The 126,816-nt window shown below is 37.9% G+C and overlaps 1 protein-coding gene across 4 annotated transcripts; it reads left to right on the forward strand.

Moving 5' to 3' along the window:
* The first annotated feature begins 62,838 nt into the window (after window positions 1–62,838).
* On the forward strand, window positions 62,839–110,765 carry LOC109056883 (LIM domain only protein 3). Of its 4 annotated transcripts, XM_042739244.1 has the most exons (5): window positions 67,253–67,669; window positions 70,433–70,655; window positions 71,090–71,303; window positions 100,112–100,237; window positions 109,222–110,765. In XM_042739244.1, exons 2-5 carry the CDS (start codon window positions 70,628–70,630, stop codon window positions 109,325–109,327), a joined length of 474 nt encoding a protein of 157 aa, XP_042595178.1. In that variant the 5' UTR covers window positions 67,253–67,669; window positions 70,433–70,627; the 3' UTR covers window positions 109,328–110,765. The 4 variants fall into 4 exon arrangements, with proteins under 4 accessions (XP_042595189.1, XP_042595184.1, XP_042595178.1 ...); XM_042739255.1 differs by lacking the exons at window positions 67,253–67,669; window positions 70,433–70,655 and adding an exon at window positions 62,839–63,311; XM_042739250.1 differs by lacking the exons at window positions 67,253–67,669; window positions 70,433–70,655 and adding an exon at window positions 66,157–66,608.
* Window positions 110,766–126,816: the final 16,051 nt, after the last annotated feature.

Genomic DNA, 126,816 nt, shown 5'->3' on the forward strand with positions numbered 1-126,816 from the left:
AAGCTGTCATTCAACCATCAAGCACTGCGATGAGAGGCTCACCTATTGAATTTTCGCAAGTGTTTCGCACACGTGCGCTCCAGGTAGCGCAGGGGAACGGTTTGGTGTTGTGTTTGTCATTTGTGAACATCCATCACTGATACATTTGTTCTCTGGTGTCCACTTTTGGGAATGGAAATTAGAGCTTAAAAGTTTACTCTGTGCACGGAGGGCCGGCTATCACGCTTTCACTGGAAATGCATCTTAAGTTAAACTCGTATGACACTAAATGTCCACGCCGCTTTTTACCTGTGGGACAGAGTGAATGTTTAGAGTTATGCTTGGGTTGTCACTGCATGTGTTTAACCAGTACCCAGACCTCTGGGATACCATTTAAGTCAAAGCTGCTCCAGCAGTGCAAGTCACAGTGAACAAACAAGAGGCAGCACATTCTTTTTCATTGCAACCTTATTTTTAGCTGCCTTTTATCTCGTTATAATTGGTTTATTCTCTTGAGATGTTTTGTCTTTTATTTCAAAGTGATTAACTGCAAAGAGGGTCTGGTGAGCTCATGTTGCCTGTTTCATTTGAACATATTATTAGCACTCTGCTGTTCCTAATATGTCTGTTTTCATTATTAGGATTCATCAATGTTCAAATGCGACTTGACAATGCAAATACACTCTTGGAAATGTCAAAAAAATGACATATTAGCTACTTCCCAAGACAAACTTTTGAAATGCAGTCACAAATCTCAGAAACCAATTTAACATCACAACAAAATAAACACAACATTAAAACATTAAAAACACACACACAAACACACAATAAAAAAACACATTAATAAAAATAAACAAAAACACACACACACACACACACATACACATTAATAAAAATAAAGTATAGTACTAATAATAATTAAGGATTTATTTTATTAATAATTATGCCACACTTCTGACTTCAAATCTATATCATGTTTAATGGCGCTCAACTCTGCCGCCTTAATTCATGGTGAGTTTTGCCTGTAGCAGCTCAGCTGTTTACCAGAATCCAGCAGCTCTTGTGTTGATTGGCAGTACGGCTCAGCAGGCGAACCACGATGAGCGCGTGATGTGTGAGGTCAGCTCAGTTACCGTCAGTGCCCTTGTTTGCCATATTATCCACCTGCTTAACTTCCTCACTGCACTGCATCCAGAAACAAGGTGCCTTGTTCATCTAATGATTCACCTTCCAGAATCCCCCCACAGCTAATTCCACCATGCTTTTAAACTCAGCAGAAAGCCTATTTACCCACAAATTAAAGCACAACATCAGTGTGGCACCAGATCCGGTGCATTCAGAAAAACAGGGCAATTACTTGGAAAGAGCGCACCTTGGGAATAGTGCTCATCGCAGAAGAGTGGGTGCAAGGCTCGGATTGAGCAGTCTCAAACTCAGGGCTCGCACTGAATATGCAGGAAAAAACTTTCAGCATGAAGTTAAAACGGAGACATATCCAAAAAAGTCGGAAAGCAGCAAAGAGTTTTGGGAAGGGGGAAAACCTTGCTCGTTCATTACATCATGGGCGTGGAGAGTATCTTGGCGCTACGCTTCTGAGGATGGCCTGGTTCCAGTGGGGATTCCTGTGTTTGTTTTGGGTGTGGATTGACAGGCTCTTGGGAAAGGACGGGAAAGGGAATTCTGCTGGAGAGGATAGGAAATATCAGCTTCATGAGTTTCATGATTCTTCACACCCACCCTCAACCACCCATCCATGTTAGATGCAAAACATCCTTGCAAGAAAATCACAAAACTTGCTACATTCTTGTAGTCCCTCTGGGACAACCGGCCTTGGGGAGCTTCAAACTCCAAATGAAGGCACTGGCAGGGATACCAGTCACTACGGGAATGGTAAGATGTGTGTGCCGGATTATAGAAAGTTTATGATCACTCACAGTGGAAGTCATCAGCAGGGTTCTCTGTATGCTGTTTACCACCATAATCAGGCTTACATCTATCATGGTTTGCGGTTCTCGGTCACGGGGGATATTTTACCTCTGGTTACTAATGCTGAAGTGGAAGTGAAACTCGCTGGCAATAACTTTCGGTAACCATCTCGTGCTTTCACATCATTAAAAAGCTATACTTAGGCAATCCAACTAATTCAAAGGGTTTAAAAAAAGTTTATTTCTTAGAGCAAACAAATATTTACCAGAAAGATCTCAAATAACTTTTTTTAATGGTAGTGCGAAGGTTTAAAGGATGGATTACTTGGGAAATTAATTTTCCATCTGCTTCATGCATAGAAATGATCATAGTACTAAAATAATTTAAACTAAATAGACTAGCCTACTAAATAAACTAAAGACCAAAACTAAAATGAAAAAACTAAACAGACATATTTAAATATCAAATTGTTGTGATAAAAACACACAACAAAATAGCTAAAACATAAACAAAATTAAAATATAAAAAAACCTATAATAGTAAATACTGTAATAAGGTCTTTTTAGCCATGTTGATTTATATTGACAATACCTAAAAGATAAAATATAGTAATATTTCATGTTTGCATTCTGTTCAAATTCAAAAAGTGCATTATTTGTTATGTCTTTCCTTTAATGTGCCTCCAACAGCATAAACCAGTAGATTATCAACAGCTTTTAGTTTATTTTAAAGAAAAAAAAAATAGCTGAACATTTGCAGTACTTTTTCCATTAATCTTTCATTAACTTTGTGCAAATGAAAAGGTAAAACTGAAGAGCAGATGCCTTTGAGCTTGCATCACTGGCCTTCCTGTCTTATTATTACAACATGTGCCATTGCCTCAAATTATATATAACCCGCTGCCCCCTGTTCAGATAGCTTTTGACTGTAATAAATTGCCTTCCGAGTTTTCGCCTCATAAATGGCCCCTAAATCGAGATGTGGAGTGGTCTGATGATGTTTTAATTGTAACTTGCAAAATGTATTTGCCGTGACCTACAGACTTTTTGTGGCAGCTTCTATTCAATATGTATGTGTGTTCCAACACCTTGGGGTTTAAAAAGGTTAATTAACCTCTGGTGGTAGACCTTTCCTTTGCACTTAACTTGGTCTATGTCCTGATAGTACCATTAACCCATGCCCTAGCCTCTTAACCTCCTCTATCATTACCCACATAAAATCCATTAAAACTTCCTATTGATCTTTCCTGTTCAACCAAGACGTGTTTTTAGCAGCTGGTTTGCGATTTTTAATTTCTACACAGCAACCAGCTCACATATCAGCCGGAAGTGAAGGCACAAACAAAGCTTTTAGAGTTTCTATGCTCGAAACTTTACCACACTTAATTCGAGACCATAATTGGTTGTGATTTACCAGATATATGCACTATAGTGTGCTATCCTAATGCATGCACTTTAAACCACCAATTCTCAAAATTTAACATCCAAACAAGGACAAGCACTTGTACGTGATGATTTGTGGTGAGAGTTTAAAGAGGAAGGCATAAATGCGCTTGTCTCTCTATGAGCTATGAGTGAGTCAGACTATAATTAATTAAAACATTCTCCGGTGGTGAGGTGTGACTAGTGGTTAATGGAAACAACGCCCCGACTAAGTTTGATGGAGAGACATCGGGCTAAAATGACAACATTGTCCCTATGAGCAGACGTCAAACTGAAGCCCCCTTTGCTCTGCCTGCTCTGTCTGAAATAATAAAGCCCAATTAGCGGGGGATTCAGGACTCGCTGTTTGTTCTGTTACTATGGCAGCAGCATTGATTAACACTTCAGCAGTCTCCAAATTAATGATGTAAAAGCTCCTATAAAGGGGTCAGTATGGTTTCTTTTTTGAAAGAAATTAATACTTTAATTCAGCAAGGATAAGTTAAATTTATAAAAAGTGATAGTAAAGACTTGTTACAAAGGATTGTATGTCGATAGATTGTTGTGCAAACAATGTAACAATAAAACAGCTTTGTACATTGCTACTTGTTGAAAGCATTAGCTTGTTACTGGTACAGCTATACTATAGGGAAAACATCAAAACTGCTATCATGCTACTTTAAAATGTAGTTAAGGCAATAGATTATCTGCACAGCAACGTAAACAACACAGGACTTTTTGTGCAATTCAAAGCAGTTCAAAATCTGAGCAAATAAAAAGACAGCACCACACTGCTAGTTATGGACAGTTCAATGCAAAGAGCACTACAGCACACCTCCACAAACACACTTGTAATCACCATTGATGTGGGCTTAACGCAGCACTCTGTGGGTAGCGCAACCGAGAGGAACATTAACTCCCATTAGCTACAGCCTCTCGCCAGGAGTAAGGCAGCTGATCAAAGGTGGAACGCTTGGAAATCAGAAAATGTGGGCTTTGTTCAGATATCTTAAAAGTAGCAGGGATTTAATTATGCCATGGATTAGCAATAGCACAGGAAAGAATAGACTTGCTGCTAGCCAAAGGTCTGAGATGCGCTTGAAGACAGAGATCTCATAGACTATGAGATTAGAGGTAAGGATTTATACAAAACACTTATTTGTCTATAATGACACAATTGGAAAGGTGTATTAAAAGGCTATGGGTGACTTCAATTACACGATTTAGCAATTAGCGCTTCTTTAACATTTTGGCCTTTACTTACTGCTACCATAATCAACAGAAAACAAAAGTAAACAAATCTTTTTTAAGCAAAAATTGCCAATTTGCAACCTTTACAAACTACTTTCTGTGGGCACTAATTCCTAATGCTAACAGTTTGTCCAATAAGACACAAAAAGTGACAATTAGGGTTTGGAATATAGAAAGACGCCCACACACAAAATGCATATTTGTCTATAATGGTGTGACTGGAAAGGTGTTTTAAAAGGATATGGAAAGAAATAACTATGTTTATTTGCATATGCTGTCTGCTTTGATTTAGCAATTGATTTAGCATCATTTCGTCTGTACTTACCGCTGTTTAAAAAAATGTATCCAAATCTTTAATCAAAACTTGCCAACTTGTGACCTTTACATCCTACTTTCTGTGGGTGCTAATTGTTAACAGTTTTTCTTATGAGGTGCAAAAAAAGTGACAATGACTTGATAATTTCAGTTACTGGTTAGGTGCTGTTTCCACTAAATGCATCTGAGCATTCAACTGCGGTGCTTTTCCATTATTTTTCTACGTAACTTTGTGGTAGACGGTCATGTCTGATCATTGCGTTCATGTCTAAAATGTCTTTGAACCTCACATTTTTAAATGCAAATACTTTGCTGTAAATGGGCTCTTGGTTTGTGAAAAATACTCTTTTTTTGTTGAAATATCAATAGTATGCAAAAGAGGCGCAAATGGTTAGTAAATCAGTGCCCTGTGTTTAAACAAACTTTATTGTTTATTTGTATTATTCCAGCTTAGGATCAGCCCCGGGCATGCATCTTCAGATTTAAGCCTCAGTGTGAGGCAATGACAGCCTCCTTTTCCTGCTCATTTAGCCCGCTAAATTCAAGGCACACGTCGGCTGTAACAAAGTGACAGGTGGGATGCACAGCAAGACAGCAAGTTCACAAAGGTTGACTCTCATTAGGTTGCCAAAGCTCCACCGACAGGCCCTCGCAGCTGCCTCCTGATGCACGTTCATCTGCACCTGCATCTGTTAACTGCAACGAGACAGCGAGCCGGAGCAGACGAGGAGGACTCGGGAGGTCGGGGGTTAAAGGAAGTGGGGGAAACCGTTTTTGAATCCTGTAGTCCACAGCGGGTGAACTTCCTGCTCTCAGCCATCTTCCTGGCCTAACTCCTGTAATGCATACCCTGACAAGCTACACACACTACGTGCTTTACGATCCGTAATCCCAATTAATGTCCAGGAGAGGTAATGGAGAGAGAATCAGAAGAAAAGCCGTCCCAGAGATGGGGCATGATGGGAAAGGGGGAGTGTTGTGGGGGAGGGGTGGAGGGTGGTTGGCTGAACCAATTATTTTGAAGGGTATTAAGTCATCAGATTTACTTTTATCTTGATTGCATTGTGGAAGTCGTGCATAATTAATGGAGGGAGCTTATTAGGAAAAGATGATTAGGCAAATTACACAGGTGTCGGATGCATTTTTCATGATGAATTTTGCTGGGACAATCCTGTATTTCCATCTGTTCTGCTCCTATCAGAATGTCACTGCAGGGGAAATTAACGCGACGGCATCAATACCAAATAAATGAGGAGCTGAACGAACACTGAACAAAAGGAAATAAGTCTTTAGAGTTTGACGCTGATGTACACAAAACAACGTCCTTTTTCACTAAATAACTCAATTGTTAGCAGTATAAAGACTTCATCAATAAAATGGCTTTCTAATGGCTATTTCAGCCTCCTGTTTTATGACTGCATGGTGCATGACCCATCATGTGATACAAGTTCTTCTATCGATAGGCTGAGGTCATTTATGCTTTAAGGTTAACACATTTTTGACGCTTATAATGAAGACTTTCTTCCAATTAGCTCACTAAAAGGAAAGAACATAAGGGAAGAGCTCAATATTATGACCCTTTAACTTGCTCTGAACATTAATTTGGGTTTATGGGTCATTCAGCAATCCTTCTTTTATAATAGTACCAACGTAATTCAACACAGAATCTGTGGACATGCATTATAGTAAAAGTGAAATGGTACTAAACCTATTTCACTTTAACTAAACTGGATTTTCAACCAGGGAAATAAAAAAATGTAGGATGGAATTTGATTTTATCCACCAAAAACAATGAAGCCAACTGAAAAGAAAGTATTTTCTAAGGCATCAAGTTAATACATTTCGATAAAGTACCACTAAGCCATTTTAATTTGCAGTGACTGTTAATTTTAATTGCTTTCCCACAACATCTACATAGGTTTCTTCTGTTGTTACAGTCATGTATATTTATTTATACCATTTGATGCATATTGCATACATTTGAACAACAAAACTAACATTTATTTGATCGAAATTACGGAATTGTCAAGAAGCGGTGAATGTAAGGTATATAAAAGTGTAGGTAATGTTTACATGGTTCCTAGCGAATGGGATGCTACATTTTATTCGAAATTCATTGGATATGGACTAAATATCTTCTATATATTTTGGCTTTTATAAGATTTCCCCAAGAAAGAGGCAAGAATGAACATGCCATCCTTCGTGGAATTTGCCCCAGGAATGCTTTTATATAAAGTAACAAAACCGAATTTTGAGTGTATATCAACTTAAAGCTTTCTAGCTTCCATCATGTGATCAACTGAAAGTGTAAAATTAAATTTGAACAAACTCTGGCCATTTTCCCATTACAATTTTCCACCATAAGGTTCAAAGGTAAAGTAGCTTGAAATATATTTGCATACCAACTATTTATTGGCGTCTTTCAAAACCTTGTCTTTCAGGCAACCCCTCACAAAGATCTAACCATACTGCCGTTACTATATCTTCACCACAATCTTACCACGGCTTCTTTTATTACATGAATCTTCTATGTGTAGTAGGGTTCCCCAAGGAGCACTTCAAGGACCCCTCCTGATCATTAGACACAGTGCGGTTCCTATTCTCACCTTGTGCACCTGTGCCACTAGTGACTCCTCATCAGGAATTCTTCCTCCTCCTGTTCTCCTTCTTCTGCAGGCCAGTCATTAAAGCCCTGTGTTCTCTTTCCTGAGGTGCAGAGGCACTTCCTTTAGCCTGAGGCTTATTAATTTCACTTTTAGTGGGAAAGGGCCTTTACAGTTGCCAAAAATGTAACTTTTTTTGTTATTAAAAATAAATAAGCAAGCCCACCTCAGGTGACAAAAGTAACGCAAATGTAACAAAGCATTACTTTAAATAAAAATTAACTAAGTCACAGTTATGTTTTAATGAAGAACCACAATATTGTAATGCATTTGTTTTAAAAGTAAATTTCCCAACACTGGATCTAACGCCACATAGACCATCAGGTAGTAGGGGCAAATTCTAAGGGTAATAATTTAATATATAACATATAATACTATATATCATGTATAAAGATGTAATCTATCTGATATAAAATAATATATAAAATATCATACCAGAAAGAGATGGGACTTTCTTTGCTAATGTAATTCCCTTTATCCACTGGATTGGATGCCAGCATTACTTGAACCACAAACTGTTATTGTACACAGAAAGTTGGGAAAAAGGTCAAAATAAATAACAAACCAGACAGTGCAGAATTAAGCTTTAGTTATTCAAATGAATGTTCTAATAAATTAGGAGAAGTATTGTGAAAATATACTGCAATCACATATATTCCTTCTCGAATAGGATTAGATTTCTCCCCTGAATTAGCTGAAAAAAAGCCATTTTCTGCATATTTTTGTTGTGTGAGAAACCATGTTCAATTTGGATGGGATTAAAATCACAAATAAAATCACAAATACACAAATTTACTCCCTCAGGGAAACCTAGTCTAGTCCGGAAAGGCCTTAAACACCCTAGAGGTGCTGTTCCATTGGAAATGGTCATGAGAAAATGAGTGTGAAGGGTTTGATGGATGAATGGACAGACATGAGACTGTAGAGGAGAAATTGGATCTGGCTCCTGTCTCTTGGCGCTAACTGAAAGTGGCGCAGAGCTCTGTAAACACCCGGATGCCGTTTCAACTGCTTTTTTTTTTTTTTTTTTTTTTTTTGCAAAGCATAAATTAAAGCTATTTATAACCTGAGTGATAATTACATTATATTCATTCCATCAATGATTAGATTCCTGCTTTTTATGGTCACAGTTTTAATTAAAACGATTCAAACGGCCTACTGGGCTGTTTGTTCATTTGCTCTAGTTTTCAAGGGGGTCCTTCTCGACTTTGCATGCTGTCAGTGTCAGCCACACTTAAAACTGCAGATCGACTCGACCTAGAACTTAAATCATAATGCTAATTTGGATGATGTGTCATCAATGTGTACATACTTATTTGAAATTAATGGCATGAGACTGCATTGAGTAGACCTTGACCATCTGTCTAGCTTTCATTTGCCAATTATTAGCTAATTGTACTGAAAATCACATTTAATTTGAAACTGGCATGGGTCCTCTTAGATTTTTTTTTCCAGCAAATCTGATTTAGGGTGCAATTTTCCAAAAAAATTAATAAATAAATAAAAAATAAAATAACAAAAAAGAATTGCAAAAGGATTTGGCTATTTTAAATATTGTATACATGTTTTTAATAGGGAATTTAAACCTGAATCCCATTGCACTCTTAACGAAGAAAACAGTGCTACAAGTCTTAAAAAATAAGAAATTTATCTTTGGTCATGTTTTATTTGCATAGGACACCAAGTGACCCAGAACTGCCACTGGTGTTTGACGGCCTGTTTTTAATCTTGAAGGATTATGTTAGAATTATGGAACATAAACTCCTGAGGAAGTTTAGAAAAGTTTTGAGTTAATGTTAGCAGTAATACTTGTGAAAAAAAAAAAAAAAAGAATGTGAGAATACCCTGTAGGTATTGTGCACTGAGACCTAACTTAGGGCGAAGAAAGAAGTAGGCAATACTCTGTAAATTTTTAATGGATGATATATACTCAATAATAAATAGCTGATAAATAAAATATGGTTACTTGTCTTGATTAAGGTGAGTGTATTCCCTTCCCCTGATGCCAACATGTCTTTGATTTTCACATCTGTGGTTGTGCAGTCCTTCTTCCTTTCTGTATTCAACATTTCCACTTTGTGTTGCACACTTGAAAAGAGAACGGTTCTTGGCTGGAGGGTTGTTGTACAGAAATGAACTATAGAAACGTTTCGCCGAAGGCATTGGCTCGGGGTATTGTTCGAAGCTGAGGCCACCCTGGATATTCATTCATGTTTTATGGCGAAGGGACTATCACTTTAAACGTGTCCCACATGAGTGAGTTTTGGCGATACGGCACCAGGTGATGGAGTGGAGCAGTAATTAATACCTTGTGTATATTCCACACATCTGAAGATCAATTAAATCATGCAAAACACTTCTAATTATAAGGCACAATCAATGGATGTTTTGTTACTTACTGATTACCGCAAATGTCATGGTAAGCAACAGGATTTAGATGATTATTATTACACTGACTGCTCTGAAATATTATATATCGGGTCATGTCATCTCTGGTTCCATTTCTGACTCTGTGACATTTCATAGATCTGTCAGTTAGGCTGCACCAATTCACAGTATTCATTATTATTGGACATTTCCAAAATTTATATATATATATATATATATTTAAGCATACGTCCAATATATATATATATATAATGCACTTTTTTGGGCTTCAAAATTTCGACAACCAAACACATCCATACAAATGCATTGCTTCACTTCAAAAGGCCTTTATTAGGAGTACTTATGATGGATGGATGCACTTTTTTGGGCTTCAAAATTTCGACCCCCATTCACTGCCATTATAAAGCTTGAAAAAGCCAAGATATTTTTAGAGTAAATCATGGGGTTATTTTCATTTTTGGGTAAACTATCCCTTTAAGTTTTTGATTTAATGTCCCCTCAAACTATACTTTGGCATCTAGCTTTGTAGCCTGACACAGTTCCCAGTTCATTGAGGTGATAGATATTCAAGTCAGATAACTGTTCTTTAAACCCTGGGAGACAGAACTAAAGGGTACAGGGGAGTAAACAGAATATATGGCCTTTAAGGTGATGCTTGGGTGTGGTGGGCTGCGTTCTTCAGTCGAGGGACACTAAATGTTGCACACCTTTCTCTCGGCAAAGACCCGGACAGTTTTGACAGTCCCTCACCACACACCCTTCCTGGTGGCAAAGCAAAATGACCACTAAAGGTTTCGGCAAGAAGTAAACCTGACCTTTTCTCGGCACTGAACGTAGAAGTTCGCTGGGAGCACAGGCCTGAATCACAGCTGGTTTCCTCCACCTAGAGTGAACTTAACATAAAGCTCAGATGACAGTTCCTGTTGAAAGACTGGTTAATTACTCTGAACAACAGCCTGACCTTCTCAGTAGTTCCTGCACAGAATGTTTATGACACAATGGCTATCATTTATAGATCTAAGCATAGGCGGAGTGCTTTTTTTGTTTGTTTGTTAGTTTTTTAACTTTCAGCTGTACTGTATAGGCACTAGAAACAACAGTCAAGTCAGATACATTGTTTCCTGCAATCAGAATTACTGGGTAAGTATGTGTATGCTACCGGATTTGAAAACTATTAATTGCAATTAATTAGTATAAATAGTAATTAATTACTATTAATTTAAAAAAATATATAAAATTATTATATTATATTAATAAAAAGACATTTATTCCTTCAATAAATAAATAAATAAATAAATTCATTAAAAATAAATTATTTCAAATATCTGTTTGCTCATAAAGAGGTGGGATAAAAATAAATACAGAGAAAAAGCAAAATGAATTAAATGAAATAAGTTTAATGAAAAATTAATTGTATTTGTTTTATCTAGTCATTAATTTATTTAATTGTTTGTTCGTATTTTTTTCTTTCAGGTTTGTGCATATATATATATATATATATATATATATATATATATATATATATATATATATATATATATATATATATATATAAATGACAGGTGTGGGAAATAGCCCAGCAGTTTTTCTATGATCTCAGTGGCCATATGGCAACTCAACCTTATGGTTATTACAAATAGCTTTAAAAGAATTTAAAATATCCCTATTTTAAAGGTCTTCTCTTCACAAGTATGCTTTCATTAAGATGGTGAAAATAACACATCATCAATAAACAAAGACCTTTTCACATGGGCTTACTCAAGGGACTGCATTAAAACACTCTAGTTAATGAACACCTTTTCAGAAGTTGCATGTTGGAATGTCTCATTATGCCGCTCTTAAACTGACTGACCTTTCATTTTTGGAGGACACATAACTCTTAGTGAGCCAGTCCCAGCTGATTCACTGAAGTTTGAAATAATCACATATGTAGCACTGTTTTCAGTTGATGTGTCTGGTTATTAACACCACCTTGTTATTAGTAGTAGCTGCAATTTCTGTATAAATTTGAGTGCAATGATTTATATCAAGGGTCTTCAACAGGGTGTCTGACAAATTTAGTTTTTTACATTTTTTTTCATAACTCATAACAGACTACTTGAAATACCCTAGTCAACATACAAGAAACAAATATAGGTGCACTAATTAATAATGCAATTGATATATTTTCGCTAATAAGGACAAGACTAATATAACATTTAATGCAAGAAGTCAGAGTGTTACAATTGCCCAATTATAACACTGAAAAATAAATCATATTGACCCACTGTATCTAAAAAAGTGACTACCTCAAAGTAATCACTTTTTTTTTCAGAAGTCAGAAAGAGCTTTATTGCCAAGTATGTTTACACACACAAGGTATTTGTCTTGGCAACAGGAGCTTGCAGTGCAGAAGAAAGTACAGACATAGTGCAAACATATATGATAGTGCAGGCATATATCTGAATTACATAGAGATGAAATATAACACCAATATAAGAAAAACAGAAAATTAAATAATGCAATATAATACAGAAGTAGAAATATAGAGAATAAAACATGATGTACAAATATGTTATTTGCAAGTGTACAGTTTATGTAGTTTGCAAATGTTAAATTTTAAGATGGTATGTATAAATGTGTCAGTTATAATGGACAATGTATAGTTATGAAAGTTTTAATTGTAAAGGCTGTATATAGCCTTTGGGGAAAAAAAAAACTGTTCTTATGCCTGGCTGTTTTGGTGGTTGGTGCTTTGTAGCACCGACCTGAGGGCAACAGTTGAAAGAGAGAGTGGGCTGGGTGTTTGGGGTCCAAAGTGATTTTGCCAGCCCTTTTCCTCACTCTGGAGGTGTAAAGATCTTGGAGGTTGGGCAGGGGGAACCAATAATCTTCTCAGCAGTCCTGACTGTCTTTTGTAGTCTCTTGATGTCTGATTTGTTAGCTGAACCAAACCAGACAGTTATGGATGAACACAGGATGGACTCAATGATGGCAGAGTAGAATGCCTCAACCAGCAAATGAAGCACATCCAACTCCATCACATTTCAAAAAAAGAACATATACGAGTCCTAGCCTGACTTCATCATACTCATATTCTAGGCGGGGTTCGGGCTGGCACCCAGGCTATACGAGTTGTGGGCGGGGTTCGGGCTGGCACCCAGGCTATACGAGTCCCACTTCAGGTCCTGAGAGATGGTGGTGCCCAGGAACCTGAATGACTCTACTATTGAAGGCAGAACTGAAGTCTACAAACAAGATGCTTGCGTAAGTCCCATATTTTTCAAGATGTTGCGTAATATAATGCAGTCCCATGTTGACTCTATCATCCCCAGACCTGTTTGCTCTGTACGCAAACTAAGGAGGATCCAGTCCAGTGTCCAGTGATTCAGATAGGCCAACACCAGTTTCTCAAATGACTTCATGACCACAGACGTGAGAGCGAAAAGTCTGTAGTCGTTAAGTCCAGTGGATGTTTGAAGCAGGAGGGGACCACACAAAGCTCCAGTGATCTGTTGAAGATCTGTGTAAAGATGGGGGCCAGTTGGTCAGTGCAAACTTTTAAACAGGCAGGTGAAACACCATCTAGGCCTGAAGCTTTCTTAGCCTTCTGTTTTCTGTAGACCTGGTTCACGTCCTGTACACAGACCTTAAGCGCAGGTTGAATTGTTGGAAGGTGGTGGGGGGGGGGGGTTGCAGGGGGTGTAGGTGTATGTGTAAAGTGCAGATCAGACTGGGTGTTGGGTGTGAGACTGGGCTTTTCGAACCGGCAGAAGAACACATTCTGATCGTTAGCCAGTTGTTGATTCTCCACTGACTGCGGGGGTGGTCTCTTGTACTTGGTGATGTTTCTTAGGCTATGTTTACATGACAACGGTGTAGTCAAAAATGGAAAAGTTTTTCCCTTGTGTTTTTAAAAAGTTTCACATATACATGACAACATTTTCAAAATTATTTGCGTTTACACATATCCACGAAAACATCCAAAAACACTGTATTACGTATGCCAGGCCAGTAGTTGGTGCTGTCACCTTGTTAGTAAACAGTACCTGTAGAGAAGTGATGATTATATGACGTATATGATGCGTCTCAACTGTCGGTTGTAATATTGGTGAAGTAAATCCACACTTTGCTGAAGAAGCGTTAGCAAACTCTTGAGCAGCAACAACAGTACCATGTAGTCCGCCATTGTTGTCTATGTCTATTTTCGTACTATGCATGTCTACATACCTAACACGTACTACGCACACACATGACGTCACCGTTCTCAAAGATTCCCATATTGAGTGTTTACACAGAAATGATAACTGTGCCGTTTTCAAAAACTTGCACTTTGAAACCCGTTTTCAAAAATATGCGTTTTCAGTCCCCAGAATGCTGTTGTCGTGAATACAGTCAAAATGCATAAAAAGTTTCCCATTTTTGGCTGAAAATTTTGAAAATGAAATGAAAATGTAACCTTAGACCAGTTCATACTGATGCAGAGTTGTTGGCTGAAAACTGGTTATCTGGCCTGGTTATACAAGATTTTATCCCCACTTCTGTAAGCATCCTCCTTGGCATGACAAAGCTGTTTGAGTTTCCCAGTAAACCATGGTTTATCATTATTGAATGATAGGAATGTCCTGGTAGGAATGCACATATCCTCACAGAAACTGATGTATGATGTTACAGTCTCTGTGAGCTCATTTAAATTGGTGGCTGCAGCTTCAAAAACACTCCAATCAGTGCAGTGGAAGCAGGCTGCTCTGCTTCATTAGTCCTTAATACAGGTTTAGCTGATTTCAGTTTCTGCATGTAGGTTGGTATGATATGAACTAGACAGTGATCAGAAAGTCCCAAAGCTGCCAGTGGAGACAGAGTGATATGCATCCTTTATTGTGGCGTAACAGTGATCCAATATATTACTGTCTCTGGTGAGATATGTAGCGTGCATGCCTGGGTGCAGTTTATTAATGATATAGTTGTAATTTATGCATCAGAAAAAAAAAAAAAAAAACAAACTGTCTGACATATGCAAAATAAATAAGATATTTTTCAAGATAATATACAATCTGTCTGAGATTTGTCTTTTAAATAAGCTTTTTTTCAGGATCCTATAAAAAATAATATTGACATTTTATATAAATATAAAAGGCATTCAATAATGACTAATAAGTGAACTGAACCTAAAAGCATGAGCCTGATAAAAATGCTCATTTAAAAAAAAAAAAAAATCAGACATATTTAGAGGTTTTTGCATCTGAAGTGTTGCACTTAACAAAAACACAATATTAAGATAACTTGAAAAATCTCTTTTGTACAAGTAGCAATTGTGTTATTATTTGTTAAATGTTAAAGCATTCTAATTTCACAGTATAATAGAAGCCATTAGGTACTGTAAAAAAAGACACAAATAAAAAGTCTGGCTCCCTCATCTGGGTCTCCTTGTAGGTGGCCTGTGGTGCTGTTTTCTCTGTTTCCAGCTGGCAAGTGTTTGAAGGTACATTTGAGGATGGGGGGGCTTTACATACAATCACAAGTCCCTAATAGCTCAATCTGAGGGCAAGCAGCAATTCTATTTTTAAAGGCAGTCGCGGCACTTTCATTAATGAGCACGCGGCCACCTCTCACCACGGCAGCCGTCTCCATTGTGAAGTCTGCCACTCTGCTTTCATTAAGCTCCCGCACTCTGATGGAGACAATAGAGCAATTCCAAACTGTCCTCAAGGTAATCTTTATGGAAGGGTGGAAAACAATGGGGCGCCGAGGGGGAGTTCACATGGTAATAAGTGGACAAACCCAGAAGCGATTAACTCTGTTGTAATCCCATTGAGTTCAATCAAAGGGAGCAAGCGGGGACTTTTTCAGAAATCACACAAAGAGTGTCGAGCCAAAGGAAATGGCTGACTTTGAGTGCGGCACCTGTAGAAATCCTGGAAATATGCCACTTCGCTTTCGTCGTTTTGATGGTTGGTGGAAGTTATAGATTTGTAAAACTCTAGCTGATCTGAACTTTCCCAAGTTGGATTGTACTGAAATTATTCACCATATACTTGAATGCAATACTAAGTATTCAATGAGTTTTGATTGCTTCTGTAACAGTAGTGGACCTCTTTAGTAAACTGATACACTTATACAATAGTATAACATTTCGTTTTCTCCACAGGACATGGGGAATTCAAATCCAGTAATAGATTCTGTGTTTACTGAAATCATGCAATGCTCGTGATATTTGAATATGTGACCAGTCTCTCTGTCACATAAAACATTCCCATAAGAGGAAAGATCAATTCTTCATCATCACAATAGCAATTCATAGGGACCCCGAGCTATTGATTTGTGGGAGTGTCTGCAGACCATTGGAGACCATTGGAGACATGGACTTAATGAGAAATCATAGAGCACTGCAACATTTGTTTTGTTTTTGACACAAGGGAAAGTATGACCCTCGGATCGATGAGGGACAAAGAAGATTGATTGAGGAATCCGATTTTTGTCATAACTTACACAGCACTTTTCCAGTTTACCGTAACTGATACAAGCTAAATATCGCAATCTTTATGTACTTAATATCCGACGGCCTTAACTTGTCCTCCTCTATTTATTTTCCTGAACAAGATAAATTTAGGAAAATAAACGAGCCCCTCTACTTCAATACTTTTAACTTTAATATGTTGGCTGACACTTGCCTAAGGTGGTAAATGCCACTGACAACAAATCTGTCACATCGTTGGAAGAGAGTCAGAACTAGTTCTCTTGTAAACAAAACTAATATTCGAAGCAATTTCTGAAGTCCTACAACTTCAGGTTTGAGGCAAATACATTTCAAAGGGACACATTTAATAGAGGAAAGTGCAATGGATGTTTCTCTCAAAAGTGAAAATTTTTGTATCATTTAATCACACTCATATCTTTGCAAACCTGCATGATTTTCATTAAATGGGACTCAAAATTACAAACTCAAAAAAGGTCATAAAGCTACATCCACATGGCAGCACAAACCTCAAATGTTATAATGTTTGGTCACATGAAGTGCAAGAACCAATGAGTTTTAGTGTCAGTTGACATTTGATGTGTATTTTAGCATATTTACGAAACTTCATTTTCTTTTTGAAAGTCCGGGGTCCTTTGACTTTAATAAAGACAGATTTTCTTCAAATATCTTCTTTTGTGTTTTGCAAAAAGAAAAAAAAAAAGAAAAAAAAAACTTTTTTGACTGACCTTCGCTGAATGTTCACAAAACAGAAATGTAGACTTTTAAATCAGAAATACAGATTCTGTTTCAAATAACAGCTATAAAGACTTTTAAAAAATCAATTCAATAGTTTAGAAGTGCATCACAAGATACAAGCAGAGAACCAAGAATAAAATATTTGGAAATCATTTGTAATGACTTAGAGGCGAAAAAAATTATCGCAGAATTTATAGTTTTGGGTAAAAAATCCCTTTAAATCAATGTCATTAAAAATGGCCACTTTCAGTAATCCAAAGACAACAACACAAATAATAATAACAATAATATACATACCTCTAGAAAACAGGCTAATAAATAAAGTTATAAAATAAAAAACTATAATTAGGTATAATACATAATAAATACAATTATAATATTTAAAAATATAAATTATAATGCTTTATATTCATGTGTAAAGATATAATGTATAAAAATATATAATTATAAAAAATGATTTGCTTTTACATTATTATAATGACACCAAAAGGAATACATAATCACAGCATTTTTATTTTTGGGCGAACAATCCCTTTAAATGAATGCCATTAAAAAACACCCAATTTCATTTGTCCAGAGATAATGGTGCTAATTAAGGGGACGCTGTGTACCACAAGGTTATGAAACCAGAAGGAGGCAGGGACCGAGGTAAGATAGTATTGATAGAATGGGAAATACGATCACCCACCAGCCTGTCCTAGCATTTAGAGAGACAGACAGCAAAAGAGAGACAGAGACAGGTACTGATCAAGAGTCTCCTTGCTGCTTTCTATCCCTCTGCTCTGTTGTGATCAGCATAGAAGCGACAGGCATCCTGTGTTACAGCGGCCTGGCTGCCATAGTGGCTATTGATGAGACTTCGGGGTAGGGGGGATGCCCAGCCCAACACTTTCTCATCTAGCGCTGGAGTCATGTCGTCTCTCCACCGCCCATCCAAAATGAGACACCCTGAATTTAATCTGATAGGGGGTGGGGTGGGGGGGCGCAGTCAGGAGTTGGTGTATCATATCAACTCCTCTGATAGTGCCTCTCATGCTTTCAGTGAGGGATTGGAAAGTGGCACCACTTTTTAAGCCAGACTGATCAATGGTGCTTATGTATTGGGTCGAGCGGCATAGAGCAGATGTATGTCTCCACTTGTCTGCTCGCAATTAAAGTAGGAAATAGATTGCCAAAGCATCGCATGGTAAGATGAACCCGTACGGTTGCATGGTCCCACCGGAGCCATTTGTTTTGGAAGTCTGAGTGTGAAAAAGCAGTCTTTCCCTCTGAGGTGAATGTGAAGACATGCTCGCACTATTAACATCATTAAATCATCTTTGGATTCAAAACTGCGATTAAGTACTAGTTTTTAGAGGCAATCAAAGAAATATCACAGTGCAATTTGACATGACAAAAAAAATTAAAAAGCAAAAATAATCCCATGTGTTATTTGTAATGTCTGATTGATATAGAAATCGTTGTCCGTCTCTAATAACTCTAAATGTTTCTATTTGGCCAGTGTCCTACAGAGTTGAACTCCAACTGAAATCAATCACACCTGAATGAGCTAGTCATGTTCTTCAGAACTACTTGGAAATTATAGGTACATGTGTTTGATTAGGGTTAGAGCTAAACTCTGCATGACACTGGCCTCTCAGGGACAGCGCTGAATAGCCCTGAAAAGACCTTGCAGAATGTGAGATGGGAATGGGTAAAGTATTATACACAATACAAAATGTTACCAAAAACTGAGGTGAATGAATGAGGGTGAAACATTATTCTGTTTGCTCTTAAGGCATTTTAGCATTTAGATGATCATTAGACAGAGATAAGTACAATTTGTATAATAACTCTCACATAATAATAATGATAACACAAAAATTATATGGAATATCACAGTACTTACAGTCAAAGTATATGCTTAAGAAAATGCCAATTTTCTGGACAAATAAATAAATAAATAATAATAATAATTTAAAATTTTGATATTAAAACATATATAAAAAAAAAAAAAAAAAAAAAAAAAATATATATATATAACAAATATAAAATTATAATGCTATGTTTTCATGTAATGTATACAAATATATTTTAATAAAAAATAATTAGCTTTTTACACTGTTACTGCAGAACAGTCAGCAAATTTTAAAATACAAAATATAAAAAATAATTATGCATTATTAAGTACATTTTTTTTTTGTTACCCCTATTAAAATAATATAGATATATGAACCTGGAGAGATTTCAGATAACTACAAATTTACTTTTCACAAAAGAATTTTGGTAAATTAGTTCAAACACTGGGCTGGAGCATGGATGGATGGATTGGACTGACAAGCAGGCGGCTATTAAGTGGCCAGAATGCCTTTCATGACTAGTTTAACCCCTGGGGAACACTGTTTTGACTTGCTGGTACTGTTATCATCCCATTTACTCAAAGGTGTTACTTTGGCCTGAAAAGTTCCAGAACCACTAGATGGTTAATATTTCGCAGAAGGACAAACTCCTTTCTGTTACTAGATCTGTATAGCTGGATTAATGCTCTAGTAATGAGCCGCAATTACCAGTGTTTCTTTTGACACGATGGTATGCAGGTCACTCAGAGTTGACGGCCAACCCATTTACACTCCCTCAGGCCACGTATCGGGTAATTAGAGGTCACGCGAGAGAGGGGTTAACAGACCTCACTTGGTGTGAAGGAGCGCACCGCTGCACCTCTCTTTTGATGTCTTGGCACTTGGCCCTCCCCTCTATCCACCCGAATGTCAACCAATTGGGACAGCACAAGGGCTTGACATTATGTCTGCGGGTTATCATTATATGTTTTTTTTTTTTTTTTTTTGCTCCAACTGATCGATCGGCTCCCATCCGCAGTGGTGCTTCTGGGGAGAACTGTCATCGCTAGTTAGGAATTGACCAGTGGGGATCATTAAGAGAGAGCCCAGGCTTGGGGGAGGCTTTGTTGGGAGGTGGAAGGGATGAGGGAGGGGAGCTTTCTGAAGAAGCCAAGCCTTTCTCTTTTAGCCTCCTGGACTTGTTTGACCTTTCACTTAGGGAGCAGCTGGAGCCGAGAGATATTTAATTGAATGGAGTCTTCAGATGTATTTTGGAGAGAGCGATGCAAGTGAGAGAGCACTGGAGATAGTGCCAGCTCAAGATGAGCAAGTCCAGCCAGGGGAGAGCGAGAAAGAAAAAGACAGAACTGCAGAAGGAGGCACAGAGAGAGTTTGCTTGACCTTCAAAGCCTAATTGATAGGCTTTTCATAGACCTTGTTTGAGATGTGCATGGTTCCTGTTGTTCGGAGAAGTACAAAGTCAACTACAGGTAGGGAGCCCCTAGTGGCCCGGTACAATCAATAGGGAGCAGGCAGCACTAACGAGGGCTACAGTCATTCTCGGGCTCTCGCAGATGGCATTAACGAACAGAGGTAAACTTAATTCCACAGCCGGCGCTCATTAACGTGGCCAATTGCGGGGAGATTAAGGAGACCGTTTATGAACAAGCAGATGTGGGGATGTGGCTCCAGAAGATTTGGAATGGTATTGAACTGGACCTCAAAGACGTAGCAAACAAATTAACTTAGTCTCGTAATCTACTCAGGAGCCTCTAACTTTCTCTAACATATTCTACTCACATGGTTTCCGGCATCGGCCAGTATTATGCTGAGGCTAACGGATGTGAATGACAATTTAATTTTTGCGAAATCCTTTAAAGCAGCTTGGTAAAAGACTGGGGCTTAAGGTCTGCCTGAAGCCCCTGGAAGTGACAGGGGAGGCATAAGAGGTGGAAGCCTGGTCCTCATTGTCTTTGAGAGCAATTTAATTAGGCTTAGTTTTCCCTCTGTGGGCCAGAGAAGTGAAAGAGAGTGAGAGAGAGGACGAGCACAAGTGAAACAGAGACCAAGCAGGTTCCTGTAGGCTCTTGTGAAGGCTGTAGCCTTGGACACACAGAAAGGATTTCATAGGGATCATGTATGGAGATCAACAGATAAGCAGCTAATTTTGTGTACTTAGGGGAGCAGACGATTGAGCGCAGCCCCCTCCGGAATTCCACCAGCGGAGAGGATGAAAGCCAGAAGCCGAGCCGAGATCTTAGGATGTTTCGGCCATTAATGCTGATCTTGAAAATTAAAGATTTATACCACTTGATAGAGCTCACAAACGGCACATACTGGATTGAGAGGAGGAAGAGAGGAGCTCTCATTAAAAGCTATCTTGAAAAGCATTTCAGTGAAATGAAAGACATACAGAAATAAAGATCTAGTTTGGGCTAATTGGTTAGGTTTGAGTTGGTATTCTTCATCTTTTGATGAAGGCTTACACCTGTTTTACCATTAAACTTCTGAGGTACAACATAAATCACCACATTTCACAATAAGTCAACATATTTGATTTGAGAGCTTCAGGAGATGGTTTGATTAGTGAAAACAAATTATTTTAGCCTAATCATTACACAAAGCTATATAATGGCCTCAGAAGACTTTTTAGTTTTTTTTAGTTTGCTTTTGAAATTGCAAGCATGTAATCACCATCACAATTAAAACTTTTACCTCTTTAATGAGCCTTTCCAGCTGATTTCAATCCTCCACAACTGACTGAAAATGTTGACATTTGGTATTCCAAATGTTTCCTGATGGATAAAATTAAGCTTTATGTTAACTGACCAGTTTTACTTGCAAATGCATCATTATGGAAGTGAAACTACAACATGCAAAAAGTCCCCTATACACAACCAATCACAATAAAAACTGTCCACTTTTAGTTTATTGTTTAGCTGTCACCTGAAAACTCAGTTTTCATATAAGGAATACTACCTCTGCTGTAGAGGAATAATAGACTAAACTATTCCTGATTTCATTAAAAGTAGTGCCAACTCTCTCTTAGAGAAACCAGTCAGAAATATCCAAAATATCCTAGTTTGAGCTTCTACTTTGAGCATTTTATGTTTCGTGTAAAACTTTTAACACATACATGCGGCAAAGCTCCTAAAAGTGACATTATATCACCTTGTTATGCATATCAAGCAAAAACAGAAAAAAAAGAAAAAGAAAAGAAAATGCAGCTAAATTACCCATGAAGATGTGCGTCTGGCAACCAAACCACTCATTTATATATTCATTCTGCTCTTGTACTTATCAAAATGGGACACGGTTTATGCAGGGCCCCCATCCCTCTAGACTTAACAGATCTATGACAAACATGAATCAGCACGTTCTTATTAATTCCAACCTTGATGTTTAGCATATGCTGCCAATCAAAATCTCTTCTAAACCCCAATTCAAAGTTTTCTTTTGTGGTGTATTTTCTTTCTCGGTACAAATCTGAAGTTTTGAGTATGATTAGTTGTCAGTAATGTAATTTTTAAACAGCCAATGTAAAATCTCTCTTTCTCTCACTATCTCTAAATATTAAAACTACAAATGACTACTTTAATTGTTCTGATTTTCTGTTAGATGGGTACCTGTAGCCACACCCCCAGCTGAGGTGGAGAGTGGACTCATGGGAGTCCAGGGAAAGTCTGCTGAGCCGTCCATGACTCTGTTCTCTGCAAGAGGCCAGTCCTCAATGTTTAATCAAAGGCAGGATCTGGCATGTTGTTGGTGTTTTTTCCACAGAGCTCCACCTTCATTCTGTATATGGTTGTGCTTCAGAAAGATCAAAACGTCCAGATAATATGATCTGTTGCCAAGATTGATAATGAGCATCTAAATGAGTTTGGCCCATTAAATGTACCTCTGGATAATGAATAAATAATTCACCTAACAACCCTGACGTGATCCCTAATTGGGATTTAAAAAAGAAGCCCGGTACTTTTTTCAGATAATCTCCAAGCACCCCTCAATTGGCACGATCTATAACATACATTTTACAGAAGATCAAGCCCAGATGTTGTTACAATATTGTGAAGCATAGCACAGATATCGTTGCAAGTGCATTATGAAATGAACTTACAGTTTTTCTCAATAAAAACATAACGTGTAACTCTGTTTATTAGACACGGACTTGTGTCCTTGGTTAATTAAGGCATGCAGTCATCGCAATGAAACCTCTAAACTTTGCAGAAGCCAGAGCCTTTGAGCGATGAGACCAACCAGAGAGAGAGTGAGTGAGAGAGGGAAAGAACCAAAGAGCACGAAGTGGAAGGTTTTGCTAAGCAAAGCAAACAGAGCAAGGCTTTTTTTGCGAGATAATCGTGGGAGTTGTTTTAGAGTTGTGTAATTAATTTCAATTGCTTTGTGACATTTGGAGAACCACAGCCTTAATAACCCTACCTTGACTCTTTGTACAATAATTATTCAATTATAAAACCTAATTGACAACTGACTTTGTCTTTTATTGGTTGATTTATTGGGTAATTGCACTGTTGCAAAGAAATGCCCTTCACCCGGGACTTTTGGAAGCGAAACTCTTGTCATGCCAATGAAACACGCTGGGGAACAAAAAAACGAAAAATGAAGAGGATCCTTCAGCTGTCAAACAAGCTCTCCTGATGTGTTTATGTCCTTGTTCATAATTATGTCACATCAAAAAGTATCTTTTGTCTGTGACATTAATTACAACATCTGCAGTGCATTAAAAAGCCGAAAATGCATCCAAGTGTAGAGTCCTTGTGTTTAAACCCTCGCCAGTTGAAACAACGACGCATGTCAAAGGTCTGTTTGGTGTAGCCCCAGAGTGGACCACTTAAGCGTTCCCTTGTCCTTTGCCTACAAATGAAGCTTTTCGCTCACTGCAGCGCATAAGAGAGACTCACGTGCGCTCTTCCCACACATATAACTCATCTTTCATTTCCTTTGATGACTAGTGCGAGAAGTTTCCCTCTGCAAAAGTACTCTTGAAAATAATAAATCATGAGAGTTTCTTCCTGCACTAACTGACATTTGACAACATCATTTGCATAATGATTCAAAACACCCTCGAGGGAGATGCTTAAAAGGAGGGAAACATTATGGATTTGCTAATTAGCTATCCTCAATTCTTTTTTTCCCTGCAGTTGTCGTCGTTAGTAGGAACGCAGTAACTTGATCAGACAACCGTAGCCTTTATGACAGTCATCATCACTATTCAATCTGGATTATTGGTGATGTTGTCAAGAGGATGCTGCATTTTCCTTGCAGTCGCATTCATCTAGATTCCTAGTTTTAAAGTTGGGAATCTTGTTTCAAATGCATACTCATCTTAATTTCACAGTAATATTAAGTGGTCCAAAACTTTGAGACCGTCAAAATAAAAATGTTTGTATTTTATATTATTTTAACTAATTTTACAATTATATTACATGCATAAAATTGAGTGAAATGTTGAATTCCATTTCTAATTAAATTAAAATGTCAGACTTTGTTAACTTTGCCCATATGTTGCTATTATGACAGCAGCACTATAGTGAGATATGTCCACTTTCAACTTTTTATTACAATCCAGATCCATTTGCGCCTAATTTAGCATCATTTGTTGCTTTCATGGCTCATTTTAAACAGAACATGCTACAGCGAGGACCGTGAGAGGGTCAGCTGTACACAAGGCCCTTTTGGTTGGAGTGCCATTGTGTGTTGTTTACCTGTGTTTGTGGTTGAGAGGTGCTCGATATCCGCTGTAAAATAAATGTACGATCTGTAAAAGCATTAACTTGTTTGATGAAGCACGTTGTTTGTTTAAAGTGCCTCCTGCTAAAGTGTGAGGTGCTAATAGATGTTGCCTCTTTAAGAGAAATTTGATGATATCTCGATTCCCAGGTGTGACTCATTCATTAATTTTGAACTATAAACATTTGACAGAAAGACATTACGCCTGTGCCTTTCATAACAAGCCAAATTCTGCTTATGTTCACCATCAAGTCTGTAGTCCAAAACTCTTCAAATGTTATTCAGATGAAAATGTGTTCCAATAAAATGAATCATTAGAGCTGCAGACTAACTCTGAATAGCAGCAATGTTCTGTTCTGATGTACCCTCAGATTTCACTTTATATGCTCAAAAGTCCTACGCTGTCCCCTATGTTCTGCCACATCTTCAATTAAATTGAAGTGATAAGTTCTAAATTGGTCGGGAAGGCAACAATGGGGCAATGGTGCCTACACTACACTAACATTAACAGCCATAAACAAATTTTACTCTCAATTGTACAATTCATATGATTTGCTTTGCTAACAACAACTGCAATATTATGTGAGCACGGTGCACACTTTTAATACAAATTTAAAGAGCAAAAAAAAAAAAAATCCCTTTTTTGACTGTCAGTGCAATTCTACATTCGATTTACTTTCTGCCACTTGCTACACAAATGACTAAACTAAATGAATCAACACAAAGGGCAAATACGGGGAGTAGTCAGAATAGCAGCACACCTCTTTTCCATCCTTTCTGTCTTGGCAGTTCCTCCACAGAAGAAAGAAATTAGTTAAGGTACCCATTGAGAGAGGCCTCAAAACACAGAATAAGTGTTTAAACTCCAGGTGAATGTAGAGGCCATGTTATTTTGTAAGGTTAAGAAAACATGACCATTGGAAAGAGCAACCGCAAGAGAAGCTATGAAATAGTTTCCTGTCAAGGGAATAAAACGTCTCTCAATTGAGGTAAACATTTCTACTTTCAAAAGCAATTTATTTCCTAACAACCGCTGAAGGAGACACCATATCTCATGTTTTTTCCCCTGAATTTTCATTGTGTTGTTTCTCTTCCCGCCAAACCCTCATTTTCATAAGTTGCTGTTTACCACCAGCTTTGTCTTGGAGCCAAGATCTCAGAACTGCCAGTGCGAAATCACATGTGAAGAAAAGCGGTTTAAGGTCAATGTAATATAGTTTTCATTAAATGGGAACAGATCTCCTAGGAATTTCTAGTGTTTTGATAGTTTGTTCATTGTTTTATTCATCGATTAAAGTATCTGATTGTTATTGCTAACTTCTTAAGTGTCAATTTTCCAAAAAGCTTTTTCGAAAGCTGAATAAATAAGCTTTCCATTGATGTATGGTTTATTAGGATTGGACAATATTTGACCGAGATACAACTATTTGAAAATCTGGAATCTGAGGGTGCAAAAAAACCCTAAGAAAACTGAGATAATCGCCTTTAAAGTTGTCCAAATTAATTCTTAGCAATGCATATTACTAATCAAAAATCAAGTTTTTATATATTTACGGTAGGAAATTTACAAAATATCTTCATGGAACATGATCTTACTTAATATCCCAATTATTTTTCTGGCATAAAAAAAAAAATCGATAATTTTGAAATATACAAAGATTTTTTGGCTATTGCTACAAATATACCCCAGCGACTTCAGACTGGTTTTGTGGTCCAGAGTCACATATTACTCAGATTTAGCTATTTAGAGGTCACAATCATTAATTTCATAGTGTTCACCATTTAATGAGCATAATAAAGAGAAAGAGAGTAAGATTCTACAGTTTTAAGCACAACTGATACATGGATATTATGTGATGAATCAGTCATGTGTATCATCATTGCTGGCTATTTGATTAAAATCCTAACATCCTATATATATATATATATATATATATATATATATATATATATATATATATATATACACTATATATATATACCAGGACATCAGATCCCTGTTTATTTTGGACACTATTTCTCCTCAGAACACTTTATTCCCTTTTTGGACATTTTCTGTTTGCTTTTCTGTTAATAAAAGCCTCTCCGAGGCCTGATGCCCCACCCACTGTGTCTGTTGTTTGCTCCTCCCACCACTATATATATATATATATCCTATATATAGGACTGATAGGATAGGGGGTCTCCATTTCTGTGTCTCCAAGCCTTCTCCAATGTGGAATTGGTGGTCCTGGCTGTACTTCAGTCGAGTCAGACTTATCTCATCACTTATCAATTTGGTTGAACCTCTCAGGATGGTCCTGCTTTACTCCTCCTACTCCACGGCTTAAAAAAAATCCCACTTTAACACATTAGACTTCCCATTTCTGCCAGATAATTACACAATTATCTGGCTTCACTCCACTCCTCCACTGCTCTTCCTAAGAGAGGGTCTAGGGGAACGAATGCAGACAAGTCCAGCAGAAAAAGGAGGGGGGAGAAGAAACGGGGAAAGAAGAAAACCTTAACACCTATTTGATTTTAATCTCGCCACTTTGCGTGCATTCAAAGAGCCTTCGTCGGTTTACCGGCGCAGACTCCTGCCAATAAGCTGTTATCAATGTTGAAAATGAAAATTTGAAATGTCAGTGTGGGTGCTGCGTTGAAGAGCTGTAACAGGTGCTTAGCTCCTAGTGAACCGGAATAATGTCCCCATTATTGGTTGCTCATAGAGCTGTTACAAGTCGCTTTGTCGTGGTTCTGGGAAGACCATTCTCCTGGAAGAGCAAGCATAGCTCAATTATTTGGCCAGAAACACAAAACGGGGCTTTCATTGCGCCCTCGCATCAGCGCTGTCTATCAAGTATGAAATAACCTTGATAAAAGTAATTGAATTTCTTTCTAAAAGGATTAACGAGTGGTAATTGCATGAAACAGAGGTGCTGAGCAGAGATATTCTCACTTACAGCTGGGAACAATCAGCCAGGCTTTCTCATCTCTAGACATGCCACATCTTTTCAGAAATCACTGGGAAAACAAGTGTTGTGTGTGGGGGTGGGGGGTATGTGAATCTGTCTGAAAATAAGATTTCCACTCAAATGCCAGTGGATGACCTGATTACCATGCGTGTGTGTGCACCCGTGCGGTCCTCTAAATGTGCTGAGATATGCTCTTTACACAAAATTCAACACTTTTAAACCCCCGCAGACTTAATTAAGGGTGGGACCTTGCACTGGAAGGGGGAGGGGAAGAAGACAACGATGCAGGAGGAAGCTAAGAAGGAGTTTCATGCGGGGTGTGTTTTTGTAGTGCTTTCCCACCGTTTCCCACAATAAACGGCCTAAAGCTTCCCCTTTTAGCTCAGCGCGCGCACACCCACGTTCGCACGTGCACATCTTCGCACAAAACCTTGACTTAAAGTCCCCATTACTTCTCCAAAACTGTCTGAAATATCAAACAATGCGCTGCCGGTAGGGGGTGCGCGGTGTGGAGTTAAATCGGCCCAGACTCATTTCCATACAGCTTTACATGTTTCAAAAAGATGTGCATAATTACAGGGTTTGTACATAATTGCTTCAACACATTGGAAAAAGCCAGGTTTGTTCTTTTTTTAAATGTTAGCGCTGCAGCTCAGAGACTTTGCTTCTCTTCCGTTATGTGGCTCGAACAATTAAAACAATACAGACGTCTTGGAAAGGAGCTCAGCTCTCATTATCGCCTTCTCTTCTCCTGTGTCAGAACATTTACAGCTTTAAAAGAAGGCCCTGGCACCTTGGCGTTGAAAGAAACTCTTTTTTTTGGGCTCTTTTCCCTTCCCTTTTGCGTTTCTGGAACAGTGCGGCGTGTGGGGTGGGAAAAAAAATGTAAATAAGATGGAGTTTGCGACAGCTCTGTTCTGTTCCAAGAGATGAACGTCTGCATCTGAAGCAATCAAAAAAGGCTTTTCTTAAAGAGTTTCACCCATCTTATTCTGACTCTTTGAACAGATGCACACATTGTTTGACTTGATACCAACACGCTCGACTCTAGAGGACAAAAAATTGGAATGTGATTCAGGCAAAGGATGAATATTTGACTTGAAATTTTAACATAAAGGCAAATTGAGACTTGCTTTTATCGTTCCTTAGCACGCTAAGAAACTGGGAATACTACCACTACGACTCATAATGATATGTTTGAAGAACTTCATATTACATTTACGCATGGGATTTCCTAGGACTAGCGAAAATTATATTTTTTAGAGAAAATCTATTTTTGAAGGAATAATTTACCCAAAGATGACATTTCTGTCATTGTTTACCTCGTTTCAAATCTGTGGAATTTTTCAGTTGAATTTTTGAATCATCTTTGTGCAATTCTTTTCTTAAGAATGAAAGAACAAACTGACCCTTAAGTTAAAAAAAGTATGTATGAAAGACATCACAATGGCTACATTAAAATAATTTATTTAAAAAAAACTTACATTTTGAGAATAAAGTTGTAAATTGAAATTTGACTTTTACTATAGTAGACTTCAATATTAAAGTAGTCATATTTTGAGAATAAAAGTCACAAGAATATTCATATTAAAGTAGTGATATTTTAAATAATGAATAAATAAAAAAATTGAGAATGTCATACCTTGAAGTCATAACTTTTACAATACTTTTGTGACAAAGTCCAACCCTAAAGTGATAGTTCACCCAAAAATGAAAAAAAAAATTACTTTGTTTGGTCTTCCAAAAGAGGACACGACTAGAAATCAGTGGTTAAGTTGTATTTCAACACTGTTCTAGAACAGTTCAACCCAAATATACAGATGTGTTCAGCGCATTTTATGGAGGATGAGGACTGTTTCCTGGACCAGTAGCCTGCAATGCATCTGTGGCACAGCTGGTAGTTCCAACTTTGCAAGGACACTCTGGCGCTTCTGACTCACAGCCTGTAAGTATGTTTTTTATATTTAAATAATTTGCTACTGATGATTCAAATGCGAGTTTTGAGCAGTGTAGAGTAGCGCTTGTTGTTTGTTGTTTCTCAGATCACAAATGCAGACATGGTTTTATGTTTACACAGCGCAATACACAACACATAAAAAGACAGTATAAGTCATTATAATCAGTAATTAATGTCCCCACTGTATACAGCAAATGCCTCGTTTGTAATGGGTTTTATTGGTTTCGTCTCATTATGCCGGGAGGCGCCATCACAATATGTTAAGTGGCGTAACATGTATTCGACCAATCACAATGCACTGGATAGCTAGCCAGTCAGAGCACACCTCACTTTTTAGAACGATGAGCTTTGTAAAGATCTACGCATTTCAGAAAGGCTGGGCATAGAGGAGCAACAATAATGTACATTATATGGAAAATAATGTGTTTTTTGAACCTTAAATTGCATAAACCCATTGCATTACACAAAATAACGTTCTTCTTATGTAGTAATTGATTAAGAAATTATGATAATAATGTCTAAGCATAATGACATTAAAATAGCAATAGTTTGAAAATAGTCAACATTTTGAAAAAAAAAAAAGTTGTAGTAAATAATAAAATAAGAAATAAAAAAAGTTAATTATTAAAATAGAAAGAAATATATAGTAAATGAAAAAAGATAGTAATTTTAGAAATATAATTATGAGAATAAAGTCATAGCATATTTTGGAAAAAATATAAATAAAATAACAAGAATAAAGTCATCGCTTTATAAGATTAAAGTCATAATATGTAAGGGATAATGTACATCCAGCCGGTTGTTATCGGAAAATAACCCCCAACAGGGTGATTGCAGAGGGGTCTTGTATCATCCTGAAGGGGGTTATTCTGCGATAACAACCAGCTGGATGAACATTATCCCACTTATTACACGGCTGCTTGCCACATAAGTAAATAATTAGACACGAATATTGGTTTGAGTTGAAATATTTGAACGCAAAGCTTTTTTGCGAAGCAGTTGCGAGCAAGCAGCAAGTTCAAACTAGAGGGACATTTAAGGTATACGGTGCAGTTACACAACATTTCACCACATAAATAATTATGGCGATAAAAAATTTACGACGAAACTATTTAAAAATTTTACGAGTTTGTTAGTTATCTTATAGTCCATTACAGTGTACAAAACAATCGTAGCAAAATTGCAGCAGCAGCGTTTGTTTGAAATGAGAGAGCAAGTCCGTGATACCGGGAAGACATAATTAAATAATTATACACATTTTTGAATCGAGTTTTAATATTTTATTAGCCAAGAAAAAACTGTTCTTGGCAAATGTACAGCGCCGACTTCAGTTACCCGGATGAGCCTGTGTTATTAGTTTTTACCGGTTTTTATCGAGGGAAAACAGACCTCGGAATGTCGCGACTGACCAATCAGAATCAAGTATTCCACAGAGCCGTGTAATAAAATGAGAATAAATTCCAAGCCATGTAAATACAACTGACTCAGTGTTGCCTAATGATTCAGTCAGTGTAAATCTTGAGTTAACAGCTCACTGGAGGAGAAGAGTAGCAGTGAATAATGAAAATATCAGCCTATTCTTCAAACAAAGCTATCATATGGCTTATAATAAAAGAGCTGCATGAAGATTCTTCTATATATGCACTTCGTGTACCACAGAGGAAAGAGAGTGATACAGGTTGGTTCAGAATAACATGAAGGTGAATAAGTCACTACAGATTTTCCATTCAGTGAATCATTCCTTTAAATCCTTACAGTTGTCAAAAAATATATAAGGCAGAATACTGGAGAGCAGATACTCTAACTTAATTAATGTCTTGTTTGAAAAAGACACCCTCACTGTAAATGAGTCCCATCAAAGTTCTCCCATGGCCTTAAAACAAGATCTAGGTCCAATTATTTTAAAGTGAGGAAATTATGGAAAAAAATTGACTAACACTGTTATCAGTTAAATGGCTATTTTAATGAATTCTGTCATGTTGAGGGTACAATAATTGTATTCAGAACTATCATAGCCAACACTAAATTAGTCAGTTTAGCTGATTTAAATGTTATGGTCAAAGTCTTTGGGGTCTAAATTGGTCTCAGAGGATCTTTCACAGACAATGATTGCGCTTGGCTATTGTGATGTATCAATACAGTGATGAGATTTCTTCAGCCCGGCACAATGCACACCACTCTTGGGATGGGCCAGCTGAAAGAAAAAATATATCCTTTACCCGATAAAATTACTTTTTCCACCTGAAAGTTAAAAAAATGATCGAAATAATGCACTATTCATGGCAATGGACAGCAGGAGGTGTGAAAAACAAGGAAGAATAAGGTTCCCTTTTATATCCTTTTTCTCATCCCCATACACCCCGCTGCTGACCAGTGCAAAAATAAAAAATTCCAGGTATCCTAATGTTTAAAAAAATAACACTATTATTGGCCGCTATCGAATCTATTTGCAAGCAATGCAGGTTGTAACAGATAAGGACCTGATGGAATCTGTCTTTGCACTATCTGAGCCAAAGTGGTCTCTGTATGAGTCAAATGGAACAGCGACGCATTGACAATTCAAATTGGACAGCAGCTTTGCAGTCAATTCACCCTGCAATCTACATGGATCCCCCTGCCGGCAGGCCCGGACGAGATTGCATTTTATACACAAAGGCCTTCACTTTGGAAGACCCTTCATATTCACTCACAATCTAATAAAGTCCCCTGGTTTGCAAGTGTGCTAGAGAATTCACTTCAAAGTTTCTTACACAACAACAAAATGGAAATTAGCTTAATTATTAAAGGAACTCCGAAATTTACTCACCAGCATAGCATTTCAAACACGTATGGCGTTATTTAATCTGTGGAACACAAAAGAAAACATTTTGATGAATTTTCAGCCAGATATTTTTCAATGACAGATCATAATAAACGAATAAAATTGACAAAATTACTAAAAATTTTAAATGAAAATGAAAAAATAAAAACAAAAGCTAATTCAAAATAATAAATAAACACTACATAAATAATACTGAAATAGCACTGGACCAGATGTCTTTGAGGTCAAACCTGGTGTCTGTTCAAAGTGGTACATAATTCAAAATGTTTGTATAACTACCGGTTGACTATAAGTAGTTGAAGGACAACCAAACAGCCCAATTCAGGCATTTTGGGGCTGTCTATTACCCTTATTTACTGAGCGGTTTTGTTAGCTCTGTATAGCCTAAAAAGTAGCTTAAGGTATAAGATGGACACTGGAAAAAGAAAGAGTGAATTGAACAATACGCTATGTACCAGGCATGCCCTTAACATATGCAATTTGTTTTTCTGCACTTGCCGAAGGGAAAACGCCAATCTCTGACCCCACTGCAAACTTAAGCAGGTCCCCCGATGCCCGGCCTTCATGAATCTTTTAGGCAGAGGGAGTCTGGAGTTCAAAGTTTATGTGAACTTGAGAAATAATAAGCTGCCTGATTAGCGTTGCTAAAAATAGCAGGATGGCCTCAAGGAGGCAGGTGGTAGGACTGGCCTCTGGCCTATTTGCATGTTCAGAGGCCGATCTGATACACAGAGACATGCCATACAATGACAGGGGCCCTCCGCTGGCGCTATAAAACCTAACACCAGACCCTCAACACACATTTTTATATACAGTAAACCTGTTATAGTAGTTTCGCATTGTGCCAATTTTGAACATTTAGATTTTTCATCTGCAATATGCTGGATTGGAAATTGTGATGTCAATCATGTATTAGTTTCCACATTGTCCTTCACACGTCCACACAAATGCAAACAGAAAAGAAATATACACTTTTGCTTTCATTGTCCTTTCTATTAACAGTAGTGTTGCTCTCGTCAAGCATTTCATGGAGTTTATTTTCCTGTGTTGATATATTTCCATTTGAATCTGTTTTATTTTTATTTTTTATTTTTTTGATAGCCACATAACTGCCATGATTTACTACTAACTAGTCAATTTTATGCTGCGTAAGGGGGCGAGACATTCTCCTTCAAGAGAGCATCTGATTGGACAAAAATCTGTCATGCAAGAAAAACATTTTAAATAATTATATCCAATAAAAGTGAATTTAGTCAACATTTAGGAGTAGACCAGCACATAGATGACCTCAAAGCTACCAAAAAACACCTCTCACTTTGATATCATGTTGGCTTTAACTGAGTCTTTTACGACATGGTAATGCTGTTTGTGGTCAGGGTAACAAGAAGAGGACAAATTCTTCATTTGTTCATATCAAAAAGTCTTTAGTGGTGGAAAATCTAGAATTGCTCGGATGAAAGTCATTTGTTTTCCTGCTCCAGAGATCTGCCACTTGTGCAGATGGCATCATACTGGGTTACACTCTCTATACCCCACCATACGCGTTTTCTCTTCTCCTTTTCCCTCTATTTCTCCTCCTGTTTTATATTTAACTTCAACCTGTCAATTAAAGAGTGAGAGGGCAAAGAGAAAATAAGAGCGAGACGGGGAGAGAGAGACAGCAAGAAGCACAGAACTAATTAGGCAACTGTGTAATTTTAATTAGCTGTTTTGATAATTAAACTAATTAGTTCCCCTGTGTTTCCACTACGTGCTACCGACTGGAGTTTTTTTTCTTTTTACAACACGGCTTCAGAGCTCCACTCCGTTAGCTAATTAGTCACTTTTGCATCAGAAAGCTTTATTGATAGCCTTAATTTGCAGTTGAAATGAGAAATCTGCTGTCAATAATTCAGATAATTGCCCGCCGTTTGATTGCGGAGAACAAAAGTGGCAGGCCTTTGAGTTTGAAGCTGCTGGAAATCCCTCGGGTCATTTCCTGGATGCTTAGCTCTCCGTCCAATCTACATATCAGCAAATAACACCGCCATCCGCAACATCTCAACCCCGCTAACAAGACAGGAATCCTGCCAAATAAGGAACGCTTTGACCCGCCCCACCTATGTTTCCTATCATGCTCTCCTCTTCTTGTCTGCCTCACACCCAGTGTCCTATGTTCGCAGTAATTGAGGAAGGAGGGTGGGGGGGGAGAGAGACAGAAAGTTGCAGCTTTGCTTTGTAGCTAATTAGTGTCCTTGGAATTAAATGAGCAGCTCTTTGCAGCTCCTGCGGCCCATGTTTGTGAATTGAATAATTGATTCCCCTCCACTAATCAGAGAGCGACATAATGAGCCAGTTTAATTAAATGGGGATCTAACCTGGCAAACACTGGGAAAATATTTGCTCGTTTACAGCTAATCATAAATAACAGAGTGAGATGGTTTGGGGGGGTGGGGGCTGGAAACCAAAAAGAATGTGTGTGATTATGTGCTTCGAGGAGGGGAATCTTAAAATGATGCATGGTGCTGACGTTGGGGCCCTAAGTGAGGAAAACTGGAGATACATTGTGGCTCTTTGACTTCTCGTACTTTCAGTGGGCCTTGGGCCATGGGGTGATGGTAGCAGATTGACCTTTCCTTATCAGAGGCGAAACACACTGACACGGCCCTCATGGGCAGCACCCCAGGATGAGGTCGAGATAGACGAGGAACCCCTGAGCATTGACCTCTCTGCCTCTTCTCACCTCCTTGATGTGCCACTAGAGGCACCACTTACCCTCAAAGGCTTGTGGATCCTACAGACCTTTAAGTACGCTAAGATAAAATAATGGTGGCTCAAAGGTGTCTATGGCCAGCCACCAACTGGGTGATGGAGATGGATAAAATTTGTGTAGTTAAAAAAAAAAAAAAAAAAGGAGTAGAGTTTAAGAGTTTTAGCCTGGCACAGTCTGAAGGATTAAAATGTGTGTTGCATTTCAGTTACATTTCACAATAGGGTTAAATTTTGAGACTTTGGTGTCCGTTAATGCAAAGGAACTGCAACATGATACTGAACAACATCTGTTTTGACTTGTGCATTTTCTAACAATTTATAAGCTCAATGGAAAAGTTATGTAGGACACCTAAATGATGGGGGAAAATCATTATGATGAGTATAAATAAGTAAATAAAGCTAAATAAAATAAATGAATCAAAATATTTAATTTAAAAAAAATGTAATATTTAGTAAATTGTTATTTTATTGCTACATTTTATTGCTTGTCATCTGCTGAATTTGTAGTTTCTAAATACTACGTGCCCTAAACTTTCTGACAACCTCACCTGTTGTTCATTTGGAGTTTGGCTGGATTTGTGTTGATATAAGTTTACCAAAACACATCAGCACTATAAGAGGGCCGCTGTGGGACAGAAGTGGATCATTGAAAGAATACACACTCATCTTGCCCCAGCCTCCTCACCCTCCTCAACCCCCCAATGAAAAATGAAATACTGCATTGAAATTCCACACCAGAGGAAGGATAGAGAGAAGCTAAAGCTTTGAAGCTCCAGCCTGTCAGTCTTTTTTGTGTTTTTGTGTGTGTGTATGAAAGAGAGAGAGAGCGAGAGGATGAGTGAGAGAGTTCCATGTTCTAGTGCTCTCTCTCGCCTTCTTTCTTTTTCTCCATTCCATCTCCGTGTCCCTCTCTACCTCTCCCACCACTCGATTCCACAGGCCCCTTTTCTTTTCCACCACTGTCATTCCCAAGAGCCTGCACAAATCAGAAACACAGATTTGAAAAAAGTTGGGTTTGTGGATTTTGGAAAGGAGAAGGAAAACAGCCCTTTGCTTTTGAACTTGCCAAGCAGCAAAACCACACCTTGGCTGTATCTCGGTTGTGTCTGATGAAGAGAAGAACAAAGGGTGGAAGAAGAATTAAGAAAGAAAAGGTAAACAAACAACATGCAACACTGGCCAACGTGGACAACCTGCTTTCCTTTTAACACTACATGGAACCCCTGAAGTTTACAACATCACTCCCTAAGGGAAGAATTGAACTTTTTCTTGTTTTCAATTTACTTTATCCTTTTTAAACTTGTTCCCTAAATCCAGGATTGTCATTTATTCAATCCAGAATAAGCGAATGTTATTTTTTTGAATTATTAGCTATCAATTACCATAATTTGCTCGCCCTCATGCCGTTCCAAACCCCTATTTTATTTTATTTTATTTTATTACCCTTTATTTTACCAGGTGATGTCCCATTGAGATATTCAAATCTCTTTTACAAGGGAGCCCTGGGGCAACAATTACAAGTTACACAGAATCACAAAAACGGACTCAACAAACAAAACAGATTTACAATACATGGTAAACAATTTGAAATGAAATAAGAGGGTTATTAAAAACATGTGCATTGTTCAAATTTAGAACATTTAAGTAATTGTTTAAAATGTTCAAGTGGAATAAAAACAGAAAGCTTCAAAACTTTTTGGAGCAAATTCCAACACCAAGGAGCAGCATAACTAAAAGCAGTCTTACCAAATTCAGTTGTTATACGTGGGGTATTTAGAACCAGAATGTTAACGGAAACTATGTCTTTCTGCACAGTATTTCTATTATAAAACACAGAGTAATTTTGATTCATTGTACTTGTTGCTCTCTTCCACTTCAGGGGGAACTCCTCTTAAAATACGTAAGCAAGCAGAATTTTGATATTTAAAAACATTAATACTGCGTGAGAAATATATTAAGGTTGATATTATCAAGAAAATGTCTCTCTAGAATTAAATAGTAGGCTTTTGAGTGTTTTATAATTTTTGTATTTTACATTCAAAATTAAAAAAGCCAAAGCGAATCGGTGAAGTTTTATCCAAAATTCATTCACACATTTACATTTACTTGCTTCTATTAAATTTTACTTACATAATAAACAAACTTTTAAATGTTTTATATTTTTATTTTATATAATAAAAATATTATATATATATTAAATATTCAAAAACCCAAAAGCTGTTGGTAAACTTTTATCTGGAAAATATTTACTTTATATTATATATTTTAATAATACTTCAAGCCAACTCAATGTTGACAGACCTAGATAAAAATTTTTTTTTTTTTTAAAAAAGTTGACTTTTCTGTGGATATCACATGACTGGTTCATGGTCCATACAACTTCTGCACTATATTCCCAGTCGACAGACAATAATTTTGTGTGAAAAGCATGAATTTGGTCATAGAGTAAACTAAAAATAGCCCAGCAGTATGTGTACAGAAGGTAATTAAGCACTTTGAATTGACAACCATATTCACATGCAACCTGAACCTGGCTGATGATGACCTGCTTAGAGAAATATCATCTCTCATTCTAACCATACCACAGGGGATATATCTCGACATTCTGGTCCATGTGAGAGCCAAATCCACGGTCTATCCTCCATCTTTACTAGAGAGAGGCGCGTGTACGAGATGAGACACTGTGGCTGAATATCAGACAGACAGAGGAGGATAACGAGCCTCATCCTTGCCGTTCATTAGCGCCGAGAACTCCCTAGCCTCGAGGGATGGGATAATTCCCACGGTAACCATTGCACATTCTTAACAAGCAACTAAGCTGAACTTGCTCTGAGTGAGAGCTGCAGCTAGTCCACCTGATTTGGCGGGTCCAGCCCACAAGTGTGTGCTTGGTAACATGACAATGATTAGCAGGGTCTTATGGGATACTTTGATCCCCCACTGACACCGCTTGCTCATGTTTGCAAACAAACACAGAGCCTCTCTACAAAACAAGGTATTTAGCAGCCATTGAGAGTTAGTTGTGTAACACTTTTAATATGGTGTCTGACTAGCATTAGCTGTTCCAATTCATCCCAAAGGATTTTGTGTAGTCCAGGGCAAGTTCTTTCACTCCAGAATCCATTTCAAATTCTTTAGGACCTGAAGTGTTTGTCTGTGGAGTTGCATGCTTGATTTCATGCACCTTTTAGCAATTAGCAAGAGGTGTCCATGTAGTTTTGGTCACATAGTGCAGCTAATTTCTTCGCTGTCACCTTATTGTGCCATTTTGTGCTTGTGTTTAGCCTCAGGAGTGTGTGTTTTCTGGGCGAAGGCCTTGAAGAGAAGCATTAACATTCGTTTGCCACTTTGAGGGGGCAGCCTTTACTAATCGCTAAGAAATTTCCTTACTACCCGAGGGCCTGTCAGGTTGTAAATGAAAAGGAATTAAGAAGAAATCCATACGTTTCTACACCCAACCTTGAGTTTGCTCTCCCAGCTTGCGCACACTAGAAGGGAGTCTATCATTAGCAGACCAAATTAAACATTAGCTCTTCGCCTGCCGGTAGTTTGGGCTAATTGCTAATCAGCAGTAAAAGTTGCCTGGCACGGAATATTGCTTACCATAAGCTAAAGGTAATTTGCTGCTTGAGACAAGCTAGGCCAACTTGTCTGTTGTTGTCCAGAGTCCATTCCTAATTACTGCCTGAGGGTGATGACAGTCATTCAATGGAGATTAAGACTGAGGCGAAAAATGGAAATGCTCCATAATGCAGGAATGAGCTAGAAATGCTTCAGTCTGCCTTTCTTTAATTTCTCCACTCATGCTCTGTTTCCCCTCTGCACTTCGTTTATTACCAATAAGGATGGATTCTCGCACGGCAAATCGACAGCAAGGAAGCTTGTTGACAGCCACAGAGTCAGTTGAAAATCTCCATCTTGAACTGAGCTTAGATCAACAAAAGATTCCTTGAGCTTTGGGTAATTGGCACGACACTTACAGATATATGCAGTTACATAGGACACATTTTGTATACCGCACATAATTAGATTTTTCCTGAATCTTTTCATTTGACAAAAATGTTTTACATATCACTGAGAAAGTATTTCTCAATAAATAACAAAAAAATTAAATAAATAATAATCAAAATAAAATAAATTTCTTTAATCATTTATAAACAATATTTAATTTTGACAAATTAGCTAACATATATATGAAATAAATTTCAGATCCTTAAAGGTTATAAAATCTATATAAATTTAGGTCATTTATATATAATATTGGGTAATGACACATTCGGTTATATGCATATATGCCAGACACAGTTAAAAGGGGGCGCACATACAGTAGTGCACATAATTTCCCTTTTCCTTAATCTTTCCATTCAATAAAACACTTCACATATCAATATTTCATATTTCATTTATTATTTATATTTAACACTTTTAATTCCTTTTTTATAGGGGTCAATTTTAAGGATTAAAACAAAAGTAGCAACACTACTAAATTAACTATAGTTTTGATTAGCTGTATATTTGTCATGTTTATTCCTTTAAAATTTAAATAAATCTAACACACTTTCCTAAATTCCTAGATTCCTCCAGTATCTCCTATTTTGTGATCTGATTCATTTTAATGAATCAGTTTGTTCAAATGGGTTAGGTAAACTGATTCACTGATCAAATAAAAGATTCACCAATCCTATAAGCAGTTCTTCTAATCATTTAAGCCTTTGCGTCATCTTAAGTACATTTTTAGTGAAATGCTGCAGTTTATAATTTTCAGAATTATATTGTTTTTATTTTTTGTTTTATTAGCTGTATTTATTGTAAAAAAAAAAAAAAGAAGAATTAAAAATCAGACCCTAAGAGTTAAAAAGATTCAATTTAACTTTTATTTTTAGCATCTTGTAGCATAGCTCATTTTTGTTTTAAAGTGTAGCCCAGCTGATTCAATTGTAGCTTAGCAAGCAGCAGTTTCAAATTTTTTTTTTTTAGCCAATAACCTAAATATCTTTTCTAAAAGATGATACTTTTATAAGAAATTGCATATTTATGCTAGTTATGTACTGTATTAGTGCTACAGATCATCCCCGATGTTCGGAGATGAAAGTGGTGCTTTTTCCCCAACGCGTTCCCATCAAGTGCCACATCATCCTGTTCCTGATTGTCTCAGTGTCAGCCAACCCGGCTCAGCTGATGTCCCACAGGTCTCCGACTGCAGGATAAAATCTGAGTCTACAGCTATCATAATTAATAATCACCCACCCACAGGCTTCTCAGCCTAACCTTCAAAATCCAATCCAGCTCCTCTTCTGATCCCCGGATTGATAGATGTGCATGTTTCCGCACGCGCACACTGTAAATATGTATGTACTCATAAACTCAAACAACATTCGTCCCTTTCATCTGCAGGTACGCTGTACAGGGAGGAAAACACACGAGTACAGACACGCACTTGTGCACTTTTATCTAATGTCAGATATCAAAATGTCAAACCATCGGTTGGGGGGGAAGGGGGGCGGAACGGGTAGTCGTGGATGTCTCACACCCCCTGGTCGAATCCCAGTGCAGTCTGATCAATACATCGTTATAGATCTTAATCACGTGAAGCGTATAATCGCCTAAAACCTATCAATTATAAAGAGTGAGATAGCTGGTCTGCCAAATCCTGGCCTGCAGCCTCCTTCCTCCTTGGATTAGGATCTGAGATTGGGTCAGGATCATAGGAGCCGCGCCCTGTCCGACCAGATAGCACATTAATGACCACTCAAGGGGCAACTGTCTCTCAGGCTGCAGTGTGGCAAAATAAATAATAAATCATTTAGGCTGGAGCTAACATAATTACCAACTAAGAAGCTCAGTACTGGCCAGCGAGGCCAGTAACAATGGCAGAGGAGAGGGTGATAGGATGAGTGCCCTGCGCTGATTAGCTCCTCTTTCGGCACACATAAAGCTCTGCTTCTATCTTTACAACAACCATCTACCTTTGCTGCCTTTGTGAAGTTTACACACAAGATCATGGAGTTCTGGTGCTGCACTTTTGGATGTCTGCATCATTAGTGGCACCAAACAGAATTCGAAAATAATGACTGTTATTCAACAGGTTTCAAATTCGGTAATGGTGGGAAACTGTGACACGACTGACATGGAAGGTCACATGGCAACAGCAACATGGTGGATGTAGTATGTACAACTGTATTCATACTACATGTATACTCATAAAATATGCTTCATTAGCAGTGGAAAGGCAAACACATGCAGAACTCTCTGATAGTGTGTGATTTCGGATTCAACTACAATGTAAAAGATGGATCGCTAGCGAAAAATGTATGCAAGAAATTGGTATGTAAAGTTTTCAGTATAAAAAAAAACTTTTTGACAGAGACGTTGTGTGTTGTTTTCGTATTACAGTACATACCAGAAGCTAAACCTAAAGAAGCCAAGTTATGATACCTCAAACTGTCCTTGAGATGTCTTTCTTTATGCACTCAAGTAAATCTAAGCTTATTTGAATGTCTGTTGGCTTGAAAGTTCTTGAAAGAACCTCAGATACTTTGATCTCCTGTGAAACAGACCATGCAAACATACACAGGCATCTTCGAGACACCCCACAGAGTGGAGGTGCAGGAAACTTCCTTCCCTTCTGTCCATTTGTTTCTTTTTAAATCCCTTCACCCATCCTTCCTTCTACTCAGTCTGTTTGAAATTTTACATGAAAAAGTCAATGCAAGTGAACTAACAGTCATGTCTGGTATCATTTGAAATGTCTCAGTGTGACTGGTACAATGGTCTTATTTCTACAGAAGTAAACTAAAAGGTAATAAAGATTTGTAGATTTAGAGATATTTTGCTTACTGTAATGGGTGTGCCCTCTCCCAGGGTCTTTCATGCAAATTACCTTCTGTTCCCATTGAGGTGAAAACTACCAAGGTCTGGGACCAGGGTTAATGCAAATTCCAATTGTTTGTACATGCCTCCATTTAGGGGGTTGTTTTATCTTGGTTTTGTATTTAAAGGATTGCAGCAAAAGGGTCAGGGCGATTCTGTAGCCAGAAAGCCTGTAGTGAGGTGTGTGTCTCTGCACTCCATACTATGTATTTTCCAAGGTCAGGTATGCAACTAAAACTACCAACAAATTAAACTAGAAATGAACATGGAAATGAACCATTCAGAAACCTTCAGCCACCACTGGATACCTTTTTTGGGCCAAGTGCGTAAAACTTACAATCTACATAGAAATTGGGAAAATTTTCGAGATGGATGCCAAATGAACTGATTTGCATTAAAGGGACCTCCAGTGTTTACTAGAAATTAACATGGAAACCATTTTATTTAAATAAACAATTTTTCTACACATTATTTAGGATAAAACTACACATTTAAGCCAGGATTAAATGAAAGGAAGAAGCTTGAGATTTAAAACTTTTAAAAACTTTTTGTTGTTGTTGTTGTTAAATGAAATAAAAATTAAACAAAATAAAATTGAAATATTAGATGAAAAAATTACCTTGACAAATAATGAAATACATTTAAGTTGAACTAGTAAAATGGCAAAACTAAAATGTAAAACTATTTGTATAAAACAACTAATAAAACTAATTAAAATATAATGAACTAAAAAAAGAAAAAAAAAATGTAAACTGAAAAATAAAAAAATAAAACTTATAATTATAATAGTATATAAATTAAAACTACACTTGTTCAGCTACGTTTCATTTTAGCAGTGACTATAAGCACAAATGCCCCCCTTTAAGTAGAAATAATAATAATAAAAAAAATAATAATAATAAAAAACAAAAAAAAAATATAATATATATAATATATATATATATATATATATATATATATATATATATATATATATATATATTATTTTTTTTTTTTTTTTTTTTTTTTTTTTTTTTTTTTTTTTACATGCCGTAATTATTTCAAAGTAAATGCCAAATTAGCTTGAGGTAAATACACCATCCAGGAAATGTTGTGAAAGTGGTATTGACCCAGCCCCCTCTTCGTGCTGGCAAGCAATTGTCATTCCCTCCCACTGAAACACCTTGTTGCCAGTGGCGATGCAATTAAAAGGACGGACAACTCACTTGAGATGCATGTCTCTTATGCTCGAATTGCCAATCAGGAAGGGCGATTTTTGAGGTAACTACGGAAATGCTGCCACCTCACCTCATTCATTTGTTCTGCATTCAAAGGAAGACTTAGATAGAAATATATAGAGAAGAGCGAGGGCCGAAAAAAAAAAAAAAAAAATGTTGTCTACATGTTCTAATTTATCACACCTTTCACACCTTTTTTTGTTCCGAGAAGCTTCTTCACTTCCCAGTCCAAATTTAAATTCAGAAAAATTCCTAAGCGGATTTTCTCAATTTAGCCATACCTTTAATCTTTGGCAAAAATGAGTGATGACTTCTTTCAATAAAAAAAAAAAAGCCTGACAGGCTTACAGCGCACACCGGCGGATTAGTTTCCCGTGGAGATGAGGTTTTCCTTTGTGCTGCCGTGTGTCTGTTTGATGGGGGTTTAACAGGAAGCGTTCATGCTGAAATTGGATGCAGACAGGGATAGTGGTGCGATGGCCGGGTTTTGATATGGACCCCATGCAGTAACTCTGGTCTAACATACCCTCATCTTCCTCTCCCTGAGGCCTAGATATACAGAGCCACAAACTGGAATGTTATTTAAACGCATATATACATAGGTCTAAAGGAAAATGCACTTTTCTCTATGTTTATGCCAATTGAAAGTGGTTCCCGGAGGAAATATATCGTTCTCGCTTTTAGATATATTGGATTCCTTACATGTTGCTGTTCTGCCAAGGATGCTGATGAGAGATGAAAATACCGTGCATAATGCCGGACTCTTGCAAAGCAAGATGATTATGACATCTCGTTGCGTGGAAACAGCCATTATTGCAGCGAAGCAAGGTTAACAGGTTGTTTACCAGCTAAATCAGTTCAGGGGCTTAAAAAAGACTGCTTCATGACAGTGCAATACAGAAAACGAAGAGCTTTCTTCCAATCTGGGTGAAGTAGGACGGTCCTAGACAGGAAGCATCATTTGAAAAGTATTAGGATCAACACAAGGCCCCTCTTTGGCACGTGATTGGGCAACTGCTGTCCTGGTGTGGCCCGCCCTCCTGTGCTGGCCAGGGTTCACGACAGATGGGCAAAGGCTAAGCTCAGACTGTCTGAGACACTCACCAGGGCAGGATGTGTCTCCTGTCCTATCAGACTCATCCTCTCAATCCTGCAAACAGGCATTTGTTTGTTGATTTGGCTGCTTTGATGCCCCATTATACACCCTGTGCTGACAGAGAGAGAACACTGGCTTTCCCCTGATTTGCACGATGCTGTGTAAATGGACCTGAAATCATGATGATATTTCTTATTTAAAGTGATGTATACTGTTTTATTAAAATGCTCCTGACAGTTATTTAGGGTTAAGTAAGGAATAATGTACATTCAGACGGTTGTCACAGAAAAATAAATCCCTTTGATTTATCAGCCAATTTGGAGATTTTATAAAAAAAAAAAAAAACAGTACTGGACGATATTGGATATTTAATTGTGCATGCTCAATTCTGACTAATTTTACATTTAGATCAGACTGGCCACTATCTAACACTTGAAAATATTTCTTGAAAATGCTAATAATAACACTGTTAAATGTAATCATTAGGAAATTTAAAAATGATTATATTGAGATGCCTTTAGTTTATTTATATTTAATATACTTAGAGTGCAAGGTGTGTGTGTGTGTGTGTGTGTGTGTGTGTGTGTGTGTGTGTGTGTGTGTGTGTGTGTGTGTGTGTGTGTGTGTGTGTGTACAGTGAGTATAAAGAAACAAAAACAGACACAGTTTTTGTTTTATCCAGCTGTATTTACTCAATGCAACTTATAACATCCAAGTGAAAGATATAACACCAACATGTCAGAAATATAAAATAATAATAAAAACCAGAACCACTGATTTGGGAAAAGGATCACCCCTTGTGTCAGTATTTTGTTGAACCACCTTTTGCTTAAATTACAGCCTTTAGTCTGTTGGGATTTGTCTCTACTAACTTTGCACATCTAGACTTTGCAATATTTGCCCACTCTTCTTTGCAGAACTGCCCAATTTCAGTTCAATTTGATGGTGATTTATGGTCATTGTCATGCTGGAAGGAAAACCTTCTTCCCATTGACAACTTTCTGGAAAGGGTCAGCTTATTTTCCTCAAGAATTTGACACTATTTTGCCCCATCTATATGTTTTTGTGTTGAGGCCAAATAATTAAATTTTAGTCTCATCTGCCTCAGAATGTTCAAGGTGTGTTTTGGCAAAGCTCAGTCGTGACTGCGTGTGACCTTTCTTGAGGAGTGGATTATTTCTTGCAACCCTCCCATATGAGCCACATTTGTGGAGAATTTGTGATATTGTTGTCACACGCAAACAATGATCACTCTTTGTCATAAATTCCTGTAACTGCTTCAGAGTTGCTGTAGGCCTCTTGGTCACCTCTCTGACCAGTTTCCTTCTGGCTCCTTCATCCAGTTTGGAGTGACGTCCTGATCCAGGGAGAGTCTGTGTTGTACCAAATACTATACCTTCCTCTTAATAACAGTGCTCTGTGCTTCTAGGAACTGATAAAGCCTTTGATTTTTTTTTTGTATCCATCTCCTGACTTGTGTGTCCACAACTTTATCCTGGAATTACATTACATCGCACCCAAAACAAAATTTATATATTAAATTCACCACAAAACAAAGAAACTCAAAAGCAAAACTCTTTTCATGCTGAGCTAATCAAAATGACCACAGCTGATCACAGCTGAAAGTCAAATGGCTTTGGGCGCCAATGAGAAAGTGATTAGCTACACCTGATTGAGGTATTTTTAAGAGGGGGGTGATAATTTTTTCCAACTCAGTTATTGTTTATTTATTTATTTATTTATTAGATTTATTTTCTGACATGTTGGTGTTATATCTTTCACTTGTATGTTATAAGTTGCACTGAGTAAATCCAGCTGGATAAAACAAAAACTGTCTCCGTCTTCACTTCAGGCTGCAAAGCAACAAAATGTGTTTATTTTAAAGGGGGGTGATTGTTTTTATTACCCACTGTAAATATGAAGTTTATTTTTTTTTCTGTACTGAATTTTAGTTTATATATTTTATGTTTAATATATTTAGATAAATAATAAAAAAATTATAATAAATAATATGAATAATTATTGGATATTCTTTTATTTTTTAATTAATTATTTATTATTATTTTTAATCAGTGCATCTGTGTATCCATACATACATATACACCTTTTTAATTATAAAAATAATAAAAAATACTTAACAGATAATTGGTATCAAAGAGATTTGTTTGTTTGTTTGTTTGTTTTTATATTGGTGCATCCCTAAAACCCATTCATTTTTATAAATAATTCTATTTTATTAATTAATAAAATAATTGATTTTATTAAAAAAATATTAATTGATTTTATTATATGAGAGGACAGAGAGCTTGAAGTGATACAAGCACCTGACAGCAACTAAATAAATAAATAAATCTGATTAAAATATTTCAGAAAATCGTGTAATAAGCAATTTTATCTGACCATAGGCATTATTATAGAACCAAAACAACACTTTAAATTCATATTTCCTAATCTCTCATATTGCATTTGCTGCATTGCAACCAACAAAACCACAACTTTGTCCAAAAATAATTTGGATGCCTCCTTTGATGTGCACTTGTATTTAACTGGTGCAAGTGCTGAGTTAGGACTGAGATACAGTACACCACTGGGGTGGCTTGCTAATCTGCAGGTTTTTTAAGTAGAGAAGTAAGGAGAAGAGAAGTGTATTGGCTTGTCGTTTAAAGCCTCTGCTCTTGACCTACTTTTCTTAAATGGAGATTCTGAGTGCGAAAAAGAGCTGTTTATCAGACGATGAAAAACATAATGACACAATTTATTTATTCAAAGCTGAGCAGCCGATTCAAAATGCTGACCCTTAAGATTGGCTGATGGTCAGCCTCAAGGTAAGGACTGTTGTTATTTAGCAGATGTCAAATAAATAAAGAGCTTTTTACACATTAGCATTTCATAAGGCAGGAGTTTTAATAATCCTATGTGATTTATAAGGAAAGGTAGTGTGAAGATGGTTTACTGTGGAGATCCGATGAAGTGCTGGGACTGTTTGAGATTGTTCTTTGGAGATTGGTCGCTAGCGAATTAGTTGAAGTCAGTCAAAATTAACTGGTTTAATATCAGTTCCTTCATATCGTTGGTCCCAAGTGGGTTGAGTAGGTGTATGGGGGTCTTCACAAATACAGCGGGTGGGTATGTGCCGAGCGTCGCACTCATGAGGTCCATAGCACTTCAAAAAGAATTATTCAGGCCTTCCCTTTATTTGATTACAGCCGGTCCCCTGACTTTCCCTTGCCAGCAACCACAATGCATTTCACCAATTAGCTGGTGCACCTGGCCACAAATGATAAACTGTCAGAGAACCGCGTTAGGTGCAGAATGCTTAATAGTTGCATCTCAATCCCCAAATTATTCACTAAAGCATATAAATATTTGATTCCTGTACCCTGTAGCTGTGTATTGGATCTTTTTTTATTCCAAACTCTATAAAAACACAGATGTTTAATATAAATATTTTAGGTCATCAACTCTTCTCTTCCCCACTTTCTCCCCCTCTATATATCCTTTCCTCATTTACTATTTGAAGCAACTATTAGTGTTTTAACACCACAGGAAAGCGGCTTCATTGAAATGCAATGAAAACTGCACAGAAAAGGCAAAGTTAACTAATAGGCTCAAATTTTCAAACGAATGCAAGATTAAAGTCAATTGAATCTCCCATTGGGTTTTGACTGAAACCCTTTGAAAAGGGGCCCCGTAGTGGTTTTCAGAAATGAAAAATAGGACCTTGTTCTAAAATATTAATAACATTTTATACCCTCATTATGGCAAAGCAATTACATTTATTCAGAAACTTACTTTCGATTCTACCTTGAGGTGATTCGCATGCAGGTAATACCACAATAAGCCTTGTGAACAGTCTTCTATGCTGTTCTTCAAATGTACTGAACAGACACATCAGAGAAAGGGATATAATTTAATATAGGCCAAATTCAAATTTGATCTGTGCATTGTAAGTGAGAGCTCTAATACTCCATGTACCGGCCTGTCATGAATCTCCAAGTGCGAATGCCAAATCTAGGTACGAAATGATTCCTTTTCTTCACGGTCGTCTAGAGGGGAATCAGAATTAGAGATCTGATGTGCAATAAAACAGTAGAATAGTGCATAAACCTTTTGGGAGAGCATAACTAAGTTCTGCATGTGTGTTTTATATCAGTCTTTGTGCACTAGACATCTCCCATCAACTAGTCTGGCCTAGTTTTCCATAACAGATGCCATTAATTAAATATATTACACAATGTGCACCCTCATAGATATAAATGAAGCATGCAATAAAAAAACAATTCGGAGAGGAGATTAGGCGGAAAAGTTGCATTTGTTCTCCATTGACTCCTCTCGCTCCAAAACCCCCAAGTTCCTCCCTGGCTCTTCAGAGGGTTTTTAGCCTATTTCAAGTCATACACCGCAATCCGACAAAAAGCAGCACACTTCCTGGAGCTCACACGCATTCAGACGAGAGTGACAGGGAGGAAGATTTGAAACTCCTCTCTCGTTCTCACTAGCGCACGCTCTGCCCGTAATGGGGTAGAAGTCATTAAAAACATCACTGCAGGCCTAATTAAGACGGGACATCTGGTCTCTCCTCACAGAACGGATCGCAGTCGAGTACAAATAACTCCTCCATGACAAGTTGAGAGGTGTCATACATCTCAGTGATCGTCAATCAACAGGGGACTTGGGCAACTCTTTCATCGTTAACGAGCGAATGCTTTGTTTTCCCGTTATAAGAGAAAACATTTTGACAAATTTCAAAAGGGGGGTTGGAAGCAGGGTGTCTTCTGTCATTTTTCAATTCCCCTTTTATGTTGCTGCCAATTAGTTGGTGTAAACTTTAAGTTGCCTTTGACAATGATGATTTTCGCATAGCAAATGCCTGTACAATGGCAGATCTGCCACTGTTTGGTCTGCAAGTGTCAATGTGAAGGAAAATGAAGATGGAATATCTGCGCTTTACTTAAAGTTGACACTTTCAGTGAGATCTGACTAACCGCAACGACCTTACTGATCAATACCAAACAGCAAAATAATAATGGTTTCTAAACAGGTTTCCTAAACAATCCCCTTGTATTCTATTGTTTGTATTTAAATAAATAAACATTGAATTGCATACATTTATTTGCGAAAAATTACATTTTTATTTGAATAGTATTTAAAACAGCATAAAAAAGGAATATTGTAAAATATTACCCATTTAAATATTTTTTTTTATTTTTATATATTTTAAAATGTGATTTTTTTTTCCACGATAAAGCTGAACTATCAGCAGCCGTTCTCCAGTATTTACTGTCACATGATCTTTCAGAAATCATTCTAATATGCTGGCTTGATTACCAAGAAACACTTTTTATTATCAGCATTTATAATATCAGCAACTGTTTGTGGAAACCGTGATGTTTTTTATTATTTTAATTATATTGGATCAAAAGTTACTTGAAATATGAATCTTTTGTAACATTATAAATGTCTTTACTTTCACTTTCCTTGCTGAATAAAAGTATTAATTTCTTAAAAAATAACAAAAATATATCTTTTGAACAGCACTATATTTACAATATGTGCATACAGTGTGTATGTTTATATATACACAATATTATTATTAAATAATATTTTTGGTATATTTATATATTAGATGCAGCATAAATAAAAAAAATCGACCAAAAGAAGCTGACTAAAGCATTCACTGAATCATTTCTAGAGTGAAACTGTAAACTACTCAACTAGTTTAATTCACTGATAGCCGCTCAGATGTTGTTCAGCATCATGTACATTTGGTATCCACTTGGCGATTCGATATGTTAGGGTATTTGTCACTCTTTTATGAGATTAGACAGTTTATCAAACATTAATAAGTGAATAGCAATTCACAGCTTGCCACAAAAATGATAACACTTGCAAAAAGGCAACAGCACAAAGGGTTAACGTTGTACAGCGCAAAACCTCTAAGAAAAAGACAAACAAAAATAAAAAGATGGATAAAAAAATAAAGTAAGAACAAAGGCAAAACAACCAGACCTAGTCAGAAGCTAAGGGAGACAATGCATGAAAATAATTGGAGCCCAAGGGGTGATATTTGTTCTCCTGAAATAATAATTACTCTTATGGACTGTGTGCAAACACTTTAACACTAAAATCACATTCCAATCAATAATCATTTCTACAGGGATGTGGTCGAGCTTTCTTTATATATATTATTATTTCTGCACTTGATACACTTTGCTGCTGTGAATTTTTCACCAATATCACCTTGCATTTTAATTAGATAAATAATAGAAGCAGAACTCTATAAGACTGAACCCTAGGACAACTTCAGTATGATTGTGTATAATTCTAATCAGAACCTCGCCATCTTATAGATAAGACAGAGTAGCAGATAATGCGTTTAAAAAAAGACCATTGAGTCTAAAATAAGGCAATTTCTATGTAAATCGGCAATAAAGCAGAACTTTCCTAACTGCTGAGGGCAGTCGCATTACTGACATGCGGGCTGTTTGGAAATTGTTTAACTGCCTGATAGCAGGTATCTCGCCAAATATTTGCTTACCTTTCCTCTTCCATTAATGTTCCTTGTAATAATAAGCCATCTTCCATGCATGCGAACAGATCCTGCTCAGTCTTTAGCATCTGATTAGTGGCTGGTAATTCTATCTCCACCAACGACTGCACTGTAAGATTGCCCGCAATATTATGTGCAGGATAAAGCATATCCATCCATCTCGAACTGAACTCTGGGATGCATTATTGATTGACCAGCGAGATTGTGTCAGGAAAATAAGTGCCACTGGGTTATAGTTTAATATGAATGATAATGCACAAGGGCCTTAGTGAACCATCAAAGCTAGGTCTGTTTTCATAGGTAGCAGTGCGCTTCTATTATAAAGCGTGAATCTGACTCATGCTCAGTCTTTGTTTGACGTAAAGTTAAGTTTCCACAACTTTGAAATGAGATGATAAAAGAATTCGGGTGTCAGCGGTTCTCTTATTGTAACTAGGCCTTATATTTCCCTGCAGGCCTCCTAGAGGGATTATGATTATACAGTAGATTAACACTTTTATCTTTATCTGTGAGCAGCGAATTATTGGTAGATGAGGCACAAACCAATGAAACAAATCGTATTCGTAGGAACTGCTCACAATATTCTTCTACCCTGTCGAATTTTAACCCCAAAGCTGATCAAACTTGGCTGCAGTGCAAGACGAGGTAGAAGGAAACCTGATTGGATGAGATAGCCAATGTATTTCTATGTGTGCATGTGCCTGTGAATGACACTGTAAGCTTAAAATGTAAAGGTTAAACCTTTTGAGTGAGAACTAGATGTTAAAGTATTAGGCATATATGTTCTGTGTACCCAGTGAATGCCAGTTAATTCAGAGTCAAGGTGCATGGCCATATCTCGTGCCCTGCTGAAATTTGTTTTAGGTTTCTAGTTGAAACAAACGTGGTATCATTCATTTAAAAATCAAACACAGCAGGTGTAAATGTTACAGGGATAGTTTATCCAAAAATGACAATTCTGACATCAATTATTCACCCTCATATTATTTTGTTTCTTCTGAATGACTTCTGTCATCCATACAATGAAAGTAAATGGAGACCGGAAAATGACAAAATACTTGATAAAAGCACTCAAAATATATGATGTAGAAGCAGTTTTAACTTCGAAATTGCTAGGGACCCATACATATATTTTCAAAAAATATTTACATAAATATACTTTCTACCAAAAAAAAAAAAAAAAAAAAAATTAGAATTTGAAGATCAAGGTAAATTGTACTTAAAGGGGTAGTTGATCATGATTTCACATTTTTAACGTTAGTGAGCATAAACAATATCTGCAAAGTTACGGTGCTGAAAGTTCTATGCAAACGGAGATATCCTCTTTTAAAATTCTGGCAGTTTAATGCCTACAAAAATGGATCGTAGGGACTACAACGAGTTCCTTCTCAGGTTTGTTACGTCACAAATCCAGACATTTACATAAACCCTGCCCCCAGGAACATGCAACAAAGGGGTGGGGCCATGTTGCACAGCTTTAGAGAAGAGGAAGAGTTGTAGCCATTCCGTCGAAACGGTGTTATTTTCGCCCCGCTAACCTCTGTGTTCTGCATTCCTACAGATGCTGTACTTCGTAAACAATGGTTAAAATCACTTGCATGACTGGTCTCAGTATATGCTTGTATAACTTTTTTTTTTCATTTAAAAAAAATAAAAAAAAAAAAATAAATATGATAAAAATGGCCAAATTCAGATATATATATAAATGAAATTACAATGTTTTATAGAATCCAAGGGCAGATTACACAACCTGAATATGATGCCGGTGGTCTCATTCTAATTTCAGTATTTCGTGTCTAGGACAGTGTTAGAGAGCACTGTTACATCACAGTACATTTCTGTTGTCCAAGTTCGCAAGGCATGTACAGTAGCTGTGGGCCGTTAATTTATTCATGGTGGTTTCTTTAAATATTCACACAGTGGCAATCTGCTGAAACTCATTGGCCGTCTCCTGAGCACTGGCCAGAGCGATGCAGAGAAGATAGAGATTGAGGGCCCGACGGCAGTTAATTATTAAAAATGTCAAAAATCATCACTAACTCCCTGCAAACCTCCACTGTCATCAAATGTGTAGCGTATATCTGAATTCTATTCAGCAGGTCAAAGGCACGGTATGAGAGCCACTAATAGCAATGCAACAAAAACTCGCAGATGCATTGAGGAATGGTTTTGTAAGCTGCTACACAGAGACTCAACAAATGACTGTTAAAACATGACCTCCATCCTACTGACATATGTCGTAACTGAAAACTACTTTCACCTCTATTTTTGCTGCTTTGTGCGTGAGATGTTTCAAGGTGACCTCATTTGAATCAAGGCTGTCATAGTGCTTGAATAGAAAGGATGTATTGAATCTTTATAAAACCCTCCACCATGGGCTGCTTTTACATTAAAAGACCTTAATCTGTCCTTTAAATGCCATAGGAGCTTATTTAGCGAAATGATTGTGTGTCTCATATTAGGCTTTTGTTAGGGCTCTTTGTTAAGGTTTTTGTACTGTGTAACCTTTTGTACACATCTATTTGCTCTCTGTATATAATTTCCAGTTTCAAGAACATTGAATCAGATTTTTTTCTAACAATGTTTCAGTTTTCCTAGATAGATAGACAGATAGATCGACAGATAGATTCTAACAATTTTTCCTAGATAGATAAATAGACAGACAGACATACAGACAGAAAGGAGAAGGAAAGACTAAGAAGGAACAGTTAAAATATCTGGTTTATATGATGTTAGCTATTCAATCAGTGTGTGAACAGAATCAGTCCATGTGTCGTGATATCCAGTTATCTTGTTCAAGTGCATCCACTGAAAGCAAAACTAATGGAATTCTGTGCGGTGGGCTGTCTGCCGTTTTCTGATCACTAGAAGATTGCACTATTGACCAAATGTCAGGCGCAGAGAGATGCAATGATTGAATAAAAGAGTATACATAATCGAAGGCGAGAACTCTGCCAGGGCCGCCTTCTGTTGCCTCTCTAACTACACCCTGGGAAATTCTCAAAAATCATTACCCCTCCCATCACCACACACACACACACTCTTGCAGCCACACACACTGCTGTCATCCCACCTCTGCTCTCTTGAAATGCTTTTTTGCTTTTTCTCATTAAAGGCAAATTTTATATATGTCTCTCTTGCACACACCACGTCTCTCATTCCAATGCATTTCTGCCCTGTTGCCAACAAACTGCTGCTTGGTATCTGTCTGAGGACATGTTATGAAATATTTTGGGCCCAAATTAATGTGCTATTACTACAGGAGGACTGAGCTGAAGATGACAGAGAGCCTCAGGATATTTAGATCACTACCAGATTGGTAACCGGAAGGAAAAGTGGGTGTTGACTCCTGGATACCAATACACCGCCCCCAAAAAACATAACTCACCTAAGGGGGAGGAGGAGGCAGCTAACAGATTAAATTCTGATTAGGGAGAAGATGCCCAGAGGAATTTATTGGTCACTTGAGAGGCTGAGTAATGTTTTACCAGTCTGACTGTTGCAAATAAAAAATTAAAAACCTCATTTATAAATGCAACACAAATGTGGCAAATGAAAAATGTATTCCCTCAAAAAGAGGATTTCCACCCCCCTACTTCTGTTCTAAAGTGATCCAAATCTGTCTGAGGTTAAATAAATTACATCTTCTCAGGAAAGGAATGGCTTTTTTAGGGTTCTGCCTTTTAGTCTGTATTTTATTTCTATTCTGTGAAAATACATTTATAAAATTGTTAAAGGTATAGCTCACTCAAAAATGAAAGTTTTTTTTTCATTATTTACCTAACTCATATTTGTCTTTCTAAACATTCCAAGACTTTCTTTCTAAAGCACAAATTCAGAAATTTTGTAGATAGTACAGGTTGCTTATTAACATGCAATTGAAATGAAAGGGAACTTCAAAAAATACAATGCAAAATAAAAGTCTAAAATCTAAGAAATCTAAAAGTCATCTTCTTAAATCATATTTTTGTGTGAGGAGGACAAAATTTAAGTAATTATTCACTGATAAACTTAAACTCATTGAATCAGTGAGTTGAACTCAAGAACCGAATCAGTCTGATTCATGAACAAATCATTCAGATCAATTGTATTCATTGAAGAGACAATGAAAGAACAATTTCTTCACAAATTAGACATTGTTATATTACATGACTTATGTAAATATATAAATACAAAATTAATTTATGTAAATTAAATTATATATAAATAATTAAAATACACAATGTTTTAAATAAATAAATAAATGTTTATATTTAAATTTATTTACTTTTATACATTTATGGTATAAAATTACACATATAATATGAATCTATAATTAAATAAAAATATTGAATGTATATTAATATATAAATAATGTCAATGAAACAATAAAAAATAATTAATGCACAACCTACTTTATACATTTATGGTGCTTTGGCATCCTTTTTGAAGCTTGAAAAAAGTAACTGTACATTCTTCAGAATTCAACACAGAAAGACTGAGAAATTGTGGAGCCACAAGTAAATGTACCTTTTTAAGTATGATGGCAGAAATTTTTTGTTGCACCTGTGCTCTCATAGAAACAGCTCAAGTCCATCCCTCTCTCACCACTTGTGCATGCAATTACACCTAAATGCACTAAAATGACTGACTGAACCATGTGAAGGGCATTTACTTTTTTGTGAAGCGTGACATAATCGGAGAGGTTTAGATTCCTTTTTATCAGGAGGCCCAGGTAATGATGAAGGCCTGGGATCCATTCAGAATACTCATTTACAGCTAGGAGAGGATGGCCCCATCTGTTCCGTGGCAAGGCCCCTTCCAGCAATCTTTGATATCACTGAATGCTATTAGCTGAGAAAGAGGCTGGGCTAATGGACCTTTAAGAGCTCATTTATTTGAAGCAATTATTTTGAGGCGACCCCTTTTTGGAGTTGAGCATTGCCCTCACAAACGGGAAGATTATGCCATGTTTGGAGGAGAATGCATTTGACTGAAGGACACAAGGAACTGGAGGAGGAGGAAGGAAATCATTTCAGGAAGGCAGACTGGAGACCCGCAAACAAGTGCTCAAAGTACTGTGATGTCAACTCAAGGTAGTGGTTTTCAGTATCCACGAGCACAGGTTTGAACCAATCAGTTTTTAACAGAATGTTGCAATAGTGAGAAAGAAAAATCACGAAAAGGAAGCAACTGAGTCAGCAGCGTTGGCTTTACAGTGGGCCAGGCCTTCACATCAAAATGGAGATTGAAGAACTCAAAAACGCAGATCATATGTCTTCTACTTCACAAAGACAATAATATACGTTGGATGTCCCACTATGGAATAAGTCTTTTCCATATCCATCAGGGTTGTGATGGATAGCTCTCACATACCTTGTAGATTTTTTATTTTTTTTGTATATTATTTATGCTACTGTTTTGAAGAGGTAAAATATTAAATTAAAAAGCCACGAAAAGTATTCTAGAGGGCAAATACTCAATTTATGAGGATTTTTTTTTTCTCAAAAACTACACAGAATTTCTATCCATTTGTCAAATATATTAAAACAATTATTGGTGCTACCTATAAATCCAACAAAAACAGCTGTGAATAATTCACAAGATAATGCAAATAATAATAATAAGCCATTATTTACATAACATTAAATAACATTATGTAAAAAAAAATGTAATTTAGATGTCTTTATATTAGTTTAATTCAATTTAAATATCAAGTTAAAAATATTTCTACAAATAAAATATAAAATACTTTAAAATATTCAGTGAAATTCAGTAAGTCAGTGAAATAACATGTCCTGATAGCATCTCCTAAAATCAAAAATTATAAGGGCATAACAGACAACAACAAAAGAATTGCATGGCACTATGATTTCAGAAGTGAATCAAAAACTCATGTTGTATGTTTTTCATTCCAGGAGATTTTCTCTCTCTCTTTTTTTTTTTTTTGCTACACATTCAGAATCTCAGATCGACTTTCGACTTTTAAAGAAATTGCCAGAAAGAACACTTAGTCCCTAGCTGCACATATAAACATCTCCTTCTTCCTCCCTTATGACCGGGGTGCATTTGAGAATATCACTCACTTTGCTAGGATATGAAAGAACCAAGAGCTGAAAGAACATTGCAGTGGCTTCAATACACGACATTCCCAAAGTAAAAAGAACAATCAAATCTTTTATGATTACGCCTCTTTTATTGAATGTTTCAATCAACCAAATATAGACAACCACTGCAATTTACGCAAACCTCACTGGCAAGTACTGCGAGTTTGTGACATACTTTGTATTCTTTTGAAACGGGTACATCCGCTTCTTGCCAGCCTTATTTTTTTTAACCTTAGCTGTATTCTGAGATCAGACAATGAGCAAGTGATGCAATATCGTGGCCTGGCGGACTCAGTAATGTAGTCAATGGTATAAGTCCTACTGCAATTTAAAACTGCTTATCCGAGCTGAATCCAGATGGGAAATCACTCCCAAACAGTTTTCTCTTATAAGCACTCGTCAGGGCTTAGCCAGGGTGGTGTTCATCTCCACACAGAGGATGCGCAAATCACTTTAGTAAAAAAAAAAAAAAAAAAATTTAAGGCCTCATGAGCCATTTGATGAGACGCCGGCTCATAGGCCTCTGTCTCCTGCCTTCAATTTGGTGGGCCCAATGCTTCAGCTCAGTTGCGCATCCACTTCCATTTTCAATATTGCTTCTCCTATCATGGCGAAGAGTCCCTGCAAAGAAAGACAGCCTCATATTGGAAAATAATGGGCCTTGAACTACCTGAGCTGTACAGTCTCTCTACATTCAACAACATTTTTGGTGTTTCTTTCTGTTCATCTGCCATTTAAAATTTCCTGACAAAGCCATATATATATATATTCATCCTAGTTTTACATGTGATAATTCAGCACGTTTGAAGAAGGTGCACCTTAGATTGGGCTACTGAGAAGATGGTGTCAGAGCAATCTGAACTACAGTGGGGTGCGATGTGAGAGGAGGGTGTCTGAAACACCTTTTCACACCCTCCCAAAAATGGCATCCGGTCTGACAGTCGCTGGAGGATTAGTAACTATTCCACCGGGTCCCCGACATGCAAAGAGAGCAGCCAATTAAAACATGAAGGAGGGGACTCGCAAGCTCCTACACAAAAACATGGATAGAAATAAAAAAGGAGAAAGGGGTAGTGTGTTCAAGAGAGAGAGGGAGACGACGAGACAGGAGTGAGATGTAAAGATTCTCAGTTTGCTTGTATATCAACCCCGTTTTTGTCGCTGTGTACCATATGAATCAGGGAAAAAAGCCTCAATCCTGGTTGGCTTTGAACCACCAAAAGAAGCTTGAACTACACACCTAATTTGCAGATTTATGCCAGAACACATTCCCATCAAGCACACACATGCTGTGACATGAGAAACCAAAAAAAAAAAAAAGGAACGAATGCCTCATCCAAGTCTGCCAGATGTTTATAATATTCTCTGCCTTCTGTATTAGGGACTGTGTGTGATAAAGACAAACTGGCTGATAGCTTTCTCTATCTTAGGGGGGTTTCAAACTTCGGGGCCCTCAAAGAGCCATGAGAGGTTTCCAGAGAGTCAATGGGTCCATATTCAACAGTATTTGCCCATTTTATCAAATCAAATTTGATATCAAATAAATTGGCCATCATACGTAAAAATATGTAGCTGCCTTTATATGATAGAAAGGGCCCCATACGGATCGTAAAGAGTGACAGTTGCTGTAGCCACTGTGAAATATGGCGATTAGCTATCTTAATTAGTTATCGTCTCCAGCTCAGCACCCCACCCCCCACCTCTTCTGCATTATGGAAAGTTGTTCTCCAAGGATCGATCATAGCAAAGCTGAGGCAATCATCTTTAATCTCTTTTTTATACCTCCAACTTACACACTAGAAAAAAGGTTGCAAAGTTAGTCAAGGCTGTATCAGAGAGATTCACCATCAGGGTCCAAAATATTAGTCAAATAATGACATCTAAAAGCCACTTCAGCTGATTATCCTTTCAATCTTTCTTACATAGACTTGCCTTGAGAGCCCTCAATAGCATGGAAATAAGCATATTGCTTTGACTATTTCTCTTATGTTTTATGCCTATGAGTTTTGGAGTCTTCCAAATTCACAGCCCTTGCTGAAGGTGAAGGTTAATGCTTCTCATTCAAACAACAGAGGTGTAGGTGCTTAGAATGCCACCTCTATTAACATACAAAAAATTAATTTCATGCTAAGTATGTTTTGAAAAGCTCACCAAAGTCCAAATGCTTCCCTTCCACATTTACAAAAACACTTTAAACACAATTTTTGTAATATTACATCTCATTTTTGTAATGAGGCCATTGTGAGGCCTGTCTGCGCACGCTTTTAGTTCATCCCAGGGACCTCACCTTGTGTGTTTTTGAGTCAATTAGCATTGGGGAAGAGAATGAGCTAGAGGCTAATGGCACTGAATAGAGAGGTGATGTCCTTCAATGTTTCAAATAAAGGGAGAGACTGTACAACGTCAAAGCAGATGGAGGATGGGCCGTCATGTCATTGCCTCTTGTGTGCTGATCAAGGTTTAGCTCCCCCTCCTTGAATCACAGGCTTAATTATTTTAAGAAATGACACAGCGCTGATCTCATATCAATGTAAAAGGGCAACTTTTACAGTAGCAACACCATGTCATTACACTGACTGACGCGTGTGGGTGGGAAAATTGCAGCAAGAGTGCAGGAGAACATCAGTGACATCAATCATCGCTTCATCTTGCCAATTAGTGCTCCCAGATATACACACAGATGAAAATCAGAGTCTCATCTAACTGGCTGACAGACTCTGAGCTCAACCCCCCCAGCCTCCAAAACAGCATCAGCAGTGCCAAAACTTTACAACGAGATGTCTGGTTTTGTTCCTGGGCCTCTGGAGTCATTTGTCAGAAAGACAAAGTTGCTTGCATATTTTGACTCCTTTTATTTGCAATCAAGACAAAGCAGACATGACTGGAGTGTGTAGGAGTTGGAATTATTATTTATTTTTTTTGTTCAATTTGCACTAGTGGCTGTGCTCAAAATAAAATATTTATTTGAGCTTTCAAAGATAAACCTTGAACTGAACTGAAAAAAAGGGAAAAAAATCTGACCCTAACACATATGCACCAACAACTGCACTGCTTCTGAGCAGAATGAACTCCAAAGACAATTATACTGCAATTTACAGCATCTCTTTGCCTATAGTGTGTATACAGCAAGTCTTGTTAACAACTGTTTTGTGTAGTACATAAACTAGAGGCTTCATCACAAGCGAGCCTCCATTTTACTGTCAACTGATGTTCAGCACTGCAATCAGGGATTGTCGGCAAGAGATTAAAAGATATTTTCCTCTTCAGGCGGAGTAAATTAGTTTTGGATTAAGGCTGATTGATTGCCGCAGAGGTATACAGCAGTCTGTTTGAAATGCTTAGTTCCAAACACACAAGTCATTTCAACCAAGCTACTCAAGGAAATCATGCTGGATAGAATCAATAGATATTATGTAGCAGGTCCCAGTATTGCTCAAGGTTATCATTAAAGGCTTGTGGTTTTGAAAACATGTGACTGTGTTTCACCTAACACTCAAAAGGCATTGCCTAGTTTATTGACTGTAAAGGCTCCATTGTGATGGAAGATTTAAATGGAAAGCATAAAACTGACCTCCAAAACTCCAACATGACGTAGAAGCTCAAGTGCCAAATGACAACAAATGCATTATAATAGATATTTAATCACATAAAACTTTTAATTGTGTGCTCTACTTTACTTGGATTCATACAAAATAACCAAAGCACAATCTGTGAAGGACGTACAATTGTTCCTACATGCATCCATTCACATTTGCAAATATCTATAATCTCTATTTTGGAAATATATATATATAATTGAATAAAAATAATGAATAAAAATAATGACTATTAAAATACAAACACCACAAATCAGAAAGGTAGACCTGAGTAATAGAATTTCAACATCCATAAAATCATCCTGAATGTGAAAGGTAGACCTACCTACGTAGACCTACCTTTTCTGCAGACCTACCTACTTACAACCAGCCTTCAGGCAGTCAAGGAACGCCCTCCTTCTGCAATGGATATCCTAGCTTTCAGACTGGCCTTAACAAATTAATTGCTGGTTGAATTAAATAATCTCCATTGATTCCCAATGCGACAATAGGATAGGCCAGTATATTGTGGTCTGGGTGTTCTTTAACTTCAAAGGTGTCCCCTCAGCCCCATTACTAAAGGTGATTCTCCAGACTTTTCAGATCAGTCTTTATTATTCGCTCTAGTTGTCTCTCGGCCAAAAACTAAAATTGGTCTACAGGGCAGAGAGAGCAAGGATGGGAGTATGAAAGTTGTCATTAAAACTAGGCATCCCTTGAACCTGTTGAGCGTCACCTACCTGAAGCAATTATTGGGTGTCTCTTTAAGGACAGGCTCTTGTGGTCATTAGTGCAAAGTCACATGTGTCCCTTTGTGTCCACTGGGAGCAGAGAACTCTAGGAGAGTATGTGGTATTAGATTGAGTGTGACTCTACTGGAGTCAGGGAGTTCTTACTAGATTGTGGAAGTATAGTATGGGTAACTTAGATTGGGATTTTGAAAAGTGTTAGGAAAAGATGATGAGATATGCTGGATGAATATAAAAGGATGCTCATGAATCTCAATGGGGCAACTGCCAGTTAAAGAAAGATATATAACACCACATGGCAAGGAAACAAGACAAAATCCTGATTGATTCGATCTGATAAAAATCGATACTTTTTTTTTTTTTTTTTTTTTTTTTTGCTGTTTGTTGAACTTTTAACAGGCAAATTTGCTGTGTTTACCAATATAAAGTTATCTGGTTTGGAAGTGACCTCTGAGTAACTACTATTTACAATGGACCTACTTTGTCCGCAAAATTTTGCAGAAATTCTGCTAATGTGACTGAACTTTAAGACTAAAATCACAATGAATGCTCTCTATAATCAATGAATGCATTGAATCATTCCTGCTAATAAAAGGCACACTGCGTATATATCATACAGGCTCTTGAAAAAGTGCAAGTTAAGGAAGGAAATTTACAGACTGGACCTGTTTGAACTTTAATCGAACACCTGTAAGACTTCAAAAGAAAAGAAAAATCACATATTGCCATGTTTTGTGTTCTCGCAAAACACTGCTGCCTACACGTTCGCATGACGTTTACACCACAAACTGTGCATGATCTAGAAAAATTTACGCAAATCATTGGCACCAAGCGCACACACCCCAGCCTCCTCTTCTCCCTGTGTGACGAAACCGCCTCGTCTTTTAAGTGCGTAAGCGTGACATTCACATTTCCCTAAAGTGCTCTGTGTTTTAGTACGGTGGATGGATAATTAAGCGGGTGGAGGGAGTGGCTCTGAATGGCATTATAAATGCTGCACCATCTCTGCTCACCGTTCACACCACCTGCCTCTCCCTCCTGCACTCACGTTCACCATCAGAGGAATTATTAAAGATTAAAAGGCATTGTGCAAAAAAAGACATCCTCCCCTGACAGATATTATCATTACAACCTTTTATCAAAAAGTGCAAACTTGTTTTTATCCATCTGTCTCCCCCCTCCATGTGTGTCTCACGCTCCATCCTTCACTCTCTCCCTGGGTATTTCAGCACTGAGAAAAAAGGAGAACCAGAGAGAGAGAGCGCAAAAAAAAAAAAGGGAAAGGGAAAAAAGCTAGACTGAGCTCTGTCAATTGGAGTGAGTGCACTACTAAGTCTGGCTTCACTACAAAGGTTAGCAGATCTGACTGTCAATACTGTCAGAGGAATGGAGTCTTAGGGAGGGGAGGGAGCAAAGGAGGTGGAGACACGAAGGTTAGGTGGTGGGGGAGGCAGGAGGGTTTGCTTTGAGAGAAAGAGATACTTTGATATTTCGGAATGTTAGAAGGGTGAATGTGGAGAACTGGAGGTTGGGGATCTAATTACCGGGCCATAATTGGGGGCTAGGGAATAGGTTGCCGTCCTCTCAACTCGCTGCAGATCAATTATGTTAAGAGAACATCTGTAAGTAGAACTTAATGAGGTCCATTAGAGCAACATGCGCTGCCTTCCCTAACGGTGCTTGTCAGCTTCTTGGATGAGCTGGAGTGTGCTGCTAACTAGGGACCTGGTGAAGGTGCTTAAATAGGCAAGGAGACGTGCGGGCCGGCTCAGGTCTATTTTGCTTTGCTGCCAGGGAGGGAACGAGACCGCGAGCGAAGAAACAGCCATCGTGGGGAGAAGGAGGGGAATCTTTTTAGAGTGGGAGCGAGGAGGAGTTGCACAGAGGCGGGCTGCGCGTTTTTAACCCGCTCGCCTGGAACTTGACAAGGGAACCGGCTATATTTGAGCTATCATCTCATCTTAATCAGCAACTTTTCCTCGGTACAGTATCTTTCAATCAGATTTTTTTTTTCCCTCCTCAAACATATTCTGCTCTGCAGCTTGATTAAGAAGCTTGGAAACGATTGTTTCGTGCAGTGTTTTAATTTGACCCTAAACCGGAACTAACTGGTGATGATCTTTTGTTCTAATTAAGGATGTTAGGATAAAGGATCTCTGGATAATTGCCAACTACTTTGACGTTTTCTCTCCTAAATAAGGAAGGGAAGAGTTAGAGTCGGTTGTTACAATGTGAGTGACTGTGGTGGGTGTGAGAGAGCATTAGATTCTCTGTACGTTACTAGCAGCGGTTTAAAACTGGGATTAAGTTGAAGCTTCCGTAAAATGAATAGTCGCTGGAGATTCTCAAAGGAGGCTTAAACCAGGGTAAGAGTACCAGGAAATATATTTTTTACTCCAATCCTTTCCCCTTGTGAAGCCCCGTAATTAAACTCCCGCTTTCATTTCTACCACAAAAACGAACCTGCATTCCTCTCGCTCGGATGAAGTGGGGTGGTCGACTCGTCTGTCGGATATCCCTCTCTTTGCTGACGTTACATCGCAAGTCTGTGTGTGAAAGAGAGGGGGAAGGGGTGGTGAGTGTGAGAAAGAGAGAGAGAGTATGGAGAAATAATAAGCAGCTCTTCATTTTAACGATGTCCGTTCGCCAAGACTGCGTGCGCTTCCCGCCACGCGGGCTGCGTGCTGGACTGATTCGCGCGAGCGTCACGCAACGTGACGGACGGCTGAGTTCACCTCGCGCGGCACTGTCTGATGATGGCACTCTCTAGCTCATCGCCCCCAATAATTCAGATATCTTCGGTGAATAATTGACGTGATAATGCGTTAGATGAAGTAGTGGCTGGAGGATAGAAAAAGAAGAAGGGGTTACAGCGTCCCCTACTCTCTCTCTCCCGCTCCCTTTTACTCAGCTTAAAGCATCTCCCCCGCAAATTGCATGATTACCAAGATAGCCCGCTTTGAAATAATTCAATCCATGACAAAACCTAATTACTGGCAGGTAATACCCTGTCAGCTTTAATGCATCTCATCACTCATAATGGAAGCGAGGAGCATTTTATGACCCATCTCATTACTGCTGTATTTTAGGCAGAGAATGATTGGCATGGGGCCACAATCTTACCAACTTTGTTACCATCAGTTCTCCATCTCCACATTCTCGGTTTAGTCACTTCCAAACTGGGCTGACGATAAATTACTACATTGGGGCCATGACAGAAAATAAACTCTACAGTGCGTGTGTGATTATGTTTCCTTTTCTATGTGTGTGTGTGTGTGTGTGTGGGGAGGGAGGGTAGGTGGCACTGAAGGCCTGTGATTCATCCTACCTCGGCAACATGGGCATCAAGCAGTGCTAATTAGACTGAACAGGTGTAACCAATGGGCGAGGGATAGCTTTAGTAACACAGACTGAAAAAAAAAAACTGTGAAAACATTTACATTTATTACTCTCTCTCTCACACACACATACACACACACACACACACAGTTACAATTTTTATCTGGATATTCATGGACTTTGATTTTGCAGGTGCACAGTGATCACATACATAAAGCATGAAAGTTTATGATCAATAATGGAAAATGATCATTGTGTGGCCTGAGGTAATACATCTTGATTTATTCCTAAACGTCTGACGATGAACCAATAATTATAATGCTTTCAGACACAAGATCACACAAAAAGTGCTAGATACTGTAGGTTTATGCAAAAGTTATCAGTTTTTTACTTAAAAAGGGTATTTTTAAATGTGTGATTACAGATGACACAGTTGGCGAGACATGCTTTTTACAGCTGTTCTCTTTATTATTATGTTTTCATTTTGAATGACTATGTTGAAGCCTAAAATAATTAGCCTCTTAAGTAACTTAGATCAGTGATTCCCTACTAGAGGTACATGGACACCAAAGGCACTTAAAAGGTTTCAGGGGTTACCTGAAAAGATTTAGGTATAAAACAAAATAGTGCATAATGTGTGCATAATGTACACTACTTGGTGAGTTTATCTTACACCTACATTATTGTTTTTAAGTGACTAACAATACAGTTAATGCTAAATGATATCCAGTGTAAATATGAGTTAAAAAGAAACACATTTATGGTTTGCTGATTGAACCAAATTCCTAGGAAACACTGTTTTAGATTATATCAATGATTTGTAAGTCAGCTAAGGCTGCTCTGATTAATTTGGTTTGAATACTTAAATACTGAATGAATTGGGTGTTGATTTAATATGAAACCAAAATATTCCTCGATTTAAAAACTTGTGTGCACCTGATGTGTACTTATTCATATACTGTAATGTAGCCTGCGTTTACTTACACTCTTAAAATTAAATGTTCCTTAGTGATTTATTGCAGCACCTTATGATCAGCAAAGAGCCTTTTTTTCCATTTTTGTTATATAGGATTCTTAAGTCATTTATAAGCTTTTTTCGGAGATTAAAAAGTTTTTGATATTAAATGATGAGCCTATGTTCTTTATATAAGCATACTGGCTTCTCTTTTAAAGCGTCATTATATAAATGGCTTTATAAATAAACAAGATAAAAAGTTATTTGTGAAATAAAGGTTCTTATATAAGGCATCAGGATGTGAAAACCTTGTTTGTTCTAACTGGAATCTGTATCTTTCAGAGTGTATTTACCTGCATTCAGAAGTAATAATGTAATTACGATTCAAACAGATGCACGTGCACAAACACACGTCGCTAAAATGACAGACATATGTTTGCATAAATATGAATCACACCGGTTCTGCTATAAAACACTGTAGCACCACGAAGTTGTTGCCTAGCTGCTTAAACAAAGAGAGAGAGAGCGAGTGTAAACGTGTAGTACAGAGCTCATAGCATGTTTGCGCGCGCGTCTCAGAGAGGTGAGCATTAAGTTTGTGTTAGCGAGCGCGCGCTCCGTTACTCCGGCTGTCGGTAATAACCGAATGACCTTTTCCTTCTCGTGTAATGTCTCACTGGTGAGGGATTGGGTTTGAAGATAATAAAGCTAGGCTTCACTATTCCTCGTTCCTCACTCACTGATGGGCAAGTTGTTGTGAGCTTTCTCAGAATACTCAATACATGACGGCTCGCGTGAGAACACCTGTAGCTTTTGGTGTGAACTACTACTCGTAGATGATCCATGTGGACCTCATTATTTTCAACCTGAAGATCACTCTTATCCGCGGTGCAATGTCAGATTCGTGAACTTTTGCTCCGAGGAATATTGAGTTGGAGTCGGTGCACTATCCTAAGTTAACCTTCTGCATAACTTGGTGAAGAAGGTGAGTGAGTTGTGTTTTAATTGTCTTTTCCGAACGGACTTGCTCCAATTCTTTTGGACTATTTGCTTAATCAACCGAGTTTGCTTTTTAGACTTTGATGTCAAATACAAAATTCAGGCTTGTGTGGAATGTAAATGGATCGGATCATTAATGCATGCGATTCAAATTATTTCAGAAAAAATGATCCTGCGGAGTCAGGTGTGTTGTCATTTTTTTTGCAAACAGCAGAGCAATGGACAAACACGGAATGATGTGTCTTTAGGAAACTTCATTGCAACCCATAACGAACATTCAAGCTATGTGCATATAAATTACAAACAACAGCTAGACAGTATTATTGCAGTAAGACAGCAACATATATAGTATGTGTGGATGTGCATGTATAGTATGCACGAGAATGATAATAAACACACATTATTTACATTAAAGTTTGTGCATTTAAAAACAAGTCTTAATTCCGGGAATTAAGTGCAGTTTTAAGATTGAAAGATGCTGTAAAAGGTGTTGGTAACAGCATTCGTGTTTATATACTAAAAATACGCCATGCTTGACAAAATATGATTGCGTTTTAGTATATGCGAGTTCCTGTCTATGTTGTCTTTTGTATATATCCAACTTGGTGCCTCTTACTGTACGCGCACTGAAATAGGCGAATAGCAAGAGGCACGATAGGATTATAAGATTACGGCGCGCGCGAAGGGGTAAAGCATATGCCTTTGTCATCCGCTGTCATTTGTTCGCCGCCACTTGCCTCGCCACGGCTGCTGGTCGATCTAATTTCATAGTCGAGCACTGTTGTGACAAACGGTCTTAACAGCGTGTGGCGCTGAGCGATAGCGGTTCGCTCTTTCCTTCTTTCTCCCTCCCGCGTTTTGTTGATTGGTGTTTTCGTCGTCTTCACTCTTTTCCTGCGGATTGTTACTTGTAACAAAAGCGAAGCACCCTCGCGCGGGTACAGCTGCTCACTTCACGCGCATCTTTGGCTCGCGCCTCGTCTTGTTGCATGGTGTTTCTGGGAGCCGACGCGGGTCAACCAATGCAGAAAAGGGAGAAAAGTTTCGGTAAGAGCTGCGTTTTGCATCCTATGAACGCGAGTGTGATGTGTTTAAATATGTGGCTGAGTAGTTGGGATGTTTCTATGCGTATATTTTGGCAGTTTTGTCTAACCTCATACAGCTGCATTTTACCGAAGCGACGCGTTTTCCTTATTCCCCCCGTGTGAATTGGCGTGGTTTGCTTAGACAATTGTGATTAACGTTTAATATGATGTGCCGTCGCGTATCACCGTTTCTAACACGTTAACGGTTTCATTTTGTCGTTTTGCAAGCTGCAAATCTTATTGGCCTTTTCCATGCACTACGCTGCCATGGCAACAGTAATTAAACTGATAAGAGGGTGAAATGTCAGCATCTCCGGCTCGCGCAGCTGTGATGTGAAATCAAATTGGTACTTTGCGCCAGGTGTTTGCCAAGTCTCGCCTGAATTTTCCCCATCAGTGTCTGCGAACGGTGAGGCGCACAAAGAGCATCGTATCACTGTGCGAACGGGACATAATGAAAGATCTGAGTGAGCGAGCGAAGACAAAAAAAGACACCCATGTCCCAGGCCTGTAGAAAAGAGAATTTTGGTTGCGAATTCGATTGCGCGTAATGGGTTCGGTTCAGTAACAGTTCCACTAATGATCCTTTTTAGTACTCTTGAGAAAGAAATAGTTCGGGAGAAATTGCGATTCGTGTTGCATTCACTGCCCTCACCAATTTATTAGCAACTCGTGAGATAATTTCAGATTTCATCAGCCCCGATATTACAAATAAAAAATACATTTAATTCAGTTCTTCCAAAAGATGTGTTTAGATTGACTTGACTTGTCGTAGACTTTTGAGATGCGGCTTAAATGCAGTCTAATAATTGGTCCTGCTCATATAAGTGAAAGTGTTAAACAAAAATGTGGTGACCTATTTCATTAAGCATTCATTTATTTTCATAAAATAGGCCTACTGACTCATAATGTGTACCTTAAAGTGCTTATCTCATGGCATTCAGTCAGTTTAAGCCTCACGAGCCTCAAGTACAACATAACACAGGGGCAGTTCTTGGTTCATTTCGACTCGAATATGACAAAAGTCATTTTTGAGGTTCAGTCAAGCGTCAAATTAGTTCAGTAACAGCTCCGACTGGTACAAAAGTATATTTGATTCGCTAAAAGAACCATCTCATAAGAGTTATTATAAGTTCAGGTTCGGATTACCTTGTTCAGTCTGCATGTATTTGATTCACTAAAAAGAACCGACTCATAAGAGTCATTCGTTCGGGATTCGGGCTATAGCAATGTATGTTTTTGATTCACTAAAAAGAACTGGCTCATAAGAGTCATTCTTTATGCAATCGAACCACTCTGGTCTTGCATGATTCTGAATGACTAAAAAAGAACCTGTTAAGATTCATGCGTTCAGAAACTAAAGCGGTCGTGCTGTAGATTCAAAGAACAGCATTGCAGATAACACTATCAGAGTTTTTCAATATAGTGTTCTGCATCAGTAGAAAATCTTTATGAAAATCATTTAGTTTTTGTATATTTTAAAATGACTACCCAGGCCCAATTTCAGCACGTTAGATTAATCTTTTGCTTACTATTTGATATAGAAAAATCGATGAGGCCAAGAACATCCCACACTCCCATTAGAAAAAATCTGAATTGGGAATCCAAGCCTGTGAATAGAAGGGCTAGTTCGTTTGTGCAACAATCGATTCATTTAGGACTTAACGTGATTGCGGACTGAGTGGAGTTGAAACTCTAACTTCTTTGGCTTGGTAATGAGAGGCGGTGACTTTGTTGTGTTAACCAGGCGAGCTGGGATAGTGTGGATGAGTGGGACAGAAAAAGGACGCATAGCAGAGGAAATCAGCCATGTGCTACTCTTACAATCCAATCCAGCCAATTAAAAGCTCAACAGCTTAAACACAATGGGGCAAACAGTGCGGCGGTGCTACCTGTCTGATGTGCTTCCTTGCTGTTTTCCCCGCATCGAGCCCTCTCCTTTGAATAAACTCAAAATAAAGCATCATAAAAAAGCCAGCGAGGTCGAAGGAATCATCATTATCCCTTGCCTCATTTTCATTGAATGTTTCTACATCTTAACGAGCATGGTCCTACAGCAGAAAGAAGTTGTTCACAGTCTAAGCCTATGGTACTGCATCAGATATTTGCTCTAGGCTATAATTATGACCCTGGAGGGATCGGCTACCTGCTGTTCCTTTCCCTGCATTGTAATGCTCAGTTGAATTGAAACAATTTCACACCTGTCCTCAGTCTTACTAATTGGTGCACTGTCTTGTTTATTTTCTGTGAGGGCCAACTGCCACGCTTTTGGCAAATCATTTTTGAAAGTAATTATCGTCAAGGCCACATGTTAAAAAAAAGAAAGCGGCAAACTCTCTCTCTGTTAGGTAGGGCAGAGTCTTAATGGTTTCCAAATGTGTTGACATGCATGACTATTTAAAGGGACAGTGCACCCAAAAATATATTCCAACATCATTTACTCACCTTCATGTCATTCCAATGATTGTATGACTTTCTTTCTTCCGTAGAACGGAAAAGGGATTGAAAGTGTCAATTAATATTCATTGCATTATATCCATGCAATAAAACAAGTTTCTATTGACATGAATGTGAGTAATGATGTCAGAATTTTCATTTTTGAATAAAGTACCACAAATTTCCTAAATGTTACACCAAATGTTTCACAAACTTTTCTTGTCAAGACAGATTCACACAGCCCAAACAAGGCTTTTTAATCTCATATTCCTCTATGAATGTATTTCAGCAAGATTGCCTGGACAACGCATCGCGGCGACGAGTGCATTATAACTATCCCAAGGGAGGTCCTCAATTCAGTCAGAGACACTCAATTTACCACAGCTGAGAAATCTCTCGGTGACCCTCTCACTCAAAGTTCGCAATTTCTCACTGCTTGCACTCTCACCCCCTACAAGAGCAGCATATACATTAGCTGGAATCTATGGCTCTGACAGCTTCCCCTGCACAAGGTGAGAAATGGGGACTATCTCAGTGGTAGGACAACGAGGCAGAATCAGACGTGCTTGTAAAAATGTAGGACAAAAACTTTTTGGGCCGGGACAAAAAATGAGGGGCCGGAGCAGTGGCGTATGGGGGAGCGGGGTACAGCTTACTCTCCTCTGTATGAAAGGAGAATACTAATGACAGGCCTTCAGCATGAGACCACATTGTTCCCTCTCTACCCAACAAAGCCCTTTCACGCCCTGTAAAGGGCTACACAATGACTGCTCTAGGGGCAAGCTTTGGCCCCTCCCTTAAAGAGGGGGAAAGAGGAGGATGTTAGCTACATTGGCTCCTTGTTATTGTTGACCAAAAAGTGTGTGTTGATCTCTTGACTGAAATACACAGCACATGATTGACTGTCAAAAGTCACCAGCAACCATGTTCTCACCTGTCTGTGTAGGTATACAAATGCTCTCTGTCCAGCCGGACACCAAGCCGAAGGGCTGTGCCGGCTGCAACCGGAAAATCAAGGACCGCTACCTGCTGAAGGCCCTGGACAAGTACTGGCACGAAGACTGCCTCAAGTGCGCCTGCTGCGACTGCCGACTCGGCGAGGTGGGCTCCACACTGTACACCAAAGCCAACCTCATCCTCTGTCGGAGGGACTACCTACGGTAAGAGAAAAACTTGCTATTTGTGTCATAACACACGCCCTAGACGCTACAGATTGTAAGTTACAAATGTCATGGAAAATAGCTGAATTTGTACCACATTCAAAAGAGAACACTCTAAGGGCCTTGCGTCAAATCCCAAACAAAGCAAGTGCCACAAAAAGCCATATTGCTGCTAACACTGGCTTTAATGGCTGCCCTTAACGCACAGAGTACTCCCATGCTGTTAGATATCCTTTGCTCTTCATAATAGAAAAGGAGCTCAAAGGGGATCTTTATGAGCCTATATAAACTGCTGCCATTTCTATGAGTTTTCAATGGATTCACTTGTTGGATCCAATCAAACACACTGAGGCTTGATAGATGGGCATTGTTTAGCAAGAGACCACCCTGGTTCTTGTTCAATCAGCTTACCTTTGTCCACTGATGGAAGGGTTTCCTAAGAAACCCAACCTCTGAATTTCTTGCTTTTCTATGTGTGCACCCAGCATGCAGCACTTTTAAAGCAACAAGTCTGCAAGTATGGATTTTTGGCATACAGATCAATATAGACTCCAGTATCGGTCATCTGTTGTACAACTTCTTGTTTTCTCTTAATAAGTAAAAAGGAAAGAGTGGATAAGGTACTTTCATGTAGGATTGCATGATATGGAGAAAAACATATGCAATAAACTTTTGATGCAATCAAATCAATTTCAGTTGTTTAAAGTAGATTTAAAGCCAGAAAATGATGACACATATTATATGCATATATTCGGTTCTACCTGGGTAAAAAAAGAATCACTCAAACTTCTCAAAGTGACCAGCAAATGATGATATTCTACAAAAAGAATGACTATCAAACTGAAATCTAAAAACCTCACAGCTCATTTTTCATGTATTTGATCTTTGATTGGCTAAACACAAACTACTTTTTTTATTAATGCATTAAAATCAATTAGCATTGTTATGATATTTTCAAAATTTGATGTAATTATATCAAAATATATCATGCAACTTTTTGGTTCTACGTTCTACAATACAGCATTTTGTTCCCTTCTAGTGTCTCTACCTAGAAGTTACACATGCTTGTGTTAATAAACCCATGTACACACGTGTGCTACGTATGTGTATAAAATGATAGAAATGCTCAACGGGACGCTCCAGGGAGTCACAGCTTTGTGAGCGTGCTAGAAGCTACAGTAGGCAGGAGGCGCTTTTGAAATGGCACAGTCATTTAATTTTGGCTCCATGGGCGATGAGAGAGTCTCCATTAGGCGCGGTACACTAGCAGGCTTTGTGGAAAACGAGACTGTAAGGCATCGCCAGAGGGCCAGAGGCAGGCTGAGATTACCATCTCGCAGTAAGCCTCATTGACTGTGCCCTGCTAAACTGCATCTTCATTCACGACGACGCTTACAAGTTTGTGCCTCAAACAACAGCGGCAACCGAGATAGATGGCACCAGATGTGTCATTAGGAGATGTGGAGATCGGTCTTCATGGTACGGCGACGGTTGGTACCAGATGCTGACTGATAAGGTTCTTGTGCATGGGTATGTTCTGTAATATCTCTTTTAATAATTTTACAACACCGCTAGCGAGGGAAGAGAGAGGCCAACTGCGCCCCATGTGATTCTTTCATCTTCAAAGTTCAAGGTGACTGAATTGATTCGATTCTAGCCATCATATGAGCGCCAGCGTCTCCTCGCCAGCAGCAAATTAGGGGCGAAGTATGGCACCAGTCCCAGATCCTCAAATCACATCTGCAACACAACAAAGAGAAAAGCAGCCTCCATTGAGGAGCCAATCAATCGCCAGTCCGTATACAAAGCATTCAGACGCACTCCCCTCGACTGGGATCGTTTCCTTATTTATTTTCTTAAGTTAGTGCCGGTGAGATAAGAGATAGAATTAATCCTTCCTCTTTGTTCTGTGTTCTATTTTCGCCCCTTCTTATTCTGAGTAAATTATGCTTGGATTTAGTTTTTACAAGATTCCCCCACCCCCAAGTCTGCACAAAATCAATCCATTCCTGTTTAGCAGTGTGGCATGTTATTAAGGCTGACATAACCAGGGTTAATAGAATTTTCAGGGGTCTACAACCATGAGCGATGTGATCTACCAGCTGAGAAATAATAATCCCTATCGCAACACACAAAAAACAAATTAAAAAGAAAGAAAAAAAAGATTTATGCCTTCCTGGACCTGTCTCCCTTAGTACGTATTATCAACTATGATGTGGGGGTTTGGTAGTTTTAGATTAGTCAGAGGCGAGAGATGGATTTGTGTTTTATTTTCGGTCTGGGGAAGGAATATCATTCCTGAATATCAATTCATATTCAAAGCATCGAGAAGGTAATTATTGATGAAAAGCATTATCGGGCCCGGCTCTCCCTGAATGCTCTTATGGCTCCGCAAAATATGGGGTAAATGGTATTGGCCTGTCATAATCAAAACAAATGATTCTCTTGATACCATGCAGGCATCTCTGTTGATAATAAAGGTTATAACCGGCGTGCCAATGTTTATGCCAATGTGGTTACATTTCATAGCGGGGAGCGATAAAGTTAAAAGTAGCAGACAAAAAAGCAACGGACAAATTTAAGTTAAAAAAAAACAGGCAAAAACTGAAACCCGTGTCAGAAAAGTAGTTACAGACAGAAAAGCCCAGGGTGCAAGCAGGAAGAGGGAAGCTGTTAGGCATCAGTTAAATGGAAAACTGTAAATTTCAGGATCCATTTTAAAGACAGCACAGGGTGACCACTTATTTATTTATCTATCTATTCATTCATTTTTTTTTTTAATCCAACTTAAGAATGACTATCAAACTGAAATCTAAAAACCTCACAGCTCATTTTTCATGTATTTGATCTTTGATTGGCTAAACACAAACTACTTTTTTTATTAATGCATTAAAATCAATTAGCATTGTTATGATATTTTCAAAATTTGATGTAATTATATCAAAATATATCATGCAACTTTTGGTCTAGTTCTACAATACAGCATTTTGTTCCCTTCTAGTGTCTCTACCTAGAAGTTACACATGCTTGTGTTAATAAACCCATGTACACACGTGTGCTACGTATGTGTATAAAATGATAGAAATGCTCAACGGGATGCTCCAGGGAGTCACAGCTTTGTGAGCATGCTAGAAGCTACAGTAGGCAGGAGGCGCTTTGAAATAGCACAGTTCATTTAATTTTGGCATGGGCGATGAGAGAGTCTCCATTAGGCGCGGTACACTAGCAGGCTTTGTGGAAACGAGACTGTAAGGCATCGCCAGAGGGCCAGAGGCAGGCTGAGATTACCATCTCGCAGTAAGCCTCATTGACTGTGCCCTGCTAAACTGCATCTTCATTCACGACGACGCTTACAAGTTTGTGCCTCAAACAACAGCGGCAATGAGATAGATGGCACCAGATGTGTCATTAGGAGATGTGGAGATCCGTCTTCATGGTACGCCGACGGTTTGTACCAGATGCGACTGATAAGGTTCTTGTGCATGGGTATGTTCTGTAATATCTCTTTTAATAATTTTACAACACCGCTAGCGAGGGAAGAGAGAGGCCAACTGCGCCCATGTGATTCTTTCATCTTCAAAGTTCAAGGTGACTGAATTGATTCGATTCTAGCCATCATATGAGCGCCAGCGTCTCCTCGCCAGCAGCAAATTAGGGGCGAGTATGGCACAGTCCCAGATCCTCAAATCACATCTGCAACACAACAAAAGAAAAGCAGCCTCCATTGAGGAGCCAATCAATCGCCAGTCCTACAAAGCATTCAGACGCACTCCCCTCGACTGGATCGTTTCCTTATTTATTTTCTTAAGTTAGCGCCGGTGAGATAAGAGATAGAATTAATCCCTTCCTCTTTGTTCTGTGTTCTATTTCGCCCCTTCTTATTCTGAGTAAATTATGCTTGGATTTATTTTACAAGATTCCCCACCCCCAAGTCTGCACAAAATCAATCCATTCCTGTTTAGCAGTGTGGCATGTTATTAAGGCTGACATAACCAGGGTTAATAGAATTCTTCAGGGGTCTACAACCATGAGCGATGTGATCCTACCAGCTGAGAAATAATAATCCCTATCGCAACACAAAAAAACAAATTAAATAAGAAAAAAAAAGATTTATGCCTTCCTGGACCTGTCTCCCTTAGTACGTATTATCAACTATGATGTGGGGGTTTTAGGTAGTCAAAGACAGAGGCAGAAATCATTTTGGTCTGGGGAAGGAATATCATTTATGAATATCAATTCATATTCAAAGCACCGAGAAGGTAATTATTGATGGAAAGCATTATCGGGCCTGGCTGAATGCTCTTATGGCTCTCAAAATATGGGTAAATGGTATTGGCCTGTCATAATCAACAACAAATGATTCTCTTGATACCATGCAGGCATCTCTGTTGATAATAAAGGTTATAACCGGCGTGCCAATGTTTATGCCAATGTGGTTACATTTCATAGCGGGGAGCGATAAAGTTAAAAGTAGCAGACAAAAAAGCAACGGACAAATTTAAGTTAAAAAAACAGGCAAAAATGAACCCTGTCAGAAAGTAGTTACAGACAGAAAAGCCCAGGGTGCAAGCAGGAAGAGGGAAGCTGTTAGGCATCAGTTAATGGAAAACTGTAAATTTCAGGCATCCATTTTAAAGACAGCACAGGGTGACCACTTATTTATTTATCTATCTATTCATTCATTTTTTTTTTTAATCCAACTTCAATTTTCCTCTACAGTGGTTTTACTAAGATTGTAAATGCAAGCAAACTCACAGAGCAGTCAACATGACTGGATTTATTACTGTTATGGAAAGCTGGCTATCGGTGAAAGATAACCAACATGTAAAGCATGGTTTGGTTGTAATAACTTGTATTTTTTTCTCCTCTTGCCCCTCATTCAGGAACCACTTTGTGGTCCACATCTACCTTGTGCTGTGTAAACTTTTGGAAATGAACCATAAAAATGTATCTCTCACTTTTTCATACAGTATTTGCATCTGGAGTCACACCGTAGATTGTATGCATTTATGGATGTGCCATATGTTTATCTGTAGGTCAACAAAATGTGAGTAATCTTTGAAGTCAAGAATTTTGACAAATTGAGCTCAACGGAATTGGTTTTGTGATTCATTTCGGTTGCACACTCACAGATAAAGTTATAATTACCTAGTTGCTTGATGAAATTATGATTTCAGGATGTACATTTTGAATGAAAGGATGGTGTTAAGATAAAGTAGTTGTATTAAAAACTGCAGGTGGCTTACACAATTTATAAAAGAAAAAAATAGCATACCTCAGATACAATCGTTGCTCTTCACCGCCATGCAAAGTGAAGTTTGGCTTCTATCTCCCTTGAGAAGCGTCATACTTGGGTCTCTGCCATGGAGAAGTCCAAAGAGTCACCCCCTAAGGAGACAGAGACAAATTATTTGAAAAAAATTGCAGTGTGTGGACACAAACTGTGTTCAATCAGCTATTTTAGTTTAATCTATGTTGTGCGCGCTATGCAGGTGTGCAATACTCATTTTTTTTTCTCAGCTAACCTAAGCTAACACTCTCCTTGTAATTTGGAAAAGGTCAGAAATTCATAACTTCGTAGTTCACAAGTTCTCTTGTTCTTTAGTGCTCTAGTTTATGCCCTCAACTGATAGGAGCAATAATTCTCGAATAAAAATGCATTTATTGTAAGCTGACGTGACACTAAAGTAACAAAGTTGCTGCTGTGTTGTCTGTAAAAGGTTAGGCTGGTCTCTCCGGCGGGACTAGCGCAGTACAGCCCGGTGTATTTTGTCTTGTGTTTTCCTCAGTCATTTTGAAGCTAGCTGAAAGATTGAGGCCATCTCTTGTTCTAATGACCAGTGCAGATGTTCACAAACAGTGCAGTGCTCTCTGTCTCTGAAGGGCGTTGAGCACGATTTCGGTTATAGCAAACATTTCATTTTGTTTCTCTTCAGCCAGTATCAGTGTTGGGAAGTAACTATTGTGACAGTACACAAGTAGCTTTGTAGCATGACAAAATGGTACATTGCTAGTTTTTGTAATGCACACAAACTAGAGGCCTGTCTTCTGTTGATATGAATCAGTTGTTGAAGGTTTGTGCCTTTAAAAAGAAAGTAGGCTTAAATAGAGGCTTAAATAGAATTAGCTACTTTTTCAAAAGGTTAGCTTTAATTTACTTTAGAGGCTTAAATAGAATTAACTACTTTTTCAAAAGGTTAGCTTTAATTTTCTTTACATTTAGAGCATGTTTGGAAAGCTATGACACATTTCAAAGTATGATAAATGAATATACTGGAATGGCTTGTTGTCCTTGAGTTAATGTTTATTTACTTAAAAATTGAGATGGTGAAGTATTGACAACTGCTTTCGGTAGCTTGGAATGTGCTTACTACACATTTTAGCATAGTTCAGCAAAGTCTTTTTTTTTTTCCAGATTATATATTAAATATTGTTTTGATATCGAATCCGCATGAAAACCGTTTCTCATCTACAGCAAAAAGACAGCCTTTAAACAGAAGGTGAAATATGCTCTTTTGAATAAAGACCTGTATTAATATAAAATCCTTTAATGACATGCATAAAACAAAACAGCTGACAGAAGAACAGTTTACCATTCATGTTGAGATATTGAACATCAGTGTGATTAAAATGCTAGACAACACTTCAAACATGTTGTTTAGTTTTAAAACATTAAGACTCTTTATGAGCATCACACGTTACTTGCCAGCGCCATCTCTAGCTGACAAATTTCTAGGCCCTGGGGGACGAGTTTGCAAGGTCGCCTTTTGAAAACATTCTGCGCCCTACATAAAGCAGTTTTCTGTGGGTGCACCTGTGCTGTAATTGTTTTTTCCCCCTTGTCTGTCTTTTAAAAGAATGGCTTTTTCTTAAAGCTAGTTGTTTTTATACTTATATTTTTGTTATGATATTTTGTTTTGCATGTTCATCTCCAGATCTGTTGATGGCTTTAAAAAAAGCTAGACAGCCCAATTAGTCAAGAAAACAATTCTCCATTATGTGGGAAGTTGATGCATAACATTTCCATGAACCTTTTTAAATCAACATCAAAAAAGTTTTATTAAAATTTGAATTTGAAGGGAGAATGGATAATTTTGGTACTTTGACTTGTCACAGCATCCATAATAATTAAAAACAATTAGCAAAGTGTTGTTAAAAAAGTTTTATACTTTTAATGTCAAAACCATTCCAGAATTCTGTTGGTACTTCCTGGAGAGTTTGATTTATCCTGCCATCATTTTCAGACTGTGCGGCCTTATGAACTCTGATTTCAAAAGAGGAATTATTGATGACTTGAAGGAGTTAAATCCTTGTGGAGAGGTGCTCCAATAGGAGTGGCCCTTAGTGTTGCGGGATCACAGGCACTTGAAGTGTGGATTCAGCAGGTGTGCCGTTTCTTTCAGCCACAGATAGCATTTTGTCTCAACGGCACTCGTTACAACAGAGCACTCAGCGTGTACGAAAGGACTTCTTCCCAGTGAAGATTTTAATGGTGTTGTGGCTCTGGACACTTTATCTCCTCATCCCCCTCGTCTCATTAGAAAGCCCCTCACCGTCTTCTGTTCCTTTCTGCTGAGCTTCGGTCTTTAATACTGTGAATGAAACCTTGTAATGACCAGTTTTAATGCAGGCCAGGTTATTGTTGGCACTCAAGTGTAAGTTTGTTTAGTCCTTTAAAAAAAAAAAAAAAAACGAATTTATTCACTCTTGTGTCATTCCAAACGTGTATGGCACTCTTTCATCTGTGGAAATGAAGGAGAAATTTACAAGAAAGTACAAGTTGTCCTTTTCCGTTCAAATACAATGAAACAAAGTTTGAGATTTGGTGCTTTTTTTGCAGCATTTTTGGTGAACTATTCCTTTATGATTCGCTTTAAAAATTAGCATGCTTTCAAACTTAGCCACATTGATGAGATTAATGTACATTTAAATGTAAAATTTACTTTTCAAACACCTGGGAGTTTGTGAAAAATAACAACGCAGTCACAAGCTATACCATAAATCTACTAGAACAACAATAATGACCCAAGAAAGTTAGTAAGTAAGAATTTCAACGTCTTTTTACGCACTTGCCCATTTTTTTCCCCGTGGCGTCCTGTATGATGCATGCCCCTGGAGGCTGCACAGCGAGCCTCTAAACAGCAGCGTTGTCCACAAGGTGAACTATTCCCCACTGTGCTTTATTATTAATAACTGTCAGCAAGAGGGGGTCACCCACGACAACTCCTTGAAAAGAACCCAGGGCAAGGCAACTAGGCCGCAGCTGGGCGCCTTGTAAAACAATACCCCCCTCCCCCCTCCCTGCTTTCCCGGAGGATGAGTGCTTAAGGCAGGAATAATGCATAGGAGCGATTGGGGAGTATGGCACTGCCATGTTTCCAGCTGTGAAAAATTAAGACGTCACCACCTGGCCCTGTTAAGCATACCTTTTGCCAGAGCACGAAGCTATCTATTAGAACAGGACAGAGCAAAGACAGCATTTGAACATCTCCCTTCCCACCTCCACCTGCAGTCACACCCCCTCCTCATCATTCCACCTGAACTAAAAAAAAAAAAAAAAAAAAAAACAATGATCCCAAAAAAAAAAAAATCATGATGATCCCAACAACTTAACTAAAAAAAAAAAAAAAAAAAAAAAATGAAAAAAAAACCTCAGCCTTTAACTAAAACAAAAAAAAAATATAATATAACCTCAGCCTTAATATAATATAATATAATAATATAATATAATATAATATAATATAATATAATATAATATAATATAATATAATATAATATGTCTTAAGTCGCTGGGGTATATTTTTAGCAATAGCCAAAAAAACATTGTTTGGGTCAAAATTATTGATTTTTCTTTTCTGGCAAAATTTGGCAAAATTAGGATATTAAGTAAAGATCAATTTAATAATACTTATTACTGTACTATAATTTAACGCTTTGTAAAATATTTTTACAAATTCTATGAAAAATGCAACATATGGGCTAACTACAGTACATTAGGCTGTATCTCAAGGGATATGTAAAATTAATTTAGTACTGCACAGTTTATTTATTTCATTTATTTATTTATTTATTTATTTATTTTTGTCTTTGCAGAAACTCACTCTTTTTTAAATAGCGATTGTTGTCGTTCTCTGCATAGCTGCATTGCTGTGGTCAGAGCAATTCCAAATAAGTGTTCCTCCAATCTCCCTACACCACCTCTAATCCAACAAGTTTCCATTAAAATGAATGTTATAACTGAAACAGGCCACTGAAGATGTATGTGGGAGGGTAGTGGTAGAGCAGCAATTTATTTATGCTCACCTCCTTTCCCGTGCACTCTCACTTTGAATGCATTACAAATCCTGCTTTAATTTTCTCCACTGTACCACATAGACATCCAGCTACATCACTCCAATCTCTCCAAATGAAATTGGTTTTGGAGGGGTCAGAGTTCAGCGCACTGGTCTGTGTTATGATTTCCATCTAATCTGTGAGAGGACAATAAAGACCTAATCCGCCCTACCTTTTCCAGGCACTGCTGCACTCTTGAGCCTGCGTATGGGAACCTTGTAATAAGCCGAGAGGGGAAAGAGGGATGACTGTTTTTCAAGTCCTATTTGTTTTGTGGATTTATGGGAAGCGAGCTGTTGGATGGCTTCAACTGTGCCACGAGTAGATAGACTCCATGAGGCCAAGGCTAGATTAAATGTCAACTTTGACCCTGTTTGCTGATCGGAAAGGGCCACCCAGGGGCTTCAAATGGGTTTGATTTGGTCCAGAGCAGAAATAGGAACCCCTGTGGATTTATTCCTGTGGACGGCCACTGTTTCCCCCGCAAAACATGAAAGCTAGAACCCCTTTCACTAAAGTCATTTTATTGCTTTGTACAGCTAAATGTGATTTTATTTTAATGTGTTTTGCTTCACTTGTGTTTTTTATTTGAGATGTTGCATTACTGTATATCTCAACTTGCACCTGCCAATTAACATGTTTACTTTGTCCCAAGAGTGAAATTGGCTGGACAATCGTGCACAGGATGGACGATCACAAAGCATTAGCCAAATGACTTTGAAATACTGTGTGTTTGCAGAATGCCATCATTTCATATTCATGATGCCTGACAGTAGCAGGTGATACCGTGTAGGACTGTTACAGCTACAATGGTCGCCTGTGGAAAAACACCTTGCTAGCTGAGGAACACATGCTCTTAAAACACAACTACCTGCTGAGTGTGATATTATCTGTTATTGTAATGCTGGAGGAACTGTTTTTCTGCTGTTTACAGTAGCTGCACATTCAGCTGTATTGATTTATTTGTTTTTTTGTTTTGTTTTTTTTGCTTTTTCTTTGTATATGCCTACAGTTCTGTAAGATTTGAACAGAATACAAACAGAGAAAGCAAAGCTTTCATGACATTGTGTACATGCATCAATGACAACAGGCGTCAATCACTTATACATTGTCTAAAAAAATGGTGCTAACCAGCACTAAAAGTGGTTCATTTGCATGTAATCATAAAGGAACCACTTTAACTGATATACAGCAAATATCTTTAACCCTTTCGCACATAAGTTTAAAATATTCTAGCTCAGCCCCAGGCGAGAGTTTTTTTAGGCGACCGTTTTTTTTAGAAAGTACCGCCTTATTGTTTCATTCAAAATATTCACAAACATGCTCACTATATTATGAAATGCCTGATATTCCGATTCTGAAATATGTGCTAGTAAATATATTTGTATGTGTTAGTTGATCTATACCGGCTGATGGGCGCCACCATGTTAGTTTGCGCTGAATTCGAGCTGTGGGATCTACAACAAGCAAATTCATTCTCTCCTCCCAAAACACATTAAAGTAAATCTCCAGTAAACTGGGAGAAGAGCAGAGTAAACTTTATTAGTTAACTAGACAATCTGTATATGATATCAACATGTAGTCAGATTATATTTGTAAGGATCATTATTGCTATTTCCATAGACATCAGCGTGTATTTTACAAACTGTATGGTTGTAAATGTATGGTTTTGCTAGTACTTATGTGTATTTAAATGTCTGAAACCCAAAATAAGCATTATATGGTTAAAAAAAAATGAAAAGCGCTCATAACATCACAACCGCCCATCCCACACCAAAAGCCTATTCAAAATCAAAAGCTGATTAAAATACACAATTTAATTACTAAACGCACTGGAATTACCAAACACACCGGTGTGATCGTACGCGCTAAAGGGTTAAAGGTTCTATACAGCACCTTTGTCAAATGGTGCTATGTCGAACCATAAGAGGAACCCCATTCTCCTCCTCAGTTTTTAAATATGTTGCTCCACTGGCATATATTTGCTATGAATAGGAATTTACTACACTGGCGAAAGCTGTTTTGATTTACTTTTATGCTTTTCTGAGGTCAAAAAGTCTTGTGTGGGGGCCCTGGAATATTTCCTTATAGGGTGGCCTTGGGAGCAAAAAGGTTGAGGTCTACTTTATCTTCAGAAAATACAGTTTTAAGGTCATTTTTAATCCTTTCCTCACCTAAACTAAGAGACTAAGAGAGAGTTAGAGAACCTTTAAAGAAATATACAGAGGCTTAACGTGTTTTTGGTATGGCAGTGGTGCTATATAGCACCTTAACCATCCCAAAGAACCGCTGAAGAATTTATTTTGTGTGTGTCACGTAGAAGGAAAAGATTCTTACACAAAGTTTCCACTGGATGAACAGGTACTTTTGCACCTAAATATGTTCTTACCCTCATCTTACTCTTGTCTATTAAGTCCCTGAAGCAGTTGAACAAGGTTATATTAGGCTTGAATAAACTATTACCTTATGGGGCTTCATTTTTGATGAGATGACTTTCCTGAAATAGTTGTCGTGATACATCTCGTTGTCGAAAGCACTTCCACAGGCATTACGACCATATGGGTACTTCATTCTTCCCTGCGCTCTTGTCATTACATTAATTTTCAGAAACTGTGGCTGTCGCTTAATGCCAAAATTAAATCCTGCACCTGCTGACTGGACTCAACGGGGCGATCACTCCTGTACCCTGAACTTAACTTTCTCCAGAAGACATTTGTGTGAATTTCTTTTTCCTCCGCTCCCAACCATTTGATATCCTTGCTCCTCAGAGATTAACCTTTATGCCCTTAATAAATGCTCTATATTGACATCAAAGGAATAGGGAAAATGGCGCAAGGCCATCTGGGAAGAGGTTCGGGAGCTTCCTGAAAGAACCCAGGCCTGGGCTCTCCTAAGCGAGAAGCCGTAATCTGGGCCAGGCATATGGAATTTACCGCTTGTCTTTGTCTTTTTAATTAAACTTGAGCACAGTTTGGAGGCTATTTGACCTTTCTCAGCCCCCTCTTTGTGAGGATTGCCATAGGTCATTTCCATGCATACATTACCTCATTTGAGCTCTTCTCTGCTTCTAACTTGTCCATGATCCACTTGGATTTACAGATTAAGCGGAGGTGCGGCTGGAGAATATCGGCCATGTATTATATCTGCTGTTGGAGAGAAAACCTGAAGATCAAGTATATCATTTTAAGCATGCCTGACGGGGCGTTAGCAAGCAAGAGATGTGCTTTTATGGTGTGTAACTGTCAAGTGTGTTTTTCTTCCTAATATTCAATTTTAATTTGTTCAGTTCAGTGTTCTTTTGCGAGAAGCAGCATTGTCTGGCACAGCTTTGGCAGGGGAGGTGGTGCCACTGCATCCTTGGCTGGCATCTCTTCTCTGCCGGCATGCGAGAGTGTGATAACCAGCCTTGTCGCTTGACACACTAAGATATGCAAGCCCCTCTGCCTCCCCCAGAGCTTTGGCAGACACTGATCGGCTTTTGTTTCTGGGTTGTGCGTTTGGAAGCCATCCGCCATCTTGGCTCACAACACAGTCATTTGAAAACCTTGCGGCTCATTTTCCAACCTCCTAGTGCAATCCCTCCAAAACCAACTCCTCTTTTTCCTGTGATAAAGCAACAGACCCAATCCAGCAAACAAGAGAGGAACAAATTCCCTGCCCTCAGAGGGAGGCTGAAAAAATAAACCCTACTTCTCTGGAGAATCGCCTTGCATGGCCTGGTAGCTTTTAAACTATTCATGGGGAATTGTGCAGAGTAACAAAGACAGCCATGTTGTTGTAGGATCAGATGCACGCACAAAGTTATTTTGGCTGGTACTTTGCCGTTAGGTGTAAACCCGATTTGGTCTGCATCGCAATCTCATAAAGCTTACACCTCCAGTTTACTGTTTTCTCCTCAAGTGCAAGTGGCATAGTCTGTAATTCCGCAAGCTCTTTTTTAAATCCCAGCTGTTCGACTGAGAAACACATCGAAGGCTAAAAGCAAGATCTAGGACTTATTGTTTAAGGCATTCTCACTCCTCGCCTTCACACTTTCTGAACATCCAATTATCTAGTACAGATTTGTGGGTCCTTGGTCCCAGGAAGTTCCCTCTCTCCAGACCTGTCCACTATGCTTACACCTTTAGACTGAAGGAATCAGTCCTTTTTACAGTGATAAGTTTGCAGTTTTCAAAAGACCACAATGCCTCTCAGCACCCTACTTGAACATCAACCACTATCTCTCGCACATGCAAGTTTAACAACCGAACAGAACAAAGCACCACAGCACCAACTAAAACCTTGGATCTTCCCTGAAATGCTTGCTTTAGGCCTCTGCAATATTGTGTATGTGTTACCCTCTCCCACTCTGGAATACCTTGCCATCTTCGCCTACGTATGACTGGCAGCTCTACGGACCTCCACAAAGCCGTCAACTCCATTTGCCGACAGTTACACTGCAGTTCGTGAGGACAGGGTTGGCCTCAGCCCCTCAGTTGCACAACCTTAGTAATGAGCGTTTATGGAAATAAAGAAGGGGGGGATAGCAGCAGATCCTTTAATGGTAGTCAGGAATGGTGGAGTTTTAGTGGAGGAACCTCCAGATGGTGATTGGTCCATGTCAGCCCCACTTACAGGGGCTTGATTTGGATAGGGAGCACAGTGCAGCGAGCCCCCTGCGCTCAACCCCTGAGCGACTTCTCAATTAGTGTGCTGCCTAGCGGAACTGTGAGACGCCACTGGATGCTCTTCACCTCAGCCCCTCAGCTCCAGGCACACAGCATCTGCCAAAATATCTCATATGATCACATGGTCAGGCTTATTTTGCTGTGGATGTTACATCAATACACATGCTTCTATTGAGAGCAGCAGACCAAAGCGTAGCCTGACTGAAAAGTGCAGCAGGCAGACATTTTTTAGGTATTGGAATATACCTGAAGAGCACTGCTTGCAAGACATTAAATGGTTTCTCTTATCAAAATTAAATGCAGCATTCCCCTTTTATATATAATTTGTATATCAAGTATGTTTCCTCTATGTTAATGGTGTGGGTGAAACCAGTCAGGCCCAATTGCTCAAATGTGCTTGTGTAAAATGAGATGTAAATGCAGCCATTTTAACGCCTTGATTTATTCATAAGAGAGCCAAAAGAAAGAGAAGAATGCAAATGAGGCTCTCATGTTTGCCCTTGAACCGGACACATCCACAAACAAGTCCATCTCACCAAAAGAATTAACAACTTTATTAAATCATCGGATATAGCACTCATGTAAGTGTGGTGGATACTTCCTGTGTAACTCTAGTTCATTATTTACTGCTCTAGAGAAGCTGTCAATCTTATTTGAATGCTCTTACAAAGATGTTTAGATCTTTCGGTTTTGTTTTCTCATATATTTATTATTCTACCTCTTCCTTCCTTTTTCTTTTCTTCCTACTTTTTTTCTTTTCCTTCATTCCTCCCTTATAACACTAATATAATCAATGTTTATAAAATCGGAACCAACCTCTTCAATACATGCATATCTGACATGGGTACTAAACACATAAAAAGAGAGGGAGAGAGAAAAGGGTGCTGCTGCCACTGAATCACACCATTTTCCATATTCTTTTAATCTCTAAATGCTAAAGAGACAGATTAAAGTAAGTCTGCATTAGTGTGCACCAAAGTCCATGTCTCAGCCTAGCTCCTCTGCATTAGCCACACGTGTCCAGATCAATCGTGCACACTGGTTTGTTCCTTTATGGCAGCTCTGCCTGAGAGAGTGTTGAGCTGTTGTCCTGTGACTAGCACTCTAAATGCTGTGCACATTGCATGTTAAATGCTATCACTGACTAGCTATTTAAAGGCCAAGACAGAGAAAGAACAGAACTGCAGTCTTACGTGTTTGTCTTTTTTTTTTTGGTTGTTGTATAGCATTGACCAATTCAGAATAAGCAGATTCATAAGAACTGACATTATACTCTACAGTTAGATTATACGCTAACACGGACAAAAAAGAAAAAAAAACTACATGATGGGCAAAGCAGGCTGTCGTAAAATTGCTAAGCATCTTCCCTCCAATCAAAGTTACTGTGGCATCCCTCCACACTATCTGTTCCAGATATTTGGATTTGATCAGACCCATGGCCTTTGTAAGCTCTCATTAGAAAAAAAAAGGCAGTCTGCTCTTGGCCTGTTCATTAGAGACTTCTCCATTGTCAGGCTTGGATAGCAAGATCATTTGCACTGATTCGCTTCTCTCTACCATCAATCTGCATAAAAAAGAAGCATCACATTGCAGGAAGTGTAGGTGCTGCTGTCCGTAACGTATTACTCTGATACCCATATGTCCCCGGCACAAAAGCGACAAAGGGTTTTGATACTGAGAGGAGTGTGTATAATTAATTTGATTTTGAAAAGAGGGCTGTGGGTGGAGAGAGCGGGGTGCCGGTTAATGTATTGATCAAGAGTTCATTTGGCTTTATCTTCATTCTACTAATTACTTTACTATGAATAATATCAAGGTGGTTTTCATTATAACTGCCACTGGGAATTCCTGGGAGAAAAATATATCCAATCTATTTTATCAGTGATTAAAACATTTCAATCATTGGGTCCACAAAAAACACCCCTCAAGCTCAATGTGGGGCAGCATTCAGGATTCTGTCTAATTAAAATCCTACATTAAATATTTCTTAATTATCTTTTTCAGTAAAAGAAAGGAAAGGAAAATTAATCAGGTTGGTTTTGAGGACCTTTCCACAGATGGGATCCGCACATCTAGTGCTGCAACAATATGGCGCTATTGGTTTTCTGCTTTCCTACATCATTTATTTAAAAACTTCATCTTTGCTTTGTTACATATATAATTGTAATTTAATAAAATTTCTCTGACAAGAAAAAAAGTGCATATAAACTGAACGAGGTATAAAAACTAAATGGATGCATATTCAGTATAGTAATAGCATGGCCATCCATCATCAACAAAAAAAAATCTATTCAAACTCAGTAAAGCTTGTTCAGTTCAAAACAACTTAAGAACCTTTTATTGAAGCATTTGTTGCTTCAATTGTATTGACAGGCTTGCAGTGCATGCAGGAAAAATAAATGAAAACAGTTTGTAAAATAATTCAAAATTAAAAACAAAAATAAACTGCAATTAAATATAGATATCTATAAACTATAAAATATCTTAATCTATAAAATATTTTAGACACAACCATCATCAAATAACCTGAAATCCTTTTTCTGAAATTCTGCACTGATACATAATAGCAGATGAATATTTTCAAACACAGCAAAGCTCTGCATACAAATGATAGAATCTCTACCCATGATTTTAATAATATCTAAAGATTTAGGAATCATTACTGGATAAAAACAAAGCTGTTCACTGTCAGTTTGCCATGGTTGAGTTTTAGCTAATGCATATATTTGCTTTGATCCAAAGCAAATTAATAAATCACAAATGTACTGTGCATGCATGTAATATGCACGAATAATATAATGTTAAATTAAATCTCATTATATTTGTTGCTTTAAATACAAACAGTGTCTGACAGTGTCCAGTTTCTGGCTGCAAACAAGTGGTTTTGATCCTTGAATAAGGCCCAAGATGTTTTCCTTTCATCTCATTCTCCCTTTCTCACAGTTTCTCGTGTCTTGTGACATTTCAAACAGCGGCTCAAAGCAGGAGGCCTCCATATTATGAACGAATTCTCATCTGAGGAACAGATGGTTTAAGTCTTGCGTCCTCAGGAAATAAATTAACAGATAAAGCTACAGAACAAAGAAATGCAACGTCCCCTCTCTTCTCTATTTTGTGTTAAATGAGATGGCGTGGAGATGTTAAAAGCTCTGAAGGCGTCCTGTAATTGCTATGTTGTGCTTGGGAAAAAGCTTTGCCACCATTAACCTCTCCTCAATACAATTCACTTCACATGTCTGGCAATTACGTGGCCAATAATGCTCCATTCTTGCAAATGTGTGTGTTCTTGACTTCCTGTAATTAAATTGGGCTTTTCACATGTAATCTGAAATCGTGGAGAGGTCAAAATGGGCACTTGTAATCACCATCGATCGAATTTGAAGTAGAGGTAAAAATACTTAATCCTCTATTTTTCTTCCGAGCTAAATTGTCCTGATGGGAAGGTCAGGGTTTCAGCTAAGGGGTCAGGGGTAGGACAGTATTGTTTTCTCCCTCTTTTAAATCCTTGGCAGAATATGAGTTCTGCAAAAAAATCAAGAACATACAACAAACACTCATTTTTGACAGCTCTTTCAACTTCTTAAGAGTGAAGGGCATCTCTCTTTTTTTCTTTTTTTTAAAGACACCATCTCTCAAGTAGATTATGATTTAGAGTATCGAAAAGTTGTTTTGCTCCCTCTCTAAATTGACATTCGCTCCTAGGTGATGTATCTTTCAAAGCATTTCATGTTGCCATAACTATCATTCTTCAAAGGCCACATACGCTGCAATGCATCTTTCCAGCATTTTCTATGAAGTTAGACCTTTAGAATGATGCATTCAATGTGTCGACACCTACACAGTGCCCTAACGCGACAGCTCAACACGTTTATTTGTGATGCCATAAACAACCATAGGACGTTCTTTCAGCAACCCTTTTCTCTTTTAACAAAGCAGCAGAATAAGGTTGTCATCCCTGGTTTATAGTGCTAAATACACAAGTTCACACATAGTTTGGTTATTAACAAAAGTCACTGCCTGAAATTGTCAGGGAAATCAGTAGGGCTGCTCCCTAATAGTCGACTAATCGTTAGTTGACCAGAAGAGGCTTGGTCATCCAAAATTTTATCTAATGTTAACCTACAGAAATGTCCGCCATTCAAGTGTCTGTGTGGAAGCTGAACAGCAGCTCGCTCACTGCAGGAGGGGGCGCCGGTCCGCTCACCTCACCTTAAAATAAAACAATCCCTCACATACAGACATAAATAAAACATTAATAAAACCTTCAAATCTGTAAAGATTCTACGTTTAATTGTGTGCACTCACAATTCCGCACTTTTGTAAAATAATGAAAGCAAACATGATGTGCTTTCTGCTGTCTCAGTCTCCGTGAACTTAAACGTGAAACTCTGTGTATATCTTTGCCTTACAGACATTAAAAATATATCTATAGAGAGTGAAATGTCTACTCAAATGAACCAATTTAAATGGAAAACAAATTCTAAGATTATGTAATCCGTATGGAACATGAATACAGGTGCATCACTACTGCGGAGTCAGTGTCACCGATCCGTAAACAAAAAGCACTAGTTTATTATTAAATTATTAAAATGTTAATGCAGTCTCCTTCCTGTTTTTCCCTGACACGTTCATAATCATTACTTATGCCGGTGTGCTGTGGCAAGCTTTATGCATATACTTAAGCACTTATTAGGCTATGTATGCAATTAAAGACTAATTATAATGATTTAAATGGTTTATTAATAAACGAGCGATTATTCGTCTAATGCTTCAAATGAACGACTACTAGTTGGCCAGAAAAACCCTTAGTCGAGGGCAGCCCTAGAAATCAGATAAGATTGGTTAGCATGTGCTATGCCGAGTGCTCAACATTATTAATTTGAGAAAATAAATTGTAAGAAAGCAATTATTTAAAAAGATAATTTATTATTTTTAGTATTATTAAAGATTTTATTAGACTCATTAATTTATCATAATTTATCAGTTGCAAATTTCCAATTGCCAATTTTATGGAAGTAGGCATCTTTGACAATTAGTTGGCTATCATAGGAATATAAAAGTGCTTGAATTCAGTTATTTGTTCATAAATACAGGATTCAATTTGATTCGGATTGCTATTTTGATGAACATGACCATTCAAAAAGTTATATCTGTTTGTAAATATGGTTGTCAGTCCCAAATACTGACTGTATGAATGCAACCTCTAGATCAGCCACCATTTTGTTTGCATCCAAGAATGTAAAGCACACAATGCCGGCATTTCCATTTGGGCTAAACGTTTTGAGATCATTCGCCTGGACACATTATGTTTTTGGATGGTCCCCTCCAGTTGAGATTAGCTTAATTAGCTGTGAAGAGCAATGACTCGTGGGACTGCGCATGTTTGGTGCAGATAATTGCAGGGCTAGCGTTGCACACCCCAGTGCCCAGCTTGCAACTGCAGGTGGGTTGGCACCGAGAAGTGCCTATCAAAGTGCACATCTGGGCCCTGCGGGGGTTGAAAACTTTCATTACACCCCTTTTCAAAATGCCCCTCTGAATCCCCGCACACCCCTGCCAGATTTTCTTGCTGAAAAGCCCTCCAAAGCTTTTGGATGGTTTTTGTATGGTGAGGGCATAATTATTTTGTGTTTCGCTGTGATTTTCGCTTGAAAGAGGCTTCGCACCTTTCATCTCGGCTGTTTATTGAATACACAGATGCGTGAAAATGTTTGACTGCCATTGTTTTTCGGGAGTCCATTAAAGTCAGCGTTTTATCTCCTGATGCAAGTCTCTACGTTATTATCTCATAATAGCGGTTTCTCGAGTCAATTCCTCAAGTTGTTGTCTTCGTAGAGAGCTGTTTACAGTAATTACCCTGTTGAGGCAGATAGAGGCAGTAACTTTCGATGTCAGTAAACAATTACCATTTACTTTCAGGAAGAATTTCTGTGCTCGATCTCACACCCGGGTTGTAGAAATGGTCTCCGCTGCACTTTTACCGAGGTGAGAGAGAGGAAGAGACAGAGTGAAGGGCCTAATGAGTGAATGATGTTCATGTGATGCTCATGAGTTTTAAACACGCACATGGTCTTTTCTGGGTAATTATCGCGGGTCTCTGCTTCAGCCTAAGCGAGCTGACAGGTCAGCGGAGAGCTGTTCTATCTGCCCTGCAGTGGAAAGCTGAGAGGCCCATAATTCATCATTAGGATATCAGAGTCCAGGTGCAGATTAGAACTGATTGAGCCAGCAGCCAGGCAAAGTCAGGGCACTCAAGGAGGAAAATCTTATCCCACAGACAATTCCCAGGTCACGCCCGCTGTAATTGAAATAATTTTGCCCCAAGAGTTGTTTAATCTTCGAAAATCACATGTGTAGGTGCTAGATTGAAGAAAGTACATGTTTGATTGCATCTGCCAACCCGTTCCAACTGGTCTCTCCTGCTTTTTGTATAGGGTTGGGTGACTTTTCTTTTCAATCCAAATGCTATCAAAACTGATACCTTTTTTTAAGTGGAATGTTCTGTGATTTCTGAGGATAAAATGGGCAATTGCAACTATTTAACTTTAACCTTTTCAGTGGTGAGTTTAAAATATTCTAGCGATCCCCCCAGAGTGAGTTTTTTTAAGACGACCTTTATTTTAGAACGTTCCCCTTACTGTTTCCATGGCGACGCGTCAGGCTTGTCGCGTGACACACCGCGTCTACAATAACACTGTATGACAGATGTATTGCTTTTATTTAGTTTTTCCTTTTTTTATTTAAAATATTCACAAACTTGCATACCATGTCATGAACAATCTGATATTCCGATTCATAAATATGTGTAAATGAGTTTGTTTTGTCGTTTAAAAACCTTTCTAAATGATCTTGATCGTGATCTGAAATGTGAGATGGGCGCCGCCATGTTTTTTCGCGCTGCAGTTCAGAGAGTCCTGTCAGTCGGATTTACAGCACGTGAATTCATCGATTTCTCCCGAAATACAACTAATAAGTGGCCGATGAACTGGGTGAAGAATAGAGTGAACTTTATAGTAACTTACATTATGTGTATCTGATATGAATATAAAAACATCTGCAAATTAAATTTGAATTTATTATTATTGTTGCTTCCATAGACATATGCCTGTTTTTTTTCAAACTCTAAATGTATTGTTTTACTAGTACTTATGTGTATTTAAATGTCTGAAAACTAAAATATGCATTATGTGGTTAATAATACTGTATAGTTGTGATAATATGACAAGAGCAGTACATGTCTCTCTCTGGCTCAGCGCCAGCCAACGCGCAAAAACGCAGTTTGAATCTGGCAGTTATGTGATGTCACCGAACGTTCTAAATCCCATATGTGGGACCATACGCCCAGGGGCACGGAAATTAGAATCCCATATGTGGGACCGTACCGCTCAAAAGGTTAAAAATCATAAAGGCCAAAACTTCAAATAATCAAACTCATCAAATTCATCTTTTTCTTTCGGAAAATAATAAGGCAAAGATTCTGATGACTCATTCTGCACTGCAAAGATTTTTGTCCAATTAGATGCTCTCTAGAATAAGAATGCCCCTCCCCCTAATAACAACTGAAAGCGACTAGCTAGTAGCAAATCATGACTATGAATGTTTAAAAAAAAATGTCCAAAAAGTTTATTTTTCTATAGGTTCTAATTAGAACAGAACACTTTGCTAATTAAGTAACTGAATAGGGTCCTTAATTGTTTTAATTTATATCATACATAAACAATTAACCTATAAATAAAAGTCACATTGGTAAAGCAAAATAACTCCAGATGATGCTTCTTTTTGCTGCTGGGCAAGTTTTTTTTTTTTTTTTCTTAGATGTTCATGATATGCATACATTTTTATGCTAATAAATAATAAAATCACTAGCAAGGTTTTAACTTAAGATCACTAACACTTACAGTCAATATTTTTATGTGAGGATCAATCCTCCCTACAACATCAGTAACACAAGCATCAATATTTCAAGATTAACCTGTCTTTTTTAGGCTCTCCAGCCCCAACTCACAGCACCCCAAACATTGACGTTAGTTAACGCCAATGCTAACCGCAGACACAGCACCGCACGGTAGCAGCGAGGGAGCCTGCTGCTCGAGACGCAACAAATCATTTGTCTGTTATTAACCCTGAGCCTGTAATTATGCAGATTGCCATAGATTTTCCCTGGGTGCAGAGAAGTGAGATCCAGGGGTTGCTCTCAGCGTGGCAGGCAGACGCGAGAACGGCCGCGCATTACTGAACTTGCCACATTCATCACTGTGACTGATGGCACAGGCGGTCGGTCCCCCCGGTCCCCGTGGTTAAATGTAGTGGGTAATTAACTGTCATTTGCCTGGTAATAGGCCGATGATCAATGGTTTGTGAGGAAACAAATTCTAATTCGGCAGCTGATGAATGCATACTGAGGCCAGAGCGATTGAAGTCGCGGGGGTGGCGGCGGGAGAGAGGAGCTAGATGGAGAGAGGGAGCCACTGTCAGAAATTCAAATGCTTCTGGAGGTGGCGGTGTTATCATTCTTTCTCTTTTCCCTGGAAAAAGAGGTACAGAAAGGAGAAAGCAATGCTTAATTTGTTACCCTTGATGTTCAGAAAATGGCCAAACAAACGAAGCGAAAATAATACAGGCCTGACGTTTCAGATAAACGTTGTGCTTTTCTTTGCTCAAAATTATGTTTACTTTTTTTTGTTTAACCTTTACAGGCCCCAAGACCCCCTACCCAGACTCTCAACTAGAAAGCCCAGCATAAAAAAAAAAACGTTTTCTCCATTATAAATTTAATTTAAAACATTATCTACCAAGGTTGTACAGAATTCAGTCACTGTTTCAATTCAAGAGCATTGGAATGACAGGAAATAGAACAGAACTGTAACTGAACTGGAATTCCAAGAAATTCAACATAAGCAATGTATTCTGTGTTCTTCCACACTGGGCCACAAAAGTTAATGTATTAAACTAAATAAAAATGTATACAGGTGGCATTTCATACCTCTTTCAAATGTATGTCTTTTCAAAGCTTTTCAGTTGAAAATTTGGTAACACTTTATTTTACAGTGTCCTTGTTACACGTTACATATATTTATTGTAGTAATAGCAAGTATGCATAATAGTAAATTATGCATACGTACAAGCATCTAACCCTAAACCAAGCCCTAATCCTAACCATAACCCTATAGTAAGTACAGTACATGTTGTTAACTATTAATACTCAGTACTTAATTGTACAGTTACACTGTAACAAGCACACCTTAAAAAAAGTGTAAACTTTAAATCTACTTTCTTGCATTCAAACTTGAATTGCAATTCTGCATCATGCTTGTTACCTCAAGTATTTAATAATAATCAATAATCAATTAATAATCTATTTAAATTCAGGAACTGAATTAAACATAAAAAACATTCTTAATTCAGTTGTGAGTGCAGAATCCTGATTACTACACTGGATCATTACTTCAAAAATTAGAAATAAGTTCATAGTTAAAAATTAAATGAAAATTTAATGATCTTCTCCATGGACCACTGGTTGAAAACCCTGAGTATAAGGGGACCCAAAATGACACAGTTTGGACCATAACAGAGTGTCTCATTTCTTTGTCTTATCTGAATCACTTGCATATTAGAGTCTTTGAAGGGTCTCGTTTGATAGGGAGTAATTTACAAGGATTTCATCAAGCTGGATGACATCGCTCATGCATTTTCCATTGGGGCACTGTCTAATGATTACAGTAAAGCTGCACGCTTGAGCCTCTCTTCTGCGACCACTAGGATAAAGCCTTGTGGAATAATTTAATTGGTGTCTGTTTTCCTCTCATCAAATAGGTGCCATTCAACTGTGAAAAGCCGCTGTGCACCTCCAACACCTTTTGTGTCCAATCAGGTGGTACTGATTGCGCATTCTCTTTTAACTTATGAATCAGAGCCGCCATGAATTTTAATTTCACGCTGCCTCTTCAGCCTGCTAAAATATACATGCTATTTTGTCAGCCTTTATGTCGAAGGGAGTTTTATTTCCTCTATAATACTCTACAAATATTACATAGCCACTGACCATTGACTGAAAACCGGATTGAGTGGTAAACTCAGTTGAACTGTGGTACATTGTCTTCACCCTACAGAACATAAATGAGAAAACCAGTCTGCATTGGTCTATGGACTCTCAGGTCTTTCTCTTGAAGACTGCATTTAGAGAACATGCACCTCCGAATTCATTACAAGCCAAGCACGCTTAATTTGCCACCTCCCTTGAGAGCCATTAGTGTCTGCGGCATCAAACTGGCAGACCGGTGAAAGACAAGTGGCAGGTAGGGCTTCATCCGTCTTACCGCCCCTCCCCTTTTCCTGTTGGGCTGAGAAACAGCTCTCTAAGAGTCTACTGTATGCAGGGACACTAGGAGCTTGTGGCACAGTACCCTACTTTTAGCAGCAGTGGGTCGTTATAATGTCTGTGGAAGTTCACCACTAATAAACGATACATTAAAGTAAAAAAAATTAAAAAAAATTTCAAAGAAAACATAAAATAAAAGAGCCATGTGTAATGTTTGGCAAAAAAATCAAGTCATACTCCACATTCCATACCAGATGGGGGCAGTATGCCTCAATAAAGTGAAATGGTCTACTCTAGAGTAACAAACGAGAAACGGCATAGTCTCTATGCTCCGCCCCTACCTTCACAACAACCCTAGAGCCATAGCCGAAGCCTAAAGGACGTTTTGCCTCCAGAGGAACGTTGGGTGATGTCAAGTGATTTTGAAACATGACATCTTCAAGCTACTCCCCTTCACCTTTACCAGTGAATATGTTCATATTCGTTTTGTTCATATTACATTTTGAGTTGTATATACACATTATTTGAATTAAATTAATTTGACAGACAGCATTCTGTCAACATCATTGGTCAACATCAGACAGCTGATGTTGACCAAGCTAGCGCCAACCAACGTAACCAGAGCTGCCAACTCCAAGCATTCACCGTGAGACACACGCAATTGACTCTTTTCACACGCTTTCAAAAACTTGACCGCTCTGAATATAGTGAGTGAGTGCGCGCGCGGCCGGGGCGCTCTCCCTCTCTCGGGTTCATTATCATCAAAGACATTTCAAGCTTCTTAGGTAATGTTACATTTTAGCATCAGCTTGGTAGAGACGGGCTTTGGTAGATAACAGGTGAAAACCGGATCGGATCTGTGGGTAAGTTATAGCTAGCTAATTATCAAACGCAGCTACGGTTAGCCATCGCTAACATTAGCACGTTTATCGAACAACCTTCGAGACATTTCTATGTTATAACTTCCGGAAAAAAATACGCAAACATATAAACAAACTGGCAGCGAAATACTAACAGCATCTTACTTACCATCCCAAAGAAATGTTGCAAGTTCGGAGTCGAACCTCATTTCTTTCAAGTCCATCAGTTGTCTCCAGCGATGGAAAGCAGTGCCGATGTTTACTCTGTTTCGGCTCCTTTTCTATCGGATTTGATTTGTGATTCCGAGCGCGGTTGTTTCCCTGTAGCGGGTGGTGATGGTACGTGTCTCTTGCCAAGGGCTTCAGCCATCCTTCCGCTCTCTTCCCTGAACTGAAATGAAGTAGTGGGCTGTACCTTCCACACGATCGACATCAGGTTCCAGTACGCCCACAAGCCGTGCGAGTTATTAGTGTATTGCAGGTTGGCTGGTGGTTATGTTGCCCGCATACCGCCTCCCATGGCCGAGACTGGTATTACGACACCTGTCGGGCCGTGGCTAGTAATGCTAATGCTAATTAAGGTTGATATATCTGCAGCACTATAACTTGACATTTTTTTAATGACATCATCGCCCTTATTTCTTCTCATTCTTTTGATGCGTGAAGGTCATTTTTTGGATATTTTTACCTCAATTTTTACACATGGCACCTTTAAAATGATAAAAAGTAAGATACATTTCAATGTTAACGTAATATTTAAATGTTTCTACAAAAAATTCTACAAATAAATCATGTGTTCATGTGAAGACTGGAGTAAGGGCTGCTGAAAATCAATGAAATAAATGAAAATTCCCAACAGACAAACAAATAAATAAATGTAATATTTTTGTATTTTACAGATATATTAAACTTATAATATAATAAAATAGAAAAGAGTTAACATTTCACTATATTACTGCTTTTACTATATTTTTGATCATAAATAAAAGATCATAAATAAAAGTAACCTTGGTGAAGTATTTTTTAAAAAGATGTCTTTTGAGAAAACATCTTAGATACATTCATATATATACATACATCCAGTGTACCTCCAGTGTACATTAAGGTCATTCATATAAAGTAAAATATAACTGAAGGATTGCTGATCAACATTATGCCACAAAAGCTGTAAATAGAGCTGAACTTGTATCAAACATTTTTAATCTAGTGTTTAATACAAGATGTACAGTGTCTGTATATCGAGGACGAGTTAAGATACATAAATAGGCTGGCTTGAAAACCAATTCAGTCAATTCTCAAGACTCTCCCTTTTCACAAGATCTAACTCAACTCAGAACTCAAAAATAAAGGAGTATATTAATGTGCAATGTGAAAATGTGAGCCAGGAGTAAATCTGTCAGTTCTGAAACAAGGGAATAGCTAAAAACAGCAGTTAGAATGAAGCTGCAAAACAAATCGCCCAAAGAACATTATTGTACATCAATATACTCCACTTATATCTAGTTTCTGATGGATCACAATCCATTCCACAGAAAAAATACAGTCGGTTCTTTAAATAAAAACACATCTATTGATTTCTCTGTGTAGCTCATGTAATACACGGCCAGATTCTCAGGTGAGAGCAGTTGTCTTCACTCAATGCTTTGTGTATTTGCAAAGCACAGACCTCTGTCCTCAAATGCTCAAAGCAAAAAGGCATGACTGTCCAATTCCAGGAAAGGTATTGGTTACTTTAAATTTGCACGAGATGAGACATTTTGAGCTCACAGCTCGCTAGAGTGGCAAACCCAATATTAGTTTGATTCAGCCTGATGACAAAAAGACCTTCAAGCATCATTTTTTCATATTGATATCATCTATCATTCATCAGGTGAAATCTGGCGTGTGCATTAATGCATCTTTTCTTTTCAGAACATGCAAATAAATACATGCGCCATAATAATATATAAGCGAGTTATCATACAGTGAATCTATCATCCTTTTTATATTTGCATTTAGATCTTTGATATATAATTGCAAGATGCTAGTGAAAAATAATATGCCTCATCATTTCATCTCTTTCATGCTGAGGACTTCTGGCTATGCACTTTTTGTGAAAATAGTAGAGACGTAATATCACAAACGTGTCTATATTTAGACAGCTCAAAGAAAAAGGTATAATTCCTTTAATTAAATCAGCACCAATCCACAAGATGAACTCTCGTTTCCTTTCTCTCATACTTGAAAAGCTATTGGAGATATCCTTCATCAACTCAGCCCTTAATTTGTAGGTATTCATGAGTACAATCTATCTGCTCAGCTCTTTTTTATTTGCCTGTGGGAAACATAGTTTCTGAAGGTTCATAAACAACCCTGCATATCCCAGGCCCCGAGATCATTTATCAGATTGCGATCTCTTACAGAGCTCTAGAGTGGCATGCAGTTTTATCATTTTAACAACGACGGCTAAAAGTGCCTGAAGAAGTCCGCCTAATAGGTTATTTTGTTATATGATTTCGTTATCAGATATTTATTTTCCCCCTTCCCCCCTTTACTCGGTCTAGGTCGCGGTGGAGTAACAGCCATGAATCCCTAATGAATGCTCTCCGTAATGTCCCGCGAGCGGGCTGGAAAATAATAGGCTCGTCCCTGGGCAGTGGCTCTGTAGAGCTAACCTCATCCGGCCTGGACATCTCCATGATGGTCACATCGCACTCCACTTACATGTTTTTGTCTAATGCATTGTCTTTTTGAGCCTTATATATCATAAAAATGCATTATGGGAAATATTGGCGGAGTATTGGTATCAGTATAGTTTTTTGATTCTATTCACAAGCTCTTGTTTCAGTTTGATTCATTTTGTTAATCAGTCTTGAGTAAAACACTATACATAAACTTGTGCAATAAACCCCCATAAATTAGAATGAAAAAGATGATTCATTAAAGGGCAGACTCATAAGAGTCATTTGTTTGTGAATCAGACTACACTGGTTATTTTTTAGCTTTTGTTTCACTTAAAAGAACCAGTCCATTAAAGTAATTTGTTTGAGAATTGGACTACACTGGTTGATCAGTATGTTTTTGATTCACTAGAAAGAACCTGTTTAAAAGAGTAATTTGTGTGTGAACTGGACTACACTGTTTTTAATTCAATAAATAGAACCAGTTCATAGGAGTCATTTGCTTGTGTATCCAACTACACTGTTTGCTTTGTATGTCTCTGATTTACTAGAAAGAATGGGTTCATAAGAGACATTGTTTGTGAATCGGATTACACTGGTGGCTTTGTATGTTTCTGATTTTACTAAAAAAAAAAAAAAACAGGGTTCATAAGAGTCATGTGTGAACTGTACTACGCAGGTTGTTTTTTATATCTTTGATTCACTATAAAGAAACTTTCATAAGAGTCATTTGTTTGTGAAATTTTTGATACTCTTCAAATAACATATTCATAAAAACCCAAAAAACAACCTCATAAAAAAAATCACTTGTGAACTGAACTACACTTATTGTTCTGTTTATCTTTGATTCACTATAAAGAACTGGTTCACAAGATTCATGAATCACCCTTATAGTCCCATTTCAATCTTAATGATATGGTTTATCCAATGGTTCTGATCCTAAAACTTCACATATTTTTCAATCTATCAGGTTGTTCGGCGTGACTGGGAACTGTGCGGCTTGCAGCAAACTCATTCCAGCATTTGAGATGGTCATGAGAGCCAAGGAGAACGTCTATCACCTGGACTGCTTCGCCTGCCAGCTGTGTAACCAGAGGTTAGTCAAATCATATTCAGCTTTTTCAACATTTTGAAGTACTTAAACATATGATTCTCTGTGCAGATATGTTGAGCCTCTTAAAACTAAAAGGCTGTCTTGAATCCAAACATCTCACACCCCCATATCGTGTCTTGCTCAAGGGAAAAATGGCGATAGGGAATCCCAGCAACTCTCCGGTTCATGAATCAAACCTTCTAGGGTTTGAAAAATGACTTTCGGATTAAAGCCCACCACCCTACCACCGAAAGACAGTTTGGGCAGATGTTTTCTTATCCAAATTACATCAGTGTGTTTACTACAAGTACAGTCTTCCTGGAGCAAGAAGTACATTGCTCAAGGGCAAAACAGTGATTTAGGGGATAACTCTCCAGCACATGAATCGCCCTTCAGGGGTTTGAACCAGAACCTTACGATTGATGGCACAATAATTATATTCAATTATTGAACCACCATCATTTGCAATTTCTAGTGATTGTTACCAACAAACTCTGAACCACAAGCTCATTTGTGTCACAAATAATAGATACTTTTGTATCCAAAGAGGTTTATAGTACATCTCACCCTCAAGCATCATGCCTTGCTCAAGGACACAGTGATGATCAGGAACAAAATAACTCTCAAAATCAAATTGATCTGAGGTTTAAACTGATGACTTCGGACAGTCTGAACAGTTTAGCCACTAAACTACAACCACTGCTGATCATGTTAGGTTTTAAAAGTAAACAAGTGCTTTTCTACTACACTTAATTGTATTGAATTTACTTATATTCTGAAAAGTAGAGATTATGCAGTTTTTTCCTCAAATTCCGTCACCCCTAATCTTGAATATCTGCATATATCCTTTTTGTTGCAGTCTTTCATGTCATGAGAGGACCACATTGTGTTTTTTCACTAATTTTTCTGTTCATGTTAAAAAAGAATCGTCTTAAAATACCATTTCATGTCTTATTTCTGTGGTTCACTACAAAACAGCAATTTGACACTTAAATATTCTGTGGCCTGCGGTTTTCTTCATTACTTTGGGCAAATTGTGTTATTTGTTCTCATTCACTCTAAGAAGAAGAGACCATTTGTCTTAGAACATGGCCAAGTAAAGAAGAAACCTCAGCACAGGCTATTCATTAGATACCTGCTTCATATAAACACACAGGTGCCAGAGAGCAGTGCACATGAGAGGGGCAGATTGCAGGATCCGGTTACGCTCAATTAACAACAGGTTATTGTCTTGCCACTTCACTTGACTGCATGAACCACGCTCAGCTAATCTGAGAAGTCAGCTAATCTTCATCAGCAGAGTCACAGACAGGTCCGCCCGGCGTTACAGCCCATTTAGAGGCAGGCAAATCTTTCTTTTTACATTAGGCCAGCTGATCAACTGTTTAATAAAATCTGCGTCAGTCTGCTTTACACGCTCTGACGAGGCCTCAGTATGCATCTTTCATTCGCCCATCACAACTTCACTGAGGTTCACCACAAGATTTATAGCACGGAGCTGGTGCTAATTGCCCATATCTCAGACTGAAGCATGAATTTCCTGTCAGTTTATTGACATTTTTGAATGTTTTGGAGAAGAGTCAGATGTACATAGGTGGCCTTCGCAACAAACTCACATTCAGCGGTTCTAAAACGTATTCGGATTCTTATGCCATGCTTAAAAATTTATTGCACTACATAAAAAATATAAAATGAGATCCAGTTTATTCTGTTCAAAGTTTGGGGTCAATGAGATTTTTTGAAAGAAATTAATACTTTTATTCTGCAAGGACGCATTAAATTGATTAAAAGTGAAAGCAAACACATTTATACTGCTGCAAAAGATTTTTATCAAATAAAGACTTTTTTCTTTTCAACTTTCTATTCATCAAAAAAATCCAGAAAAAAATGTATCATGGCTTCCACAAAAACTAAATTAAGTAGCACAATGGTTTTAAACATTAATAATACAAAATATTTATTGCACACCAAATCAGTATATTATAATGATTTCTGAAGGATCATGTGACACTGAAGGCTGGAGTAATGAGTGCTGAAAATTCAGCTTTGCCATCACAGAAATAAATTTAATTTTATTTCAGTTAAATATAGGTCAGCAGTTGATTGATTCCACTTTAATTTCTAATTAAGTAACCAATTTAGTTAACCAATATGTTTTCTAAAATTAACTGAAATTCATGTATGCAGCTTTTAAAATGTCTAAATACGCATTAGGCCCACTATACATTACACATTACTTAAAGCTGTTTTTATCCTGACTAAACTCAACAAATAAATCTATACATTATAAAGAATTTCCTGCATCAGATCTCCTATGGTCTAAACACTACCCAAGAGAGCACCGCTTCAACAGTCTGATATGCAAATACCCCCCATTTGACCAAAAGAAAATTCATTTGTCAACAAGCTGACGAGACATTATCTCCACAGACACCCGCCACCCGACACGTCTCAGACACTTTGTTGTTCTGTCAGTGCCTTTCGAGAAAGCCTCGCAAATTTTGATGGAAAGAGAAAAAGACGGCAGGGCTTTTCATGACGCGTCCGTCATTGTGACAGCTCGCCGCATTACCCGAGTACAGCCTCAGTCCAGTGATGCTCTTTGATAAACATCAACACAAACAGCAAGACTGTCTCAAGAGCCTTTGATAGAAGGAGAAACACACTGCACATTATTGTTTTCACTAACCAATTGGGCCTGATTTCATTTATCCCGTTTGTTTTGTTTTATGCACTTAGTGCTTGAATGAAAATGATCAATAAATCAGGGATAAAATTACAAATTTTTGTAGTTCAAGGACCTCCTGAAATCAAAAATAGAGTTTTATGGCTTATATTCTATGTATCTTAGCTTCCAGGCTGTTTGTATGCTAATATATACCAAAACCTTGAACAAAATTAACTGTAATATTTACAGTCAAAAACACTGATGACTCATCCTGCACTAAAAGATTTTTGTCCAATCAAATGCTCACTAGAATAAGAATGCCCCACCTCCTTTCTTCAAATAAGGGTTGTTTTGTTATTTCCATTGCCTTGAATTTAGCTATTAGTCTATTTCCCTTCTTTCTACTTCCGTATACATCCCTCCCTGCTTTCACTCTTCTCATTTCCACTCTTCAAACAATGTTAAAGAGGCTGTGGCCTTTAAAAGAGCCATCTAATCCATCTTACAAAACACTCTCCTCGCCGTCAGTGACATGGGACAGACATTCGGGTCGGTAGAGGTCACACCATATAATTATGCTTCTCTATGAGGGTCAGTAATGTCCCGACATTACCGTTTGATGCTTTAATTATTACAATCAAGCTTTTAATACAGCTGGGCCACCCCTCCTTTTCCCCACACACATCTCCTACAGAGTCATTTCATTAGTCAGGCCACACAAAAGCACCATTAAATACAGCCCGTGATTAGCTTGATTTCCACAAAGAGAGTGCTGAATGAACTATGTCTGGCTCACGTAATATGAAAAACCAGAAACTTCCACATAATATGGTAACGAATATTTTAAGTGAACAAGTCACTCTTCTTTACTTGTTCAAATCTCTCACTTTTAAAGCTTGTGAGGGTTTGGTTTTTCCTGCCTTTAAAGACTGACTAGTATTTGACACCCATTTTTGCATCAAATTAAAGTTTTTCTATCTAATAATGTTTATATTTTATTTCAGCTTTAATTCAAGCACAGCCATTTATAATAGTTTTTGTTAACAATAACAGCACTAATAATCACTGACTGAAGATTTTCATTACATTACGGAGGACATCAGACATGCTCTGTGTCATCTGTAAAAGTATCCCATCATTCCGTGCAGCCAGAATTATTCTGGCGTGATTATTCATGGGTTGGATATAAATCTGCTCACCTGGTTTGAGGTTATATCCTCAGCTTGGTTAACAGGGATTGCGGCAACAGCCACAGCGATGAGCGCGAGCACAGTGTATTTGTGTGGTTTTGAGGCTGCAGCCGGCCGTTAGCCACAGATCAGCCCTGAAGGGACAGCTAATCGATGAGCCTGTCGTCCGCTCAGGCCTCATGAGCCAACCTCGGGAGTCCCAGTTCCCGGTGATGAGCCCAGGCCACGGTGTTCTGAGGCCCCATGGGAGAAGGCCTGGGTGGCAGGGCAGGGAGGTCACCGGTGCGGGTCACCGCCTTTGTCATAAAGTCTGGAAAGCCAGAGCAAATAGGACTGTACGTGCTTAGGGACTGCAGTAACTAAACTAAGCCACAGACGACGGTCTCGTCCCCTCAGAGACGTCTGCAAAGCTCCGTTCTATTCGTCATTCTTTAGAAGAAACCATGCGGCTGCATTGCAGACGCTGCGGCAGATCCACTCTATTCTGTCGGATAATGTCTTGTTCACATCTGATGACGTTCACTTTCTTTCTCTCCGTCTACAGACCTCCCTGCGTGATTCATTTCCTCTCTCTTTTCCCTCACTCTTTCAAGTCCTCTCTCCTCCAACATGTTATTTCACAGAAGAGGAATGTTACTACTCTAGTTAACACAGACCTCAGAGGCAAATAGCTGACGAAGCCATACATCAAGTCCACTGCCTTGGAAGCCATCTTTTCTTTAACAAGATGGGTCTCAATAGACATATTCATCATTACTGTCACACCTGAGGAAAAGGAGGGAGGCAGGGAATGACGTAGAAATGAAAGAATCAAATTAAAAATATAGGGCTGACAATCAATTAAAATGTATTTGATTTAATTAGAATAATATGCCAATTAGTTAATCAAATAAAATTGCATTTCATTGCATATATATATATATATATATATATATATATATTTATATATATACATATATATATACACATATTAGGGCTTGCATAGAGTAGTCGAGTGATCGAATACTTCAAACACTAGTCGGCACTGTCGGAAACAATCGACTACTCGAGTGTGCATTAATGCATGCTCAGAGTTTGCAAGTATGACGATAAATTCATAATTAAAATATAAATATTCAATTTAACAATAAATGACTTTACCCAAAACAAAATACTTCATTCGGCACACGCACATTTGTTTAGTGACACGGATAATGGCTTCAAAAAAGAATAACGCCCGAAACAGCACGCACATTTGTTTAGTGAAGTTCAAAAAAAGACAATACTTCATTCGGCACACGCACATTTGTTTAGTGAAGTTCAAAAAAAGACTCGCTTAAAGAGTTCTGAGTAATGAAAATGTGCGAATTGAATTAATTCAGTCGTGTTCAAATGACCACTATACGTTTGTCATGACATCTTTCTGCTTGCATGATAAATATATTTTTAGAAGTTAATAATTATTTTAGTTTAACACGGCATACTTGTTCAGTGATAACTATGAACAAAAAGATAGTCATAACGGTCTTATCAAGTAACTGTACGACTTTCCACCTGGTTTTATCTGAATGCAGATACAAATAATTTTGTGATTGTTACAAATACAAATACAAATACTGGCTGTTACATGAAAATGTAAATATGTAATGCCATAATTATAAAGTTTTGACAATTTACATATGTAATTGTTGCATTAGGCTATGAATTAATATATATATAAAGGTTTCACTTAGAAAATTAAGAGAATTTAAATATTTAATTTATTTTAATAATACTATAAACAAAATACTTGTAAAAAAACAAAAACAAAACAAGGACAGAAATAAAGCAAAAGTTAAGATGGTACTTTTTAAATTGTTCAGATGTAGAAAAAATACACTTTATGATAAGGTTAAATTCCCTAACATTATTTAAAGCATTAGGTATCATGAACTAACAACAAAATATTTTTACAGCATTTATCAATCTATAGGTTACTGTTAATTTCTAAATATTCTATTGTTAATTCATGTTCATTTACTTAAAAAAAAAAAAAAATGGCCAGACCAAAATCAAGTAAATCACAATTAAATAAATCACAAAAAATACTGTAAAAATCTTTTTTTCATCGTTTTATATATATATATGACATATGGGTCAGGGGCATGATTAATTGCTTTCATTTTTTCACATTATTTTCTTTATAATTAATCACACTCAATTAATGTTTTAAAATGGCAGCCTTAGAAAAAAAAAAAAAAAAAACTGAAAAGCCCCAAATTTATGGTCATACCTGAGCAAACACTATATCAAATGCATTTACTTTTTTTTCTCCTCCACTTGATGGGAAATACTAAAAAGCAATTAAAGCAATCTGAAGTTGAACTCATCTGGGATGAGAGATTGAAAGGGGAGGGTGAGGAGGACGCATCAAGCTAAGGGTAATGTAGGTGCTCGGAAACATGTGGTGATCGGTAATGACTGCACGAGCAGAAAAACAGAGGGCAGCGCAAGGGCATTTTATTACCGCTACCTCTGATGGGCTGACTGCAATACACAATTCACAAACAGAACACACAAACCACAAACACATTTCACAAATCACAAACAATAAAGCAATTCGAAACTGCGAAACGGACCAGCCACGAGGGCTAAGAGGAAACAGAAAACACAGGCTGTAAATAAACACAGAGAGATCCTATTAGCTGAGAAAGCGAGAGAACGAACGAGCGAGATGGAGGTGTTCAGAAGAGGAGGTGGAGAGGGCCAGGATGTCAGAGAAGACAGACACTAATGGATTCCTGGCAAGAATGTGTCATTTAAACAGGACGTTTTTATTGGAGTGAATGACACCATTACATTAAGCACACCTCTGCTTTGTGTTAATCACCGTGTCAACAAGCACGATTAATGGCTATTACTTGTTGATACTTGGTCCAAACTAATGGCTGCGGCTTCCTGCTTGACATTACCGTGTATAACAAATAAAAAAAAGTTTTCCGAAGTGCATGTGTGCAAGGGAGGAAGCCATTTACAAAGTATCGTAGCGCTCGCTCATTATATTCAACAATGATGGAAAGGGTTAAAGGCTCTCCGATCATATTCGCCCCTCCTGAGGATGTTTGAAGGAATACAAATAACGCATAATGTTGATTACCACAAAAAAAAAAAAATGTTCCTCAAAAAAAAAAAAAAAATGGAGTCACAGTGAAACATTGAGGCTAATCCATAAAGATTGATTTCAGTTAAATGATTTTAGTAAAAAAAAAAAAAAATCAATTACTAACCTTTTGTGTAAACATCCAATTAATAACTTTGTCGCCATGAAAATATACAGCCTAAAACCCTAAAATAACTTACATGACATCATTACAGGTCAAATACACGTCGTGACTCGTAACAGAAAAATTGTGCTTTTATAAAATGAGGTTCACATTTCTGCTTTTAAATCCTGTAAAAATGCTCAGGTTACATTTAATTACCACTTTAGACATTCTTAGACAACTAAATGTCAACTAACTCATATATTTGCAATTACATGTCAGCTAACTCTCATTAGAGTATTAGTAGACTGTTACGTTAGGGTTTGTAGAATAAGTTATATATTTAAGTTACTTATAGTCAGTAGAAAGTCTGTTGGTGGAACGTCAAAATAAAGTGTTAGCAGATACTAAGCAGACAGTCTACTAATACTCTAATGAGTGGTTTTTGACGTGTAAGTGCAAAGTTACTTATGATAAGTAAGTAAATGTAATATTGAAGTAAATGTTTTTGACTATGTTGTATATATTTTAGGCTGTGATGGTTTTTTGATTGGCTTTTCGTTTAAACATCTGATTAGTTTTAAATGATCATTGTTTAATTAATATTGCATGTATTTGTTAGTGCTACTTACAGTTATTTGTAATGTAATATTTTAATATTGTGTGTACCTGCCCGGGACTGCAGATGGAAATTAGCATTTGCTAACTCTGGTACAAAACATCTTTTGGTAAGATTAATGTATTTTGTACATTGTCCCTGACAAATAAACTAATTAAATAAATAAATAAGTAGAAAGTCTAAAGTGGACTATCAGAAAGTGTTACCAATTGGCCCCATTCACTTCCATTGTAAGTGCCTCACTGTAACCTTGACTTATGCTTTTTAAAAAAAGAACGATGGACGAGTCTAACTGATTTTCTTTGGTAATTGACAGTTATGCCACAAAGCCTTCACGCTTAAAGTTATGTAACAGAAGTAGTTTCTTCGATATTTTGGTGTACATCAGAGTGAAACAGATAATTGAAAAAGTAAAAAAATAAAAAAGTAGGCCGTGACTTCAGTTCAGTCCACTGGTTCTTCACCAGTTCTTCACCAGAAGATTGAAGCATGATATTTTGAAAATGTATGTGGTCAAAACTAATTTTATAAAATTAAACTTATGCATTGCTGAATAATTCACATTAAAATCAGTAACAGACAGATTTTCCATTTCCATTGCTGACTTTAACTTAGATTAAATTTGCACTATTCCTTTAATGCCAGTAACTTTCTAGTAATCCTCAAAACTTTGATTAGCTTGTTCAGCTGTGTTTGATTAGGTTTGGAGCTAAACTCTGTTTGCCTAACACTGCATTCCCAATACAAACTTTTAATCGTTAAAATAGTACCAGCAGACATTCGAACACGTCATCTTTCTCCTCATCCACAGGCGGGAGAGTTTGGTAAAGAATGCTGGCCAGTAGACACAAGCGCTCGCTGGCACTCCGACCTTGTCGAACTCTCGCTACAAGCAAGATAAGTGGCCCTCAGGACGGTTAAACACACAGAGCGCTCGCTCTCGATCCCTCTCTGCCGCCTTCTTTGTCTCTCTCTTCTGCCTGACCAACATAATCTTCTTTCCAAAAGGTCAAGTGAGACAGTGGCCTGTCAGGCAGAGCTAAAGCCTGCGCTCCATCTGTGGGGTATATTAATGAAACCGCTGCAGGTGAAGAAGATGCTAGGTGCACTCTGGAGATACTCTTTCCAGACCGAGCGACGTGTCCGCAGGATAACGTACGCTAATATCTGAGGGGGCGGGATGCGGCTCTGTGGGGAAGCCTGCAACTTTAGCTAGTAATGAGTCCTTCTGCGTCTCTCTCGAGTTATGTAAAGACCATGTTTCTGTTTCTCATTTTGCCTTCATGCAGGTTCTGCGTCGGAGACAAGTTCTTCCTGAAGAACAACATGATCCTGTGCCAGACAGACTACGAGGAAGGACTGATGAAGGAGGGCTACGCACCGCAGGTCCGCTGACCACCCCACGACCCCGTCACTCACAGGGGGGGAAAGAGCTGCGAGAGGACTTGAAGGGGACATGCAATCAGACACAAAAAGCACTAGTGTCCTCTCCAGCCCCTGTCCCCATTGCATTGTATATATGAAGAGCCCAAACAAGGGACGGTGTTCTGTACAGATTAGCCATAGAGACGTTTTTGGTAAGTGGAAGAATGTTCGAAGACGGACCAAGTCTGTGGTTTGGTTTTAATGATGCTGCCTACAACCTTATGAAGACGAGACATCTCAATGGCCCGACTTTTGTGAACTTAAACACACACAAAGTACAACCCTAAGTCCAAATTGCAATTCTACGTCACTTGCTTTACAGGGTGAAGATCACAATGTAAAAAAAAAAAACTATTAAAAAAAATCCAGTATTTATTGGTGAATGAGTTTGCGAGAAGAAAAGGTGCCATGTCAACATAAGATCTCAGGTTGAATGGGTTTCCTCATTGTCCTTTCTTTTTTGTTTACATTGTGTCTTAATTATGTTTCCAGTGACAAGCTATTTGGAATAAACACAAACAGCCAATCAGAAGATATTTGATGTTTAATGTACAGTTACGAGAACCAATGATATTTCATAGTGGGCGGAGCTACTCAGAACAATGCCACAGATAAAGACGAAATGTCCTGGCTGTTTGGGACAACTTCGCAAAATCACACCTGGTTAAGGTGTTAGCTTTCTAACAGATCTTTGGGCTTCAACATGTGGTGTGATTTCATTGGTGACATTTTGAAAAACTTCTTTCACCCTGTTTTATACCTAAAAGACCCTAGTGGTCAAATGCAAACTCTTTGAACATTTGGGTTTGGCACGTGTGTAATGGGTTGGGAAATGATGGGTTTGTTGCTTTCTTCACTGTATTTATTTAATAGGCTTTTCGTCATTGCGCGTAACTCAAGGCTCTGTTCCTGACATGTTTATACCTGAACTGAATCACCGCTCAGTCGCCAAGCATTTCCTCCAGACGTGACGAATGTCACCTCGTATTTTTTTTGTGGGGTCCATGTTGATCAGCTGACATAATTTAAACACAATCAGGTTGCATAAACTGTTGGCATTACTGGAGCACGTGAATACCTGGTTGGAGGATTTCCCTTTACCGGGTTTTGTTTACTATCAACTCAAGGCAACACGCAAGCGCAAATCACTACTGTAGCCTACTACGTTGATAATCCTTTCATGGGCTATGACTACCTTTGTAACCGAGGACATAGCCTAGAAAATGAGGACAAACCTAATTTGTATATGGTGGTTGTACATATAAAAAAAAAAAAATTCTTTTTGCTTGCTATTGTATATGGATTTTCTTTTTATGTGTTACTCAGCATGAGATGTTTATTTTTAGGACGTGTACATACTGTACTGTAATAATTTTAAGCACAAATGTAATACAGTTTTATTGTGTTAGCGCTGTCTGATGGCTTTCTTTGTGTCCTCGTTGTTTTTTCACAAAAAGCATTTGGCACTTTCCACAAAAGGGTACAAAATAGAATATGAAATACTTTTTCCTCATTACCAAAAATAAAATAAAATGAATTAAAGATGGGGGGGAAATGCTAAAAATATATAAAAAATACAAAAATAAAGAACAAATGTAAAATTACAAATTTTATTAAATTAAAAAAAAAGATAAATGTTTTCTTTAAAAAAAAAAATCTTAATTTCTTTTCATATAATTTGTGTAATGGTTGAACTTGTGCTTCTGCAATGGGTCCAAATGATGTTACTGTTTTTAACTTTTTTATTTTTAGGATAAAGTCAAGATGAAGAAGATACCTGAGGTGGAACTGGTCAAAATCCCCATTTTAAGACTTTAAGACAAACTTTTTCATGCTAGGTTACCTTCAGGTTAGATAATAGTTGATTAAAACATATGCAATAGTTCTCTCACAATAAAAAATATAGGATTTATGCCACTAAAAAAGTCAAGGTATACCAAAATTTATGGAAAATGCCATTCATATAAAAAATAACCCTCTCTCTCTTCTCTCCTCCTCCCCCCCCCGCTCTCTCTCTCTGTGAAGAAAGCTGATGGGCCAGTTTGCATACACTGTCATTTCTAAGACGGAGTGTTTACTGAAGCAATTTGGGTTAAGTGCCTCGCTCAAGGGCACAACTGTAGACGCCGAGCAGCCAGTGGTGAACCTTCAGGTCTCCACTCCATTAGCCTATCCACCAGACCATGCTGCACTTCCGGTTCTGTGATTGATCATAAGTGCAATTTGTCATTTTGTCATCCATTTTGTTGTCACTGCCCCTCAAAATTTTCCACCCCTTTAGTCTGTGGGAAGGAAAAAAAAGGGCAAGATAGAAATAAATGGGTCCACAAGTCCAGCTACAAACAGCTGCGTGTTTAACAGCAAGTTAATCAGCTTTAGCTAAAACAAATTTAAGTGAGGTATAAAGGTAGACACACAGTAAAAATTTACCTTGACCTTGGTGATTAAGACCCCAACACAAAACAATTTTACCCTATAAGTTTATTTAGATAATGTAATGCACACAGAGTGCAGTTTTGAATAGTCAATATCATGCTGAGATCCAGAACAACAGCACAACTGCAAGTGTGATATGGCTTTTATTCAATAAATTTATAAACAAGAACTTCATATTGAGTAACAAACATAACTGACTAACCAAATAAATAAAATGCTATTTTAAGCAGATAAATATTTAAATAAATATTTTTAAAAGAAATCATTTTAATCAGTTTATTTATTGGATGTGATTTGGATCCAGTCTTAAAATGCAATAATTAAAATCATCAATACATTTTTTATATATTTTACAGTTTTACTGATGAAAAAAAGGAAAAAGAAAAACTAATTTGCAAACAAAACAAATTAAAACAAATAAATAACTAAATAAAAAAATTTATGCACAAAGCAACAAATAACAAATAACTAAATATGAATAAAGATTTGTATATTCTATTATATATCTCATAAAAGTAACAACCACACATCTCATACATGTCTCATATCATTCTATGGCTGCTCTCTAAACAAAAATAAAATAAAATAAATAATAAACAATTTAAATTAAAAAATTAGATTAAAAAAAAAATCTACGACAAAATGATACAAGAGACATAAAACTATCATAGCAACTGTATGTAGGAAATCAGCTTGAGACAATAATCAGATCCATATTAATGGTCATTACACAAACATTTGATCAGAATGATGTATTCCAGAGAGTTGTGTAACAAAAACTGGCAATATTGGCTGCCTATAAACCTATAAAAGTATGTTAAGAAGGCCCACACTTGAGCTATTTAAAAGCTTTTGTAGTTTGCTTTGCAAGCAAAGCCAGAATATTGCTTGAAGATCCTCTTCACTGTACAATTGAAACACTGAGATTAAAGTTCTCAATCTAATTAAGGAGGCTGTTTAAAGTAGCCTGTGAAGTTTGACAACAGCGGCACTCACATCACATTACAGCCTATAATAAGCAGACCAATTAAACTAATTGAATTTCTTTAGCATGAAACACAGAGGGAAAAATGTCTTTGATTAGACTCCAGCTGTTAAGTCCTTCCATAAAAAGCAGAGACGGCTCTGAAACCTCGCTAGATAACAATCCAGTTGACGGGAAATGGGGGATCTACTCCGCTAATTTACCGTAATTGTCTCATATGTTGAAGTGTTTGAAGCAAGATATAATGAAACCATACTGTTAGCGGTAACACTGTGATCATTCAAATATATATATTTACACAACAAAAGTACTATATAGTGCAACACGATGCACAACACAATTTAGAATAGCACCACATCATCTGTTGATGAATATCACATATTTGGCTGCAACATGTAAAGAAAAGGGTAGAAACAAATGAGTTTGTTCACACAGATTGAGCACAATATCTGCGACACTAATTGCTTATTACATTCTGAACTAAAAATAAATAAATAACACTCAATAATAACATTTTAATCAGATTTCAGCTGTTAGATGTAGTTTGGATCAGGTCTTGAAATTTAAATCAATAAACACATTTGAATCAGATTTTAGATTTAGATTTGTTAGATTTGGTCTTCAAATTCAAATAAATAAATAATAGTAATCAAATTTCAATTGTTGAATGTTATTTGGATCAGGTCTTAAAATAAAATAAAATAAAATAAAATAAAATAAATAATAAATGAGGTCTTGAAATTTAATTAAAATAAACAGAAACAATATATACAAAATAAACAAAATAAGTAAAATGTTCAGAATAACAATTTAATTCATATTTTAAAAAAACAAACATTTTATTCACATTTTAACTGTTGGATGTGATTTGTATCAGATCTAGAAAAAAAAAATCAATCAATCAAAATTTAAATCAGATTTTAATTGGTGAACATGATTTGGATCAGATCTTGAAATTGAAAATGAATGAATGAAATTTCAATTGTTGGATGTGGTTTTGATCAGGTCTGTAAACTTGATCTTGTGTTCTAATATTCAGACGAAAAAAATAAAATAGAATAAAGCTATTTGCAGCCTATCTTAATAGCATACAATAGCATCAAATTTGGGTTTTTGTTCCTCTGTCAGAACTCCTCACCTTGCATTGCTGTATTTCTCTTTAAATACATCTTTCATCACGTCAGAGAGAAAGCACACTCTGAAAGCACTGAGGGAGACAGCACAAACTGTCTTATTTAACTGTTATTGTTTTATCAGGGCTATTCACAGGGGCGTTTGTTTTAAACCAGTCCTCGACAAAAGAATAAAAGATGTGTGTGTGTGGCTTAGAAACATCTCGTCCTCAAACCTCTAACAAACAGCAAGCTGACTAAAGCAAAAGCGAATAATAAAATGTAAGATCCTTTCATAAAATAGTCATTAGGGGCATTTAGAAAGAGAATTAGCTGCCAGGGCACGTATCGTTAGCGGCTCCCCCTCCACACCGCAGCTGACCACCGAGTCTGAGCAGCCGCTGTGCTCATACGGCTTCTCTCTTTTGGCAAATGGCTCCAGGGGTGAAAATAATGATCTGCGTAGACATGCCAATGCTATCTGGACCAGATAACGCTGTCTTAATGACTCCTTATCCTTCGGCCTCTTCGTAGAGATGGGTGCTACAGCAAATATATTCCCGTCATTGGGTCATTAGCTCTTTATTGCACCGATAATGGACTTAAGAATTTTTGGTCCAATTCGAATGCACGCTACCCAGTGGAAAACAACCCTTGGATAGATTAGCCAACGGCTAGTAAGGATGCTCAATGAGCACTTTTCCCATTTCTGATTAGCGGATCATTAGCTGGTATTGGCTAAACACAATGACACTTTCTTACTCAAAAACCTGATGAAGACTTTGTAATTGGGTCTGGATAATGGTAATCACTGTACTCAAAGTTTAAAACACATCCCTAATCACACTTCACACTTACAAATCTGGATTTTGCTAGCCTTTTTGTTCAGACAAGCTGCAAAAAAAAATTGGTCAAATCTGATCCATGTCGATCCCTTTACAAGAAAAGAGAATGTGGACACTAGCATGTTTTTTTCCGTTATACAGCTTAACAAAAAACATTTAGAAATCCATTGATAAATCAAACATGAATTAATAAATATAATTTTACTTTAATATATGGTTTGTCTTTGTTCTTTATGTCGTCTCAGGTATTTGTATAGAATAGGGTCTGTAAGGATGTTTATGTGAGAAATTAGCCTTTAGCATCATTTAGCAACATAAAAAAGCTACAAACAATATCTTTTCTGCCTCATTCTTGTCTAGCATCCACATACAATCAGTAGAAGAAGGTGTTTTATACATCAGGCTGGGTTTTAAAGTAAATTCGAGCAGCAGAAATAATTAAGTTAATGTAAACTGTAATATCAACATGCAGTTCATTTAAACTGTCAACATTTAACTTAAGCTAAAAATGCTATTTTTAGCCTAAATACATACCTGTTACCAAGCACAATTTCTAAAGTAGATCAGGAAATCGATATCAAACATTTTTAAGACATGTTACAAGGGTGCTTTTTTTAGTTCACTTAAACAACACTAGCAGTGTTTTTTTCTTGCTGATACTTTACACACTTTCCTGAATGATGATAAAACTTCTTGGAATTGGTGTCATTATCTGAACATTAAACATCAGTTACATTAAAGTCCACAGATGGATGAACTTGAGTTTTTGGTGAGTTTTTGCTTTTTAGATGGATTTGAGTTATTTGATGTTAAAACCAATTTTTTTTTTTTTTATTAATATTCAATCTGAAGCAAAATATAGATCAGACGAATCAGTTGTGATTCTGTTATCACTGCTTAAACCATTAGAATCACCATTAACACAATCTATGCACATGGTACATGACAAAATGCCTGTCAGGGGTCTGTAATAAAGATGCACACACCACAAAAACCCAAGCTTGCGCGCACATACAAACATGCCTCTCCATCCTCGTGTCAATCTCAACTCCGCAGATGCACATAAGTGGCTCATCATACGCTGTTAGGCGGGAAGAATGCTAGTTATTTCACCTTAAATGTCACTGGCAATTTATTCCATGCGGCACATTCAGCTGATCTGTGATCTGTTATTTAAAGAATGCAAGACGTGTTATCGACACAGACGGATCTGCAAAGGCGGCCTGCCATTATCAGTAATGTGCTCTGGATAGCACAGTGCCGCCAAACGAACTGAGAGATTCGGAGTTCGCAGGCCCTGTGAAGTTCTCCCTTTTGATGTGGCACACTGAGCTATACCAGATGGACCAGGGCTGGTGCAGCAGAGAGGCCCAGCAATGACACTGAAACGTACATGCCAGACAAATGGAGATATAAGGAAACTCACACAAACACACTCAAACAAAGACACAGATCTGAGTACAAAACAACAAGGATATGTTTGAAATAGCTGCTCTGCTATTTCTGTAGTGCATAGTATGCATATTGTGCACAGTTTGTGAATTTTTTGTATGCATGTAAAGAGGTTCTAGAAGGGGTTTTGCTGTGATGCCAGAAGAAATATTTTGGGTTCCCCAAAGAGTCTTTCAGAATAGTTCTTAAAATAACCTTTTTTTTATTTTCTAAAGGGAAGAATATTTTAATAAACTGAAGAAACCTTTTCTTTTTCCTTTTATACAAATGTTCTAATTGAATTTATTGTTACATTCAACTCATATTAAATTACATATATGCAGACGGGACCTTGCTGCCTCATTTCAGAGAACTCAAATATATTATATTATATTATATTATATTATATTAAATATATATGCATGTTTTGCATTGATTACTTTAAAAAATACTTAAAACAATCCAGTAAAGAGTATTTTGTATAATATAAATTATTACAAACACTTTTGTTTTTTATTTATTTGTTTGTTTGTTTGTTTAAATGATTAAAATGCTAATTATCATTTTTAATTTCCAAGATGACAACATGAAGCATACAGTTTAAAGGCTGAATAAAGCATTTTTTACAATGTTTTACATTATTTTAAAAAAGGATCCCCAAATATGCTAAATTTATGAAATATAAAAGATATATATACATACACAAAGCCAAAAGCATGCAAGACATTGTATTTATTTGACCTATTTATCATTACAATTTTCTGTCACAAGTATTGTACTTTTCTATTTATGTTATATTTTTATACTTTACACCTCTTAGTGGCTCCCAGTTTAGAACAACACTTAGTAAACCACAGAGTGGGATCTACACCTTAGGTCAGCAAACATACATCAATGTGTTATTGCAGTCCTTGAGTTGTAAAGACCCAGATTTGTGGAATTTAAATGAAGATGTTTAAATGTGATCTAGTCATGCAGAGCAGTGCTAATGGCTATTTCAGTGTCTTAGTTAACACCTTCTTTCAAATACATCTACACAGCTGGAGCTGAGAATAGCTCTAGCCGTTTATGACGGACTATTCCCATTTGACCTAATTTATACTAAATTGGAGAGATGATTGTATTCAGCAGGGGGTGCGAGACACGCGTAGCTCCTGACAACACCCTCACAAACCCTTTCAAAGCAAATATTTGAGATTATTTGAGGCAATTTTCTACCATCCCTACCTCGAGCTTACTTACTCAGGACAGGCGTAACGACTTGAAACATCTTATTTTGCCAGGCTGTAATGGCTGCGGCAACAGAGAGAGCTGAGCTCCAGGTTTTCTCAGTGGGTGATTTAAGAGTAATCAAACATTGCTGCACTGCTATGGGAACCTACTAAAGCCCGTTAAACTGAAGTCCAGTGAGATAAGAACAGCTCTACCTCATCTCAAGCAACCTCAGAAACAAGCGCAAACCCTCTACCGAGACTTATTTGTGGCAGATGGGCTTGTGATTTCTCCAGCACCCGATGAGCGAGATGAGAAGAATGTTGATCTGTCTGGCATTAGTGCTTGAAGACGCAGGCCGGCACATACGTGTGGCCTTGAGCATCAAGCCGAAGCTTTCGGTGGATGAGAGCATTAATTCAGGTGCATAATTGGACTCCTGGCTTTTATGGCCTCATTTACTGGTGCTTGTGCACTACCACATCTGTCAAGGTTATGCTTGCGCCCAAGGATTTCTACATACGACTGCTGTGATTTTAACAGGTGTAAGGTTGAGCTACACAAACCAAATTCTACTACCAAGCATGGACTCGAATCACAAAGTCAGTCCTAACAAACAAAGTAAGCTAGAGCTTCTCAACTCTGGGGTCACCAGAGCTGCAGGTCATGAACTATATCTGGCAGGTCATAAACTAATATTCTTTTGTAGACAAGATTCCCAAATGTCTGCATTAATAATAACAATAATAATAATGAGTATAGATATATATATTATTAAGAAAAAAAATATGGTGACCAAAAAAGGTCGAGAAGTCTTGCAGTAAACATTCTATACCTTGTGTCCACAGAGCTAGCAAAAAGAAAGAAAGAATATGAGAAAGAAGATTATAGGGTGCTAATCAGACAAGTAAGCCACGTTAATAATGGGCACCCAGGAGACCCGGGTCAGTAGACCCTGCCAATCCACGGCATCCGTTTTGACACCGCAGAGCAGCGGAGCCATGCAATTACTGCCCACCATCATGATTATGATGGCTGTAATACCTGACAAGACTTTAGTTTTACACTGGACTTGAGACTGGGGTCTCATCACTGACCCATCACTAACCGATCAGAGATTGTAAGCTAACATCAAGAAAAAAAGTAGGCGGAACAAAAACAACAGATTTTGACAAAGTTTTTCGAGCAGGAATACAGCAAGGGAATTCTGAAGAGCTTTCATTCCCTCAATCACGAAATGTGCAATATAAAGTCCGCTTATCTCCGCTGTTTGTTTATTTGCCGTTTAAATGTGTTTATATTAGTAAATGACGATAAAAGACGTCTGTTTTCCTCCTCGACTGGTGACCTGTGACCTCTGGATGAAGCTGGAAAAGTACGCCCACACTCCTGCTGTGCTTTCTGGTCTTGGGTCAGATACGTGGGTTGGGCAAAGAGAGCAGTAAAAAGATGGAGAGAGAAAGTGTGTGCGTCACTTGCACTGAATCTCCGAGCAAATTCTAAATGTGAGTGATTAGTTTTTGGATGGTTGTCTGAAAGCTTTACTATTGCCAGCCCACTGCAGGCTTGGGAAAATAAACCACATAGTTATTTCCTGTCTATCCACGTCACCTCCGAGCACCTCCTAGAAAACTATGCACAAGAGAAATTTAGAGAATACCTGGACAGCATAAAACAACAGAAGTTGTCGCAACAGACCGAACAAATGTAGACACACATGGAGTTTCATGGAGTTCCAACATTGTCACTTTAATTTAACTTTCAACAAAAGTTTAAAAAAGAATGAACAAAGTATAAAAATTAAGCAAGAATTCATTGCATAATTGGTTCTACAGACATGAGTAATAGGTGTGCTGTTAAGGTGCAGCCACTTTCTCTGGAAATGTCATGACCAAAATCCAGTCGTTTCAATAGGAATCCATGCGATTTGGAGTTTCGCTTGCCATTTCTAAAGACAAAACTATCGCATGCCGAGTTTCCGTCTAAAATCCTAAATTAAACTCTTATTTAAAGTCTCAAAATCCACAGAAAATCTTGCAAAACTTCATACTTTTAACAAAATGCATATTAATGTAAATGGACACAGAATTTGTGTATAATGGATTTAATACTATTTTACATTGACTTGAGTTGAGTTGAATGTTTAGAAATGGTTGACGGCACACCCTAGCAACCACCTGGAACCCCATAGCAACACACTAAAGGATCATTCATAAAGAACATGTTTTTGTTTTCCACTGTGCTGCTTTTCCATGGGTTTTCAATGTAAACATGCTTAGACTGCTGTATTTGATCACTGCGCTTCGATCTTGCATCTTTTACAATGTCTTGCACTTAACACTGCGTTCTAAAAATACACAGCTCAAGTTAAACTTTTAAACAAATGTCTTTAGCCCTTTGTATTTTTTACATTTCACTGCCTTGCGTCTCACATTTTTAACCAACACAAATGTGTCGTGTGTGAACTAGCGTTAAAACTATTCAGAACCTTTTAGAAACTACATAGCAATGCACCAGCAACCACTCAAAAATCATGATAATGAATAATGATTTGCATATACAGGCAAACACCAATATTCTTCAGAAAATGTGAAAGTCTAGTTTCTAACATCTCTTGTTTTGCTTGATGGAAACAAAGTTGGATAACTGGAAATATCAGACACAAATGACCTCCGTGAAGCAGCCCACAACACTCATTTCCATTGCAAATAGACCAAGGAGTCGCGGAACATCTGCTAAGCCAAATCTCCACCCACAATCACAGCTCTCCACACAAAAACAAGCACCACGTGGAAGAAAAGAGCGTCCCTCTGGACCATACTGAATTCTCTGTGTCCTACGAGCACCCCGAACTTAAAAAGAGCCCTCCAGGAGTCATTTATTAGTTTGGCCATTTTATTCCCCGACCACAACCACTCGCCTCCCTAAACTTAATCAAATGATGAGGGCTTGAAACAATGGCTGGTGGATGAAAGTGTTGGAATGGTAATGATGCCATGTAATGATTTCCCCTGAGGAGATCGGATCTATTGCCAGGAGGGAGAACGGGGAGAAGAAAGACCTGAGGGAGAGAGTCGGTGTAAAGAGGGAAAGACTTCACATCAGCATTTCACACAAGCACCTCAGTCATGAAAGAGACTCCGAGCGGGAGGTGGAGGCCATATTAAGATGAGAACGATCCGAATCGCACCCTGGGCGTCTTGATTCCACGTTCTCCATCTCCCTTTTTTGAGGCTTGCCGGTAAAATATGAAGTGTTTGGGAGGCAGCAAGTGATTTTAAACAGCTGAAAGATTCAATTTAACAATGCTCAAGGTTGGCGTAAGATAAGCAACAAATTAGACATGTCTGTGTTTGGGAGATGGGAACAAGGGGGTAAAAAAAAGTCTCTCACAATCGATTGCGTTGTCAAAAATTAATCTGCTGCCCTCGGTCTGGGACTCATTGCCAAGGTTTGTGAGAAGAAATAAACACTCATGTAACTACTCTCTTTCTCTCTCCCTCTTCTTCCTTCTGCCCAGGAACCTGCTCTTGGTCTCGGCAGGGATGTTTTAGCTGGAGAGGTCAGACATCTAGAGTGATCTAGACCATGTACCCTTGCTGCAACAACTGGTTTAGATGACTGATGGGCTGGACCAATGAGAGCGAATCCATTGCGTTCCCTTTTGAAGCCTACTGGGATTTAACAACTGGCATGTGCGCTGAACCATTAGCTCTACGAAAATGTGTTAAAAATAGCTCAAATACACCCTAAACCCTAAGTATTTTTGAAAGACACAATCCATTCTTTGGAAGCGTTGCTCTGTGTCTGTGGTAACAAAGCAGGCGTGTATGGGCAATAAGAGTACTGCATCTGTTAAGACGAAATGGTAGTGCATCAAGTCTGGAGGTTACAATGCACTCTTGCCCATTTGCACCACATTAAGGCCTGCTCCCAGCAGAAAAGTGCCTTTCTGCATTTCACCCCTCTTTACCCTTAAGTAATGGAGCTTTTTCACAGCTCATGGAGGTTTTTGCAGGCCGCACACTTAATGGTGTTCGGTTATCACCTGCATGTCTGCTAACGGGGTTCATCCCTATTTGTCTCAAGGAGGACTTCTGCCATTGTTTGGATCAAAATTCAGATCTCCAGACAACTCAAGGCACCATTAAAATTGGGAACTTTCTGTATTTCTGCATAAATTTGACCTACATTGAGGTCCTACAAGTAGAATCAAAATAACACCAATATATTGTTTTAACCATGTTTGTGCACAAGTACCAAAATTAACGGTTCACACACTTCATTGAAACACTGAAATCCCAATAGCACTCAAGTTATTGTCACCGTCGTTACACCTTCAACTTCATACTACTGCAACAAATGCTGATAAGCTTCTTACACAAATAAAAAAAATGAGCCTAAACATAGGGCTTAAAAGTCTGTGTAAACTAGATTTCTAGCAATAAACTTAAAATAAGCATCAAAATAAAAATTAATATGAAAGAAAACTAAGCCAGAAGAGGAAATATAGTTTTATTTTTATTATTATTATTACATTTCTCATAAATCAAGGGGGAAAAACATATTTTGTTTTACAATAACTTGAGTAACAGGGTTTAAGGTTGTGCTTAAAAAAATGGTCTCAAGAAAAATTATTATTGTAAATCATACTTGTCTAGAAATGTTGTGTATTGAGTGTCACAATTCTATGAAATGTTTTCTGTTTTTTTCTAGGTAATGATAGTTTTGATTTCCAGACATATCTAACAGTCCTCAAAAGAAACAGACATGGACTTTTTGTCTCTAATGCTTTAAAAAGTGTTGCCAAACATTAATACACTAGTCGTTCTGAAGTTCTCTATCCTTCAGGCTGCATTTGGAATTCAAGCAGCAATTTATTTCACCTCCAGATGAGTTTCTCCCATGTTAAGAAATGGCACTGTGTGCGTAGAAGCTATTATCCTCGGTCTGTTCAATTATTGATTGGTAAACGCCACAGGGTGAACAAAAGCGTGGTATACGAAGACCAAATAAATCTTTGTTTGGACTTTTTAGACGGTGCCTTCGACTCCCTGGACTTGCGACGGTAATGGTGATGCTAAAACCACAATTATTTGTCAAGTCAGGAAGAAATCATACATCTGCACCACAGATTCAGAATGTGGGCTTCCCAGCTTATCAGCCAGACTGTAAAGGTTTGAGAGGACTGTGCTTTCTTCTGTAAAGATGCACGTACAATGCTGCAACACCTTTGTAACATGCAGTCTATTATGGTCCACGGCTATAATTAACAGAGCCGGACAGCATCAATTTCACTTCTATTATGACATCTCGGATCAGTTGTGTCCGCTACTATTCTGAGCGTAAGTTTTTGACAGGATGGATTTGAATGATATTTCCAGAGTGATTGAGCTGCCAGCCGTCTCCCTCAGGCCCCTCACAGCCTCTGAAGCAGCTTTTATTTCTTTCATAAAACTGGGCAGATTTATCTATTATTAACTCTGCTCCTCATAGCAGCCACATTTTTATGTATTGCTGAGACAGGGTTAAATGATTTTCAGTTAATTAGCTTGCCTCCAGGTTATTGATTTTCCTTCAGAAGGCAGCGAAGCTCCAAACCGGGGCCTCTGACTGGCTTCAGCTCTGTCTCTGATTATGGCCTTATGAAGGTGCAGCCGAAGTGATGCTGAGAGACAATCCCATTGCACCTTCGCTGCAGCATGCAACATACAGTTTCACTGGAACTTTGAAAGTCTAGATTAACCCACAGAGGAAACAACTTTTGTAAGACGCTCTCAAGAACAGCGACATTATAAACACTCACGTTAAAGCATTGTAAGTAGTTGGAGAAACTAAATCAGTTAAATCATTTGCCATTTTAACAGCACAAGGACTCATATATGATGTGTGTATGCCCAATGGGGTCATGAAACAAGAGTATTGAAGGTCTACTGCATATACTGGAGAACTGACTGAATGGATCCACACAAAACTGCGCTAAGAATCTATTCGCTCTAATCAATACAACAATATTGTCAAATAAATCAAATGTATCCTTCCCTCAGATTAAACTGTTAAGGTAAAGTCTTTTATTTTGTGTTCAGACTGTCAAGTTTGTAGATTGGCTGAATCCAATTAGACTGATCTAAATGGAAAACATGTCAGAGCCATGGCCAAGTACATTGAGCTGCGGTGCTCATGTGGGCAATTCAAGTTTGAGTTTGCCTCGCATTCTCAATCTCGTTCCAATCATCAATTCCTGTATTTTTAACTACCTTAACTGTTCAGAGCTCCCATCCCAAAATAAAAATAAATAAATACATCATACACCTGAACTAGCAACAGCCCCTTAAAACACTTTATTAGTAATTATCAAATAAAGAATTCATGTGGCCTAGATACTTTCCAAATGTTTTAGGAAAATGCTCAAACATTAACTTTAGTTTATACTCAAATGTCTTTGCTTTTAGAAGTAGAGAAAACTATTTCATGAAATAGAACACAAATTTTCTACCGCTCGACGAAGGAGGGTCATTTCGTAAAGGTGTTAATGTGCTATTTTCTGTCAGCTTCCTAGGGGTCATAGGGTCTAATCTTTGACTGTGAATGTTCTTAAATCGAGATGACATCACATCAACTTTCTGTCTGAGTGGGAAAAAGCTTGATCTTTTCATGATAACAGATTCCAAATGGTGACGGCTGAGTCTATTCTCTGCCTCATCAATGTTTCAGGCCCAAGTGATAAAGTCTAATGTCGCACAGTCGCTATCATGTGTCTCACACACACATACGTGAACACACGGAGAGCCATGTGACGATGAATTATGGCAAGACCCCTCCCTACTTGACTTCCACAGAGGTGGGCTCTCTGACAAACATAAATTATGTTAATAGAATGAAATAAAAAACACTTTATTCCAAAGGTTTCAGTACTTTGAAATGTCAGAATGATCTAGTACGCTACCTGCAGAGAACTCCGAAACTTAAGTCAAAGCGCTAAAATATTAAAACAAGAAATTTGCGCACACTCCTGAGGAGCTGGAAAGGTGGGTGAAAAATGGAGAACGCACGAGCGAATCTCCCAGGTGGAGTTTTTCCATTCATTAATTGATCCGTGCACCAAATATAGCTCCACATAAGAGCGCAAGGGAATATTGTAGATAGGAAACTTATTTGAGGGTGCTTTCATGGGAAGAATTGCCATTAGGCCCGTTTTTTGTCCTGTTGCCTCAATCAAGTGCTTAGTCAATGTTATCTAAATGCCAAATTATAATTATCGTTCAAATTAGGCGTTTGATTTAAAAGAAGTTGATTAACTCCCAAGGTTGTTACACTAGGGGGGTTATCTGGCAGGAAGCTCTCAGGAAACAACATTTTCTTCTATTATTCTTGTCCAGATGAGAAACATGGAGGACGTTTGCATCCAAATTGGAGCAAGTCCCACTGCAACCTCGATATTCCCTGTGTATAATGTGAAGGGGGCCGGGATGCTAAGCAGCTAAATTAACCAGAGATAGGATATTAATTGAACAATTCCATTGTTGCTGTGGCAAACAGCCAATTGATTGGCCCTTCAAGGCCGGATACTTGCCTCTTTATGGGCACTCCCCAGGCCGCCGAATGCATTTTGGTTAACACAAGAGTGAAAAGAGGAAAAGGAGAAAGGGAAAAGGGTGCAGGGGCTTGGTCACGGTGTTCAATTACAGCAGGCGAGAGGATAAATCAATATCATTTAAATTGCTTATGGTAATCACCTGTGATCCAATCACTAAGCTCAGCATAGGATATCTGCTGACCCCAGCCAAGTCTAACACTCCCCTAGCTCCAACACTCAAAATCTCCTACTGAATCACATGTGTAAAGGTCACGCTTTCCAATGCTCAGAGTAGATTGGGTCAGGGCGTTGCCTCAGTGGCTGCTATTATGGGATTCGAGGTGTGAGTTGAATCAAAACTGCACATGTAAACAAAGCAGCAGACTTACTGCAACAGCAGAATTGAGTTTTTTAAAAACTTGTAAATTCATCGTTCATAAATGATAAAATGGTTATCAGGAATGAGCAATTGCACAGAGTTTTGATAACTTCAGAATTAAAGAGTTGGCTCAAACTGAATTTATAAGTTGGAATTTAAACCGAATTAACCACACCCCACAGGAAGTTGAAATGGACAAAAAAAAATGGAATGACAGGAAGAGGACTTTACTGAATTACAATTCGAAGCAATTATGGTAAATTAAGTCTTTCGGTCTGATACCTTATTTTATTAAATATGATGGAATTTATATTAAATACACACTCCTGTATGACACACATGTATCTAAATTCAAATTCAGGAATTGTGAAACTTTTTTCATTTTTATATATTTTTCCCCAAAAACTTTCAAATAATGCTTTCTTCAGCCAACATGTATCTAAATTCAAATTCAGGAATTGTGTTGGAATTTAAAATGCATTCTCAATTCAATTATGCAAATAACCCTGCTATTGAAAACCACAAACTTTATCAAAATTAAATACAATTTATGAGCAAAGTGTCCACATTTTGTAATGAATTGAGACAGAATAGAACCCAAACTCCAAAGTGCAGCTATTAATAACTCAAATCATCCAGATTCAGGCAGATTTACTGAATAGAAAGTGTATGTGAGCATACATCTTTTTTCAAACAATAGGTGAGCAATGAGCTCTTAAATTCACAAGTCAGGTTTCAAGTGCATTTTCAGGTTATTCTTTGTCAGACGTGCTGCAAAAATAGGCTCAGCACTGAAAATTGCGGCTGCATTTCTGCTGTTAACACAAGCGCTGAAATGATGCTTATGCTTAAATGTTAGCTGAAGCACCACTTCCTCATGGCTTTTGGCCTACAGGCCATCTATAAGGCATAACGCTGAGATAAATATGCTGAAATCATTGAGTCAACACAGGGCATTTGCTTCACTGAGCATTTAAGGTAGATTTATTTGCCCCTTCAAGTGGCCACTGCAATGTGAGTTTTACCCCACATGAGGTAATATGACTTCCTGTGTATAAATGGCACTGACAAGTGTAAAAAAAAAAGTTTGCTGCAATTCTCTGAGCTCAGTAATGGGCTTCGGTAGAGATTAAGGGCAGAGAAGAGAGCAGCAATGCGAAAGGCATTAGTTAGTCCTTATTATGTTCGCATTCCACTGAATCTGTTCTCGGGCTGAGAAAGGAGTCAAACACATGGTCCTGACCTGCGTTAGCTACTGTCTCAATGTGATTATGGCTGATCTCTGCACCCATAATTACTTCACATAAACTCATAAGTCGTTAGTTCGTGCAAGAAAGAAAGCATGCCGTCATTGAAGAAAGGTCACAAGACCGCGCATTCACATCTCGCCCCTGACCTATTTGTCCACATTACAGCCAATGCACCTCCACAAATGCTCTAAAAATGTCTAGTCCAGCAGATACAGTTGGTTCCGGATTGCAAG

The sequence above is a fragment of the Cyprinus carpio genome, chromosome A4, assembly GCF_018340385.1.
Source record: "Cyprinus carpio isolate SPL01 chromosome A4, ASM1834038v1, whole genome shotgun sequence".
Classification (NCBI taxonomy): Eukaryota; Metazoa; Chordata; class Actinopteri; order Cypriniformes; family Cyprinidae; genus Cyprinus; species Cyprinus carpio.

Bases quoted from the DNA above. Each gene is read 5' to 3' on its own strand.
- LOC109056883 (XM_042739239.1), top strand. From the start codon at position 67,612: ATGGTGTTTCTGGGAGCCGACGCGGGTCAACCAATGCAGAAAAGGGAG. The intron at 67,670-71,089 runs GTAAGAGCTGCG...CTGTCTGTGTAG, and splicing joins GAAAAGGGAGAAAAGTTTCG to GTATACAAATGCTCTCTGTC. The intron at 71,304-100,111 runs GTAAGAGAAAAA...TCAATCTATCAG, and splicing joins TGTCGGAGGGACTACCTACG to GTTGTTCGGCGTGACTGGGA.